The following is a 141,869-nucleotide window of genomic DNA, read 5'->3' as shown; positions in this document are numbered from 1 at the left end:
CAATGAAGCCTGAAACGCCCTGAAGTCCCTCCAGCATGTCACTGCATGCAAAGTTTCTTTTCAGTAAAACAACATTTTCTTTGATGTTTTATTGATAAAAAACTATGATATAATGAAAAAGTGGATAAAACATTAAGGGCCTAATCTTCAAAAGGTTTGCATGCACAGAAACACGTGCAAACTGGGTTGCGTGGACAAAGCTAATATACAAACCAGGTGAAAATTTAATTGTGTGTGTAACAGGAGGTGCAGATTCTTCTTGTTCTTCTTCTTATTATTATTAATATTAATATTACCTCCAACTTCATGGCTTAGATGATTTTCCAGCCCCATTCTTCCAAACATGACATGTCAAATGAACACTGACTCATTTCACTGAGAGCATTTACAAACAGAAGAATGTGAACTGTAGAAGATCAACCTGATGTACCCTGGTTGACAAGCTGTCTAAAGAGCTGTTTGTGTAAATAAAAGCATAAGATTACACTGAAACATCTGCTGCAGTGAAAGCTGCATCATATTTCTCTAAATTCACTCTGACACAGCAGTTATTTCAGGAAACCTTCGCAGCTAATCATGGAGAAGAAGCCAGCAGATCCTGAGAGGGAAGATACCGCAGCAGAGGGGGTGGTGGACGTTCTGGCCCACGTGAGGAGGAGTCCTGACGCCAACATCAGTCATCCTCCCACCACGAGGCATGGTGTTTCCTCTCCTGTGATTCTCAGTCACTGCCAGCTAAATTTAACCCTGCTGCCCCAAGTGATGTCACCACAGCTGGAAACACCAACAAAACATCAGCTTGGACATCATTTGACAGACCGGTCCAATGAGCAGCAGGGTGAATGACCACAGGCATGCGCTGTGCTGCTTTCACAGAAAGTTGATGGATCTTTTCAGATCTGCAGTGCCAAGAATTTCTAAAATTCTCATTACACCGTCTCTGACTAACATCAGAACACCGTCTCTGACCCTCCACCCTCAGAAACAGACACTTTTAAAGTCTGGACCAGATCTGTCTAGGGTGACCAGATATCAAAAAACCGAATGTGGAACAACAAGGATGCTTATGAGGAACATTGTGGGACACATTGCCAACACTATGATGATGTCATAAATTTTAATTTAACAAAGGTCTCACATTACATTCATCAATCTCTGCTTTGCCTGTTGGTGCAAAACAATGAATTAGCACACGTTTAAAAACTTTGGGATTACATTTTCTTTCTGTGACATACTTAATATTCTGTATAGTCTACTGTTGTAAGCTATACAAGAAAATCGTTTTCTTGTTCCGTTTTATTTTACTAGCATCGTGGCGCGCAGGTTGGTCATGACATGGGATGCTGCTGTTTATTTTGATTGACAGCTGATGCGGCTCTGTGATGATAACTGCTTTCTTTACATTTCAGAAATGCTCCAGTCGGATAGCTTTTGACTTATCAGAATTTGACCCAGTCCAATGAAGGACATTGTTTCTGTTTGAGGGACCCCGGGAAAGGAGTGAAAAATGTGGCACAGTTCCGCACAAATCTGGACATCTGGTAACCCTAGATCTGTCTAAAACCTGTACCAAATGCGTCTAAAGCTCAGACCAGATTTGCCTAAAACCTGGACCAGACCGGTCTAAAGCCTGGAGCAGATCCCTGTAAATTCTGGATCAGATCAGTCTAAAATCTGGACCAGATTCGTCTAAAGCCTGGACCAGACCTGTCTGAAGCCTGGACCAGACCTGTCTGAAGCCTGGACCAGACCTGTCTGAAGCCTGGACCAGACCTGTCTGAAGCCTGGACCAGATCAGTCTAAATCCTGGACGCGATCTGTCTAAAGCCTGGGCCAGATTCGTCTAAAGCCTGGACCAGATCTGTCTAAAGCCTGGACCAGAACTGTCTAAAGCCTGGACCAGATCTGTCTAAAGCCTGGACCAGAACTGTCTAAAGCCTGGACCAGATCTGTCTAAAATCTGGACCAGACCGGTCTAAAGCCTGGAGCAGATCCCTGTAAATCCTGGATCAGATCAGTCTAAAATCTGGACCAGATTCGTCTAAAGCCTGGACCAGATTTGTCTAAAGCCTGGACCAGACCTGTCTGAAGCCTGGACCAGAACTGTCTAAAGCCTGGACCAGATTCGTCTAAAGCCTGGACCAGATCTGTCTAAAGCCTGCACCAGATCTGTCTAAAATCTGGACCAGATTCGTCTAAAGCCTGGACCAGATTTGTCTAAAGCCTGGACCAGACCTGTCTGAAGCCTGGACCAGAACTGTCTAAAGCCTGGACCAGATTCGTCTAAAGCCTGGACCAGATTCGTCTAAAGCCTGGACCAGACCTGTCTGAAGCCTGGACCAGAAGTGTCTAAAGCCTGGACCAGACCTGTCAAAATCCTGGACCAGATCTGTCTAAAGCCTGGACCAGATCCATCTAAAGCCTGGACCAGATCCATCTAAAGCCTGGACCAGATCTGTCTAAAATCTGGACCAGATTCATCTAAAGCCTGGACCAGACCTGTCTGAAGCCTGGACCAGAAGTGTCTAAAGCCTGGACCAAATCCGTCTAAATCCTGGACGCGATCTGTCTAAAGCCTGGACCAGATCCATCTAAAGCCTGGACCAGATCTGTCTAAAATCTGGACCAGATTCATCTAAAGCCTGGACCAGATCTGTCTAAAGCCTGGACCAGACCTGTCTGAAGCCTGCCCCAGATTCGTCTAAAGCCTGGACCAGACTTGTCAAATGCCTGGACCAGATCTATCTAAAATCTGGACCAGATTCATCTAAAGCCTGGACCAGAGCTGTCGATTGCCTTGACCAGATCTGTCTAAAGCCTGGACCAGATCTGTCTAAAATCTGGACCAGATCCGTCTAAAGCCTGGACCAGACCTGTCAAAATCCTGGACCAGATCAGTCTAAAATCTGGACCAGATACATCTAAAGCCTGGACCAGATCAGTCTAAAGCCTGGACCAGACCTGTCAAAATCCTGGACCAGATCAGTCTAAAATCTGGACCAGATCCATCTAAAGCCTGGACCAGATCAGTCTAAAGCCTGGACCAGATCTGTCTAAAATCTGGACCAGATCCATCTAAAGCCTGGACCAGACCTGTTAAAATCCTGGACCAGATCTGTCTAAAGCCTGGACCAGATCTGTCTAAAATCTGGACCAGATTCATCTAAAGCCTGGACCTGATCCATCTAAAGCCTGGACCAGATATGTCAAATGCCTGGACCAGATCTGTCTAAAGCCTGGACCAGATCTGTCTAAAATCTGGACCAGATTCATCTAAAGCCTGGACCAGAGCTGTCGAATGCCTGGACCAGATCTGTCAAAATCCTGGACCAGATCTGTCTAAAGCCTGGACCAGATCTGTCTAAAATCTGGACCAGATTCATCTAAAGCCTGGACCAGATCCATCTAAAGCCTGGACCAGATCTGTCTAAAGCCTGGACCAGATCTGTCCAAAGCCTGGACCAGATCTGTCTAAAGCCTGGACCAGATCTGTCTAAAATCTGGACCAGATTCATCTAAAGCCTGGACCAGATCTGTCTAAAGCCTGGACCAGATCTGTCCAAAGCCTGGACCAGATATGTCTAAAACGTGGATCAGATCCGTCTAAAGGTCTGAAGGTTACGAGACACAAACACCTGAGGACTAGAGTCTCACAAACCGGATCTAGAGGGTGAGATAAATTCCAAAACTGGAGCACCACTCAGCATATAACTTAATGTTTATAAAGGACAGCTCCAAGTCCTCTTTTAGCCTTTACCAAATGCAGTCTTTAAAGGTCTTTAGAGGACTGATTACGTTGTCACAGTGATAAAGGAGTTTGTTCAGGATCATTCTCAGGATGATTTTGCTGTTCTGGTTCTGTGAGGCTGAAAGCTGCCTTGCTTTAGTAAAACAATGAGAACTTTAAACCAATGAGAACTTGTTTAATTAAAGTATTTTTTCTGAAGGTAACACAAGCGAGCTGCAGAGCTTAGCTGCAGAAATGTTCTGATTGTCCCATCCAATGTTTGTCTGAACGGTCAGCCTCTGGACCCTGAGGTTTAAGGCTGAGTGAAGAATAACTTTGTTTCACCAGAACTGCATTTTGTCAGAGCATGTACAGATATCACTAACATAGATTGTAATCATAGGCTTCTCTCACCACCATTGTCTCCCACACACAGAGTAAACACTGGTCTCAGCCATGTTTAAGCAGCAGCAACAGTCCTCCCACAGACTCCATCGGATCAGCGCTCTGTGTGTGTTTGGCTCATTTCTACAGAACCCTCTGCATCCTTGGGGCTGGTCAGCGACCGGTGTAACTCCCTGGTGTGTGCACACTGGCGCCTGCAGCCTAGATTCGTATTAAACCTTTAGGATAATGTGGGTCGTGTTCCTGCATGGTCGTAGGCATCAAACATCTTGACAACTGAATGTGTATTTTTTGTATGAATGCATCTCCCCACTCCCTCCAATGGTCTCACTGCACTTTATTCCAAAATGACTTGTACTGGCCTGGAAATCTTGGGATGATAACTGCAGGAATGTTTCTGTTTCAGCAGAACATCACTGGCTGCATCTTCTGTAGACATCAAGTCCTGACTATGTGTACCTGCAAAGACAGAGACAGATGAACATTTGACCAATATGTATAGACACCAGATGTCTTCTAATGATGTCTCTGCTTTTCAGTGAAACTAAGCACAAGAAGTGTTTTATCTGTCTTATAGTTCTGATGTTTGACTCAATGAGATGCTCAGGATGAGGGGTGTGGTCTTAATCTGAGGAAAAAGGGGCCGGGAGTCCCTCAGGATGAGGGACCTCTGGTCATAGTGCTGGTGTTTAGTGGAACCAGCAGTTCCCCTATTAAAACCTGACATCAAAAGTTAACATACGTGCTACGCATTCTGAAGATAGATTGATTTTCTTTTAGTTGAAGATCCACCCAGAGGAGGTAAATAGTTCAGCTTGATTGGTCCAAATGTTCACCATGTCCTCCTTAAAAAAAATCTTCACCGCTCATCGTTTGACATGGAAACCAGAGCTTTTTCTCTGACTGTGGAGATGGGATGAAACTCTGCTGAGGAGGTGACTCCTTTCCAAGGGTTCTGATCGTTCACGGGAGACTGGACCTATACGATCTCTGCTCCTCTTTGGTCTGGGTCTCCGTGATCCTGCAGGCCTCGGCAGAGACAACAGATCCGGCCCAGCCCAAACCATGATGCCTGTCTATGTGCAGCCAGGATAAACTGTGCTTGTGGAGCAGCAGAGTTTGGTTTTCAGCTCAGTGATTGCTGATCTGGGGTCAGGCCACACCTTCCTCTCTTTACCTCCCTCTCTCCCTCTGGCTCACCTACGCAGGGTGTCTCTGGCCCAGTCCTGCGGGTTTGGCAAGGCAGCATGTTTTTGTGCTCTGTGGTTTTGGAGGAACGAGGCAAATGAACCTCTAGCACAGCGAGTCATTAATCAGCACAAACTGTCACCTAAATCATGGGACAAGTCATCAAGGGGGGTGCATGGCTCTGTGTGTGCATTTGTGTGTGTTGTGTGTGTGGGGTGTGTTTTTGTTAAATTGTGAGGGCAATTTTGTGAAAATTTACTACCTGGTGAAGACACACTGCTTCTTGTGGGGATCACGCTTTGGGGGGAAAATGCTGTTTTTTTGGTTAGTGGTTGGGGTGAAGTCGAAGGTGTGAATTGAGTTTAGGGTGAAATATGTAGAGGTTAGGAATAGGCCATAAAAATGAATGGAAGTCAATGCAATGTCCTCATAAGGATAAATAAATAAATAAAAACTGTGTGTGTGTGTGTATGTGTGTGTGAACAAATGTCATCAGAGGAAGACAATAAAATCTTGCAGGGTGAGAATGTTTAGTTTCATGCTGCTCACTTGTTAAAGGTCACATAGTTCACAACAGGACTAATTCATCTCTGTGGATGGTTGGAGATCTTCTGGGGGCTTTAAAGCCTGCTGCTGTGATTTGTGCGCAGGTTTATTGGGTTAATAATGTGTCAACTGTTGGTGCTGATGGAGCTGAAGCCTGAGGCAGAGTTCATGTTGCAGCAGCACAGACACACTGAAAGCAAACAAGTCAAGATCCACCCGAAACTGTGCAAAGTAAAGAATAGATTTCATTTCTGGGCTGATTTAACCGTATCATCAGCACAATGACGACCGAATCAAAGCCCTCAGTTACTCACAAAAAGAAGCAATTTTAATAAAAACAAATTCTACATTCTACATCTGTATGAAGATCATTTAAAAACTGGACAAACTGCAAAAACAGACAATTTTTCAGAATGTGGGAATCTGAGCAAAGAATAGCAGGAATGGAAACAGTTTGTTGGGGCCATTGATAGTTATAAATCACCGGCCACTTTATTAGGTACACCTGGTAATACAGCCAGCGAATCAGCCAATCACAGCTTGGCAGTTTGATGGATCTAGATGTGGGGAAGATGACTTGCTGAAGTTTCAGCTGAGCAGGATGGGACAGAGAGGAGACGACTCTGAACGTGGCAGGGTTGATGGTACCAGATGGGCTGGTTTCAGTATTTCCGAACCTGCTGATCTACTGGGATTTTCACCAACAACCATCTGCCAGGACCACAGAGAATGGTATGAAAAAGAAAGGATCTCCAGTGAGCAGCAGCTGTGGGGGAAATATCTTGTTGAGGTCGGAGGAGAATGGGCCGACTGGTTCCATACTGGTTAGCTGGCTCAAACAACCACTGGTTTCAACCAAGGTCTGCAAAACACCATCTCTAAAGGTACAACATGTAGAACCTGGAAGCAGACGGTCTACAGCAGCAGAGGACCACACCAGCAGAGGACCACACCAGGTACCACTCCTGTCAGCTAAGAACAGGAATCTGAGAATTCATTTCACACAGGCTCACTAGAACTGGACCAGAACAAGTTGGGAATACATTTCCTGGTCCAATGATTCTGGATTTCATTCAGTTGGTTGGGTGCAACCCGGTGCAAACAACATAAAAAAACATGGATCCATCTTACCTTGCGTTACTGTTTCAGTCTGGTTCACTTCAACAGAGACCTCAGGAGAAAAGTGGATCACTTGATCCTTAAACTTCTACACACTGATAGATGGACAGATGGATAAACTGGTCAACAGCATCAAGGATTTAAGATGTTTTTAAACTGTTCAGCATGTTCGCTGCTGGCCTGCAAGAGATTCTTTTGGTTCTTACTCATTTTTCTTCATCTTATTTATAGGAATATAGAAAATCCTCTCGATTCTTTGTGTTGGATTGCTTTATTTTCATGAGAACATTGAAAAAGTTTTACTCCCAGAATTTCACTTTAAAACTGTCAGAATTTAATGTTCTGAGACTGAGCCTCAACTTTGCAAAATTTCCTCTCCACCATTTAAATCAGTGCAAATTCCATAAAGTTCAGAAAGTTCTGGCCGGCTGGTTTCTCTCAAGCCAGGCCCTGTGTAATCAGGGGCCGCACTTCTCAGCTCCAATAATCTGTCCTCGGTTGCCCTTTAACAGAAATAACAGGAAAAGCATTTCCTTAGAATTTCGGGTCCAGTTTCACCGGAACACATCAAACAGAGAAGCTCAGCACAGATGAACTTTGGAGTCTTAATTCCCATTTAGAAACACTGACGTCACAGCCTCGTGTGGTCCTGGTGGACCCAACCTGAGCTGGGAATGAGCGAGTCTCAGTAACCGGCTGGCACTGGGAGCTGAGCTGTAAGCGCATTAAGATCTTTAGACGTTCTGAGCTTGAGATTTAAGACTGGAAAATACACACAGACACGACGGAGGGATGCATGGTACACGTATGAAAGGATGCCAGAGGTGGTGGTGCAAGATGGAGGGATGTTAGTGCAGATGGAGGGACGGTGGTGCAGATGGAGGGATGGTGGTGCAGATGGAGGGACTGTGATGCAGATAGAAGTATGGTGGTGCAGATGGAGGGATGGTTGTGCAGATGGAGGGATGTTGGTGCAGATGGAGGGACGGTGGTGCAGATGGAGGGATGTTGGTGCAGATGGAGGGACTGTGATGCAGATGGAGGGATTGTGATCCAGATGGAGGGACGGTGGTGCAGATGGAGAGATGCTGGTGCAGATGGAGGGATTGTGATGCAGATAGAAGTATGGTGGTGCAGATGGAGGGATGGTTGTGCAGATGGAGGGATGTTGGTGCAGATGGAGGGACTGTGATGCAGATAGAAGTATGGTGGTGCAGATGGAGGGATGGTTGTGCAGATGGAGGGATGTTGTGCAGATGGAGGGATGGTGGTGCAGATGGAGGGATGGTGGTGCAGATGGAGGGATTGTGATGCAGATGGAGGGATGTTAGTGCAGATGGGTGGATGTTGGTGCAGATGGAGAGATGTTGGTGCAGATAGAAGGATGGTGGTGCAGATGGAGGGATTGTGATGCAGATGGAGGGATGTGGGTGATCGGCTCGATGGGTTCCAGACAGCAACAGAAGCTTCTTCAGAAAAAGCAACAACCTGAACCAGCAGGAGACTCTAAGTGACAGATGTGCTGCACTTACAGAATGTGAGTAAACCCAAGGATCCAGGACGGTCAACATCAGCATGGTGCGGGCTGTGCTAATTATTCCTGAGGAGGAAAAACCTGCAAAGAATCCCGTTGATCCCCTGCAGCCGCCGTCCTCTGGTCAAAGCTGTTAGGTAACTGTTTTCTTCTCTCTGACATCACAGCTGACCAGTTACTCGATCAGGAATCTGCTGGAGTTAACGAACTTTGTTTTCAAACACTGCAACTTCCTGTTCAGCTCACTCTTAGCCAATCACCTTGGCTTCATCCCGTAAACGGCGGCCAGGTTTTGCAGAACTACCTGACCACAGGACACCAGTGAAGAAGAACTGTCCTTGTGCTTGGCAGCTTTCAAAATCCCCTGAAGCAAGAAATGTAGTTTCAACACACCAAGCGACTGCAGGTGAAACTTAGTTGATGAGCCTCTCAGAGGAATCTTACTCCACCTGAAGACAAACTCACCTCATCGAGAGAAACAGAAGAATAAAGGCTGAGATTTTTTAATCATCTTTAACTTGCAGCATCAGATTGGAGATCATTGCCATGACACCTTACTTAAATGTGTCCTTCTCATAGTGCAGTCCAAGCATAATTGGTTTAGGGTCAGGGCCGTGTTCATATGGAGGAGACAGGAGACTTTCATTGATTAAACTGAAGAATTTGGTCACACTTTTTATTATAATCTTTAGATTCTCGCAGTAAACTTTTATACCCATCATCCTGAGGGATGGACACTTCCTGCAGCTTCTGCACCTCCTTTCCTGCAGGAAATGTTCTGGTTCTGGACCCTTCGGAAACTCTAAATGTCCCTCCATACAGTGGCTATATGTATAAATGTTTCTGGGAGCAAAAATTTGGCATGTTAAACAGACGTCTGCAGTTAGGAAACCCTATCAGACAAAAGCCTGGAGTCTGGTCCAGAAAGTGAAGAGTTTCTGGAAGTCCGGACCAGCGTTTTTACAGAACCAGCTTTAGTGGCCAAAATTGTGTGCAAGGAATATAACTTCAGTTTCATGCTCTCACAGCTTACAGACGTTGGGTATAAATATATAAACTTTGGAGGACATAAATAAAACTGAAAGAACAATATGTACGTCACTGGTGGTCACTCGAAGCCCAAACACAAGTGGGGTGAGCGTTTTTCCTCCTAACCGGGCTTTAGTTTACAAATGAAACAAGCACATCTGCATTTCTTTCAGTAATCTCTTTAAATCTAGATTTCTGAGCCTCATTCGCCTTGATTCTCGTTTGTTGGTGGCAAATACTCCTCTGATGGAGGGAATAATTTGTGTGCATGTTCAATACACACCAGCTGAAGCCTCAGGCGAAGTTTCGTCTGCTTCCAGGTTCAGCCACATATAGCGCAGCTTGTTTGGAGTAACGGACAAAAAGGAAGGGATTTACCTCCTCTACTAACCAGTTACTTCTGAAACATAGCTCCAAATTTTGCTGCAGCTGCCACAATCGTACAGGAAAGGCTCACTGAGGAGCCAATCAGAAGCTGAGGATTCTGGGTAGATTCTGGAATAACAGAACCACGAACTTTTCAAAGCAAACCTGACTGTTGTTTGAGAAAAGCTGAGAAAGATCAGGAAGAGCTGCCTTAGTGCCTCTGTGTTGATTGGACCCAAGGTCATCTCCGTTTGAGTTTGCCGTCCATCACTCCATGCTGCTCAACATGAGATAATGAGATGATGAGCTCTGAACATGTCTTCTGCATGTCAGGAATTGACAAGATGGTCTCTGACCTCGGAGCCCAGCCACGTTGTTCTGAGATGGTGCTGAAGAGAACCAAGCAGCAGCCGCAGGTCAGCAGCAGTGCCTGAAAGGCAGAGGGCATAAGGATGCTTTGCAGCTTAAAGAGGCTGCCTAATTAGTTAGGGTACGCTTGAATCTTTGGCCTTTAGTTGTAAAATGAACAGCAGAAAATCAGATGATCTCTTCATCTCCAGTCTCAGTGACATCATTTCCTGCCTGCAGATCTGCAGTCTCCCCACCCCCTAATTCTTCATCAAAGTTTTGATTAGCTATATTATTAGCCAAGCGTGTTTTCCTGACAGATAGCAACCTCTAATCTGTGACACACAGCTGAACAGAGGTGAAATAAAGAGAAACAAATATCCATGCATCAAATTTTTCTAATTTCATTAAAAAAATCCTGCTTTCGCCATCAAATGTTTGGGTTTTTAAGATGTGATTTCTGACTGGGTTTAGTTTTACCTCCCAGTTTGAGCTCCCAGTCTGGGCTTCCAGCTTTAAATCCCAGTCCTTACTCCCAGTTTAAGCTGCTGGTTTAATGGGGACACAAACAGGCTCAGGTGAACTTGTTGTTGGATTACCTCGTCTCGCCGTCTGTGCTGCGACTCCACTTAACTCTGAGCCCATAATGATGCTGTGTTAATCTGTCGCCATGGTTACGCCTCCCACATCAGACCCACCAGATCACACCTGAGAGGTGAGATCACTCCTCCCACACAGCCTGCTCCTGATAGGCTCCCGGCCCTGGCCTTAATAAAAGCTCATTATCAATCACAGACAGCTCGGAGGAGCGACGGAGTAATTACTGGGCTGAACATCACACATCAGGACTTTTATTGATTCAATCAGTCAGCAGATTAAAGAGCTTTCCAGAGACTCGCTGCCAGGCCTCGCACACAGCGCTTTATTTGTTTTCCACAGATTGTTTCTGCACCACAATTACAGCTGTGGGCTACAGAGAGAGCTGTGGGATTTAACAGGACGGTGGTGAACCGCAGAGCTGCGCATCCAGCCAATGACAAGATCATGGAAACAGCTGAGAGGCGGCCTTCCAGTTGTAAGAGAGCCGTAAACAGCCTCTCACATTTCCTCCTCATTGTTTCACAGATTTCCTGCTCCTGCCTGAGGATCCAGGCTCCACTGCTCAGTTAGAGTCTCTGACTACAGAGCAGGTCGGTTCTGCATCAGGACAACGGCACCGCTGACCCGGATTCAACTGGAGGCAGCACCCGTCTAGCTGAAAACATGTCCACATGGATGTCTGCAAGCAGTTTACAGTGCGCTGACAAATCTCGTCAAATAAAATCTGTTCAATTAAATTAAGTCAAATAAAAAGTGAAATCTGATCTAAAAAATATCTTTAAACATCTGAATAAAACAAAATGCAATGTGGAGAAAATCTAAATTTATCTGAAATAAAATATAAGACAATCTATTATAAAACAATCTGAAATGCAAATAAAATATAACCTTTATAGATTTATTTAATATTTTTACATTAAATAAATCACAATGGTGATACTATTAGCTAAATTACTTTATCCTATCCAATGAATCGGTTTGTCAGATTTTCCTCTGGATTCTGGTGTTTTTAATTGTTTAACAGTTCATCTGTAAAGAACTAAGAAAAATGAATTGGTTCAGAGATCAGAAACATTCACGAGTTCCTCCTTTTACAGCCTGACAACCGCTTTGTTGTGACACCATAACTTTAAAACAGACACGATGAACATCTTTCAGATTATTTCGATTTTAGACACTTTTTAAAAACACTCCTTATGTCTGAAGATTAAGTCCCATAAATTCTCACTGTCAGATGTTTTCTGCAGGGATTTCCATGAACTTTAGCTCAGATTTAATCCTGCAGACAGACTGGAGCTTTTCTGGATATTCAGCAGCTAAATGCAAAATAAACTGATCTGTCAAATATGAGCAGCTCAGATGTTTCTCAGATGTGTGAAACAATCCTGCCTGCTGCTGTACAGCAGAGCGACTGTAAAATGAAGTGAGATCAGTGAGGCCTTTACTGTCTGTGGGGATTTACAACTCAGATAAAGAGGCACCTTTAATGCATTTTGCTTCATTTCTGTCTTATCTGGAATACTGACCTTTGACCTGTGAATGTCTCTCTGCGGCACACTGCTGCCGGCGACCTAAAGGGCAACGATAACAGAGTTGCATAAATCTCATGGAGGCTTCTGAAGCCATTGAGATGTCTCCTCCAACACAAGAAATATGAGGAAGTTTCATCCATGAGGATCAGAGGATCATCCTCCTCCCTGAGGAACATGATGGAGGACACATAGTGAAACACAGAGACATGAGAGGAACATGTCTGCAGGAAGAAAAGGTTCACATGGATGATCTCTATAGTTTATTCTGGTGTCTCACTTCCTACTGACCTTTCTTCTTGTGATTGTGTCTCCTGGAAATCCATCTCAAGTTTTGCTCAATATCTCTGCAGATGAACAACTTGTTCCCTCCTGGTGCTTCTTGATTTACTTCTGTTCTCTAGTTCCAACTGTTTGCTCTGTCCTTTAGTTTTCAGTCGTTCCATGACCCTATCATCCATCCATCCGTCCATCCATCCATCCATCCATCCATCCATCCTCCCTCCCTCCCTCCCTCCCTCCATCCAACCAACTTCAGAGGACATCTGCCATCCTGCAGAGAAACCTCTTCCAGGATCTACTTTCAGTCCTGATCCTTCTCTCATGAGCATAGGTGAGTAATGCAGGAGCTTCACCTTCACCTACTCTCATCTTGGCCATTTCAGACTCATTTTTGAGTTTTTCAGATCCAGCCTAAAGATAACAACTTATAAACGTTAACAGAACCACAAAGTCTCCATGAAGCAATGTTGAGACCTCTATTAAACAAGCTTAATTCATAGAGAATGAAGACAATCAGACAGCTGTTAGCACCGTTGCTTTGTGACGACACAACCAATAGGTGTTTGTCCCTCTTCCTCCCTTGTTCTGTCTCCTTCTCTGCAGGAAGATGAACTGAAATGATGAACTGTCTGATGATTTGTTTCTTCCAGTTTTTTATTTAAACTCATCTTGGAGCAGCTGCAGAGTCCTTCTGGTTTCTAATTAAAATTTTTTCAGTTTCACTTTGGTTTTTAGCTGTCTTTTCTGGCACTTTTAATGAGTTTCTGTTTCAGTCAGTTCTGCTTCTGTTTGGTCACATTGATGGTATTTTTAAAACAAAATGAAGAAGCAGGACATGGAGTCTGTTTGCTCATATTTTACTAGACACCTGATGTCTTCTTTGTTTCCTGCTGCTCTGGGCTTTAGGAATAAATAACGAGTGTTTTAACAGACAGTTCAGAACTTTTATTGAAAAATGGGTTCTCCTTTTTGTCACTGTGCCAGTTTGAACATGTTTATGTCACAAACAGCTGAACCGAACCCAAAGAAAAACAGGAGTCCTCCGTCTTTAATCAGAAGATTTAATTTAGTCTGGAGGGCTTCTTTATGACCCTGAGAGTGGCCAGTAATAACTTTGGTATGTTGTTGTCATGTGGTGATGTAGCTGCGACCGCAGGTTGATTTAAAAAGGAGGAACTGTGCGACCACAAAAATGTAACTGTGAAAAAGAAACAGAATGAGCCTCTTCAATATGAGACTGCTGCATGATGGACTGTTTGCTTTAATCAGATGTTTATAGACGCTTCTGTATTAAATACATATTAACAAACCGAGGCTCTCTTCCATTCACAGTGAGAAAACAAAGAGTTTTGATGGATTGTCTCATCAGCTTATTTCATATCCATCTCTTTAGTTCAGGGTGTAACATGTTCCAAAACAGCAATTCCAGCATGATGTTTCACACTTGGTTCAAACATCTAACAGTCAGGGTTTCCAGCCATGAAGAGTTTCAGCTCTTATTTTATCCCATTCTTCATTGCAAACACGGCTTAAGCTGTCCAACAGAACGTGATCATTTCTGTCCTAGTTCTGGGTCCTAAATTCTCCCATAGTCAAAATGTGGTTTTCCAATGTCTTGGTGAAAAGCGTGAACATCCCTGCTGGACGTCTCTGGGAAATATGTGGTCCTTAAGGCAGAAGATATTGCTCTAGAAACTCCGCTGGGCCTTTCTGTATCAATGCTGCATCTGAAAAGAGGAACTGATCCAGGCCCATACTACAATGCAATCTCCTACCATCACAGAGACCGGCTGCAGGGACTGGTTGCAGCTCATTTTCCAACAACCACCTAGAGAACTGATCCATCCAACCTATGTTTCTACTGTGTACCAGTCCATCCCAGATAGTTCTGAGCTCAGAGAAGCAGTTTCCTCCTTTGAGGCTAATGTTCAGGCTCCCCTGCTGCATAAAGTCTGTGAAAATAACTCTTGATGTAGAGCTGGACAAAGATTTCCTAACGGGAAGACAAGTTTATTTGACTGTTATTTCACTCCATCCATTCATACACAGTGTAAATCAAAGTGCTTCACATGAGGATAAGAGAGCAAATGTAGCTGTGGCTGCTTAATTTAATAATTTTTACTGACACCTGTAAAACACCTGGTAATAATTGAACAAATAAAATGAGATGCTGAGAGTAGGTAGATGTTAAATAAAAGTGGCCCAAGAATGGAGCCTTGAGGAGTCCCACAAGTGATTTATGTGCGCTCAGATTTATATTTGCCAAACAAAACAGATCTGTCCAGCTTAGGTTGTTGCCTGACATTTCTCCAGATTCCTTCATGATATTCTGCTCTACAGAAAAAGAAGGATCCAGATCATTGTTTTTAATCACTTCTGTGACTTTGAATGATAATTATTTTGGACTAAACTATCATGACAATCAGCTGTATGAAATTACATCATTGTGTTTTTCTCCATTATGAGCTGTAAATCACCCCCATCACAACTGTTTCTAGCAGCCTGAACACATGACATGAAATGTGTTCCAGTTGTTCTCCTGACTGAGGCTTCACAAACTCATCTTCAACATTCTATGCAGACTGTTTCTGTAACTTTTGTAAAGTTTCCAGTATTTACCATAGTAATACATAAATACTGTACATGAATTTAACACTTCAATGTGTTGAAGTGACGTTTTGTGCATGCAGCCAGTTGCTCCAGCTGCTTTGTGTCCTGCAGAGGGCCAGTTAACAACAAGCTAAGTGGGTTCAACAACCTGCAGGTCCAGTCCCAAACCTTTTGTCCAACATTCGTTTACTTTTTGCAAAAGTTTAAACATGCTGTTGGTTTAGAGGACAACATTCCTGCAGCATCAGGAATTTTAGAAATCAACAACATAAAGACACAGTCACTCCTGATGGACAAACTGGTGAGACACGTTGAGCTTTCTCTGAAACTGTTCATGCAGCTTCTGGAGATGAACATGTTGCATTTTCTGCTACCTTTAATTCAAGTGAAGGAGAGAGGAACAACCACAAAGAGGAGAAGTGCAGCTCTGTAAAGGTCATGAAGCTACTATCAGTTGCACCCTGCTCTTTGTCACAGGAGAAAATAACTCAGAGGTCACTGGGATTGTCCATCACGGATCGGAGCTCAGCCACACCCTGATGACGGACAACACGTCCAGCCAGAAAACCAAACCACAAAGTCACAACAACGCATATCTCACTTCTTCGTTTTTAAGGGCCTCGTCACAAAGTAACAGCTGAAGCCACAGCAGCTTCCCTCCATGATGGATGTACGGATGGATAGATGGATGGATGGATCTTCAGGTGAACAATGAACAGAGAACAATGAAGAACCTTAACCAGGTCCTCTGCTTAGAACACAACCTCCTGTCCTCATGTAGATGATAGCAGGTTCCTCCCTGCAGACCAAACAAGTTGAGGAATTCACCTGGTCCAGTCTCCTGCTAACAGATGCTGCTGAAGGCTAAGGTTGGTGCAAAAGTTTTAGGCGTCAGTCGTTGTGAGTGCACCACAGGAACAACATTCAGACTAATGTGACGTCGGGTCTGTGATGATGATGACCTGTGGTCTGTCTGTTGTGATGCAAAGCATGGTCATGGCAGATGGCTCTGCTGGAGGTTTCTTCCTGTTAAAAAGAGAGTTTTACCAAATTGTTCTATATGGAAAATAACGTCTATTCTATTCTATTTTATTCTATTCTAGGACCCCCCTAAGCCCAGGCCTGAGGTCACATCAGGCCTTTGAGGACTTTGGTCCTGATTGTTCTTTGTGTTGCTGACCTTCAGATCATTGTGCTCCATGCTGACCGTGAGAGGCTGAGCAGCCAACTGCTTACATAACTGATCTGAGGGTTTCTGTGCGGCCATGACGAACAGCCACATGCTCCCTAAGAGGATTCAGGCTCTGCGGATTCTGTTGTTCCCCATCCTTCCTTTTGTCCATCCAGAGCCTTGAGCTGCTGTGTTTCAGCTGAGAGAGGAAGTCACAGTTTACCTTATCATTCATAGTGTACATTTCTGAGCTTGAGAGCTTCTGTGAGTCTGATTTAAACCGAAACGTTGTCTCCTGCAAACATGTTTCCTTCAGAAGCTCTCTGAGATGCACCGCAAGACATTATGAACAAAGCTGATCTTCCAATTAGGTGCAGGCTGGACTCCACCAGGGCTGCTCCTTGTCTCTGATCCTGTCTGTGATGCCCATGGACAAGATCTCCAGGTGTAGCCATAGAGAAGAACGTTTCTGGTATGGGAACCTCAGGGTCTCATCTTTGGGTTTTGTACATGATGTAGTTCTGTAGACATCTTCAAGTCGGGATGATTTGGTTCCTCCCAGTCTGTGGTCATGTCATCTTTACTGTAAAAATGTAGAAAGATTCCTCATTATCCTGGTGATGGAGAATGGAGCAGGGGATGGATAGATGGATTGGATTTTCATCTGCAGTAATAAAGATGTTCCTCTAGTATGTGTTGGAGGAGAAGCTGCTCAGCTGAAATGCAAAGCTTTGCACTTACTCCTCAATCTACATACCAAGCCTCACTTACAGACCTGAGATATTGATCATGAGTGTAAGAACCGGACACTCGATCCAAGCAGCAGAATGAGAGTCAGCTGAAATGGTTCATCTGAGGATGATCCTGAACGCCTCCCTTTTTGAGGTTTCACGGGTCAAACCCAGAACTCTCCGGGGAAATATATCAGTGCAACCTGATCTCAGAAAAGCAGAAGATGATGGACAGACACACAGATGGATGGTGTTTCTATACCGTCCTGCTTCGTCTTTTGGGCCTGAAGTTGATTAATGAATCAAGATCAGGCATGAATGAAACGCTGAACATTTATTCACACGATGGCGTTCCATAATCTGGCGAGGAGTCCGTCGCTGGAAGGAGCTTCAGTCGCATGTGCACCAGGTGAGCATGATTAGCAGGCACAGGTGGGCTGAATAAGCCTGATTGTTGGTGAGCATAAATAATCATGGAAACAGGGAGGTAGACTGGAAGATCATCAAGTTTAATTATTTTTATTTACTTCACAGAACCCAACAGAACTGTGATTCCAGGTGTTTCTCAGGTATACTCAGGCCTTCATCGACACCTTGGTGAACACTATTTATTGTTCATCATAAGATATCCAGGTAGTTTCTTGCTGGAAGTTCCTCCTTCTTCACCATCAGGAAGGATCTTCTGGTTCATCTTCCTGCTTCAGAAACATGCCTGCATTGGTTCAGGATGTAACTTCTGTTCAGCTCTGATGGATCTTCATGATGACATCAGATGCATCAGAAAGAACTGCATTTAGCATGAATCTCTGAGCTGAAAATGAAGAAAGGACAAAAAGAAACCAGATCCAGTGATGCTTGATGAAGAACAAAACTGAAGAACAGAGAGGAACAAGGGCTTAAATGAAGAAGCAGACCTGCTACTTCTCTTCCTCTGAACTTAGAGCCTAATCATTTCTGTACCCAGGCTGTAAAAATGGTTCTGTGTGTGTGCTTTAAGGAGGACAGGTGAAGGAACATTGTTTTGTATTTATCCATCCAAAACTCTGGATGTTCTTTGACTGAGATTTTTCTTCCATCAGACGGCTGTGCAGCAGAAAGCTGCGATTATCCCCTCTCCATCCTAATCTGCAGGGAGGTGAGGGCAACCATCATGTGATTGGAGGGGCCGATGGGTGCTACAGTGGCCCGTTTGTTCCTCTGACATTTTCACAGGTCAGAGGTGACACACGCTTAACGCTTTCTACCAGAAACAAACCTGGACCTGGACCCTGAAAATGAGGTCAGCAGTGGAGCAGAACTGAAGCTGTAACGTGTTGGCTTTACTATAACCTGACTTTACCCTGAACCTGAGCTCACAGACACAAACTACAGCAGGTCCAGCATGGGTCAGTAGGGGTCAGTAGGCAGCTGCAGAGTAGGCATCATCCCAGGGTCCTGGGTTTCATATTTCCCACCCTTCTCTCTGTACCTGTGCTGCTTATCCGGGGATGAGCCAACCTCTAAACTCACCTGCAACTCATCTTTTGAGAAAGATTCTGCACTGGTTTTCTGAGAACATCATCTGTCCGCCATAGCAGGTGGCTCCTGCTCAGTCTTCCTGGAATCTCTGGTGTTTGCTTCCTTCTCTCCTCTGATAGACTGAGTAACCTGCTCGTTCGCTGAGCTCCTGGACTCTGATTTGGTCTCTCCAACACTGTACAATAACATCCTTGCATTACATTACCTGGTTACAGTGGGATTCCAGCCTGCTGACATCTGATCTCATGTTCCTGATGATGTGCTTAGATGTCTCTGGGCCTCGTCGGCCTTTTTATGTTCCAGTTTTTCTCAGCTGCTCTGGTGCATTTTTCACATCATCATAGACACCAGGATCAGCTGCAGAAGCCTGGAAAAGGCTGATCACAGTTTTTGTTTCAGCACAAATGTTCATGTCAGGGAACATGAAGCATGGTCCATGTCCAACATGTTCAGACTGTTCTGTCATGCTATCAATGAAGCATATGGGCTCACTTGCTGATGTTAAAGAAGCAGCTTCAGATAACTGCTCAGTGATTGATGGATCACATCACAGGTTCACCTGATCTGGTCTGGTCTGTTAAATTACCCAGCTCTGGTACCTGTATGCATGGTACCAGAGCTGGTACCAGTATCAGAGACCCCTCTGATTTGTTCTGATGATCCTGCTGCTTTTCCTCGTTCTCCTTCCCTCTCCACTGAGGAGAGCCCATGGACCCAGCTCCTGCTTTCTTCCTGCCAGTTCTCTTATTTCCTGATGAAGGTTGTGATGATGAGCAGAGGAGCGTCTTCAGGCCTGCTGGGAGAAACCTGCTGAGCGTTTGCAATGTGAATGGAGCAGAATTCAGGCCATCAAACCAGGAAGAATTTAGATAAATTATTACACATCTCAGGTGTGGAGCCAGAGCAGTCTTGTCTTGGCTCCCTTTCCTAACTCCTCCTCGCTCTTCCTCTCCTCATGGTGCTGTTCTGAGGCTGAGGAGTTGCAGCCTGTTGCCTCATGCAGCCAACCTGCAGGGAGATCACAGGCAGCTCTTAATGCTTTAGTCATGAGTTTCTGAGCAGCAGTTCTCCTCTTTAATATTTCAGGTGTGATGACGACATCCGGATCAGTGAAGGCGTAATGCTGCTCAGACTGCAGCAGCAGAAGAAGAATCAGCTCCTTTTCAAAAAACATAATTTCAGGTTAAAGAAAGTGTCTAAATTGACTTAACTTTGTTCAAACTCTTCACAGAATGAAAAAACTGCACAACTAAACTCTGTTCCACAAATTTCCATCGTGAATGACCAGCCTTTATCTTCACAAGTAAAACTGGTGCAGAAAAACCCAGAAAATGGGTCTGCAGACTCCTCCATCGTCCTCCACCATGTTCATGTCACATCTAGACAGAACTACACAACATTTCACACATATAGAACCTAAATTCTGATATTTTGACCCAGTTTACTAAAGTCCAACAGAAAAGCATGAGATATAGAACCCACAGAGATCCATCCGTCTGTCCGTCCGTCCATCAGATTTTAAGAGGAACCCAGGAGTAAATCATTGCATAGAAGTGTCCCCAGGCTTTAGTTAGATCTTATTTTTTTGACCATTTAAGTCTTAACTGTATAATTGGCAGGTTGGAAATTATTCATTCATTCATCTTCTATGCAAACTTATTCCATAGTGGGTCACGGGGGAGTTGGCGCCTGTCTCCAACAGTCTACAGGTGAGAGGCGGGACACACCCCGGACAGATCCATCGCAGGGCAACACAGAGATAAACAGGACAAACAACCACGCACACACTCATTCATGCCTAAGGGCAATTCAGAGTGACCAATTAACCTAACAGTTATGTTTTTGGACTGTGGGAGGAAGCCGGAGTACCCGGTGAGAACCCACGCATGCAAGGGGAGAACATGCAGAAAGACTAATTGGATATTAATTAACTGCAATTAGTGCAAACATAGGTACGACGCAAATTAGCAACATTAGGTATATAGGTAACAAGACAAATGTCCCAGGCTATTATTTATTGCTGTTGCTATTGATCCAGGCAACTGTTGCCCTGGCAAATGATAAGCAGCTAAAATTACAACAACATTACTCTGCCACATCTTTACTGCCTAATTTCATGAAAACAAACCAAACCAACAGTCAGTCTGTTCCAGAAGACACATTAATGAACCAGCACCAACCTAACCTCATATTTACACAATTGACCAGGTTTGTCAGCCAGGACCCATAAGGGTCTGCTGAGTAAACCCTTTCAGGAACCAGATCTAGTTCACCTTTGTCCATCTGTATAAACCAGCATCAGTAGTAGTCACCACCTTGGCTGCACTGTGACCAGAACAAGCTTGATTTGCATTCACAAGTTGATGTTGCAGAGGACTGAGGTCCAGGAAGGAAATGCAACCATCCCTCACTCCTGCAACTCTTTCTAGGCTCCTTCTGTTGGATCCCAAGTTGTTCTCCACAGGCCCTCCTTACAGAGGAAGCTCATTCCAGCTGCTTCAATCCAGCATCTGGTTCTCTCAGTCATGATCCATATCTCAGAACAAAAGATCAGTGTTGGGATATAGATGGAGCAGTAAATCCAGAGCTCCACCTTTCAGTTCTGCTCCTTCTTCTCAGCCACAGACTGGAGCAACAGCCTCAGCCTCCAGGAGACTAGAACTCCAAACTGGACTGGAGAAGCCATCCCAGCATTTTCAATTTGAGAACCAACGGCTCATACTCAGAGGTGCTCACTTTATTCTGCATTAATATTAATGTCTATGTTTTCAGTTACCGCTCTTCTTCTTCGTTTGGAGTTTATCTGACGGTTGGTAAACCAGTATAAGGTGCATTTAGCGCCATCTATTGAAATGGAGTGTGGACTCAAAATGGAGGGAACTCCCCATATATACCATTGTATGTGCATAAATTAAACCCGGTGTTTTTAAGAAATCTCATCACTTGATTTCTAACATTTCTAGATATATTCCCCAATATATTGCCTAAGTGCGTGTTTTTTCCTCTCTATTTCGAAGTGATGCCAGATGTTTACGCTCTTCTGCATACTTGTTGCACTTATGTTCAACTGTTTCGGACTGACCACATCCAGCTAGATCCAGTTAGATGTTTTCCTATCCAATACAGAGATCTGTTAAGGACCAATCCTCAGGCGTGTCATGACTGCCTCCTCTCTCCGGCTCCCATACTCACTCCTATTAACCCCAACATTCCTTTGGAGATGATACATACTACCGGTCAAACGTTTTAGACCTCTGTCTCGTTTAATGGTTTTCTTTATGTTTATGATTATTTACATCGTATGTACATTCTCACTGAAGGCATCAAAACTGTGAATGAACACATATGCAATTATGTAGCAAACAAATTGTAAAAGAACTGTATATTTTAAATTCCTTAAAGTAGCCGCCATTTGCTGTGATGACTGAAATATTAACCTTTGGTCCTCTCTTCATGACCCTCTGGGATGTTCTTTCAAGACTCTTTGGAAAGTATTTCGAGTGACCACCTCATGAAGCTCATGGAGAGAACGCCAGGAGAGCAAAGCAGTCATCAGAGCAAAGGGTGGCTATTTGGAAAAATCAAAAATTTAAAAATGTTTAGAGTTATTTCACACTTTTTGTTTACAATATAATTCCATGTGTCTTCATTCACAGCTTTTTTTGCCTTTGGTGAAAACCTACAATGTAAATAGTGATGAATATAAAGAGATCAATTCAATGAGAAAGTGTGTCTAAAACTTTTGACCGGTATTGTAGATGTCTTCCAGCATCATTATTGCTCTTGCCACATCTTAAGCACCTTGTTCTGAATAATAGATTTTCCCTCAGCTTTGTTCACTGGGACGTTGATGTTGGCGTCATCCAACTTCATGGCCTGTTTCACTGAAATATCTGCCTCTTCATTGCCCTTAATGGCTACGTGGGCACTGCCACTGTTTGGATCTTTAGACCCATCCGTATAAAACACAAGCCTCTCCTCAAATTGCTCGGAGTAATTTTGAACAATTACCCATTCTGGAGTACTTCTACTCTTCTTTTTCAGTGCCTGTTATCTACTGGTGTGACAAACAAACATGGAGGAATTAGTGAGCATTAGTTTCAATCGGTCCACCTGCTCCATGTATACTCTTCTGTTTGTTCCTCGCTGGTTCACAAAGCTTGTTTCACGTAATGTCTGCTCTGTTCCTGCCAAATCTACTCATGTTCATGCCTATAGTCTTCTGCCCATGCTCCCTGCTTCATTCTCCTCATGCCTGCCTGCAGGTTTTTGCTCTTTATTTATCAAATCTTCTCCACTCACCGTCTGCTGCTCACCTGTCTGTCTGTCTGCACTGATTATAAGGTGGGAAAGTATTCACTCCCTTGCAGATGTCTTCAGTTTTTGCTTTTTCTGACCAACTTCAGTGTTTTAGATCATCAGATTTCATTATAAGAAGAAAGATAACCAGAGTAAATACAGCTTTAAATCAAGATTTAATTTATTAAGAATACAAATGTGTCCAACCAACATGACTCTGTGTGAAAAAGTATTTACCCCCTAACCCCAATAACTGCTTGCTCCACCCTTGGCAGCAACAGCAGCCATCAAGTGTTCATGATAACTGCTAATAAGTCGTTAACATCACTGTGGAGGAACTTTGACCCACTCTGCTTTGCAAAATTGTTTTAATGCAGATGCACTGGAGGGTTTTTTTTCAGCATGAACGAGCTGCTTAAGGTCATGACACATTATCTCTATCAGGTTTATGTCCAGACTTTAACTAAGCCACTCCAAAACCCTCATATCGTTATTTTCAGCCACTTACAGGTGGACTTGCCGGTGGGTTTTGATCATTGCCTTGCTGCAGAACCCAGGTGAGCCTCAGGATTTTCTGTATAAGAGCAGAATTCATGGTTCCATCAATTACAGCTAATCCTCCAGGTCCTGAAGCAGCAAAGCAGACCCAGTTGGAGTAATTGTGGTAGGTCGGCCTCTTCTGGGAAGGTTCTCATTGTGGTTCTCTGGAGTCCCAAAGCCTTAAAAAAATGCTTTGTAACCCTGTCCAGACGGACAAATGTCAGAAACTTTGTTTCTCATTGTGTTCTTGAATTTTGTTGGTCCGAACATGATGTGTTCCCTTGAGATCCTGTGGCCTACTTCATGTTGTCAGACAGTAAATACTTTTTCACCGTGTTTTAGCCAATGACGTCTCACCAGTTGAGCTCAGGGTTGACTAAGTTGAAGACTTGGGGAACCAGAGACCTCCTCAGTCTGCCCTTGGAACATGGAAATGCAGATGTGGATGAAGGTTGGCATGTTTTTAGTGAGCATCACTGATATTTTATGGAATTTATTATCTGACTCTTTTGGAGATTGTATGAGAATAATTGCAGAATTTTTGTCTTCAGTCTTTGATCTTCTGTTTGCAGCTGTGTTTGAACGTATGTGGAAGGAGTGCAGTGATTGGTTGAATGTGATCATGTGAGGAGAACCTGCTAATGCACCTAGAAATATCCTGTTCGCGGTTGTTCTGTGGAACCTGTAAGCTGATATAGTATAAATAAAAATTGTGTTCCTCTCAAACCTGTCTCTGAAAGGCTTTCAGCATCTCCACAGAGCTCTGGGTGAGCTCCTCCATCTGCTGAATGTGTTAAAGATCCTTCCCCGACTTCTCTATTCAAGTGAATATAAGACATGATTTGAAGCAAGCCTGTAGAATGAGTCCCCACAGAAAGAAAACAGTGTACAATCATTTCTGTATTTATTTTGATTCTCAGTGGGTTTTCTTTTATTGAAACTCTTTCTCAACAGCTTTTCTGATGGAGAACCTGTGTTGCGCTGTGAGGAAATTCAGTGGAGGTTGTTCTTTCGGGTTCATGCAGTGCTCCTAGAACTCTTTGTGAGACAGCGAGTAAATGTTTCTGATGCTGGAAGCAGAGGACATCTGAAGAAGTTCTGGAAATTATGTCTTTATTATTCCTGCATGCAGTTATTCATCAGTAATGAGAGACTGACTTCAGGTTAAACAGGATTGGAGGGGTGCTGGTTTCCACTGCATACATTGGTTCTGGTTCTATTCTGGAGGTGAAACGAGCTAAAAGCTAAACTAATATCTCAAAATGAATAATATGTTAAGTTGTGAGCTACATGTGTCTGATCTTCTGATCCGATCTGACTCTGCGTTATGTTTGGGAAGTTTTCTTGGTGACTTTGCAAATCAGATCCAGAGGTCACAGATGAAGAGCCACAACTTTCCTGTGAGTCATAGGTAGACATTGACATCTAGTGGTCATAGTCTGCAACCTTCTCCCCGATGGAATATGAATGTTGGAATTGGGCTCTGAAAATAAAATCCAAGCAGCCAAACAGTGGAGATAAAAGCCGAATCCTCTGTTTGGTTTAACTGCACATCTCTGCATTCTCCTCAATAGGATTTCTGACAGCTTGTTTGCTTAAAAATGATTTTCTGCAGAGATTCTCTGATTCTCTGTTGATGACCTGTGCAGTGCACCTTTCACCTGAAGATAGGCGCCAGCAGCACCCCTGCATATAGGGGACGGTTGGACAGAGGGATGGATGGACAGACGGCCAGATGTACGGAGGGATGGATGTTGAATTCAGGCTTTCATCTTGTTCATTTCTGGATTTCAGCATCATGTTGGTTCTAGGGGTTTCTAACTAAACACTCTCAAACAGTTAACTGGACTGGGTTAATATACAGTCCTTCTTCAAACTGGACCATCTGAGAACATCGAGTGGACCTCACAGTGATGTCTTCTTATGTTCCTGAGAATTCTGACAAACACCTGGTTTTTCTTCACATAAATGTGTTGCAAAGACTCCAGAAACTCTGAAACGTTGTCCCTTTTCTGCTCTTGGGATAAAACAAATATCAGCAGGTGTAGTTAACATTTTTAAACTAAAATGTTAACTAGCATCTGTTTTTTGATGTGAAACAGCAGAGGTCTAATGATCAAACATGTTTAATTCTGCTCTTCTTGAATTAGGCCCTTTCAGTTTTTAAAAGAGAAACTAACTGGACGAGTGGAGGCTGTGCTGTCCAGTAACTGGGATGAATTTTAAAACTCCAGGAACTGGAGGATGTTTCCAACATGATGGATCATCATGAATCATCTTCAAGGGTCCACATGGCTCTAGGTTGTCTACAGCGTGCTGGTTAAAGTCCTGCCTCCAGGAGTAAACAGAAGAGTAGACCACCTTACTCTGTGTGTTGTTGTAATAGCAAATAGTCTTGTAAGAATCAAGTCATTTACACACACACACACGGACACAATGCCACCTTCTTGCAGAAAACAGTCAAAAGTGAAATTTTGCTGTATGCTTTTAAAGGAGCATCTACGACATCTGGTGGACAAAGAAGATTAAAAATTCATAGCTAGTCGCCCAAATGAAATGTTGGCATATTTGTTTATTCTAAGATTAATGTGGAATCACAAATTACATTTCAAATAGCTTTAATTTGAACATTTTAAGAGCAAGTGCCTCAATTTTTATGTAACTTTGTGCATTTTAGGCGTATTTAAGGAACTAAGAGATTATTCGTGGTTAATAAAATGCACTAAATATAATCTGGATAATTTAAACTATGTTCATCCAACCCAGCTAAATGGAAAACAAAAATTTTAGCAACTTGCCAAAAAGGTCCGATGATCTGTTAAGGGTTAATTACGGGTAAATAAAAATCATTAAACAGAATGAATTAGACTAAAGAGAAGAGAATACTTTGAATAACTGATTAACTATTTCAGTGACTTCAACCTTCAATCTTGGTGTAGTTACACTTCATCACCTTGTAGTGTCGCACTTTCCCTGTTTGTATTTACAATAACAGTTACGTCAAAGCTTCGCTTTCATCTGAAAGGTTTGTCCCTCTGTGGAGGCCGTAGTTGTGTACAAATATGGCGTCGGACAGCGACAGCGACGAGGACTTTGTGAGTTTCGGGACTCCCCTGGAGCCTCTGGAGGAAGGTACGACTTAATCCATCATCTCTGTCAGCTGTTGTCCTTCTCTGGTAAAGCCTTCAGGTGGTTTTAAGGAACAGAGGAACCAGACGAGGAGACCTTTGGTGGAGGCTAAGCTAACAGCTCCTAGCTGAAGAAGACTCTAGTTACTATTCCAAACTACCAGTTAAACGTCGTCCTGTACACCGCTTTAACTCATCCATACAGAGGACTAAGCGCTGAAATTAGAGCCCAAACCCGGGTTCTTCTCCTCAGATTGGATCTGCTTCAGAATGAAAATGTTTGTTCCTTAGACTGAGGATTAAATGTCCTAAAATTAACATATTTTGAAGTGTCTGTGCAACGAAAAGACTAAATTAACAAAACCTTTGTTTCTGTACTGTAACATTCAGTCCAGTTTTATATGGCACAGATCCACTACAGACATAAAAGGTCCAATTCCTGTATAATTGGGTTCAGTCCAAATAAAGCGGTTCAGATTCCAGGTCAGTTTAATACAATCAAAAATGTAAGTACCTGTGAGCAAGATGTTGTCAGTTCAAAGGAAACAAGCTGTCATCTTCAAAGCAGCAATCCCTCCTCCTCAGCAAGTACTTGGTGACCATGGAAAGGAACATCTCCCTTGGAAGAAACCTCCAGCAAAACCACTATAAATTGTCATCTGTCTCAACCCACTGGGATAATGCATACTTGGAGAGTAGTAGGAGAATGAAGCAGAGACTGAAAGTGGTCATTATGTCCTCCAGCAGCCTAAGCCTATAGCAGCATAACTACACAGATATCTCAGGATAAACTAAGCCACTCTAACTATAAGCTTTATCAAAAAGGAAAGTTTTAAGCCTAGCCTTAAAAGTAGACAGGGTGTCTGCCTCACGGACTAAAACTGGGAGCTAGTTCCACAGGAGAGGAGCTGGTAACTAAAGGATCTGCCTCCCATTCTACTTCTAGAGACTCTAGGAACCACCAGTAAACCTGCAGTCTGAGAACGAAGTGCTCTGTTAGGAACATATGGACCAATCAGATCTCTGATGTATGATGGAGCTAGATCATTAAGGGCTTTATATGTGATGATATATATATATATATATATATATATATATATACATATATATATATATCAGAATCAGCTTTATTGCCAAGTTCGTACATGCAAACAAGGAATTTGACTCCGGTACACTTTGCTCTTTTGTTTTGTTTTTGCATTACAGAATTTACATATTTACAATGTACAATATACACATATATAATAAAAAGGTATATATATATATATATATATATGTATTTGTATTATTTAACATGAAGCTGTTGTAACTGTCTTATGACCAACTTGTTTTACGTTGGTCATTAAGTTTTTCTTTTTTGTCTCTGTTTTTGCTCTGAGTCTGTCAGGTGATAACAGGGTAACCACCTCATTCAGAACCATGCCTGGTCCAATCCCTAAAGGTTTCACTGTTCAGGCAGAGAACCAGCAGTCCTCTGTCCCACTGATAAAGTTCTAATTGATCCTGGATCGTCAGGATCCGGCAGGTCCTCTCAGGATTGTTCTGCTGAAACCCATCATGTGTGTGTTTTCAGACGAGCCTCTGAAGAAGCCCATCCCACTGCACGAGCAAACGGTGAAGGACGAGAAGGGACGATATGAAAGGTTCCATGGAGCTTTTACTGGAGGCTTCTCAGCTGGATACTTCAACACAGTTGGATCAAAAGAAGGTCAGAACTCAGCAGATCCTGCAAACCTCAGTCCTGTTTGATGTTTATATTCATTTGGACCTCTTAGAAACCTCTAAAGGAAGATGATGTTCACATTCTTCTCCCAGATGTTGGGTCATTACTTCAGGAAAGATCTGCTTGTGTGGTAGAGTTTTTTTTAAACCTGATACCGATTCCAGTAATGTGTTCTGGACTGCAGGAAGAGCTGCTGTGTTCTTATTGTAGTCCACATTGGAGTTTCTATGATGTCTCAGGTGTCCTGGTCTCCTGCTTCCAGGAAAAAGGTCCCAGTGTGGAAAGAGCAATTGGTCAGAAAAAGGATACAATTAGTTGGAAGGATGATTCATGAATGAAATGTCATTATTTTACAATTAAATCAATTGTGACTAATGAGTTTCTACATCAGCCATCATTTGTTAAACCTGTCCTAAAGAACATAATAGAAAATAAGGAAATCTAAAGAAGAAGAACATAAATTATAAATAAAAAAGACAGAAGCTCATTTTTATGTAAACAATAAAATATAAAACATTGTTTGCTCATTGAGTCTTGAATAGGTTGTAGGTTTATTGAATGCTCATTTGATCCTCAGTCACATTTGATATAATAAATTAAACAAAATGTTTTCATGTCATATTCTTTATCTTTTCCTTGTGTAAATGTACAATAATTAAAATTCTGTAATTAATGAATTTTTTACAACATTGTGGAAGGTGACGTATACACTCCATAGAGGGTCTTTAATCATTTCTCATGGCCACCATCAGCCTGATGAATGATCTATAGATTCCTGATCATGTATTGTTGGACCTTCAGGCTGGACCCCATCAACCTTTGTGTCGTCACGGCAACAGAAAGCTGACAAGCACCATGCCAGACCTGAAGATTTCATGGACGAGGAGGTAAAACACTGTTGATCTTTAGATCGAGACAGTTGCACTGAAGATGTTGCTGCACATAGGGCCATGCTGATGGTTGTTGTTTGTTAGGACTTCAGCGAGCACGGCATCGCTCCTAGAGAGATCACCACCAGTCAGGAGTTCTCGTCCAGCCGCAGAGATGAGGCTGCAGAGAAGGCCAGAGCCGTCAGCGCTCAGGCGGCGTTGATCCCCGGAGACACGCTGCTGGAGGAGCTCATCGCACCTGCCAGGTAAAAGCTGTCATGTGTCGCCTGGTTTCTGTTTCTGACAACTTTTCTGTAAATCTGCAGATTACTTTAAGGCTCTGGTTCGATAAAGAACACCTCTGCTCCATGAGTCCAGTGTGTAACAGTTGAAGATTGCCGGTTCTGACTCTCAGGTTGTCCATCGGCATAGAGCTGCTGAGGAAGATGGGATGGAAGGAAGGTCAGGGCATCGGGCCTCGCGTGAAGAGGAAACCTCGCAGACAGCTTAAGGGTGTGTAAACACACACCTCAGACGGTTCTGCTGCAGATGTTCAGCAGGTCCAATCAGATCCAGGAACAAATAGACCTGAAATTACAACACTGAGGGAGCTCATCTGTTCCTCCCGCTGAAGATCTACACATCCAAGTTAATCCACGCACCCACCCACCCACCCATCCATCCATCCATCTATCCACCCACGCACCCACCCACCCATCCATCCATCCATCCATCCATCCACCCACCCATCCATCCATCCATCCATCCATCCACGCACCCATCCATCCACGCACCCACCCACCCACCCACCCATCCATCCATCCACCCACGCACCCACCCACCCATCCATCCATCCACCCACGCACGCACCCACCCACCCATCCATCCATCCATCCATCCATCCATCCACCCACCCACCCATCCATCCATCCATCCATCCATCCATCCATCCACGCACCCACCCACCCATCCATCCATCCATCCACGCACCCACCCACCCATCCATCCATCCATCCATCCATCCATCCACCCACCCACCCACCCACCCATCCATCCATCCACCCACGCACGCACCCACCCACCCATCCATCCATCCACGCACCCACCCACCCATCCATCCATCCATCCATCCATCCACCCACCCACCCATCCATCCATCCATCCATCCATCCACGCACCCACCCACCCACCCACCCACCCATCCATCCACCAACCCACCCACCCACCCATCCACCCACGCACCCATCCACCCACCCACCCATCCACGCACCCATCCATCCATCCATCCACCCATCCATCCATCCATCCATCCACCCACCCATCCATCCATCCACCAACCCACCCACCCACCCACCCACCAACCCACCCACCCACGCACCCACCCACCCACCCATCCATCCATCCACCCACCCACCCACAATGTCTATTTTATAATAATTGTATTTTTTTGTCTTATTGCCAGATGGACCATCAAAAGTATACAGCTGTTTGGTGCCCCCTACTGGTTCGGAGGAATCAGAGGTGGGTAACGTCTACAGGAGAAAAAGATACTCCCAAACTAGTACAAAACACTGCAGATGGTTCTGAAGTCACTCACTGTTACTCTGGAACAGCTTCCTCTTCTTCCTTGTGTATCTGTGTCTGTTTATTCCCTGATTGTCTCTCTGTTCAGGATGAGGATGGGGAATTTGCCCCAGAGAACGTTACCTTTGCTCCGAAGGATGTGACTCCAGTGGACTTTACTCCGAGGCTCGGGGTTCAAGGCCTGGGGTACCGCGGTCTGGACCCGGGCCTTGCACTGCTGGGTCGGGCAGCGGATGAGCACATTGATCTGTTCAGGCCTCGGTCTGAGACCAGGAGTCGGCTGTTTGGAGACCGACAAAGTAGCTCCAGGAGAGGAGGGGTCGCCGGGCAGGTGGGGTTAATCTCTACTCAGGGTTTAAAACATGAAGATCTGGGTGTTTTTTTTACCTGTGCGTTGACCTGCAGGCATTTGGTGTGGGAGCGCTGGAGGAAGAGGATGAGGACGTGTATCACAGAGACTCCATGTCCAGATACGACACCATTCTTGGAGAAGAGGAGCCCGGAGATGGTTTGTACGGCTGGACGGCTCCCCAGCAGTACACCAAGAAGAGAGGTAACACAGCCTGGAAAAACCTGAAGAGATCTGGGAACATCTGGATATGTTTGCGTATTCCGCTTTCATTTTCATTGTTCAGTTCATCATCTCGGAGTGGAATATGTTGCTGGATTCATGTCAATGTGTGTCATAAATTATTTCAGACAGAAGCAAAGATGCTTTGTATCTCGGGAAGATCCTGGAGGGGTTCACTCTGGCTCAGAAACCTCGTGATGAGAAAACAGTGAGTCTGCAGACATCTCGCCATCTGTTAATGGATGAAACTCTCCACTGACTCCTCTGTGTTTTGCAGATCTTCCCTCCACCCACTTTGCCCAGAGATTATCGCCCCGTTCATTATTTCCGTCCCCAAGTTGACGTTACAAGACTCTCTGGGGTCAGTTCAGCTCTGGCTGAGGCTCTGAAGACCTCCAGGGGTCACATGGTCAAAGAAGAGCCACAGCCAGTAGGACGCCACCAGCTGGACTCTGGCCAGAGGAGGGCGCTGCTGGGAGAGGACGCCCTGAAAGGTGAAATATTCTATTCCTGTTAAACCAGTGTGGGCAGCTACAAATTACAGGTCCAGATCAGATGTCATCTGTATTCATAGAACATCTCTTAGGAACAGTTGAAGTTGAACGGAGTGGTTCTCAGCTAAACCAACATGGATAAAAAGTAGGGTTATTATGTGTAAAAATAATAAAACAGACTGAAAATACAGCAGAAATAAACAAATTCTACTAAACTGCAGCATTTTTAATGAAGTACATACACAGATCAGTAAAGTACAGCTGCTGCTGATTCTAGTATCACATTCACTGTATAATCTGGCTTTCAGAACGTCTCAGATTCTGGCTGGTTGGTCCACACTGGACTGCTAATTAGGACTGGAACAGAGCATTTTAAACTTTAAAATGAACTACTAAGGTTTTAAAATCCATCCAGAAAAAGATGAGACTCTACAGTCTGAGCCATGTTTTCTGAGCTGTTCATCCAGCTTCACAGAGCTGGAGAAGATCTTCTAATATCAACTACAGCTGTGATGGTGAGATGTGGTGGTTCATAGCATGAAAGGCTGCAGAGAGAGAATGTTGTTCAAATAGAGCTGTTTCAGCTCTGTGGTGGTCAGGTATTACTTTCTCTTACTAAACTCTGTTTTAACTCAAGTCAGATGGATCAAACTTCTGCTGGGAATTGATTTGCCTCTCTTTACTGGATCAAGTCCATTCCTTCAGGGAAACTGAATGATGGGGCAGTGCAATTACTGTTTTAGTATGACGCAGAGACCTAGATCTGTTCCAGTTGATCTGGATCTGCACACCAGGTCAGATGGTCACACAGTAAACCACAGGAGTACCCACCGAGAGCTTCTGAGGATGTCTTCATCACGTGCACTCCACTTTCTCATCATCTGCTTCTTGTTTTGACCTGGATCAGGTCCCAGTTCAGTCATGGATCTGCTGAGACCTGAGGACAGACAGCGCCTGTTCAGCTTCCGAAACTCCTCAGCCCAAAAATCCTGCACGGCCGACACATCCCGGGCGCCTCCACCCGGACCGGCTCTGCTCCCCTCTGGCCTTCAGCAGCAGCAGGAGGCGCTGGCGGCATGGAAAGGCTCGTCCTCCTCACAGAGCTTCAAACCCTTTGAGAATAACCCCAGCAAGCAGGCGCGGTACGAGGTCTACCTGAGCCAGCTCCGACTGGGAGACGGAGGTAGGAGGATTTTATCACACGTTTTATCACAAGCTTTCATTCATTTCATTAGTTTTATCTGTGGCTTCAGTAGAATCTGATGAAACGGTGATTAATGTCATTATTTAGAATAAAACTAAAGGACTTGACACCATTCCCTGTGGAACCTCACATTTAATCTGTTCAACCTGATCTGAGCAGAAGCAACCATCAGTTACTTCAGTCCCACATTCAGTTCACATTCAGACCTTCTGTTGAAGCTCCTGCCGCTGAGCTGGAACCAGTCTAAAAGTGGACCTTTTGTCCCACAGACGCCCTGGAGCAGAGTCTGGACCCAACCATGACGGAGTGGGAGCGCAGCAGGGAGCGCGAGGAGTTTGTCCGATCTTCCATCCTGTACCGACCCTCCTCTTCCTCACTGTCGTCTCGCTTCACACGGGCCAAGCACCAGGAGGACGAGGACACAGTGGAGGTCAGCCAGGACCAGGAGGTAGGACACTGCAACAGTCCAAGTCTCAGGGATGCTGCTCCTCCTGACTCAGCAGGAGATCTAAGGTTGTTTGTTTGGTTGCTAGGGTGATGTGGACGACAAGCAGGCAGCTGTCAAGATGAAGATGTTTGGAAAACTGACCAGAGAAACCTTTGAGTGGCATCCCGACAGACTGCTGTGCAAGAGGTTCAACGTTCCTGACCCGTACCCTGGGTATGACTCTCTGAGCCCAAACGGTCCAGAACCTACTCAGTGTATGTGACAGCTATACAGCTGAACTCTGTCTCTGATTGGTCCTGCAGGTCAGGTTTGGTGGGTCTGCCGAAGGTGAAAAGAGACAAGTTTTCGGTCTTCAACTTCTTAACTGTTCCAGAGAGCAGGGAGATGGCAGGTAGGTCCACTCAGCTGGTTCAGGAAGTCCTTGGTGCTGATCTGAACCAGATCTCTGACGACAGACTGGTGTTAAAAAACTGTTTCTAGATCAGAAACTGTTGCTAAGAAAACACATTTATACCCTTCAGGATCTTCAGGAAGTTTGATGTTCGATCTACAAACTTCTGAGATTTTCTGTGGTAGACCAACACAGGGTGGAGCAGATCTGTGAGATGGAAGGAGACTGATTCAAGTTTACCAATCTAAATCTGAAAAGTGCAGCGTGCATTTGTATTAAGTGGTTCTACAGACTCAGAACTTTGTAGAACCAACTCTGGCTGCAGGTCCAGCTGCAGGTCTTCCGGGGTTTGTCTCTATCAACTTTGAACATCTACCAGCTGAACGTTCTGCTCATTCTTCTTTGTGAAACATCTCAAGCTCAGTTAGATTGAATGGAGAACATCTGAGAACATCAGTTTTTAAGTCTTGCTACAAGCTTTCAGTTGGATATAGATCTAGACTTTGACTAGGCCATTCTAACACATCAATCTGCTTTGATCTAAACCATCCCAAGGTAGCTCTGGATGTTTATTTAGGGTGGTTGTCCTGCTGAAAGGGGTTGTACACCACACGTATCAGATTTTTCATTGTAAAATATGTTTTTCCTTCCAATCCACAGTTCTGCACTAAGTTGTGTAGTTCTGTCACATAAAACCCAATAAAAACACCGGAGTTTGTTGAAATGTGACTAAATGTGGAAAAGTTCAGGTAGTAATAGCTTCTGACTTATCCTGCCTCTGCCTCTCAGCACCTCCAAAGCCTCTGGAGCCGGGGAAGAGGTCGAGGTGGGACGTTTCAGAGCAGAACAAAGAAAAGAAGAACGAAGATCCGCTGAGCGAGCTGCTCAGCGATGCACGGAACCAAACTGAGTCCAAAGCTCCCGGGTTGTCCTCCTCCACCTGCAACAGCGACCTGACTTCAGGCAACAAATCTGAGGTCCGTGTGGACAAACAGCATCTTCAGCATTTACGGGATCACCTGGAATCTAACCCTGCTGGGCTTTTCTTACAGGCAGAGGTAGACAAGAAGGCAAAGAATGAAGAAGAGGAGGAGGAGGAGGAGGAGAGGCCTCCCATGGATTTGTTTAAAGCCATCTTTGCCGGCTCTTCCGATGAGAAGTCCTCCTCTTCATCAGAGGGAGAGAGTGATGGAGAGGAGGGTGAGAAAGATGCAAAGGAAGATGAAGGAAAAATGGACACAGAACCAATAAAGCTTTTTGCCATCTCCTCCTCTTCTGTCGTCACATCCAGCCTGCATACAGGTTCTGCAGCCGTTGATCTGAACCATTCTGCAGATATTCTCAGCATGCGTGTGACTCTGAGCTGAAAATGTATCTGTGTTTCCTCAGAAGCAGCAGTTTCCTCTCAGATGTCCACTCAGGATGAGAAAGAGTTTGGTCCGAAGCTGCCGCCTCCTTCAGCTGCTGTCGGTGAGAAACCAGTTCACCCACCGCCACAGAGAAGACTCCATCTGGCATCTGTTTTAACTCTGCTGTCTTTAAGCAGCTCATCTCAGCCCTATGCTCTGTTTTGTGGCTCATCCCTTGAGTTTAGGAGCTTTTTTAATTCCTAAAACATTCATGGGTCCGATTACTGTGGATTTATGTTGTTCTCCTGTTCAGATAGAGGAGGCGCCACCTCCACATACCCCCCCCAGGAGGATGAGAGGACCAGCAGGAAAAGCAAAGAGAAGAAGCACAAAAACAAGAAGCTTAAACACAAGAAGGAGAAGAAGGTAGAGGAACGTCAGCTGAAGTTCACAGAACAGCTGCTTCTCCTGACTTTAGCTCAGATCCTCTGTTTATTTCTGCAGAAGAAGAAACACAAGAAACACAAACACAAAGGGAAGCAGCAGTTGAAAAGCAAGAAAGAGGAGTCAGGCAGCAGCTCTGAGGACAGCAAAGAAGACGAGGAAGATGTTCAGGTATCGACAGACGAGCTGCTGAGAAGGTCAGAGGTCACAGAGAGGTTCAGTTCATCAGCAGTTCTTTGTAATGTTCACCTCATTTGAGTCCACCTTGTCTTTGATCTGGTTTCAGACTGAAAAGCATCCGGACCCCTCAGATGTGGTGACCTGCAGGAGCTCCATCCTCTGTGAGGACCGACTGCAGCCTGATCTCACTGATCTCACACCAACATGATATCTGCTGTGAAGCTTTTCTGTCTAATAAAAATATGAATTCATTTTAGTATTTGTAGTGGTGCAGTCATGGACCAGTTTATTTAGACTACTGGTGTTTTCACTGCAAAACAAACTGTTGCTTTTCTGTTCATTCACTTTTTATCCCGTTTCCAAGAAACATTTTTTGGCAAAATGTAAAATGTTTTTTTCGGGTCAGGAGTAAATATCTCCCTCAGGCTGATGAGTTCCAGTTTCCTGGTGTTCTTTTCCTGAGTGATGGCAAGAAGGAGCAGGAGGTGGATGAATGGATCAGAGCTTCCTCGAGTGAAGGTGAAGCTCTGAATTCACTGGTCGAAAAACACCCTGGATCCAAGCAGTTGAAATAAGCTTCTGTAGAACGACAGGGATCTTCCTCAGAAATAAAGAGGAAGTCCACCATCTTGGGGAAGCTTGAAGTAGAGCTGCTGCGTATTGACACTGAAAGGATGCCTCCTTTTCAAGATTATTCAGGCACGGATCACTGGGAGGAGAACCTGAGGCAGAGCTAGAACTCTGAAGGTGCAGAGAGGGATCTCTGGATTTCCCTGCTGGACCAGTTACCTCTGCAGATCTCGGGTGTAGACTGACTGGGTCGGATGAAGTTGTAGAACTAAAATAAAATTGGCAAGGCAAGTTTATATATAGAGCCCTATTTCTAGAGAGAGCCATTAAAAGGACTTAAAAGAACATCAACGTTCACAAGTGCTGCTGAAATAAACACATGATAAAAAAAAATGGACAAGAACAGAACTGGAGTATGATAAAACACGGGAGAAAGCCTGGAGAGGGCTGACTAATGCCTTTCATTAAAAACCTTACATTAAAACAGCTGATTATCCCACAGCTCCTGAACGCACCATCTCAAACATGTTGCTATGGAAACAGCTAACAGCTAGCAAGTAGGGTTTCGTTATCTTCGAAGTCTGCATTTTTGTTGAGGTTTATTAAAAATGACGCCGATAAACCCGGACCCTCTGTCAGGGGAGGATCCTCCAGGAGGAGGGGGAGAAGAGGAGGAGGGAGGAGCAGGGTGGAGCTGGGGGTCAAAGGTGAAATCTAGCTGCTAACAGCTAACTCCTACAGGTTAGCTGTAACTCAAACGTTTTATTTTCCTTCTAAACTAGGGCTGGGTTTATATTTTGGGTTCTGTTTCATTTGTGTAACTATGAACATAAAGCTGCTAATAAAGTTTGATTGAATTCAAGTCATCTAAACACAACAGAAACGTTAAAAAGGAAAAGCTTTTGGGTTAAATTTGCTTAGACAGTCAGATGTCGGGATGTCCCCCGCTGTGAACTGGCTGAACTTTCAGATGAGATTCATAATCTGCTTCTATGTTCTCTCTGAGGGCCTCGGACACCTCCTGAATTTCTCAGTGCTGTTAAAAATGACATTAAAACATGCAGGCTGCTGTAACACGACTCGAGCCTTGTTAAAAAAAACACTGCAGTCAGACTCCGTTTATAACGCCAGTCTTAGCTGATTTCATTGAGTCACTGATTTGGCAGTGATCCCTCCTCCTGAGCAGCAGATGCTGACATTAGAAAATGACCTCCAGGAGATCCATACCCAGGCTCAGGAGAAGCTACCTGAGATGTTTTAGCTCTATGTTTGACACCATATCACACATCCATCAGCTGCGTATCTGACTGACTCCTATTTGGACTTTATTCTGCCTGAGGAATACAAAGAAACATGTGGATCCATTAAAATGCATGAAAAACTGTAACCTGAAACAGTTGAAAGATTTCTTCTAAAAGTACTTGAACTGAGAAACATTGATCTCAGATTCAACTTTCTGAAAGGATATTAATCCTCCGTGCATGAACCACACAGTGTACGTCTAGTTGCTGAGTTGATGCTTTTGACAGTTCTATACGGGCCACTTCATAAAATCTATGCCTGCATAATTAACTCTTACTGTTATTAACATCGATTTGCTTTCTTTCTGTTGGTGGGTCGTCCTGGTCTCATGTTTTTGTGTCTGTCTCTGGCCAGACCTTTAAGAACAGTCACTGAATAAAACTGAGCAAAATATATTTGCTTAGTAAGTGTGATTCCAAATGTTGTATTGATGGGGAGTAAAACTAGGCATGTATAAGCGGAGCCATTGATATATATCACTGGACTTGATTTAAATATTCATATACAGTAATTTATTAGTGGAGTTCATGAAGGGTTCACAGAATCTGAATTCCTGGAAATGTTATGTTAGCGTTTTCACTCTTCACCACTAGTGTTTATGTCTAACCCGCTCCTTTATGGACAAATATTCTTCTCTGGCTGTCACTGTCTGCCTTCAGTCTGGGAGCTTCAGGCAGAAACCAGAGTGAGCCGCACGAACAGCAAGGATTATTTATTTTAAAAATCAAGCCCGACCCGAGCTGAGCCATTGGTCCTGCCTCTCACCTGTAGCTGAGTGGGCCAGGCCAGCACCCATGCTACTGGGAAATGTTCAGATGGCCAGTCCACCCCTGGGCCCAGGTGACAGGAGTCATATGAACCCACTTTTATGATCAGTTTAGAAATCACAGCATCAAGGCCAGAAACCAACAAAATGTGAAACAATAATCACAACTATGCAGCTTGAGCTGTTAAAAATCAACTGACAGCATGGTGATTTTTATAGCACAGTAGGTATACCTGTCAGCAGTATAAGGGACAGTTCCCACACTGCTTATAGATTTATGTTTAGGGAGAGTACATATTTATATGGATCATTAAATCAGTGATTTTCTCAGCTTTAATTTAAGCCATGTTCTAAAAATTGGATAAGAAATCAGGCCACTACAACCATTACGATGCATGCTCCTCCCGCATCAGAACAGCATGGTTCTGTTGACATGACTCCAAACATATATCAGTGTCTAGAGCCTTACCTCCAAACAGTGAAGATCAGCAGCCTTCCAGTCCATGTTGAACCTAACCTCTGGAGGTGTAGCTGTCCATGGTGCTGAACAGTCAGGCTGACCTCATTATGAGGTAATTATTTTTAAATGTTGCAATAGAATAGTCTCACAATCTGAACATTTGTGCTTTATATGTTGTTAATAAAGGCCTTGTTTAAATGTTCTGATAATTTCATATTGTGATGCATTGATATGAAAACTCTGGGCCTATATTGATGGCCGATAACCGATATTTACCGGTATTAGAAAATATTTGTATATTATATATATTTCCCTATCCTTTCAACACTGCTGACATTACTTCTCTGCTTCAGTTCAACATCTCACAATCCTGCCCTGCATCACTTTCCCTGTCACATGACCAAACAAACATCAACATGACTGCCCCCTCCACAAACACAAACGCCACTAAGATGGAAATAATCGGACCGACACCGATGTTAATGCAGATATTTTATAGCATTTTCAAAATTGACCAGTATAGAAGTGATTTAAATATAAAATGGGATAACGTGAAAAAAGGTCAGGCACGTCACATAAAGCTGAATGGCACTGTAGTGACTTTTGAAGATAACATTGGATTTGATCAATTGAAAGTTATTTGAATAGAGGGGCAATTAATTGATAGCAGGGCAGACGTGGTGGTGAAAAACATTTCAACAGAGGAACTCGACACCGGCTAAAAGGAATAAGACAGTAAAGCTAATAGATTAGAGGATTTCATCTCATAAAGGATATTTAATTATACAGGAGCATAAAATAACTATACCATCAGCTTTTATTCTGAGATGTGAGGAAGATCACCAAGACCCTCCAAACTGTTTGCCAGCATTTTTCATGAGTGAGTGTCAGCTCATTGTTAAGTTTGATATCAGAATGTTTTACCAGCCAGACTCCGTATGGTCCCAATAAGGGACAAAATACCTGCAGAGGACCGATTCTGTTAGTTCACTGTGATCTGATCCATACAGGTTCCAGTAAAGGTGCTAAAAGCTCACAGCGATGCCATCACTGCAGCTCGACTCTGCTGCAACGACCGCTGCATCCTGAGCTGCTCTTCAGACTGCAGCGCCATTCTCTGGGTAAACTGCTGCTCTGCTCAAACTGATGCTGCATGCACAGATATGCACACATGCTGAGGTCGATTTTACATATAGGCACTTATCTGCATCTTCCTTTGTTTAGTCTGATTGTTAATCTATGTTTGACTGAGCTGTAGATTGCTGATGGTTTGGTCCGGCGGACCTCTGATCTGTCCAGGATGTGGAGAGCTTCCAGCCTTTGAGGACGTTTACAGGAGTTCACAGTAGAACCATCACTGAATGTGCTCTGATCCCATACAGCAACAGGTCTGTCTCAAATCACCTTTACTCCTCATCACAGTTAAGATCAGGTTTATTGTAGAAATATTGCTACCTAAATCTGTAGTCCAAATAATTTTCAATGTTCTAACTGACCAACAGCAAAATCTTTTTAAAAAATAAACAAATTGTGCATTTATTGCAGCATCAAAATAAAATAAAACTTCTTCCAAACTCATCATGGTGTTCCTCCTGATGTTCCATCAACTTCCATTTAATCCAATGTGTAGCAGCCCGACGAAGAGGCAGAAGTCTCGTACTGATGGTTCCTTTTATTTAAATTCAGAATCAGCCCTCAGGCGCCATGAACACTTTGGAAACTAAAATCGAGCAACAACCTAACCATAGACAAAACGTAATATAATGAACAACAACTAAATAACCAAGTAAATACCCGAATAAATAACTAATGCAGCATAAATAGAAATAAAAGACAGCCTCTCACTTCTTTTAGCTAACTAGTGATGCAAAGATTGACAGTGAAAAATATCTGTCCATGCAAAAACCAAAATCCCCTGAATGCACCTCTGTCCCTGCTTCTTTCTGCCTCTCTGCAGCTGCTGTCCAACTTGTAATCAGCTGAGAGGAAGTTCTTAACTGGTGATTCCTCTGATGGAAACAAAGAGAACTGCAGGAGAATCAAAAAACACAGGAGAAAGAAAACTAAACAAAGTTCTCTACCTTTACACAGTGGTCTCAATCTCCAGTCCTCAAAGACTGGTGTCCTGAAGCTTTTAGATGTGTCCCAAGTCCAACAGATCTGAATCAGTTGACTGAATTACTACCTCATGCATTCCAGTTCTTTAGGGTACTGCTAATGATCTAATAATGTAATTGAGGAGTGCTGCTGCAGAAGCATATCTAAAAGTTGCAGAAGGCTGGAGTTTGACACCTGTTGACTGAACCTGAAGCCAGCCTGGTGGAGGTCAAGCAGAATGAGGTCTGCTGAAGTAACCACAGAGCTGCTGGGACAAAATGGCACCTCTGCAGAATATTCAAATATGGCCTCTCTCATAAATCCACAGCCTGACTGGGAATATAAACACAGTGTTGATGGTCAGTTTGCCTTCAGTGTAGGTTGGACTATGTTCAGAACCTCTGATTGGTTTATATGTTTAATGGACAGAGAGGTTAACAGTAAAGTCTCTGAGCTGGTGTGTGTGTTTGTGTGTCAGGATGGTGACGGTGTCCTGGGATAAGAAGATGGTGGCCTGGGACCTGGAGACAGGACATGTTCTGGTAGCTCCTGTTTTCCTCCATCGTGTCTCCTCTGTTTTCCTGATTGGACCATCCTGATGATCGTCTCTGATGCTTTCTGTCCAGTGGCAGATGAAGCTGGACGGTCTGCTGACATCCTGCAGCTGCTCCGCCGACGGCCGGCTGCTGGTTTGTGCTGTAGACCCTCAGAACAGTGTTTACATCTGCAGCGCCTCCAGTGGTCAGATGTTGCATCACATCAGCAGTAGGACATCTCTGCCCAATGCTTAGGATTTACCCTGACTCCGTAAGGCGTTCATGAGGTGCTCTTCTTCTTCTCCTGCAGACCATCACCGCTCCACCATCACGCAGTGCTGCTTTGACCCTCAGAGCCAGCGGGTGGCGTCGGTGTCTGCAGACAAGAGCATCAAACTGTGGGACCTGCAGGCTCAGACAACCACCGTTTCCATCAGCAGGTAATAGAATCCCAGGTTTTCATCTTTTAGAGGAGGCTGATCATGTTGAGCTGATCACCAGAAAGGTTTTTTTATCACATTTTATGAAATGTTACCAAATGTTAGAGTTACTGCCTGCAGCCCTCACTCTGAGCACCTCCTAATCATCTCAGTTCATTAGCAGCACCAACACACAACAAACTTCATCAGAATGAATGTTACAGACGGGTCCAGTTTATATCCAGTTGTGCTCACATTCAGTCCAGCTCAGAACAGTCAGATTCAGTTTATCATAAATTGCCAGTAAGTAGAAAGTTATCTCATGAAACCACATGATTGTGTCGAGTCATTGATTCGGCAGCACTTCCTCTACCTGAGCAAGCATGTGGTGACAGTGGAGAGGAACAGCTGCCTTTTAACAGGAAGAAGCCTCCACCAAAACCAGAACCAGGCTCAGTATGAGCAGGTTCCTGAATGTTTTCAAATGTCCTGTTTCCCACTGCTGCACATGGCTATTTATAAAACATATGTCTCCTTTCCTCTGTTAGATGTTTGCTTCTTATATCACTGTTTACTCTCTTTCCCAGTAACCATGGCAATGTGATTTCTGACTGCTGCTTCAACAGCAACGGGCACTTCCTGTGCACGGCATCATGGGATAAAACCCTGAAGCTGTGGGACCTGCAGGGGGGGCAGTTCCGCTCGCAAGGTGGGACGACGCTGCAGCGGGGCCATGAAGGCAGCGTGAGCTGCTGTGTCCTCTCTGCTGACGGTGAGACGTTCAGGGTCAGCAGCTGTCAGATCATCACACACATGGTGCAGATCATTCATCTGGAGACGTTCAGAAAAACTCTGATGGCTTCATCTCACTTCGTTTTTAAGATGCAGAAGATTTAGGTTTGCAGCACACCAAACAATAAACTCAGAAAGGAGATGTTGGATAAAAGGCTTTATGATTTAGATGAATATCTCCTTTCACATATGAGATCAGTAACATTAAATGTATTCATCAGACATGTGTCACAGTTAATGTTCCTCTTCGCCTTTTGGAGTCACTGGAAGTGACAGAGACTCAGAGTGCCTCTTAAATCCAGTTAAGTCCTCCATCACTCCCAGTTCATGTTTCATCAAACTGCAGATCTTTTTGTTCCTAAGGTCAAAAAATGTTGCTTTGAAAACTACTAAATATTTATCCCAACACAAATTAATGCATTCCTTTATTTCAAATTAGTAGTTTGGACTTCTACCCTGGGCTGCACGGTGGCACAGTTGTTCTCCCTGTGTAGGCATGGGTTCTCTCTGGGTTCTCCAGGTTAATTGGTCTTTCTAAATTGACTTAGGTGTGACCCAGTATGGAAGAAGCAGGTGTAGAAAATAGACGGACGGAATGGATGGACTGACTTCTATCCATTTTTATGTTTGTCCATCATATAGTGGTACTGTTTTCCATTCAAAGCAGGCAGCAACATTTCATACATTTTACCGTTTGCTGCAAGGAGACATTGCTCCTATAAGGATGTGTCAATATGAATCCTGAATAATGGTGTTTGTGACAGATCTGTTTATTGTTATAAGCATATTTCCACCTGAAGTAGATTAAAGAGCGACGTGTTTAAAGTAAAAACATACCAATATATAATTCGATTTTTACAGCAGTTTTTTAGCCTCGAGAACAAATGCGTTTGGATTTTAAGGATTACATGAGGGAAGGTTAAAAAAGCTCTGCAGAAAACGTTTGTGTGGAGGGTTGAAATAAAGATGTCCTAAAATGTTCTGTTCAAATAGCAGACATGAACATGGTCATTCCATCAATAGCTCCTGTTTAGGCTTCCTGGATGTGTTTTATGTGTCTTCACTCCTTTGTCTGTCTTCAGACGCCCTGCTGGTGTCGGGCTCCTACGACAGGACCATGGCTCTGTGGGATGTGTCCTCGCTCAGCCGGACTCTGGTCCTGAAGGTGATAAGAACCCACTGAGGGTTTCCTGAGAAGATGAAGAAGTTAAGTTCATGTTCTGTGTTTGGTTTCAGGGCCACACTGATTGGGTGACGGACGTGTCTCTCAGTGCTGACAGGAAGCTGGTGGCCTCTTCCTCCAAGGTTTCCTCTTCACTCAGATTTTTACATGTTGGTTCTTGTTAATTAAAGCTCTAAAATACTGAATAAACTGCTGGATTACAATCTGTCATTATTACAGAATCTTGCTAAAGTATTCACACCGAATACCCAGATGAAATTTTATTGTATCCTGAAGAAAAGCATCACCACAGCATGATGCTGCCACCACCAGGTTTTACTGTAGGGAAGGTGTGTTCATGGAGATGTTCAACATCATTTTTGCCTTTAGGCCATACACTTTAATGTTGGTCTCCTCTGATCTGACCGTCTCCTTCCATGTTTGTTTTGTCTCCCACATGGCTTGTTACAAACTGCAAAAAGGACATTTTCTGGCTTCCGTCTTGCCACTCTGCCGTAAAGGTCAGATTTGTGGAGTGTATAACTAATAATTTTCCTGTGGACAGATTCTCCCACCTGGGCTGTTGATCTCTGCAGCTCCTCCAGAGTTGTCATGGGCTGCATCTTTGATAAATGCTCTCTTTGCCCAGCCTGTCAGTTTCTGTGGATGTCATTGTCTTGGTAGGTCAGCAGGTGGTCCATCCTCTCTCCATGTTCAGATGATGGATTGAACAGAGCTCTGGGAGATATTCCAAATGTTGTAGAACCTAATCCTGCTTTAAACATCTCTACAACTTTCTCCCTGACCTGTCTGCTGTGTTCCTTGGTCTCCATGATGCTGGTTGTTCTCTAATGTTCTCTAAAGAACCTCTGAGGCCAGAAACAGAACAGCTGAATTTGTTAATTGTAAGAATTCTGAAAGCGGAGCAGGATTTTCTTTCGGGGTACCAGTATAAAGGAGGTATTTATGCACTACCTTCTGTTGGTCTGTCACATAAAACCCTCTGAGGTTTGTGGCTGTAAAACGACACTATGTGACAAAGTGAAGGGGTGTGAATACTTTTGTAAAACTTTGTACTCTCAGAGTGTTTCCGCTTCACTCTAACAAAGGCACAAAATTATCCAGTTTCCCTCCATGTAGGACGACTGAACATTGACCACCACTTGGATTAAATTTCTATTTGCTACCTTACATAGATTTGGACATACTTTTTGTCATGGATCAAACTACTGTCTAACTCAGCTAATACTTGTGTAAAACCAAATGACTGGATTTCTTAGAGCTTCAGTCTAGAGAGACACCAGACAGGGCCTTCCAATCTCCTCCTAAATTTTCCGTATATTCATTGAAACATTGGCGGCTGCAATTCAAACAGATAATAGAATCCATATCGTTTGTTTATATGCTGATGATGTGTTGCTCTTCCTGGAAAATACAAACCTCACTCTAACAGAAGCAATAAACATATTAAATAAGTTCCCAACTATTTCAGAATACTATATTAATCTGAACAAGTCAAAGGCCCTGCCTCTAATCATCTCTCCCCAAACATTCTTTTACAAATTGGAAACCTCAGGTACCTGTGCTTCAATATTTCTAACAGCCTGAATCAGCAGGCACAATTAAATTACTCAGATTAATAGAAGACGACCTCACAAAGTGGAGAACTCTCCCTTTGTTACTCATGGGAAGAGTCTCTGCAATTAAAATGATGATCCTCCCTAAAATAATCTTCTCTATGATCCCAGTTAAACCACCCAGACTTGGTTCAAAGCTTATCATCACTGTTTCGAGCATCTAAACCTCCACCCATAAATTTAAACATTTTACAAAATGTTTAAATGTTACGAAAGTTTAGGACGATTGGAACCCGATTTTCTTTTAATATTACTTGGAAAATCAAGTACAATACATCATAAAATGGATTTGGAAATCTCCATCAAATTGAACAAAGTAATTATCTTCAATTAAGCAGAACAGCTGTTTTTAAAGCATCAATATCAGTACATCTCTGACAGCCCGGTGGGAATATGTAAAAATGAATGTCTTCAATTCTCTAATGCAGACAAATTTAAGATTAAACAAATGAACATAGAATGTCCTTTAGTAATAACTAGCTTCTTTAAACTCCAGGCCTGCATGGTGCCTGTGGTTCTGGCTAGTCTGGCGGATCTCTGGTTCCTGTACTGCCGTCCCTGGCCTTGATCAGTGCTGGGCTGATGTGGGCGCTGGTGGGACAAGAAGGGGTCAGTTGGGAAGCTTTGGCCCCATCCTGCACCTCAATTTTAATGCACTAGACAATTGGTAGGAGACTACCACGAGTGTGAAAGCACCACCAACATTCAAAAGTGACCAAAACATCAGCCAGAAAGCATCGGTACTGAGAAGTGGTCTGTGGTCCCCACCTGCAGAACCACTCCTTTATTGAGTGTCTTGCTAATCACCAAAGATTTCCACCTGTTGTCTATTTCATTTGAACAACAAGATGTGAAACTGATTGTCAATCAGTGTTGCTTCCTAAGTGGACAGTTTGATTTCACAGAAGTTTGATTTACTTGGAGTTATATTGTCTTGTTTAAGGGTTCCCTTTATTTTTTTGAGCAGTGTATTTCCTTTTTGTAGAGTAAAACTGCCCTGGCACATGTAGGCAACTATCTGCTCTATAGGATATGCCTCAAACACCGCGGCAGGACACACAAAAAAAAACAAAAAAAAACCCACCGCTTTACTTCAGCTTTGCTCAGTTTTAAACGTTCCTATTCATCAACCGGCAGGACAAGACTGTTCGAATCTGGGATGTGGAGAACATGGAGGAGATCCCTGAGATTAAGCAGAGGAAGAGTGCAGAGGGAACAGGAATTCAGATCCTGAAGGTGAGGATGCATCGGTGTATTCCCTGATACCAGCACAGATGTTTATATCAGAGGGGACCAATGTGACAGAGCTGTTAACTCCAACATGGAGGATGCACGTGCTGAAAAAGGACCTGATGCAGGACCAGCTGCTTTAGAACAGACTGCCCTTTATACTTAATAGTAGTCGTTAGGGCGACTCTTGCTCCCATTTCTTCTTTCAGCATTGAGAAGCTCTACTTAGAACCTTCTTAAGATCCAAAAGTACAAACAGCAAATTCTTTCAATTTTTTTCTCTGGTCTTAAGATTTTGATCAAGAGTTTATAATTAAATACAGTATACCCCACCTCTCACCCAGAGACCGCTGGAGATAGACACCAGACGTCCCTCGACGATGGATGGATTTCTGGATGTATGAATCCATGTCATGAACTGCATTACAGAAAGTATGAAATACTGAATAAATATAAATGGTTTTAACATTTAATAACTAATTTAATTTCTTAATCACTTCATTTTATTAAATTTACATTTTGTATTCTAATTATTATATTTATCAATGATTTCTCAATGAGGGTTTTATGATACTGTGGCACTTTTGACACAATATAAAATATCATTTATTTCTTTCACAGTGGACCTTCTCTGCTTCCTTCATCTGATTTTACTCCAACTACAGCAACACTCAGTCCAAACTATAAAAGTCTAAACCATCTTTCAGAATAAATAAAGATGTTCAGTAGATAAATTAAGAATGAACGACTGAACAGACAGATATTTTTGTCATTAGTTTTTATATTTACACGTTTAATCCTTTATATCTAAGGCCTTCCTCTTTGTGGCTGCAGCAGCATCAGAAGGTGCTCTGCAGCAGGCAATGGCAGCCGCAGCCGGCGGGACACTCGTCCTGCCGCCGGAACCAGTCCATCATATGGCTGGTGTGTCCGCCGTGGCCGCAGCTCAAGCAGAAGTTGGACAAGCCTCGGACGGCGACGTGGCAGATGGCGCACTGGAAGGTCAGTCGCTTGCAGACGGCGCACTGGGTCCCGCGGGCCTGGCTGCGACAGTGGCAGCAGTACACCCCGAACTCTGCAGAAAGAAAAAGGCACATAACAGGTTCAGTAGAAGAAGCTGAGATTTTGTTCCTGAGGACGTTTCAGCTTGGATCAGAACTGAAGAAGCCTTTCAGCTGTAGGTCCAGCCTCCTGTCCTGCTGGAACCAGTGAGGGAAACGTACCGATGCCTTTGTGAGGTTCTGGAGGGCTGGACGTGAACTTGAGCACGTTGGCTCTCTTGTCTCTCAGACCCCAGCGGTACAGGATCTCACCGTAACACTTCTTAAAGTCATCGAACTGCAACGTGTTGGCCGGGTCCAGCAGCCTGGGCAGGTACAGGAAGTGACATATTAACAACAACCGAGATTCTTCAGCTTGTTTTGTTCTGGTTGTGCAACAGGGCTGGTCATAAGTATGAAGTATTAATTTATAGGATTTCAGTTGATCTTTTTCCAGCTGGAACCAGTCATTATTAATTTAATTTCCCTTTGGGATTAATAAAGTATTTTTGAATTTTGAATAAACATCTGAAACCTGATATTAGAAACACACCCCAACCGTCACCCTGTTTCAGCTCAGTTAGGAGGAACTAAATCATTTCTATTTGCTAAATGCTACAATGATGACAGAGAAGTTCTTTTCTTGTTTAGAGTCCGAACATTTGCTCCAGGATTGCGATTGCAGCTCTGGGACGGCCTTTCCAGATGTTTTATTTATTCCAAAAGCAGGTTGGATGTTTGTTTGGGATCATTCTTCTGTTGGAGCACTCAAACTGTTGTCCAAAAGGAAAATGGTCAGGATGTTCAGGAAGAACCCAGAAAGAACCAAGGCTCAAGCCTGCCATAAACCAGATACTCCTGGAGCCCCAGTGTCACTCTGAGGTAAGGCTTTCAACCTGAGGAACCCCATACCAATTGTCCAAACATGGTGGAGGAAGCTGCATGCTGTGGGACCATTTGGCTGCCAGTGGTCCGGGTGCATTTCACAAAGCAGATGGAACAATGAAGGAGGATTACCTCCAAATTTGTTAACTTCACCTCAAAACCACAGCTAGACAGCTGGAACCTGGACCCAGTGGGGTCAACAGGACAGTGGACCCAACAACACATCCAGACTGGTTTGGCTAAAGGAGGCTAACATTTAGCTTCAAGAATGGTATTCCCAAAGCTCTGACCTTAACCCAGTTGGAAATGTATGGACGCTGTCCAGAAAACCAACCAACCAGTGTAAATGGACTCCACCAGTTCTGCTCAGCAGAGTGGTCAGATATCAGCCAGAATGATGCCAGAAGCTTAAAGATGAATACAGAAACGATGCCGCTTGTTCAGAGACATTTACTAAATATTAGTGGGGTGTATGTATACATCTGAACCTGCATGTACAAGTATGACCCTGTGAGAATGTGAGAAAATCCAGAATCATTTCAAACTTGTTTTAGAAAATCTTTGCAAATGCTGGTTGTATTCTGATTCTGCTGATGAGTGGCTGGAAACTTCAGATTCACAGATATCCTCCTAGCCAGAAGCCTGAGGAGCACATTTGTCACCATCACCTCTTGTTCATGTCGTGGAGCTCCCGCTCCCGTTCCCGAGGATCCGTGTAGCTCTGGTTTCCATAGCGATAGTCATCAGGAGAGGACTCCCCCCATGGGTTGGGGTGCTCAGGGTCTCTGACTTAAAACAAGACAAATAAAGAAGTTTGGAGCTTGAAGCACATGCAGTGTGCCAGCAGGGGGAGCTGTGGAGTCTCACCTGTGTTCCAAGTGCTCACTGTGATGGAGTCAGAGGTGCTGGAGCAGGAACCAGAGTTGACAGAGCTGGACGTGTAGCTGGGCTGAAATGTTGACAAAAATATAACATCAGAAGTGGAACAGTAGTCAAATCTTCTCCCTGTGCTGAGGACAGCCACCAGTCAGCAGCAGAGGGCGCTCTAAGCTCAATCACCAACTGTTGAGGTCCAGCTTTAGTTCCCCCGTTTTCAGGAAAGTTCCCACCTCTTTCTCTCTTTCTCTCTCACACAGACTTACGTATCTGGAGTGTAGACGCGATGAATGGTGTCCAAACAGGGCGTAGCCGTCAAGGGACGGGGCCTGATCCCGGAACACGCTGCACAGCATGGCCAGAGTCTGAACGTCGCTCATCTGACTGTAGTGATCCAGACTGAGGGGTCCACACACACAGACAGATTAGCTTTATGCTCCTCTACATTAAAAAATGCTTATGTTCTACAATCTCACAGCGTCTCCAGCAGATGGCGTCCAAACGGGTGTCTGGCCCAGGGGGTTTCTGTGTCTGGATCAGAATCTGGACTCAGATCCTGGCTGGTGGCTGCAGATGCCAGAGCCCAAACCTGCAGACCAGAGGGAGGATGAATGTGAAACGGAAATCATTGTGAGGTTCAGGAGGATCTCCAAAGACATCAGGAGCTGCTCCTCATCTCTCAGTGCTCGCTAAGGGGCAAAGCTCTTCACTTTAACCTGCTGGATCACCATGGTAACTGATGCTCTGGAGTGCAACAACCTAAAAGCATCAAGGTAGATGAGTTAAGCTAAAATCTTCAGATCTTCATCCAGAGCTGAAAGGAAATCACCAAACTTCTTCAGTTAATCTGTTCCCAGTTTGGTGCTGCCTTAATCTGAACCTTCTGATATGACCTGAGGACCTCCTCTCCTGCTGATGGAAACTGACTGACCTGCATTCTGAATTAAACACTGCGATACAGAGCTCTGCACAAGTATGAACTACAACATAACCGCCATGTTACTATTCTGTTCCTACTAAAAACTTTAATGGTTTATTGGGATTTTATGTGACAGACCAACACAATCATGAACAGAAACCTGGTGTGTAGGTTCTCCTTCTAGCAGGACAACCACCCTAAATATACAGCCTGAGCTACACTAGATCACTTAGATCAGACCAGGTTCCATGGTAAGAATGGCCTAGTCAAACTACAGACCTAAATTCAACTGTGTCAAGAACTGAAAACTGATGTTCTCCATCTAATCTGACTGAGCTGGAGCTGTTTTACTAAGAAGCATGGAGAACATGTTCAGTCTGTAGATGTTCAAAGCTGGTGCAGACAAACCCCAGAAGACCTGCAGCCAGAAGTGGTTCTACAGAGTTCTGACTTTTCAGATTTCCATTAGTAAAATATTGAAAACCATTAATCCTTTTCGACCTCATAGTTCTGCAAAACACGGTGTTGGTCTGCCTCATAGAGTTCAAGTAAAACCCAGTAAGGTTTGTGGTTGGAACAGGAAAAATGTGAAAAAGTCCAGGAGAAGATGAGGTATGTTCACCTTAGCCAGGTCTCTGCGTCCCACGGCGAGCGCCGCCGCCGCATTCTTCTGACACGTTTCCTGTATGTCGTTCATGTTCAGGCTGAGGAGGACAGAAAAACACGGAGAAGTTCAGGTAGGACACAGTTTGAGCTGAGTGATGGAGGTGTTCTCTACCCTGGGAGGAGATGTACAGCTGGAAACACATATTTCCATCCACTGCATAAAAACACACAAGCATTTTGTCCTCACAGTGACGATAAATAAATCCTTGAGATGAACAATTATTTATTTTTGCTAGAAGCCAGAAAATCAGGAGAGAAACGGTTTTTTTCATTTCTATGAAGGCAAAAGTTTACATTCACCAAGCCCAGATGATGACCTTTGACACCTGTGGACAGATTTTAAGGCAAACCTGAAACACTCTGATGCCACACACTAGATATCAGGAAGGGACCTGTGGACCACTGTCAGTCCAGTGTCCAGATGAGTGAAGGTCCTGCATTCCTCTGGTTAAACAGTTATTTGCAGCAATAAACATCCTGGGATGTCCAGCCATCATACGGTTCTGGACGTCTTCAGAGAGAGATGGGTTCTGGTGTAAAATATGTGAATCAACCCTTAGAACCAAAGCTGAAGACCTTGTGAAGCTGCTGCTGAAGCTGCTAAGAGTCTTTATCCACAGTGAAGTCCTGTTCCAACATGGACTGAAAGGTCATTCAGAGGTCACTCTAGAAGCAACATTAAAAAACAGATTAGAGTTTGTAAATGTCCTCCAAGACTTTAATATTATGAGACTTGTCCTGTGGTCTTAAAGCTGAGGTGTTTGGACATAATGTCCATCGTTACATCTGAAGGAAAAACATTGAAGCTGGCGAGTTCTAAAGTTGCCTGAGGACAACAAAGTTCTGATCTACGTCCCAGAGGATGATCAATAAGATGATGGGTCTTTTTATACAGAGGATGGAAATATCTGAGTGGACGGAGAAAAGGCATGTCAGATCTGCACACTGACATCCCGCTGATCGGAGGACAAAAGCTGGGATCTCATGTCCACTGTGTGTCTCAGTGTTCCACAGGCTGAGGGAACATCTGATGGACGGACCTGTAAACAGGAACCAGTGGGTTCTGAGTGTGTTTGCTCACATGTAGCTCTCTCCCAGAGTTTTGTGGACGGGGAGCAGGCAGGAGATCTGCTGGATGATGACTTTCCCAGCCAGTTTGATGGGACGGCTGCTGTAGTCCACGCCTTCCCGCTTTGTCTTAAAGCGCCGGGATTTCTGATGGAGAGATGGACAGAAAGGAGGACGGGGCCGGCCGGCCGAGGAGACAAAACAGCAGCTGATTAATTGAGTTTGGGAGCACAGCAGAGTCTGTTCACACTGAGAGCTGGGAACCTTAGGAATCACAAGAAGTTCTCTGGACTTCTTTACAAACTGGACCTGAAACCCTGGTGTGGGGGAGTCCCAGCAGAACCAACTGTTGGAGCTCTGGACATGAATTACCATGAGATCAAGGCTGTTGGTTCTGAACCTGGGACCCGTTAGTCCAACAGTGTGAACAGCTCATTAACACGCAGCCAGAAGAGCCAAATTCCCTCACAACAGCTGAGGCCTAATTACAGACACAACTTACCTGGAGAGGTTAAATGTTAGTGAGGACATCAGGAAGAAGTTACTGAGTTAGCTTCATTAATGTGTTCAGAACAAACCCAGAACCCCTGAGCAGCATCATGAAGATACAGAGCTTTCAAAAATCCCATGATCTATTTTCAGCTCTGCTCAGAGCGAGCAGACGTTCCCTGGAGACTTCAGCCATGATGAAGCTGAGACCTTCAGTAACTTAACAGGGACATATTCCACCCAGTTTGAGCCACTTTGATGGTTCACTCATGATTCAACTGGAAATACTCAAAGCAAACAGGAAAGTCATCACATTCTCCAGTCAGAAACTCAGCGTTCAAAGAAAACCATCAGCAGCTTCATTACAGCCTGCTGAGGAACCTTCAAAACTGGAGGGAATAAGTATTCCTCACCTGAAGTTTCTTTCCCCGCAAACAAAACCTTGTCTCCTAAAACAAAACCAGATGGGTTTGATGTTCTTTATACTTCTAAAAAAACTCTGGACTCTAACTTGTTCTCTGTGTGAAGCACAGCGGTCCACAGGCTCAGTTTCTGCTGTTCCAACATGAGAAGGTGGCCGCGGTTGGAGCGACCACTGGGAGCTGGAGGGAAAATAAAATGAGCATCCGTCAAGGAGTTTGTTCAAGTTCTGAAGAACATCACTGGTAAAACACTACGCTGCAATGGACTGGTTCTGGAAGAAAAGCAATGATGAGTAGGACCTGGAGAACACCATCTCTACTTTTGGACAGGGAGGGGAAAGCGTTATGCACTGAGGCTATTTTTCTGTTGGGGTATGAGGTGACCTCACTGCACTGAGGGGCCAACGAGAGGTGTCAGAACAATAAACATGGATGAGTCTTCTAACATCACTAGAACTCAGAAGATTCTGTTAAAATCAACTATGGAGCAGCCAAAGAAGAAGCACATTCAGGTCATGGAGGGACCTACTCAGTCTTCAGTCCTAAGTCCCACAGGCATTCTGTAGAGGGAGCAAACCCACATGAAGACCTCAGAGAGGTTCTGTAAACAGGAGTAGCTCAGAATCCTTCTTGAGATGTTTGAAAATCTGCTGACCAGCTGCTGGACATGTCTCAGTGCTGTGCTGGTTTGGTAAAGGATCCAAACAAATGTGTAACTTCTAGGTTCAGCAGGGATCCTGTCTCCATGTCAAAACGAATCCACGATAAGATCTAGAGTTAGAGAACAATTTTTCACAAAATCAGCAGAGGATCAAATCCTTCTAAATGCTGAGCAGCTTCCTCCATATTTCATCCCTATTAGATCCAAGTCTGGACTCTGGTTGGACCGCTCCAAAACATTAATATTATGGTCAGTCAGAAGAAACATGTTGGTTACATTAAAACATTATTTAAACCTAAACCTGGCAGGGGTATGAATAATTTTGGCCTTAGCTGTTCATTGTAGATGATTATGGCTGCTGGCCAGAAAAAACCTGAAATTCAGTCATCCGAGCAATAAAATCTGATTTTAACACAGAAATGTTATGTCCATGTTATGGTCTACCTGACAGGTGTCCAGCAGAAGGTCAGTTACTGCCTCCACAATGAGGGTATGACACAAAAGATCATTTTTTAATGGAACGTTTAGTGGAAGGAAAAGCTGTGGCAGAAAAATATGCAGTCATCTACAAGGACATTCTGCTGACAAGCTTTATGGAGATGCTGAATTAATTTTCCAGTGTGACTTGGTACCGGCCTGCACTGCCAGGGGTACCAAAAGCTGGTCCAATAACCATAGTGTTACAGTGCTTGATTGGCCAGCAAACATGGCTGACCAGAACCTTATAGAGGTACAAAGAGTTCTGTCAAGAGGAAGATGAGCGACACCAGAACCAACAATGAAGATGACCTGAAGGTCACTATCAAAGCTACCTGGGCTTCCTGAACACCTCAGCAGAACCACAGGCTGATCTCCTCCATGCCTCGCTGCATTGATGCAGTAATTCATGCAAAAGGAGCCCAGGTCCAGAACTGAGCGCAGATACTGAACAGAATCTTGACATAATGTTCAGTAGGTCCAGGTTTCTGGGTTAAAATCCTTTTTCTTGGTCTGATGTAATAATCTTATGTTCTGAGAAACTGGATGTTGGGTTTTAGCTGTGCGCCATAATCATCAACACTTTAATTATTTCTCTGTGTGTGAAATTAATCTAGAAGTTTCTCTTTGACTTAAATTATTTAAATAATTTCATCTTTTGATCAAATAAAATGTTTTGATGAAAATATCAGATGTAAACATGAGACCAATTTCTGCTTCTTCATCCAGATTTTGAGCTGCAGCCAAACTTCCTTTACAAAATAACAAACTAAAAGATTTCTCTAACAGAACCGTTTGGATCACAGCATCCGGCGACCCGGTGCTGCTTAGGCTTCAGATGGAGCTGATGTTTTATTTCCGAACACATAAATCAGGATGATGTTGAAGATGAAGATCATCTGTTAAAAAGGTGCAGTATTCAGTGGGTTAGTGGAGGAGAAGCAGCCAATCAGAGACATGCAGGACGAAACCAGAACCAGGTTAGAACAATGTTCTGCGTTGGAAAGAGGGGCAGAGATCTGTACCGGCCAATCATGGAGGGTTTGCACAGACCAGCGGCGGGAGGCGCAAATAGGAAGCTTCTGATTGGAGGAGAGTGGGGAGGAGGTGTGGCCCACAGCAGCAGGGTGGGCAGGTGATTGGTCGGGAAGAAAAACAACAGAAGAAGAAAAGAAAACAAAGAAAAGAAACAAGCCAATCAGGATGAAGGTGGACCAAAAAGAGAACAGCTGCAGGGTTCTTCACTTCCATCACGGAGGAACATTCACATAGTCTCTGTTACCATGGTTACCTTTGGGAGAAACCTGCAGTTCTACCTTCACTCTGATTGCTGTTGAACGCTGGCTGAACTAGAACCTGGGAAATTATTCCCTGACAGAGGTGCTGATCCAGTCCGGCCTGACCCAGTGAACACGGAACTGATCTAGAAGACAGCTTTTCTGTGGTTACTTTGAAGTGAAAGCTGTTGTTGAGTACCGGAGTTCTGAGTCAGTCTGACAACAGTCCCACTGGATCCTAACCAAGTTATTTAATAGAAATTCTGCTCTGGTCCACGACACACGGACCTCCCAGAAACATCTGGCTCATCTGAACTCAGGCAGAGGGTTTCATTAGACACAGTAACGATAAAACAGAACCAGAGGTAAGAGTCAGCTAGCAGTTGTGCAGACGATCCAACATCAGCACAACTTTCAGACACGTTTCATCTCAAATTTCACATGAAATGAGGAACATCTTGTTCTGCTTCAGGAGACCATCCTCAGAGCACCATAGGAACTGCTGTCAGGTTCATCTGGCTGCATGGAAGAAGTCCCACAGCTTTCATTTGATCTGTTGATATCCACCCATTCACCAATAGCTGACAGAACCATGTGGACCTGCTGTTCTCGGGTCATTCTGTCCACGGACGGGTCGGCTGCAAGACGTCCGCAGAGTTGAGACCAAAGAGCTTTCAATGTTCTGAAGCTTGCAGGGCTGGGTTTGTTTCAGTCAGTCCACAGATCAGTGACCTGATCAGTTGTGTGTGTGTGTGTGTGTGTGTGTGTGTGTGTGTGTGTGTGTGTGTGTGTGTGTGTCTCACCCGCTCTTTATAGTAGAAGGAGGAGATGGAGACGGTCTCTTTGTCAGAGCGAGTCGGGCTGCCGCTGTAGAGGCGCAGGGTGCTCTGAGATTCAGAACGCATCTTCATCGGGGTCAGAACTCCACTGTGGTAGGCTGACAGAGCCGACAGGGACCTAAACACACACACACACACACACACACACACACCAGCTTAATACAGTTATCTGAATCCTTTAGTTTCTGATTCTGTGTTTATAGCAGAAAAACACGGTACCACGGGAACCCAGTCAGAACCGAGGCCTAATCACTGGTGCAGATTTGGTTCTGATCAAACTTTTTGTTCCATCGTTTGTTATTTTTATCTAATTTTGTTAGGTTTGTCACTAAAAGCCTCTGACCCACAGTGGGTACCGTCATCCCACCCCTGTGGTTCCTGTCCAGTTTGATGTCCAGGTGGTTTCTCTGCAGGTTGGAGCCTCGTCATGAAATTCCTTCCTGATTTTTCTTTCCCAGATCTCCCATCTCAGATTACTGGTATTAGAACTTGGAATAGGCCACAGAACCCTTTCTTTAAACTTCAGAGAGATCAGAGAACTCTTGATAACAGTTAAACCATGGATTATATCCTGATGTCTTCATTTGCTTTCTTTTCCTTTTCCATTATTAAAATCAGCAGTAAATAGATTAATACTAAATATAATCATTATTTATGTGTAATTACATTTCATCGGTAATAAATCTGAATTCTATGAAAAATAAACAATCTCCTGACCGACTGATTTCTAATAGATTATTAGACTTAAAGAGGAACTAAACACCAAATCAACTTTTTTGTAGATAAACTTTAGAAATTGTGCCTCAAGTGTGTTATCTTCATTACTTCGTTACTGTGCTATATTTTTAATTTTATGTAAACTTGTCTAATTCAGTTCAGTTCAGTTTTATGTATATAGTGCCAATTTACAACACATGTCGTCTCAAGGCACTTAAAGGGTCAGGGGTTTTTTGGGGAGGTTAAATAAACTACTGAGTGTTAAGAGACCAGAACCACCTCTTGGACCACTCTGGGAGTGAACTCCTCTACTGTGGGAGAAGAGAAGGAGAAGCAGAAGAAGCATGTCCTGCACACACCAAACCCAGAGACCTGAGAAGCATGCTGAGGCTCACTGATGTTTCTTTCAGTAAGAAGGTTGCAGAGGTCTGTATCAGTCTTCGTATGTGGAGGTTCTACTGTAGCGAGGACATGGAAACTTTTGACTACACAAAGTAATACAAAGAAGTCCATTTCCTCTGTCGCCCTTCTGGTATCTACCAAATAGAAATAATCCAAATTGACCTGCAAGTTGATTTAATGTCAGTGAGAATACATCTGCTGTGTGAGACCTTTAATCCAGAGTATGGAAACATCTGAGCAGCACTAAACGTCCAATTTTCAGTTGAGATCATAAGGAGTCTTCTACAATACAGATACATGAGAACACAGCAGCAGCCTGTTTATAAATATTTAGCTAATTTACAACATTTTACTTGTTGGAAAGAGATTATTGCCAAATAATCTGCAGAAGCTTTTAGTGTAAACGGCCATTATTAGGAGAAAATTGATTTTAAATTGCAGCAGCATGAACTTGATTAAAGCGGTTAACATTATTCAGTCATCTCTAACGAGGTTCAGATCAGTTAGCAGAGGAAACTGATGTATCTGACCCTCCTCCAGGTGGACCATTCAGCTTCTTGTCTTACATCAGAAGGAACACCTGCCTGAGATCTTTACCTGGGAGTGGGTTCTGTGGGCGGCACTGAGCGGTGCATGGTGATTGGTCGGGTGAAGTAAACCAGGCAGCCGGTGCCACAGAAACGAGCTCCAGATGTCCGAGGAAACGGGATGTTGGCGTCCTGAAATGGAAATAATCATTATGTTCCCGAAGAGCAGGTTCGTCATCTTCATTAGCGAACAGGGAGGTCACCTGGTAGGAGCCGTACGTGCTGGTGACCCGAGGAAACGCCTGCAGGGACGGAGTGACAGGATTGGACAGGACAAAAGGGCCAGATGCAGGACTATCCTCCTGAGTCTGATGGAAAGAAACGTAAACAAACAGCTGATGTTGGCGCTCTCTGCAGGCTGCCATGTTCAGTGCAACACACAGCCAACATCTTCATGTGTTAGTCCTGTAGGAGGCGCCAGAGGTAGAGATGCAACTTCAAAGGACAGTCTGAAGGCCCAGGTTCTAATGTTCTCACCATATCCGACTCTAAACAGGACACAAGCTGCCGGACACAGGGCTCCAGACAGTTCTGGTTCCTCTTCACCTTCTGCAGAGATGTGTCTGTCAGGATCTGGGACAGAGACGTCAGGATTCAGTTTTTATTCCACAAGGACAGTGAGGACATCAACGGAGGACATTAAGCTCTGTAGTCAGAGTATAATCCGGTTATAAACTTCTGATCCAGCTTTCATTCCTGAAGGTCTCTCACAGCTATTTAAATTATGCAGCTTCAACAGAGAGATTCCCAAACAACAAGAATCTTCCGCTTCTTCAGAGGACGAAGCATCTCTCATGTCCTGGATTTGTTCTTGTTACAGAAGCAAATCCAGGGCTCTTGGATCTGCTGCAGGGCTCAAACTTCATTTCTCCAGGTTCCTCACATTGAGCTCTGAGATGATACGTGCAGAAAGTGAGATGGATCAGGAGTTTACAGTAGGAACTACTGTAAGCTGCGCTGAGTTAATTCCTTTATGTTCTGAATGAAACGTTCAGCTCTAGTTCAGACTGTCCGATACAGAACCCAGTGATCCACATCTGGAGCTGTTGGTCAGACCGAGTCTGTCTGGTACCGCGGTGCCTCACTTACCTTCTGGATCTTGATCTTCATGGCAGAGGGGATCGTCGTCGGGGAAACAAACTGAAAGGAGGGTGCTGCGTTGTTGGGGTACTGAACCGGAAACTTGACGACCAGGTGAACCTGATGGCTGCCGAAATGAGCAGACACCACGCAGCTCCGGTTCATGGCATCCATCTGAGAGCAAACGCACAGATAAAACAGGTGGAGCAAAGAAATCGGCCCAAACGCAGCGACAATCCGGCTTCCTGAGCCTCACCTCCACGTTGACGTTCCGGATCTGCAGGTTGACCAGGGAGAACTCCTGCTGTAGCGTCTGGGCCAGACCAGAACCCGAGTCCTGACGCCCAGCGTCCTTATCTGAGAGAGAAGGCAAAGCAGGACCACAGTTCAGGCCACGGCTGCACGCTATTACAAAATACTACGACGACATATCAGCCGCCATATCTGCCTATTCTCTTCTGTCCTCGGTCTCATCTGTGGTCCCATCACTCTGTGACCTTCAGCATTTTGGGCAAAGTCATTAGTGTTCGGTGTGAGAATCTGCTGCAATCTGTCCAACTGGCTAAATATGACATCAGTTCACAACACTTATTATGATGACAGTATATTAATAAAATATTGTCCAGCCCTGAATCAGACTCAGCGACAGACATCTGAGAAGCTCCTGCAGTGAGCAGACCATGATGGGGTTTATACAGAGGCCCGGAAATGAGGATCTATCAGGCCAGCAGATTATATGGATATTACATATAAAAACTATCCAATAAGTAGCATGGTAGACAGTATCCAACCTCTTTAGATTCAGGACAGGTTTCTTCATACGGACCTGATCACCAGAACACAAGAAAGGAAAACAAAGTGAGTTCTAACACTCATTTCTAAAAAAGGAACCTGATCTTAGAAACCAGCTTTGGGTTTAAATGACAAATTCTGATCAGATGTCTCAATTCTTAAGATTTTACCATCTCAGCTTCAGCTGACTTGAATAGTGGCAGACTGGAATAAACCATAGGTTCAAACTAGAGATGGAGATGAATAGATAACTGTGTCATCTGCAAAAAATAATTTAGCATTTAATAAATGATCAGAAGGATTATTTATTTAGAGAATAAAAAGCTGCTAATATGGAGCCCTTTGGATGCTGGGGGAAAGAAAGTATATGGAGGACGTACGGTGTTCAAGTTACCATCAGAGGTATCACCTTCCTCCATCTTCTACAACAAAATGTTTCATGGCCAGATTTTAACTCTGGATTATCCATACTGAAAAATATCTTTAAATATCACCAAGGTCTCTAATCAACATTTAAACTCTAATGATCAAATCTAAAACTTCCAGGCTGATCACTTTTCAAAATGATGCAACATAATAAAATCTGTTCCCTGAAAAAGTCTCATTCAACTGCATCAGCAAGCAATACTGTCTCCATCATCATTTTCTTTTGTGATTAGGTGTTCTCCTCTGAACCATCGCTGAGCGGGCCCTGGACCTTAAAGAAGAGCAGACAAACATTCATGTGTTCTGATTTCCGCCTTGTGTTGATCATTCGAAGGTCAGATTAGATGACCTCTGAGGGGCATCTGTCCACAGTGCTAAACTGTCTGTCAGACCACATTATTAATTGCAGAGTTATTTATTCCAATACACTGCAGTTGAACTAATATGCTTTCTTAGTTATTATACAATATATGTTGACATTTATTAATAGTTTGATTTCATTTTTCAATAAAACGATGGGGCACTGGGACATTTCTCTGCTCTTTAGTTAGGTAGCATCAGAAAGAGCTCTGTGGTCGTAGATGAAGAAGACTTTACTCTCCCAGACGTCCAGTACAAGTCCGAGTCTGAGAGAGCTGATGGACCACTTGGATCTCTAGAAGTCTGTTGTGGAAAGTGTGATCTCTTCTGCCATCACCTGCTGGGGTAGCAGCATCAGACCCAGGGACTTAAAAAAGCTCAACAAGCTGATGAAGAACGCTGGCTCTGTTCTGGAGACTCCTCTGGAACCTCTGGAGATGACTGTGAGAAGAAGGATTCCTTATAAAATGAAGAACATAATGGAGAACCCTGAGCATCCTCTTCATGAGACTGTCCTACAACAACAGAGTGTCTTCAGTCAGAGGCTTCTTCAGATCTGCTGTAAGACGGACCTACAGGAGATCCTTCCTGCCCACAGCCATCAGCATCTACAACGACTCTTTGAGGAAACCTGAACTGACACCAACACATGGGTCTGAGTAGGAACTACTGCAGCACCCAAGAAACATCACTGCTATGAGCAAAGCTGGAATCTAGAAGTTCTTGGATAATTTTCCACCTTGGGGATCTTGAAATTCCTGAACTTGGTTCAGAAACCAGTGGTGCTGGAAGAAGGTACTGTTCCATTAGTAGGGTTATAATGATCAGTAACTGGATCTAAATCTAAATTAATGACTGGACTGGTTTGAGTTGAATAGATTCTCCATAACTGAAGAACAACTGGACCTGTTTGCACTGTGATGTTCCTTCAAGAAGACATCTGTTGTAGACTGGAGCTAAACACAAATAAACTGGATTAAACCATAAAGCAGCAAAAACAAAGTTCAAAGGTCATTTCTGCCTCAGAAGTTTCATCTTAGCTTCAGATGAGCTCTGAAAAGATCTAAACTTCCAGAAGCTGCCAGACCAGCTCCTGTTTCTGGTCCTACCCTGCATGATGTCTGCAGCAGGACCCACGCCCTGCTGGCCCTCGGACTCCTGGGAGGTCAGAGACTTCTCAGACTCCACAGTGAGGGTCATCCCCTCCATCAGCTCCTCCACCATGTCACTGACACACAGCTGCACAATGAAACAGTGAACAACCAATCAGAATAGCAGAACCTCGTCTCTCTGAGCTCGACTCTACAGCTCCACACCAACCTTCTGCAGCTGAGGATCCACTCTCCATATCCTCAGAGTCTGGTCTCTGGACCAGGTGACCAGCTGGGAGTCCTTGGAGCCTAAACAGCAGCAGACAGGAGAGAGTTTATCTGTCCCAATCTGTGGCCGTCTGGGGAGTTAGGGAGGGCTGCACCCAGTCTCACCTTGTTTCTGCGGCCGCCACTGGAACTCCAGCACCACGTCATCGTGTCCAACGAAGGCATGCACAGGGCTGTTGAGGTCCAGCGTGCTCCACAGCAACAGACTGTTCTCCCTCCTCAACTGAGGAACCATGACGGTGACGAGACCATTGGAGAACGGCTGAGTACAGGAAGACACGTAGAGACAGAGAAATCTGTTTTTAATGTTTGAATTCGTCAGATGGAGGTCCCACTGATCATATGAGTCAGATTCTTCAGCAGGAGTTCCAGTGGGATCAGACTCACCGTGTACCTGGCCTTCCACACCGGCACCTGACACGACAAGATGTTCAGGTACTTCCTGGGCTGTCGGTAATCCCAGAACTAGACAAACACACCCAGAACACATTAATGAATATATGTTTTAACACGTTGTCTGCAGAACGTCTTATGGTATGCTTCTGTCCCAACTCTTCTCCCTTCCCAGCGTGTTCGGTTGAATGGTTCTGTGTCATATTAGGCATATTCCTAATGGTGGTGACAACTTCTACTTAAAAGTAAATGTCACCAAAACCAGAGATTTGTGTACAGATTTCAGGAAGAAGTCCAGTCCACCATTAAAGGGGAACCAGAGGAGCGGGTTCAGGGCTATAAGAACCTGGGTGTCACTGACAAGAAGTGGAAATTTAGTGGAAATTCTGATAAGGTCAGCAAAGATTGTTCTTCATCTGATGAGCTCATTTTGGTGTGTAAAAGGTTGAGGACCATTTCCTACACTTCTGTGGTCCGTTAGCTTTCATCACCTGGTTCCCTGGGTGATGATCTAACAGCAGGAGATAAAAATCTAATGGAAATAATAGTAAAAGTGGCTCAGCCAAATTATTGGTTCTAAATGACCTGAACTAAGTTCTAAAGAGAGTCAGACAAAAGGCCAAAGACAACCATTCACTCCCCTCATCACCACTTCATGGCGAACCTGAGCTCCTACCATCTGGAAGGAGATCCAGAGAATAAATGGACCAACAGATGGAGGAACTCAGATCAATTAAATGTGATTGCTTTTTCATTTTAACCTGGTTGTTTTTTGTATCTGTACTCATATTTTTCTCTACTGTTTTTCTCAAAATGACGTGATTTCTTTGTGTTTTTAATAGGTCAGGAAGGAAAAGTTACTGGGATCCAGATCTGCTGATGTTTTCTCTGGACTTTAGAAGCTCTCCAGATCTCCTTTCTTTAAGACTTTAGGACCGAGTACTCAGATCAGAAAGAGGCATCATCTGCTGCTCTCCAGGATTTCAGACAGCAGCTGTGTGGGAATCAGCTTGTTGGAAACAACTTCCTGTTTCCTCTCATCTTCCCCCCACTGAGACATCAGGACAGGGACAAGGTGTGTCCTCACCCTGACAGAGTTGTCCTGGCTGGATGTAGCGAAGATGAACTCGTTGTCTGGATGCCAGTCGAGGCCATGGATCTTGGACAGGTGAGCGGCCACGTACTCCACCGCCGTGTTGGGTTTCTGTTCAGAGGAGACATGAGGAGAGCTCAGAGTTCCCAAAAACACACCATGACCCAGAGTTTGGCGTTTTACTTGGAGCTCCAACAGTTTCACACACAGACAACCAGGACAGGAGCAAAAACCTTCAGCAAATCTGTCATTTTTAATGATCCAATCATATTTAGAAAATAGAACCTAAAAGAAAAACAGCAGGTTATTGACAGGTGAAGGTGTCAGGGTTGGACAGGAAAGGTCAACAGGGTGGCGTGTCATCAGGAAACACCAGGACAACCAAAACAGAGATTTTAGTGCTTGGTTCCAGATTCTGAGCTCTGGACTTGTCTAGCAGGACCAAAGCTGCTCATTCTGAACCACCTGAAACTGTCGAGTCTGTGGTCCGGATCTGTCTCCTGTTGGGAATGTTTGGAGCATCCTGAAGGAGAATCAGACCACCGCTGAGCTGCGGAAATTTGGAATTCAGCATTTTTCACATTTAGTTTAGGAGCAATTCACAAAATAAAATTCCTACTTTTCGTGGTGTTGTAGAAAAATTTCACAACAGAATCTCCTCAAATTCCCAGCACAGCTTTTTAATAGCCACCCAACTCTTTTCCAGACCTCAGAGCAGATGATCCCAAAGCCGGATGCTGAACCAATCAGCTTTATTGATCCAAGGTCAGGAATTGGATTTGTCTGAGTAAACGGCACATCCAGAAAACACTAATCTCACCCTTTTGTCCCAGATTCGAACATCTCCATCATGACTGGATGCCAGCAGATGTTGGTTTCTCCGATTCCACTTCACCTGAGCCGCTCCAGCTGAGACAGACACAATCAAACCGGAAATCATTCCACAAATCCACAGAATTCCTCACAGAACTTGTGTTTGACGGGACTCGGTGCGTTCAGGTAAACTGGGATTAATAACTCTGACAAAGAAAAAACACTCACCAACAGCGGAGAGCGCCACCGTGGGTTTCCGAGTGTCTCTGTGGAGTCAAACAAACACAAACATCGGTTCAGTCACTGAGAACATCATCTCCATTCAGTCAGAGGCTCTGGTGGTCCTCTCTGTATCCCAGTTTCCTCCAGAATCACATTGGAGCAGCAGGACAAACGTGAGCTTGCAGGGCTGTAGTGGTTGTTGGAAAACCCAGCTTACAGGGACATGACTTGGTTACTGGGTCCCATCAGGTCAGACTGGTTCTGGAGTTTTCCTCTTACCTGGTGTCCCAGATGTAGATGTAAGTGTCCACAGAGCTGGTGACCAGGAGCTCCGGATCGAACCTGGACCAGTCTAGATCGCTGGAAGCACAAACACACCACAGTGAGTCCAGGCTGCACTCAGCTGCAAACAGGTGCGTTTGATTTCTATCTGAGGTCACCTGATGACCCGGGTGTGTCCCTGCAGGGATGTGTGAGCCTCTCCACAGCCATCTCTCCACAAGTACAGATCCACACGCTGGTTGCTCTGAGAACACACAGAATGTCTTGTTGGACCCCAGAACCACCTCCAAGCAGCAGCTGATTAATCAAAACTATTGATACAGATTCTAAGAGATGCATACATTCAGCTACATGGTTAATGGGTGGTGCTCAATGTTCTAGAAAGTCATCTGGCTCGTCAAGACCAAAGCCTGCTAAGATCACTGCAACGTTTTTACATGTGTCTCAGGAAGATCCAAAGTGTTCTTAGCTGAAATGAAACGAATGTTCAGGAACTAACAGCTGGAACACCAGTGACCCTGTCCACAGAGAACCCGGACAAGGTGGGCTAGCCCCAAATTCTTCAACTACACCTCAAACCATCTCATACAAAGGAACTCATTCCCCTTGGCTTTTCTACATCCTGGTGTTCTGTCACACAAACTTTCATCTATTTCAATTAGATTTCTGGGACTTTAACTGGAATTGGGTTTTTGCGGGATTGTTCCATGTGGAAAAATGACATGACTGGAATCAGATCAACTGAAAATGAAAAACCAACAGCTAGTTGGTTGAAACTTGGACACAGCTGGGTAAGATTAACCTTCCCAAAGATCGACCCCGTTGGTTATTCATGGACTATGATTAAAAGTCGGGTCCGTTCCAGGAAACCCAGCAGTTCAAAAGGAACCGGTTCAGCCAAGTGGAGTGGTCAGATGTCAGCCAGAATGATACCAGAAGAGTGTTAATGGATGTATGACAGTCTAGGGGACGAGGACTCAAACATGATTGGGGCTGTATGTAAATATCTGAGCCACCATAAACTCAAATATCCCTCCAGGTAACAACTGTCTCAAATAAATGATGAAAAGATAGAAATTAATCCAACATTTATGATAACTGATGAGTGGAGAGAAACTTCTGACTACAGCTAACAGAACATCAGGTCACACTGAGCATGTGCAGCATGCTGGGTCTGTTCACGTGTTTCCAGTTTGGATAAAAAGATTCATGACGTTCCACAGCAGCAGTTTGGACCTCATCATGAAGAGCAGAACTCACCGAGGCAGCGAAGACGTGAGCCTCCGATCTGTGGGGGTTCCACTGGACCGTCCCGACATCCCACTTACTGTGGCGGCCGATTTTACGTGGTGCTTCGGACGGAGCCTCCAGGTTCACCATGTACAGGAAGCGGCGGCTGAATATAGCAAGAAAAACAACTTCAGCAGGATAAAAGACAGAGACAGCAGCTGATGATGTTCTCAGGCATGGTTTGTCATCATTCAGCAGAACCTGCAGAACAGCTGAAGGGTCCACTTCTCAGAGAAGAACCAACCTACTTAGGACAGCAACTTCTTCCAGACAAACTGGCACCGAAATGTTTGGACGGTAGAACTTTAATAGAAAACTTTCTGTTAGCCACTCTTGAGAAAAGGAAAGACAAGAGAACGTCCCATTGAAGTGACAGATGTGTGCTGATCTTCATAACTCGGGAAGAAAACATCTCCACATCTAAACGTGTCCATATCTACAGTCAGAGGCATAATTAAACAGTTTAGACCAACTGGAACTGAGACAAACAGGCTGGACCAGAACCTCAGGGGCCAGTATGTTCGTTCGTTCGTCGTCTTCCGCTTATCCAGGACCGGGTCACGGGGGCAGCAGACTCAGCAGAGACGCCCAGACGTCCCTCTCTCCAGACACCTCCTCCAGCTCCTCCAGGGGGAGCTCAAGGCGTTTCCAGGCCAGCCGAGAGACATAGTCCCTCCAGCGTGTCCTGGGCCTCCTCCCGGTGGGACGTGCCTGGAACACCTCCCGAGGAAGGCATCCAGGAGGCATCCGGTATAGATGCCCGAGCCACCTCAACTGGCTCCACTCAATGTGGAGGAGCAGCGGCTCTACTCCGAGCTCCTCCCGGATGGCCGAGCTCCTCACCCTATCTCTAAGGGAGTGCCCGGCCACCCTACGGAGGAAGCTCATTTCAGCTGCTTGTATCCGTGATCTCGTTCTTTCGGTCATGACCCAAAGTTCATGGCCATAGGTGAGGGTAGGAACGTAGACCGACCAGTAAATTGAGAGCTTTGCTTTTCAGCTCAGCTCTCTCTTCACCACAATGGACCGGCACAGCGCCCCCATTACTGTGGCAGCTGCACCGATCCGTCTGTCGATCTCCCGCTCCATTCTTCCCTCACTCGTGAACAAGACCCCGAGATACTTAAACTCCTCCACTTGAGGCAGGAACTCCCCTCCAACCTGAAGAGGACAAGCCACCCTTTTCCGGTCAAGTACCATGGCCTCGGAGTTGGAGGAGCTGATCCTCATCCCAGCCGCTTCACACTCGGCTGCGAACCGCCACAGCGCATGCTGTAGGTCTTGGCTAGAGGGGGCCAGCAGGACCACGTCATCCGCAAAAAGAAGAGACGAAATCCACTGGTCCCCAAACCAGACCCCCTCCGGCCCTTGGCTGCGTCTAGAAATCCTGTCCATAAAAGTTATGAACAGGACCGGCGACAAAGGGCAGCCCTGCCGGAGTCCAACATGCACCGGGAACAGGTCCGACTTTGTGCCGGCAATGCGGTCCAAACTCCTGCTACGCTCGTACAGGGACTGGATGGCCCCTAATAAAGGGCCCCCGATTCCATACTCCTGGAGCACCCCCCACAGGGCATCACGAGGGACACAGTCGAATGCCTTCTCCAGGTCCACAAAACACATGTGAACCGGTTGGGCAAACTCCCATGAACCCTCGAGCACCCTGTAGAGGGTATAGAGCTGGTCCAGTGTTCCACGGCCAGGACGAAAACCACACTGCTCCTCCTGAAGCCGAGGTTCGACTATCGGTCGGACTCTCCTCTCCAATACCCTGGCGTAGGCCTTACCAGGGAGGCTGAGGAGTGTGATCCCCCTGTAGTTGGAACACACCCTCCGGTCACCCTTCTTATAAAGGGGGACCACCACCCCAGTCTGCCAGTCCAGAGGCACTGTCCCCGACCGCCACGCAATGTTGAAGAGGCGTGTCAACCATGACAGCCCTACAACATCCAGAGACTTGAGGTACTCAGGGCGGATCTCATCCACCCCCGAAGCCTTGCCACCGCGGAGCTTTTTAACCACCTTGGTGACTTCAGCCTGGGTGATGAAAAAGTCCAACCCTGAGTCCCCAGCCTCTGTTTCCACCAGGGAATGCGTGATGGCAGGATTGAGGAGATCCTCGAAGTACTCCTTCCACCGCCCAATAATGTCCTCAGTCGAGGTCAGCAGTCTCCCGCCCCCACTATAAACAGTGTTGGCAAAGCACTGCTTCCCCCTCCTGAGGCGCCGGACGGTTTGCCAGAATCGCTTCGAGGCCAACCGGTAGTCCTTCTCCATACCGGGCCTGTATGTGTAGAAGATAATTTACCGCAGAGCCTCTGAACTGGAGACAGACCTGATCACGCGTTTATAGTTTATATCAGGAGAACTGAAAGGTCTGAGGGATATCTAACAACACAAAACAAAAGTGTTTCCGTGAAGCCAGCGGTAAGACTGCTGAAGCCACTGTGGACCCAGGATGCTGCTGCACAGATGTCTCATAAAGCCATGTCCCTCGTTGCTTCCCATAGAGTGGAATGAGAAACCACACCAGAAGGAGCAGCGGCACCCACAGATCAACGTATCAGAGTAACAATGCAGACAACTCAACAGGTCCTTCCCACTGTGGCACACTACTAGCTGTTCCGATGGTCATAAAGCCTACGCCGTTGCAGCGTACAGCAGTAATGCTCTACCTGGACACACCAAATGGTTCTGACCTCCTCCTTGGAAATAAACAGGCCAGAGGGCAGAACCTGAGGAAGGAAGGCAAAGTTTGGCACAGAATAACCCCCGGCCAGGCATTTAGGATCAACAACCAGGCACAGACAGGCTTACTGTACCTCCTACAACCCAAGAAATGGGGGCTAACCTCCTGGATTTATGGAGTAGTTAACCTGTGAAACACATCAGTTCAACAGACTGAACGTAGCCTTCTAGATGATACCAATAGAGAGATGTCCAGGTCGCCGTTATTATTGTTAGATCTGGACCTGCGTGGAGACATCTCCACCTTTTTTACTGCCACTAGTACTCAGGAAGGAAACAGACAGAACTATGTTTACTTATTCATTTTATTTCAGATAATTAAATATTTACTGTTGAATCATAAATACTGAACCAAAACTAAAGGAAATAAAAATAACAAATCAAAGTGATGATAAATAATCGTTAGAAGCCAGGAGTGGAACCGTTGACTGTGATGCAACAGGAACTTACCCTGACAGCACGGCGTGAGAGCCCAGGCAGTCCACGGACATGGCGGTGGCCTGAAACACAACAGAAGAGATAGACTGACTCACAGGCGATGGTCAGCTGATCAGGATGCTTCTCCTCTAGGAGGTTATTCCCAGGGCAGACCCAGAACCTTTTAGAAATGTGGATCAATTCAATTCAGTTTTATTTATATAGCGCCAATTCACAACACATGTCGTCTCAAGGTTCTTCACAACAGTCAGGTTCATACATTCCAATTAATCGTAACCATTGAACAGTGCAGTCAGATTCAGTTATTTATTCAAATTGGATAAAAAGTTTTTCTATCTACGGAAACCCAGCAGATTGCATCCAGTCAGTGACTTGCAGCATTCCTCAAATCCTCAGGATCTCAAACTTTTCCTAACAGGCACTGCCTCAGTTAACACCAGGTTTTCCAGGTATCACTATCTTGACAGATTATTTTCAAAACAGCTGGACTTGAACTGTCTCATTATGAAAACACCACAAGAAAACGTTCTTGTCCAGCGGTGTGGCATGGATTGGTTGAAGGGTGCCGCTAACCTCACCATTTCAGATTCAGAACCGAAAGGCCAGAATTTTAGGCGGAAAACTCAAATGTTTTCTCACCAACCCTGAACTAAAATCCATTATGTGGCTGTGATTTGGACCTTTCCCTCCCTTAGAGAACATGTAGCTGCAGTGGTTTCAACTGCAAGCTGTGGAGAAATATTGCATTATTAGTATTAGCTAGCCTGGTCTCGGAGCACATTTGACTGGATAACACTCTGGGATCCTTCAGCAGGAGCTGGACACTTCAGCTGATGATGCCTGGGTTTCCCTGCAGCACCAGTCTCCTTAGCAACCGGAACCTAGAGATTTAACGACGCTGGGAAGATGGACATCTGTTGTCACGTGATAAAGGTTAATTCTGCAGCGCCACGTGATTCGCCATCCAAAATGATCGACCACCAAAGATAAAACTGACCAGTCGCACCGTCCATCAGCTAACTCAGCTGTTCCAGGTTTGGATTCGGTTCTACGGGTAAAATGTTCTCTTCTGAGTTTCGGGTCAGAAACGTCCGAGTCAGCACTAAAACAAACAAACAAACAAACAAACAAACAAACACCTGAGCGTCCCGGAACTCCACCACCACATTCTCACTGCTCCAGCGCGCCGCCATCTTTCTTCCTATCCAACTGTCAACAAAACACCACGTGATCTTCATGAGCTGGGATGATGCGTTCAGGGACGGTGGGAAATGTGGAGGTCCATAAGAGCCAGAATTCAATAAACCCAGTCCTTAAGAACTGAATCCTGAACCCTCTCATCATTGCAGGTAAATTATAAAATAATCACTTAAATGTTCTGCTATTGATATAAAACTACTCAACAACTAAGTTCGTTTATATTTTCCTTTAATTATTTCATGATAGACTGCAGGACAGGGGGCTTTACACGGCAAACATTCTATTTGTGGTTTTAACTAAAACTATAAGTTTTACTTATTGGATTTCAAATGTAATTATTTTATTTTATTATTTATCTAATTGTAGTTTTAAACGTAATGTATTTTTTGACAATGTAAATTCTGACACATGAATAGTTCTATCTGGCCAGCATCTAAAGCATGCAGAACACTGACCCTTGAAGACTTACTTTGACCGCAGGCCAGTTATGTTAGTATTTTGTTGTTTTGTTTTATTTTTTTGCTTTATATAATGTGACATTCTGTTTTATCACTTAGTGCTTTTACCACTTTATTTTATCTGTGAAGCCCTTTGGTCACTCTGTTGTGTGTGATAGAGCTTTATAAATGCACATTGATTGATTGATTGATTGATTGATTGATTGATTTCAGTTGTGCCACTTTTTCCATCTCAGATTTAAAGCTGAAAGCTGAAACAAAATTCTCCTTTTAAATCATCTTTCTAAATTAAAATGTAACAAAGTTGTGAAAGTTCCTACCCGGATGATGCATTTAAAGCACGCACACGTCAGGAGACTGTTTCCTCTAAGATGGCGCCGGCCCTGGTGGAGCATGTTGTCGCGGATGCTGGAGCGTTTTTAAAGAAAGCTCCGCTGCAGGTAAGTCTGTCAGGTGTGAACCGGTGTTGTGGGAATATTAGGTGGACGCTGCTGTCCGGGAGTCAGGCCGCAGGTGGTGGAGCTCAGGCCGAGAACAAATGCTGGTGAGCGGACAGAATGTGGCCTCGATCCGCTGCTAGGAGGCCTAAAGCAAGTTTTTACCGTAGATCCCAGAGCTGATACAGTCTGAGTACCGGTTCTACAGGTGTGCTGCAGGTACACAGTGTTATGATCTTCATCATAGCAGCATTACAGAACCGATCCGTGGTCAGTTTGTGTCCAAAACCAGCTGAGCCCCAAGTCAACCTGTTCATAATTGGGCTGATTGGCCCTCAGACACCTGTCAGGTGCACCGTGATTATTCTGTTACCACGGCAACAAGAGCACATGAGTGGCTTTAACTGTGACGTCAGACAGCTGGATGATCCTGGCGTCTCCATGGCTGCAGCTCTGTTGGACGCTGATGTTGGGAAACCGAACTTCTGCCATCGGCAGGAGCATTCCTGATGTAAAACATTGACTGTGTTGATTTCTGCTGCAGGAATTCGGCCAGAACATCTACACTCTGAGAGAGGTTCTGGATGAGATCAGAGACAGAGCCACCAGGAGGAGCCTGGCCTTTCTGCCATACCAGCTCACCTTCAAGGAGCCACATCCAGAACACATCAAAACCGGTACGTAACCTGAGCCAGAACACACCAGAGCCTCTAAATAATCTGAATGCAAACATGGTAAATAACCTGAACACATTGTTGGGAATCTAATCTTGATCTGAACCACATAGAAACCACAGAACTCTTAAACATGTTGGACCTGAGAACTTGACTATGTATCAGTGCTTCAAACATGGGAACTAAACTTGATCCGAACATATTGGACCTGGAAACTAATCTAAACCTTACCATGCCAGACTGGTCTGTCTATGTCACTACACTAATAGAACCTGAATGACGTTCTGGTCAAATGTCATCCAACAAACTTGGATCTTGTGATTGTTCTAACATCTGTTGATGTTTGATTCCCGCTGTTTTCAGTGACGGACTTCTCCAAGAAGACCGGAGACTACCCGAGCCTGTCAGCTACCGACATCAAAGTCCTGGCTCTGACCTACCAGCTGGAGCTGGAGCATGTCGGATCACAGCACCTAAAAACAGAACCAGAGCTTAAGGTACCGGCTCAGTTTTCCTGGGTTCCTCTGAACTCCAGAGACACAGCATTCTGAAGAACAAATTCAGATATCTAATCATCAGGAACATGTGGATACCTTCTGTTTCAGATGAAAATTCAGAGCACACAGCGTCACCCAGAGGCTCCAGTTAACATTGCAGGGTTCCACTTTCCCTCCAAGGTACCAGACCCGCTAGTGGATTTTACCTTCAGGTACTGGTGCAGGAAATCTGAGTCCTGTTTCTGTCTCCTCAGAGGTCTGCAGACGCTCCGAACGTCGGACATACCCAGACAGAGACGGAAACATCCAACCAGTCGGACCAGTTCAACAGCTTCCAGTTCTGGAGGGATCCCCTGCCAAGCATCCATGGAGACCTGATGGATTTGCTGGTGGGTCGGCTCTCTGCAGACAGACTCCTCCTTCAACCAATGGACCTATGGTGTTAATTGGCTGTGGTTCTGTTCTGTCAGGGTCCAACAGAGTCTCTGAAGGCCGATGTCAAACAGACGGACACACAGGTGTCCTCCCAGACAGCCGAACACTTCAACAGCTTCCAGTTCTGGAGAGATCCACTGCCCAGCATCGACGATGACCTGTTGGCTTTACTGGTGAGGTCATCTCCATCCCGGTTCTGCTGTGGACCGATTTCTAGTCTCCCACCATAGGAAACGTGAGTCTGAAGTTCATTAGCAGACAGACACAGCCATGATGCTTGTTTACAGGATGTGGGTGGAGTCTCACCACAGATGGAGGAGAGGGCGGGGCTGCCAGTGGACCAATCAGACAACGAGGATAAAGAGAACGAACCTGAGGAGGAGGAGGAGGATGGTGGTGGTGGAGGCTGGATCACTCCCAGCAACATCAAACAGGTGAAGATGGAGTCAGCTGATTGGACAGAACCGGTTGATGTCAGAGTGGGGTGTCTGACCACTGACTTCGCCATGCAGGTAACGCTCAGCAGTAGGTTGGACTTCCATCCTGGACCCAGCTGAGGAGGTCCACATAAAACTAATGTAACACATTCTACTGTTTCCAGAACGTTCTGATCCAGATGGGCCTTCATGTTCTGTCTGTGAACGGCTTGGTGATCAAACAGGCCAGGAACTACATCCTGAGGTGTCACGCCTGCTTCAAGTGAGTGCAAAACCTTCATGTTTCCAGAGGTTCCGCAGATGCATCCATAGAGAACCATCAGAACCATCTGGCATAAATTCCTGCTGAGCTTCAGTATATTAGATTTATGAATGAATGTGAAGGTTTTATAGTTTGGTTCTTTTGTGAAGAATCTCACTGGTTCCTTGGGTTTGTTCTGCTCAGTTGATTTTCATGAAGTTCTGGTGTTATTTTCTAGAATTCAGCCAGGTCTTAAATGTAGCTACCTGAAACCTGCAGGAACCGTTTCTGAAGGTCCCATTGGGATGAACGTTCACCTGAACATGTTTGGTTTCCAGGACGACCAGCAACATGAACAAGGCTTTCTGCCCTCACTGTGGGAACCAAACCCTGAAGAAGCTGGCAGTGACCATCAACGATGACGGCAGCATCCAGATGCATTTCTCCAAAAACCCGAAAGTGCTGAACCCCCGAGGGCTGCGGGTGAGACTTCAGGCTCATTTTATTCTTAGATGTTTTAGTGGCTCAGAGTTGTAGTGAATGTCTAGAGTTTCCTCTCCATTCTCAGCTTATTTATTAAAAATAATATCAAATCTGTTGGTTTATTGGTTTTAAACGAAGTGGTCTTTGACATGATGTCTTCACTCTTCATTAGAGGAATAAGATGTCCTTATAATCACAATGTTAGGAGTTAAATTTATTTATCACAGAGTTACTATAAGTATCAAAAATTAACTTATTAGTCATTAAAATAAAATATTTCAGTTATTGGAGGAAGAAAGAAGCTGATAAACATTTCTCTTCTCTCTGAAAAGCTCAACTCTTTTTCTAAATATCTGACTTAACTTTGACGAGTTTGCTAGAAACCGGCCTTTTCAGGAGTACCTCCAGGTGGGCCAAATACTGTTTGCTTTCTCAGAACCAGTGTGGGCCATCAGCTCTCACTGGTTACACAGGTAACTCTGAGGCTCTAAAGGGTGTTGGATGTTCCTGTCATCAGAGGTTCTGGGTAGTGTTTTTATAGGTTGTAGCTGTCGGCAGGAAGGACCTCCTGTAGGAGTCTGTGTTGCAGTGGATCTTAAGAAGCCTCTGACTGTAGGCACTCTCTTGTTGACTTCTTGTTTTATCCAGAGAATGCCCAGGGTTGTCCAAGATTTCCATGAGCTCCCCAGTTTCTGCTGTGTCTGATCTTGACCTAAAGGTGCTTTTGTAAGCTCCTCTAAATTCCCCCGTCTCCCTCTTTGAAGGCTCCTATTTTTTCTTGTTAGGCATTTCCTTCAGGGCACAGGTGGTCCAGGGAATGTTTCTGAGGAACCTCGTTTTTCAGATGGGGGTGTTGATGTCCTTGCAGAAGTTGAATTAATTTGATGTTGTCTTCCTGGGGCTCACAGAGAGCATCCCAGTCTGTAGCCTAAAAAAGATCCCTAACAGTTTCTGTAGCTTCCTGTTATCACTCTGTCACTGTTCTTTTGGACACAGGTGAACTCTCAATAAGAGTTTTATACATGGAGCAGAGAAAGAAAATATTTTTGATCTGCCTTGCTGAGAGCAGGTTGTGCAGAGGAGCTGTATGGATCTGTTTGCATAAAACAAATCAGTTTTATTTTATCTCATGGTTCAGTTTCAGTTACTTTTATTTATTTTTTCATTCCACCAGTGAAGGGGTTAAACTCTGCAGCTGGTCTCTCTGACTTCCTTTAGTGTTTCAGCAGAAATGTTGTTCTGAGAGCAGAGCACCTGAAAGCATCATCAGAAGGTCAAACCTGATTCTGATTCCTGTTTGTGTTGCAGCACTCTCTGCCGCTGCCTCAGGGTGGGAAGCACGGCAACAACCCCCATCTAGTGGAGGACCAGCGTTTCCCCCAGCAGCGGCTCTCCAGGAAAGCCCGGCAGAAGACAAACGTCTTTGACCCGAATTACCTGGCTGGAGTGTCTCCGTTCTGCGAGAACGACATCTACAGCCGTGCCGCCAACCTGCAGATCAGAGACGGGCAGTGTGGCGGCGGCAGAAGACGGGCCAACCCCAACGCTGTCCGCAGGAAGTTTGTCAAGAAGTGATGAAGTCATCGTCGACTGTTTCATGTTCACTGTGACTCTGCCTCGTTACGGACGGAACCAGGAACAGAAGCACAGTACTGGATAGTTTGGAACCAGCTGATGTGACCTAATAAACCTTTAACCAACCAGTCAGTCTGGAGGTAAAGGAGCTATATAATTACTAAATATAATAGAAACAGTTCTGTTCACAGTAAAACACCCCAGGTCCAATTCCACAGATCTCCAGGCTTCCTGAAGGCCTTTCGGGGTTTTTTGGACTGTATCAGTAAAGAACCTGATCATTCAAACAGAATTTGGTGGAACTGTCCGTTTTTGTCTTTAGAATAAAGGTTCTGTTCATAATTTCAAAGCTCTGACTGAACTACATTTATTAGTATTGAACTGTCTCTGTTTTAATTAACATCTGCCTTTAGTTTTCTTCTAGAACTTTGATCAGGACTCTGGAACAGCAGATGCTGGATCTCAGGACTTTACTGTCTGAATAAAAGCTTTATTAATATTGGAATATTTTGTATGAATGCTTCCTACTAGTGATGGCTGAAGATGCTCCTTGTGGACCTTCTAAAGCTCTGCTGATATTAAACCAAACCTTTAAGCTGTAAAACAAATACTGCCTAAATCATTAAATATACAACTAAAGAGATTTTATTGGATAGAACAAATCCTAACAGAACCATGAAGGTTCAGTTAGTCCAACTTTCTTTCAGCTCATTTAATAAGCAGAAAGTAGCTGAGGGCATTACAGCTGCGGTTGTTTCAGATCCCATCACCAAAGTCCAATATGATTCTTTAAATCCATCAGACCAACAGTCCAGAACTTCAGAGATTCTGTCAGTCCGATTGAAGTCCGTCACTCTTCAAATTCTTCCTCTTCATCACGCTTAAGTTCAGCTGCTGTCTCTGAGTCTGCCGGACCAGACTGAGAGGATTCTGGTTCTCCGACTTGTGTGTCTAACGTGAGTGTTCCCAGCTCGGCTGTGATGTCAACCTCCGGCACCAGGGGCTCCGGCTCTTTCTGTGGAAGAATAAAGTCCAGCGGCTGCAGAACCGCAGAGATGTCGATGCAGCCCAGGCCGCTGTACCTGTGCAGCTGAGCCACAGGAACACCTGCAGACACAAAAACACGTTAGGATGACTATGCTATCACTGAGACGCCAGCAGCCAATCAGGATACAGGAAAGTACAGTACCGAGCAGAACCCACCACAGACTACCATAGTGGTTACTAGGCCACGTTCAACAAACCGCATCTAGAAACTAAACAGCTTCGAGAGGTTTCTAAACCCCGAAGGATTCTTGGTCAGTTTTCTGTGTTCTCTCTGATCTCTCAGGAACCATAACCCCTTTTCCATTGCTTGGAGAAAGCCCAGGTCACGTTTCAACTCAAATTTACCCAGGTAATTTACCCAGAGGTTCTGGTCTGGAGTAGAGCCATCCAGATTGGCCTGGGATTGCTGAAGGGGGGGGGGGGGTGTGTGAGCAGCGAGGCATGGCACCAGCAGCTGCAGTAATGGTGGAGGTGATTATACAAATGAATCGTTTTTATACCGTTAATTTGACTGGGCGGCTGGACTGGGACTTCCCCATTAACCCCTGCCTGATCTCGGCCAGCCACTCTGGGATTCCCGATACCTCTTATCTGTTTGTGGCGGCTGAAAGTGAATATAAAGCGTTTAGTATTTGGTGAATAAACACAAGTACCAGAAAATAAACAGAATATTTTTAACATTTTTAGTTTAAGTATATTAATTATAAACTATTTTACCACAGTTCTGTAAGAAAAATATTGCATTGCAGTACCGATGATCAGAGTAATTAAAATTTTCCATGAACATAAACAAATACACATTTTCCTAAGACTGTTTCTCATGTAAATCTAACTTAGTGTGTTAACTTATAATTTTTCATGGTTTTATGCAGACACCTCTGCAGGAGGAGACACCACAGTTCCAGGTTTGGATGCAGGTTCCCAGAAGCTCAGTGATCCCCTTCATGTCCCGCCATCCTCTACTCCACCGTCTCGTACTTTACATAAATATTTGCTTATGATTAGACAGTCAAGGTATCAATTGACCGTCTAATCAAAAATTAAATGTAAAATAAACTTTTCCTGCTTATGAATCCAGAGCAACTTAAGGAACAATGGAAGGAATTAATTTACTCTAACTAAAGCTGCTCATCATCTATTTATCGGTTGACACCAAAAGTAATTTCTTAGCTAGAAACGTTTAAAGGGAGCAAAGGAGTAATGCCATCTGCTGGACTAAAGCTGTATTGCTTTTTTTTTCCCACAACTTCCCCAGACCTCATTAGGCTGATGATCCGTGGCCGTCCTGAGCAATACAAACAGAACATAAACCATTCCCTGGGATACCTTCTACCTGGGTAAAACAAATCCTGGGGCTTTCAGTGGGAAAGGGGCTAATGAATCAGAAAAAATTCCACGGCAGATAGGAAAAAATCAGCGAGTCCAGCTGCAGGAACTCAATATTAGGGAAAGTTTCCACCAAGTCGTTGCTGTTTTTTCTCTACACTTTAGAACGGCTGTAAAACATTCCTGTTACTAAACGACAACAGGGATAACACCTGGATGGTGACTGGGATTATTCAAATTCAAAAATACTTTATTCATCCCAAAAAAATTAAATATTGTTGTAGCTCATTATGAAGGTTTCCTCAAAGAGCCGTTGTAGATGCTGATGGCTGTGGGCAGGAAGGATCTCCTGTAGCGCTCCGTCGTACAGCAGATCTGAAGAAGCCTCCGACTGTTGTTGTAGGACAGTCTCATGAAGAGGATATAACACCTGGATAATAACCATTATGACACCTGGACGGTGACCGGGATAACACCGGAATAATAACCTGGTGTGACGGTTCTTCTTTCAGGAGGACAATGACCTTCTAGCATCCAGCCAAAGTATTAAGGGAGTGGCTTCAGGAGAACTCTAAAGGTACTTCAGTGGCCCAGCCAGAGCCCAGACTTTAGTCCAAGTGAAGATCTCTGGACTTTTATTTAGTTGCAAAAAACTTCCAAAACCTTTCTCCATGTTGTCATTTTGGGATGTTGTGTGGCCCGTTTAGAGAGAAAAAATGAATTTATTCCATTCTGTGTAGCAAAAGGTAGAAAACTGAAGCGCTGTGAATAATTTTCACTGCATGTTTCAGGAATAATAATTAGGCTGCAGACATCATAATTAAACAGAGGCTGCTGTAGAAACACAGGGATTCCTCACCTAGAACCAGAGCGAGCTGAGCTGGAGGGAACAGAACCTGCAGGCAGCGGTTTAGGAAGGGCAGCAGGTCCTCAGCGTATGACGAGCAGAACTGAATGAAGAGTTCCTTCTCTCTGCTGCTGAAGGCCGACTGCTCGGCCCGGTGGAACACCAGAATAAGACGGGTCACCTGAAGAAGAAGACACACCTGAGCTCATTTCCAGAGGTACTAGACATTTTCCATTTCAGAATTATTTCAGGTTTTATTATTACATTTTATAACACTGGAGATTTAAGAATAATAACATTTGGACAGTGATCCGGGTCAGTCTGAGGCGAGTCTTTCACTGCATCATATCCCCAGTAAAAATCTATAATAAATTATTTCCTGTAACCAACAGGAAAACATAGTAGCTTATTGAATCCAGCTGAAGAGCAGTGCACAGCAACAGATGGGGGAGGGGAAGTGTTGTGTTACTGTATGCTTTTTTTCATTTGTAAAGGTCAAACACTCCTGTTTTAAAGGTATGTTTAACCTCTAAACCAGCTCAGAACCTGCTCAGTTTCAGAACCACGAGTCCAGTTTGAAAAACTCTAAGGGTGTATTCACACTTGCCACTTTTGGTCCGCTTTAAACGGACCAGAGTTTGTTTCCCTCCTTTTGTGCGGGTGTGAATACACTCAAGCGAACCCTGGTCCGGACCAAACAACCGGACCGAAATCCACTTTTTGAGGTGGTCTCGGTCCACTTCCAAACGGACTCTGGTGCGGTTCGCTTATGGTCTGAATCCAAACCGGCCCTGATCCACACCAACTACAAAAAGTGTACGTCTCTCTGGACATAAAAAGCCACCGTAGCCGGTAGCAAAGGTGTGTGTTGTAAGGTAATCCTACCTGATAAACTGTGTGTTGCTTAGCAACGCTACTGGCTTGTTGTGGGACGTTTTCTAACCTGGAAAATGATAAAAGCTAACTCCAAATTTTCGAGGCCTGAACTCATCTGTGATTCTGGAAAGGGGCGTGGCTAATTTTGTACTACTCACCATCTTTAAGGCGTCCTCCAGACTCCTGCTGACGTCCTGGGCAAGCCCCAGAGGGCAGCAGAGCCGCAGGTCATTAAAGGCACTAAGGATGTTGTTAAGGAAGCAGGCCAGTGGCTGGAAATCTAGCAGGGCCATGGGGGGCTGCAGGGTGCCAGGCTGGACACTGGCGGCCACGTTGGGGACAGTGCCCCCAAGCACTGAGGGCAAGGCGATGAGCGTGTACAGGTTCATGTCCTCCTGGAACTTTTCCACAGCCTCTTGCACGGCTCCTTGGAAGGTTTCCAGCGCCACCCGCTGGAACACTGGTGCCAGCTGCCCGCGGAAGTCTGCCCCCACCCTGCTGAAGGACAGGCCAAAATACATGCACTGCCCCAGCAGAGAATCCAGCCGGCCCCCCACACCCCGCTGCAGGTCCCTCTCCAGTGTCTCCAGGAACTCTGCCACCTTCTGCACCACCCAACCATAGAAAATGGCAACTTCGCCAAGTGCCACCTGGCCCCCTGCAGGGGCCACCAGAGGGTCCTCATCAGAGAAGATGGCTCGGTACTGCGTGATGATGTCAAACAGATGGACCCTGCAGGCCTCAATGGTCTTGGTAATGTGGAAGTATGGGTCCTCCTCAGGAATGGCAGCCAGGATGGAGTTAAGCCAGCTGCCCCTAGCCTGCAGGAACTTCACCCGAAGCTCCGCCTCGGTAAACACATCCATCCTCCGCAGGTAGCCAATCACACGCAGGCACACAGGCAGCTGGGAGTTGGTTCGCAGCTGCTGCAGCAACTGGTTGAGCATCAGCTGAGCCGACTGACGCACCTCCCTCACAATTCCCTGCAGATGCAACAAAACGGCATTACAGATGAAAATATGAACAAAGCGGTACCAACTCCTGCTCATAATCCACATTAGGATTCAGGAATAACAATCCTGCTCCAGTCAGCTCAGGCTCTAATGTCTGAGGAGCTCCATGACCTCATCTTGTCCACATAAAATCAGAAAATAATCCTATTCAAATGTTTTCTGTTAAGCTGAAACTATTATTTGAGGGCTTTTTATCTACAGTTTAGTATTCCAAGCCTTCCACATCTTCCATGAACATCAAGGATCTGAGATCCTTGATGGTCCATTGTGTTCCCTAAGGAACACAATTCCTTAACCCACCTGGATGACAGGCAACGTCGAGTGCTTCTTCTCCAGCCTCTTGACGTATGAGGCCAACTCCAGGGCCTCCTCGTAGTAGCCGTTCCGGACGCACGTGTCCATGAGCTGAGGGATCTCCAGGATCTCCAGGATCTCCGTGTGGCGGTTCAGAGTGAGGCTGTTCATCTGTCGGCTGACTCCGATCTCCTCCGCCTCCTTCATGAAGGCCCTGAACAAACACGTTAAATTCGGAGTTTCATACACCGGTGTATCTAGAGACAGGAGTTGCTGGTTTTGTATGTTTCCTGTAGTTGGGCCAGAACTTCTGGAACCAGAAGTGAACCGCACCAGAGTCCGTTTGGATGCGGATTGAGACCACCTCTAAACGTTAGTCTTGGTCCAGTTGTTTGTTCCGGAACAAGGATAGCTTGAGTGTATTCACACCTGCACAAAAGGTCCGGATCCAGGGGGGGAACAAAGCCTGGTCCGTTTAAAGTGGACCAAACATGGCAGGTGTGAATACAGCCTTAAAAATGTGAGTAAAGCTCCCGTTTCTGCAGCAGTGAAGCAGTAAACACCCTGGACGACATCAGCTAACGCTACCTGAGTAAATATTAGCTTCACGAACGGTTTCCATCGCTGCTATTGATTCCTTCATTTAGGAGATCAGTGATCGGCCGATACTTACACGCGAAACCGATCCTATCTACTTGTCTAACCTATTGTGGAAGTTTTGTTTCTTTGAAAATGTGAAAAATGAAAGACTACACAAACTGCAGTGCTCTAACGTTTCATTTATATTTGAGAGCACTGCCTGATGTGCAGTTAAAACAAGTTTGTATTGTTTCACAGGTTTTGTTCAGTGTTTTTCAATAAAATAAGATTGAAACATTGAAGGCGTGTTGTGACCTTTAAACACCTGACAGTCTTAGTTATAAAAAAAAAATCAGAATCAGCAGGTCAGGTTGCTTAAAGATTGGTGATCGGCCAAAAAACTGCAATCAGTGCAACCCTAGTGACAACACTAGTTGGGTTATTACCTCAGTTCACATAAACCGTTATCCAAACAAGATTCCAGTTTCAACAGAGAATGGAAGATTTAATATTTAATAATCCTTTTTGACTTTTCTATGTTTCTCTTCTTTATTTCTCCTCTTTGATCAGAAAATGACTGATTCTGCAAGTTGTCGTCGAATTTCTGACTAAAACCAAATTAATCTTTAAAAACGTAGACATTTCTGACAGTTTTCTTCTGCTTTATTCCTTTTCTGAACTGTCATCCATGGTGGTGGCAGCATCATGCTGTGGGACTGGTTGATTGCCACCGGTACTGGTGCATTGAAGGAGGACTAATTTGTTCATTAAAGGATCCATTGACGAGTCCAACTATATTTTTCATGTTCCATTCTGGACCGAATCTGGAATTTTTACAGGAATGAGTCAGGATTACAGATTATTAAAGGCTCAGTAACCACTGTGAACTGGACCTTGGTAATATGGGCCAAAGATGTTCTGAAACCCTATATTTTGTGTTAAATATTAAAGGTTTGACAGATCCATGAAACAATCCAGGTTGGACCGGTCTAAGAACATTACATTCAGAACTATGCGTCTCATCCTGACTCCCTTTAGCTCAAGGCGGTACCGACCTGCACCTCTCTCCGAAACGGGGCAGCTTGTCCAGCAGCCGGGACACGCTGCACTCCACCCGACCGAAGTCCCTGTAGATGTGCTCGGTGCAGTCCGCGGTTCGGATGAAGGTCTGGTAGTTGGAGAAAGCCAGCTCCCGGGTCTGCTGCAGGATCTGGTTCCGCTCCTCGGCCAGCCGCTCCGGCTCCCGGCCCAGTTTGTCCAGGCCGCAGGAGCTGAGCTCGGACAGGTAGGCCGAGAAGTCCGGGTTGTCCCTCCAGCTGTCCGGGAAGCTGTCTTTAAACACCGACACCAGGATGCTCTCATCCTCCACGTCCATGGTGCTGCCGCCGGGACCAGGCAGCGCTCCAAACACCGGGTCCGTCCGGATCCGGGTTTCGAACCTAAGGGTTGTTTTCAAACCGGAGGTGACAGCCACTTCCTGTTTCTGCTTCTACAGCTGATTAAAAGCCGCTTTGCCGCCACCTAGCGGACAGACTGAGTCAGAAAGTATAGTTTGTTAATTTTGCCGGTTTTCTCTTATTATATCAAATTCTGCGTCCCTGAAGGACTTTTTCAGCTGGCTTTGATTTTTACAGCAAGTAGAACAGGTAATATTATAATATATATAACAGGTAATATTATAATATATATAACAGGTAATATTCACATAATCACTTTATTGCATAAAAAATACAAAGAAAACACTAGAAATAAATAAGGAAACGATAAATCAATGCAAACAATTACCTAAGTATGTAAATAAGTAATTACACATATAATAAATAATTAAATGAAAGATTTATGAGTGTTTATTAATGTTAATTATTGACTCAGAATCAGTTTGGGTATGTGCACACAAACAAGGAATTTGACTTCGGTTCCACTTTGATCTCATTGGAGAGACATAAAAAAAAAAAACATATACAGTACAGAAAAAACGTTTGGACACACCTTCTCATTCAGAGTTGTCTTTATTTTCATGACTATGAATATTATAGCTTCATACTGAAGGCATCAAAACTATTAATTAACACATGTGGAATTATATACTGAACAAAAAAGTGTGAAACAACTGAAAATATGTCTTATATTCTAGGTTCTTCAAAGTAGCCACCTTTTGCTTTGATTACTGCTCCACACTCTTGGTATTCTGTTGATGAGCTTCAAGAGGTAGTCACCTGAAATGGTTTTCCAACAGTCTTGAAGGAGTTCCCAGAGATGCTTAGCACTTGTTGGCCCTTTTGCCTTCACTCTGCGGTCCAGCTCACCCCAAACCATCTCGATTGGGTTCAGGTTCGGTGACTGTGGAGGCCAAGTCATCTGGTGCAGCACCCCATCACTCTCCTTCTTGGTCAAATAGCCCTTACACAGCCTGGAGGTGTGTTTGGGGTCATTGTCCTGTTGAAAAATAAATGATGGTCCAACTAAACGCAAACCGGATGGAATAGCATGCCGCTGCAAGATGCTGTGGTAGCCATGCTGGTTCAGTATGCCTTTAATTTTGAATAAATCCCCAACAGTGTCACCGTCAAAGCACCCCCACACCATCACACCTCCTCCTCCATGCTTCATGGTGGGAACCAGGCATGTAGAGTCCATCTGTTCACCTCTTCTGCGCTGCACAAAGACACGGTGGTTGGAACCAAAGATCTCAAACTTGGACTCATCAGACCAAAGCACAGATTTCCACTGGTCTAATGTCCATTCCTTGTGTTCTTTAGCCCAAACAAGTCTCTTCTGCTTGTTGCCTGTCCTCAGCAGTGGTTTCCTAGCAGCTATTTTACCATAAAGGCCTGATTCACACAGTCTCCTCATAACAGTTGTTCTAGAGATGTTTCTGCTGCTAGAACTCTGTGTGGCATTGACCTGTTCTCTAATCTGAGCTGCTGTTAACCTGCGATTTCTGAGGCTGGTGACTTGGATGAACTTATCGTCCACAGCAGAGGTGACTCTTGGTCTTCCTTTCCTGGGGCGGTCCTCATGTGAGCCAGTTTCTTTGTAGCGCTTGATGGTTTTTGCGACGGTACTTGGGGACACTTTCAAAGTTTTCCCAATTGTTCGGACTGACTGACCTTCATTTCTTAAAGTAATGATGGCCACTCGTTTTTCTTTACTTAGCTGCTTTTTTCTTGCCATAATACAAATTCTAACAGTCTATTCAGTAGGACTATCAGCTGTGTACCGTATCCACCTCCTGCACAACACAACTCATGGTCCCAAACCCATTTATAAGGCTTAAAATACCACTTATTAAACCTGACAGGGCACACCTGTGAAGTGAAAACCATTTCAGGTGACTACCTCTTGAAGCTCATCAACAGAATACCAAGAGTCTGTGGAGCAGTAATCAAAGCAAAAGGTGGCTACTTTGAAGAACCTAGAATATAAGACATATTTTCAGTTGTTTCACACTTTTTTGTTCAGTATATAATTCCACATGTGTTAATTCATAGTTTTGATGCCTTCAGTGTGAAGCTACAATATTCATAGTTATGAAAATAAAGAAAACTCTTTGAATGAGAAGGTGTGTCCAAACTTTTGGTCTGTACTGTATATATATTTAGAGAGAGAGAGAGAGAGACTGGGATGTTTTTGGAGCCTTTGCCTGTGATTTATACCAAACAACTGATGTAGTGAAGTCATACATCAGCTTCTGTGAGGACGTGTGTGCAGACCAAGACCTTTTACCCTTTAACAATAAACCTAGCTGAGTCAGGCACAAGATGAGGCTTACCACAGTGGAGACCAGGCCCTGTATAAGCAGGCAAGAAACAAACTGACACAGGGGGGGTCAAACTAGCTAAAAGATCCTACAGTGAGAAAATAAAACAGCTCCTCAGCAATGACAACCCTTCAGTGTTGAGGAGTTAGCAGACTATTACCAACATCAAGAGCCCTACCACCCAGGCTGCCTTTCCAGCTCACTCTCACACAAAGGGTCCACCTGCATCTCCCATCAAGAACTCTACAACCCCAGGCTGTCTCTCTAAAGAACACAATGGACACCTTACAGCCTGAGTAGTCAGCTAGTCTGCTGGAAAATAAAAAGGCATTTTTGCTCCACAACTTGTCTTCCGACTTTATATCCATAAACACCCACACACGTGTTTATTCTGTCCTTATTTATTCAAGTGTTTTTACATACTGTGGTTGTTTTTCGGACTGATGTAGATATATGAGGTGAGTGATGGAAACCAAAGTCAAATTCCTTTTTTCTGCAAACAAACTTTGCCTATAATGCTGGTTCTGGTTCTAATTTAATCAAAACAAGCATAGTGTTGATCTGAACACTCGTACTGTTCAACAGAGCGACAGTCTGAGGGATGAAACTGTTTCTGTGGTGCCGACCCAAAGGTAAAGGATTCATTTAATCAGTCAAATTTCTCCTTTAGTAAAAATGACTTCAGACTGTGATGAGTTAGGCTGGCAGGTATGATAAACTGATTAACCTTAATTAAAGAAATTAATACATATGATTTTTGTAAATATGGTACTTTAATGTGTTTTCTAAATTAATTACAGAAAAAACAACATTTATTCGCACCAAAGGTGGGGCCTGACAGCAGAGATATGGAAGGAGCAAAACCTGAAAATATCTTGAAATATTAAGGATGCCTTCCCTAACATGATGCTTAGAATACAACTAGAACCAGGTACTGTCTGGCAGAACAGGACTGAGAAGTTTCATCAGTCCAGAAAGAGTTCTGCAGAACAAGGTGTGGGAATATATGAGTGTCCCAGAGATGGGCTGAACACTTCTGTGGAGAATGAAGCTGCTGGTTTACTAACGCTAAAACATGTTGGATTTTCATGGTTGGATGAAGCCCAGCATGAAAGCCACAACGTTCCAGTTTCTACTGAAGGTAGAAATTACTGAACCTTAGAACCCAAATCTTATGTCTGTTGATTAAACAGCTGCTTATTGTGTCAAATTCTACCATCCATCAATTTTATATACCCAGTTCTTCCATACTGGGTTGTGGGGGAGGTGGTGCCGATCTTCAGCCGGCTACACCCTGGTCAAGTCACCAGTCCATAAAAAAAACAAATTCTACCATTTCATAAAAATTATAATTGTGATTCATTTTTAATGTCCTGCCACTAATTTTAATGAATGATAAATAGAACTGAGCACTTCTAATAGATGCATTTATTTCTTTTAAATATTATGACACATTTAGATCATTTATTTAAATTATTAAATATTCAGAAACTTTGGATTTATCCTCCACATGTCCAGTTTCTACATCAGAACCTAGGTGTTTCTGTCTGATGAAGAGTCACCATAGTAACCAGTGACTCAGCAGCTTCTTGTTCCTTGATGGATGAGTCCTGCTTCCCAACAGTGAAGGAAGCTGATTTTCAGGCAGCAGCTGCATTAACAGCCTTCATATTTGTTCTGATTATACCGGATCCAACCAGCCAATCAGAACCGTCTGTAACCAGCACAGCTGAAGCTGCTCAGGGAGGATGGAACACATGATGAAGAGGACTGACACTCATTAAACAGACGAGACATTTTTCCTCATGAACCGTTTATATTTCTGGTTCTGTTGGCAGGAAGTGAAGAGAACAGGATGTAGAAACAATAAATAAGACACTTGAGCTGAATATCATTGATGAGCTGATATTTGGTTAAAGCTCCTCCTCCACTGACGTAATCTCATTCACGGTCAGGTTTCATTTGTGCGTCATGTTCGATGTGAAAGTTGAGAAAAAGGAAGCCCCGCCCCCCCTCAGCGCTGCAGCTTCAGTCCAGATCCTGGACCCGACGGCAGATTTCAGCTGTGAACTCTGAGCACTTAGAGCTTCCTCCCAGATCCTTCGTCAGCACCTGAAACAGCAGCAGCAGCATCTGTTTCTATGGCAACAGCATCGTTTTCACTGAATGGCTAAGTAATGTTTGGACAATAAGTTTAATCATTTATTCCTCTATTACTATGGCTGCATTAGGCCAGGCTACAGCTGACACATATGAATCAAATCATTATGACCACAGGTGTGTCGCCTTTCAGTCATTGCAGCTGGAGACGGCAGCAGAACACGTGTCAACCTGAGGTGAGTAGAGTTGCAATACACACCTATAATATTACTCACGTTGGTCAAACAGTGTTTGGTGAAAATACTACTAAAGTACTGAGTACTGATTTCTTCCATTGTCATGCCTGATTTATATTTTTAAAGATTATGTAATCAGACAAAGTTGCATTGCATCTCTGCATGATTGATGGATAGATGGATGGATGGAAAGACATTTTAGACGATGGGACAGGGAATATTGTATAGAAATACAGATATGTACCAAGTTCTTTTTCTTTTTCCAAACTTATCCAGACCTGGAAAACCCTTAAAATCCAGACTTTTGAGGCAAAAACACCGAATAAATCCTCATCTCCTTCCTCACACACTTCCATCAAACAGCTGAGAGAAAACTCAGACTGTGGATCTCACCTTCTTCTCCTTGATGGTGTCGAAGCAAGCTGTCTGGATCTTGCTGCCGTGCTCGTGCAGACCCATGTGACGCAGCATCATGACGGCACTGAGCAGCAGGGCCGTGGGGTTGGCCAGGTCCATGCCGGCGATGTCGGGGGCGGTGCCGTGCACCTGCAGGGAAAACACACACATCATGCCCGAGCTCAGACGGGCCCAGATGGTTACGCTGCTGGCTAAAATCAACACATCGTTTTATTAGCAATAATGTTAAAAAATCCTTCTTTTTTTAATCGTTTGTGTTAAAGCCAGAACCAGTGGGTTGGTTTGTTGAACCAGAACCAGGAAGCTGTGAGAGGAAAGTGGACCCGGCCACCACTGACACAATAGTTCTGGACTCACCGACTCAAAGATGGCCACTCCGTTGGCGCCGATGTTCCCGCTGGGAGTGACGCCGAGTCCTCCAATCAGACCGGCACACAGGTCACTGAAACACAGTCACATAATTTAAACGCTCTCATCCAAAGCCTCTGATCGGCTGAAGAGTGTTTGACCCGCACTGACCTGAGGATGTCTCCGTACAGGTTGGGCATGACCAAGATGTCAAACTGGGTCGGATCCTGAACCATCTGGAAGCAGAGATATGGACATGGTTTAAACCAGAGAGAGGAAGCTGGAGGATGCTTCTCAGATGGCTTCTCTCTGATAAAACCCTGTTGCTAAAGCAACTTTCCAACTGTTTCCCTTAGGTTCAGAAAACATCTCCATCAGATCAGCAGATCCATGGAGAAAGCTGAGGCCATGTAGAACCTCAGACATCAAACATGTTGTTGGGTGGGAATATTCCTCCAGCGTAACGTCAGTCTGGGGAAATATCTCAGACAGAACCATTAGCAGCCGGACTCACATTAAGGCACACGGTGTCCAGGTACATCTCTGTAAACTTGATGTCCTTGTAGTCCTCCGCCACCTCCCGGCACTTCCTTAGGAACAGACCGTCTGACATCCGCCTGCAGACAGAAAGTTGCACACCGAGCATCAGTAGATCTCCATCAATCCTCCCTGGATCTCCATCTAGAAGGATCCGAGATGCCGTGTGGTTCCTGCAGCCTCAGCTGACACACTCACATGATGTTGGCTTTGTGGACGGCCGTCACGCTGCTTCTTTGATTGTTGCGGGCGTATTCGAAGGCGTACTCTGCGATGCGTCTGCTGGCGTTCTCGGTGATCAGCTTGATGCTCTGAACGACGCCATCGACGATCTGCAGCAACAAGATGAGAACACACAGCAGAAAAAATGTCACACTGGTTCCAGGCTGCAGCTGAAGTAAGGAAGGTTCTGATGGATCTGCTGCATCCAGGTGAAACACATGACTGATGACAGTAGGAGGGAACATGAAACTGAAGGAGGTCTACTGGGAACTGGTCTAGGTGAAGCTCTGGAAGCTGCTGCTGTTCCATCACATTCACAAAACCTCCTGCAATGGGACCAACAGCACCTCCTATCCTTAGAGCTCCACCTGATGGTGAACACCTTTACATAAATCCATCTTTTATTGCAGCAATAAATTATAAACAGAAATAAAAATACATTTAAACTATTTGTGAGATCATGGCGAGAACAATAAAATCCTTTAGATAAGAATATAAACGTTTAGTTTGTGACTTCCTGTTTCCTTGGGGTAGAAATATGATGTAACACGCAGCCCGACGCATTTCAGCAACAAACACTCCAGGTGGATCTAAGAATGAAGACGGAGAAAAAACTCCTCATGCTCACTATGAGGTATGGTGGAGGATCTGTGATGCTGTGGGTCAGCGTCTTTGCCAAAGCCTGGGGTACTTCAGCAAGATAATGTTCTAAAAGACAGGACCAAATCCTCACAGAAATGCTTCAGCAGAACCTAATCCAACCTTCCTTCATGACCATCTCAATTCCCAGACCTTCCAGTAGAAGATCTGAAGAGACAGCATCAGGTAGGACCCAGGACTCTGGAACATCTGGAGATGAATACTCAAAGATCCTTCTCTCCAACACTGAAATATTAAAGGAGACTTGGAGCTGTTCTGTGGACCAGCAGGGGGCGCACAACCAAGCCACCAGTGTTTGTTTTTTTATCTTTTATAATTTAGAATCATTTTTATAATCTTTGGTTTTGCTGCTGCAATAATAGGATTTGTTCAGTCTTTTTACAAGTCGTTACCAACAGGGGGCAGTAGTGCCTCTGGATGAGCTTCCTCCTCCTCACAAGCAAATGAACAGGAGCTCAGCTTGCTGCCTGAAGGTGACCTGCAGGAGACAGGTGAGGATGGGGGTTCACCATCACTAAGGGTAACAGCATGCAGCTAACTCCTCCCATTCATGGTAAAGCTCTAATACACTTCTGTGTGGTTCACTAGCATAAACATCAGCATCTCCACAGTAAGGCATGGAGGTGGCTGTATCAGGATGTGGGGCCTGAGAACACAATCAGAATGAAAGAAAAACAAGTCTGGTTCTGAATGCAGATAGAATCCTGAGGACACCATGCTCCAGATGTGGGTCAGAAGCTTCTGTGATGATGAAGGTGTTAGAGCTGTTGAAGTGGTTCAGCTGTGAGATCTTTCATGATAACCTTTCTATAATCCATAACCTTCAGCTTGAAGGTTATGGACTATAGAAAGAAACCGATGCATGAGGAGAACCGAGACCTTCTGGTACTCACCACATGCTCGATGCCGCTGTACTCGCCCTCCGTGTTCTCCCGGATGGTGACCAGGTCCACATCCGTGTATGGTGTCTTGTAGCCCTCGATGGAGACGCAGGGACGCACGTTGGCGTACAAATCGAAGGTCTTCCTGAGCAACAGGTTCATGGATGGATGGCCGGCGGCGATGGGTGTCTTCAGAGGTCCTGAAAAAGGAAAGCACCGCCCTAATGAGCTTTAAGCTTCCAGAAGATCTACAGCGGTGTAAAAGAAGCAGACCAACCTTTCAGGCCTATCTTACTGCGGTCCATGGACTCTTTGGCATCAGGAGGGATCATCCACCTTCCGCCGGGTCCTTTGATGGCCATGACGTCCCTCTCCTCCCATCTGATGGGAGCCTGCAGGGAAACACAGATCAGTTTTCTGCTTCCTGAGGAAGAGACTCTGTTTCTTCTCCAACATGAGAGACTCACTTTAGCAGCATCGAAGATCTTCACCACAGCAGCAGAGATCTCTGGACCGATTCCATCTCCTGGAATCAGAGTGACAGTCTGCATCTGCAGCCAAACAGAAACTCAGTTACTGTGGATCCGTTTATGTTGGAGTACTTTGATGCTGCATTAGACAACCTGTTTTTGTTCCTGCAGAGACCATAAAGAGTCTGATGAGCAGACTGATGCTGAAACAGAGGAGCAGAGGTTCTGAACTCATCGTGTTCTTGGATCAGTAAAGGTTCTGTCCAAATATAAGCTGCAGCATAGTCACTTTGGATCAAAACTGCCTGAAATGCTGGAAACTGGTGCTGAAAGAACGGTTCTCTGGATCGTCAGGAACCTCAAGCTGAGAGGGTCAACTGCATAGAAGAAGCATCACGAGGGTCCAGCAAGATCCATGATGTCACCAGTGGAGAGCCTGCTCACCATTGGAAGGAGACAGATGGGTGCGAGTGTATCTGCTGCACCGTGAGGTGGAGACTTTAGGACAAGAAGGGAAGCAAAGAAGAAAGCCATCAAGGACAGACTGGAACTCTGCAGGACGGACAGCAGCAGACTGGTGGAAACGTCCTTCAAGACAAACTTCTTCCAACTATCCAGGAACCTCTCGGTAATCATCAGTGGATTTCCCAGCATGGCGGAGCACCACTTGGACCACAGCTATCATTGGCCTGTGCTGAGGGTGTGTCAGAGCAGAAGTCAGACACGTTGAGGTCCTAAAGTTCAGAGATCCTGTGATGCTCCTCTGAATGCAGCATCAGCTTCATGACAGCAGAGGAAACAACTACTGCTTTAGAGGCAGTACCTGCTGGTGTCGGGTCTCGGACCCGGAGCCACTCACCCCTCTGGAGAAGGAAGACAGAGCAGGTCTCCGCAATGCCCCGCCCATCACCTGGCTCACCTGCAGCAGACAACAAGAGGGTCACGTCCAGTTGTCTCAGACACACTCATGTTGACCTGCATAACTCGATTAGACTTGAAATACGCAAGATTACTTACATGTTCATATTAATTATTTAACATAATCATCGAATGAACTCAACTATTACATTCCTTAATGAAAATGTGAAGATATATGTTAAAGCCAGAATTATTTCTTTTATTTCACGGTATCAAGTGCCAAAAGTATCAAATAAAATTAGCAATGATACATTTAATGAATAAATATACATTCAGGTGCTGGTCATAAAATTAGAATATCATGAAATGTTTTTTTATTTCAGTAATTCCATTCAAAAAGTGAAACTTGTATATCATATTCATTCATTACACACAGACTGATATATTTCAAATGTTAATTCTTTTAATTTTGATGAATATAACTGACAACTAATGAAAACACCAAATTCAGTATCTCAGAAAATTAGAATATTACTTAAGACCAATACAAAAAAAGGATATTTAGAAATGTTGGCCAACTGAAAATTATGAACATGAAAAGTATGAGCATGTACAGCACTCAGTACTTAGTTGGGGCTTCTTTTGCCTAGATTACTGCAGCAATGCGGCGTGGCATGGAGCCAATCAGTCTGTGGCACTGCTCAGGTGTTATGAGAGTCCAGGTTGCTCTGATAGTGGCCTTCAGCTCTTCTTCTGGTTGGTTGGGTCTGGCGTATTGCATCTTCCTCTTCACAATACCCCATAGATTTTCTACAGGGTTAAGGTCAGGCGAGTTTGTCGGCCAATGAAGAACAGGGATACCATGGTCCTTAAACCAGGTACTGGTAGCTTTGGCTGCAGGTGCCAGGTCCTGTTGGAAAATGAAATCTGCATCTCCATAAAGTTGGTCAGCAGCATTAAGCATGAAGAGCTCTGAAACTTCCTGGTAGATGGCTGTGTTGACCTCGGACCTCAGAAAACGCAGCGGACCAACACCAGCAGATGACATGGCACCACAACACATCACTGACTGTGGAAACTTTACAGTGGACCTCAAGCAACATGGATTCTCTGTCTCTCCTCTCTTCCTCCAGACTCTGGGACCTTGATTTCCAAAGGAAATTTAACATTTACTTTCATCATAGAACATAACTTTGGACCACTCAGCAGCAGCAGCCCAGTCCTTTCAGTCTTTAGTCCAGGCAAGATGCTTCTGACGCCGTCTCTTCTTCAGGACTGGCTTGACACAAGAAATGCGACGGCTGAAACCCATGTCTTGCATACGTCTGTGGGTGGTGGTTCTGGAAGAACCGACTCCAGCTGCAGTCCACTCTTTGTGAATCTCCCCCACATTTTTGTCTAGGTTTTGTTTCACAATCCTCTCCAGGGTGCGGTTATCCCTATTGCTTGTACACTTTTTTCTACCATATCTTTTCCTTCCCTTCACCTCTATTAATGTGCTTGGACTCAAAGCTCTGTGAACAGCCAGCCTCTTTAGCAATGACCTTTTGTGTCTTGCCCTCCTTGGTCAACGTGTCAATAGTCGTCTTTTGGACAACTGTCAAGTCAGCCATCTTGCCCCTGATTGTGTAGCTTCCAGAACTAGACTGAGAGACCATTTAAAGGCCTTTGCGGGTGGTTTGAGTTAATTAACTGATTAGAGTGCGGCACCAAGGGTCTTCAATTAGAACCTTTTCACAATATTCAAATTTTCTGAGATACTGAATTTGGTGTTTTCATTAGTTGTCAGTTATAATCATTAAAATTAAAAGAAATAAACATTTGAAATATATCAGTCTATGTTTAACGAATGATTATAATATACAAGTTTCACTTTTTGAATGGAATTACTGAAATAAATAAATGTTTTCATGATATTCTAATTTTATGACCAGCACCTGTATTACCTTAAATTACTTTAAAATGTAACAAATCTGGACAATTCTGAAATTATAAAAAGGGTTACTAGGGAACTACACAAACAAGAGACTGAAAAAACTCTGAATCCCATAATGCACAGCGTTAACCCAATTTTCAGGACAACGCCTAGGAAGGAGGAGCCAGAGCTGGAATACCTGTGACATCATAGGTTTAATAACTCTGGTCTGAGAGACGGGCATCAGCATCTGAATGTCCCGACCTCACTGGTCGAGTAAAAGAGGGCATCCTTCAAAGAAACTTGGATCTAATAGTTAAGAACAGCCTACTGTCTGTGGTTCTGAATCCCACGGTTCATCAGAACGGGTCACAGTAAGAGGTCGTGTCTGGGCAGAGACAATGAGTTTAGGATAAAACAATTTGAAAGTTTTTTATTCTGATTGCGGTTTATTTTCTTTGTGGTGTTTAACTGCTTGAGTGCTAACAGGCTGGCGAGCTGTGATGCTAGTTACTTGTTTTAGGTTGTGATCTAAAGTTACGACAAACCTTATTTCAATGATTGAATCCCTGACAGACTGACATTTTTTTTGGCTAATATTTAACATTCAAACGATGTTCATGATTTTATCCAGAATTATTAATTATTATTATTAAAAGTTCCTAAAAGCCAAACCAAACAACCGGAAGAAATTGAACTCATCCGTAAATTCACGTAAATAAATTAATTCCTTAGAAAAAGCAGCAATTCATTAACAGAAAACTAATCAAACTTGGCATCCTCCTGGTTAAGACAGAACCAAAGCAACCCGCGATCATCCTACCCTCTTGCATACATGATCACAGAACCAAAGTGGTTAATGAGGAATTAATTATCTATGTGACTTCACTGGTTTCGTGGCTGTCTGTTCTTCAGAAGATATGTCCACCAGTGCTCAGGATGGAAATGTGAACCCACAGACTGGATGTCAGAAGGATGCAGGACTTCTGCACCTCAGCACCAGTTCCCCTGATCAGTTTAGGATCTAGATATCCCAACAGTACCCTGACCCCACCTGAGCAGCTTCTCCACATGGACCTTCAGAAAGGCTCCACAGTGAGAGCAGGATGGTTGGATGTCCAGTGCAGTGGATTTGGTTCCCAAGTTATCACAACGTGTTCCTTTGATACCATGGCCCTGGCTCATTTTTTGTCTGCCTACATTCATGGGAACCTATGAAGGCCAGAGCCAATTAAAGCAGGGAAGGGGCGGATCCTCACCTCTGATTGGCTCTGATAATTAGACCGGTTGAACCCAGGGCAGAAGATAAAGAAGGGAAATCCCACACTACGCCGTATATTCCCATCACTGATCATGCATTTCCACCGTCAGTGGTGATACCTGACAGAGCCACGCCCATACTGGATCCTCACAGTTTGATGACCACTATTTAAAAATGATGTGATTGGTTTAAACATTTTAACATTATTACAGTTAGAATAATGTTGACTATTACATGTATTTATTATTTAAATTGACTTAAGTACAAATGCCTCCTATGAACACTGATTGAATTTAGTAGCAACACTGCTATTAGCTGGTTAGTTAGTCAGGCTGTCTACTCTGGTACCCTCCCTGCTCATAATTTAGCAGCTGTATTTAAAACCCTGTTACATTAACAGACCACTGAGATCCTTATGTTTCCACATCCATATTTCCACACCACAGAATATGTCTTTATTGTAAAAGTGGGAAAATTCTAGTAGCCTTCTTTCAGCCAGCTGACAGGTAGTGCACAGCAACAAGTGGGGGAGGGGCAGCCCAGCATTATTCTGTATATAGACAGAGAAACACGGTCATACTGGAATACTGGGTGATGGGTTAGGGTGTCAAAGATCTCCCATGTCCCCCCAGAGTGAGGTCAAGGTTCAGTGAAAGCCGGAGATCCCAGGATCTTTAGCTACAGGTCTCAGGAGCCACACCTAAACATCACATCCTGAATGTTAACACTAAAGTTTTAATCAAAACGTTTTAAAGAACGATAAATTAAAAAAAGCCGAATTTTACGGAGATCTTCTCTTTCTGGATTTGGATCATTTGATCTGATCTCTGTGTTTCAGTCTAACCTGAAGTTACACTTAAATTGTTCGTTTTTTAAACGGGGTCTGGTGCGGGTCAGGCCAAACCAGAAACCAGCCTCTGGTTCTAGTGGTTCCGGTTGTTAACGGAACAAACAGGCCAACCAGTAAATAGGATTTCACTGTTAAACGTTTCAAAAAGATGGAGGAGGATTTCTTCGTGAGGCTGAGGAAACTTCTCCATCACTTAACTTCCCTGCTGAAGGACACTGACCGCTGCCAACAGCTAACAGGCTAACAGCGAAGTCAAAACACCGACTAACAGGACACAGAGACACGGAACCTTTAATTCCCACAGGCAACCCCACCGAACCTCGCAGAGCCCAACAGAACTGAGGCAGAACCGCTGATAGAGAGTTTTCTCCCCTCAGAAAAGATGTTTCCTCTTACCAGTGACCTCAACACGCTGCCTGCTACCATCCTGACGACAACCTAGATCCTCTGAATGTCAAATGCCTCACTACTACCCGCTTCTGCCATCCGGCTGAAGAGCGGAGAATCTTTGACTGCGAGATGCATCACTACCACCCGCTGCCACAGACATAAATACGTAGACGCACGGCGTTCAGACGTCGCCGCCATTTTTGTGGAGTCAAGTTGGGAAGCCAAAATACCTCTTTTAAGTGTGCAGCATGGAGTTGTTCGAACCGTTTAGGTTTCCAAAGCTAATCATGGAAAGCTTACTTTTTTTGTAAGAGTTCTCATAAAAATTCTGACTTTATTCTTGTAATCAAAAAAAAAAAAATCCTTTAGCCTGTCCCAAATTCTACGGAGCCCGTGAGGGGACATGGGAGAATTTTTTTTCTTTCGCGTCCCCGTGCGCTTGCAAAAGTTGTTAATCACCTTGAGAAAGCTGTGCATTGATATGGTTTATTTGTCATAGGCAGGTTAACACGCAGTCAACAACACGATTTAAATGCTTAGGATAGGAAGAACCGTTCAACTCACTGTAAAAACAAAAGTGGCGTGCAAAAAAAGTACACATCATGCAGCAGTAATTAGCACATAAAGTGTCACAGATGTGGTTTCATGCAGTATTATTGTCCAGAGTTCAGTAGTTTGACAGCATGTGGATAATAACTGTCTTTAAGTCTGATTGAAGATCATTTTATTTAAGGCCGATTTCAAAATAAAACTCAATAAATCTCAAAAACGGGTCTCCCACAAAGTATTGCGAGATAACGCAAAGACTATTGCGTGAGAACGCAAAAAATATGGTGAGCGAATGCAAAAGCATTGCGTGGGGACGCAAGAAAAAAATTCCCCAATGTCCCCTCGCGGGCTCCGTACAATGGAGAATTATATGGAGCCCGTGAGGGCTCATGGGGGAAGAAAGAAAGATGGTTTTACAGAATCAACAAGATAGTAGGAGAAGTAAGAACTGGAAGAAGGAGTAGAAAAGAGGAAAGATTAATTACAAGATTAAGAATAGGACATACAGGACTTAATTCTACATTGTTTAAGATAAAGAAACATAATACAGGAAAATGTGATTATTGTGGAGAGGAGGAAACAATAGAACATGTAATATTGAAGTGTCAGAAATATGAAAATGAAGAACAATTTTGAGGAGAGAATTCGAAGGTATTAAAGAAAATTTTATTTTGATAGATACTTTGCAAAGAAGTTTAGGTAGCAAACATATTCAAATTATAGTTAGATTTGTCAAAAAAACTAAATTAATAAACAGAATTTGATTATTGTAATAGTAAATAACATTTAAAACCATGAAGAACAACACTCCATACCAGTCGGTGGCGGTAATGCACATCATAACGTTATTTGCCAACCGCCAAAAATAATACAAGAAGAAGAAGAAGAAGAAGAAGACCTGGGGGAATTTTTTTTTTTTTGCGTCTCCACGCAATACTTTTGCGTTCTCACGCAATGGTCTTTACATTATCTCGCAATACTTTGTGGGATAGTTTCCAAACCAGATAACTGCAAAAATAGAACAAACACTACACCCGTTTTTGAGATTTATTGAGTTTTATTTTGAAATCGGCCTTAAATAAAAGACTCTTTAATCAGACTTAAAGACAGTTATTATCCACAAGCTGTCAAACTACTGAACTCTGGACAATAATACTGCATGAAACCACATCTGTGACACTTTATTTGCTTATTGTTGCTGCATGATGTGTACTTTTTTATTGAACGCCATTAGTGCTTTTGTTTTTTTTTATAGTGATTTGAACGGTTCTTCTTATCTTAAGCATTTAATCACAATGTTGACTGCATGTTAACCTGCATATGATAAATAAACCATACCAATGCCATATGTTGTTCGTTTTACTTTTGCGAGCGAACGCAGAAGAAAAAAATTACCCCATGTCCCCTCGCGGGCTCCGTACCATCGTACCTACGAACATAAGTGTGTGTGTGAATAAATAAGGAGAGGCATTAACGTACATCTCTGTTAAAATGTGCTTTATGAAATAAAATCCCTTTATTTGTATTAGTTCACATCGCTGCCTTGCCTCCAGCAATATGGCGGACACACGGTTACGTCTCAGCAGCGGGTCAACCCAGTCAAAAAGGCGTCTACGTATTAATTATGCGCGCTGCAGCCATTGCGTAGAAGAGCCGAGATCCTCTCACTGCAGGATGCCTCACTACCAACCGTTGCTCTTGTTTAAGTTTTTTCTTTAAATGAAAAGATGCATAGTTATATTGCTAAATTGTATTTAAGGGTTAAAAAGTCAGACAATTCCTGAACATGTGTTATGTTTCTTTAAAAGAAGTCATACTCTGTGTATCAGTGTGGTCACCATTGTCCCTTGTGGCTGCTGTGTCTGCAGAAATTCTCACTGGCTGCTCTTCGTCTATAAATGTAATATTGGGGCTACCTTCTTTTTATCTGACAACCTTTGTGATAAGGTCCCAGTCATTATGAAACGGCACACTCAGACTTTTTATTATTTTCCTGCTTCAAGAGTGAGAACAAAACTGGGCAGGAGAGCTTTTAAATTTTCCACTGCAGGTTTACTGGTGGTTCCTAGAGTCTCTAGAAGTAGAATGGGAGGCAGATCCTTTAGTTATCAGGCTCCTCTCCTGTGGAACCAGCTCCCAGTTTTAGTCCGTGAGGCAGACACCCTGTCTACTTTTAAGGCAAGGCTGCTGGAGGACATAATGACCACTTTCACTCTATCTGCTACATTCTCATACTACTCTCCAATTTTGTGTTATTTGCTATTATTTCAGCTTTTATCTTCATGTTCTCTCTCTGTTTTTTATCTTTTTAGAAGCTACACCTGACCCGGATCTGTGTTTAGCTGTGGCACCTTCCTTGAAGGGGGCATCGGCTGAGCTGCGGCTGCGAACAGCTTGATGTTCTCCTTCTGTAGATGACACACCTGGCCCTGTCTTTCAGTGTTTAACCCTGTCTCCAACTGAAGAACCTATTGCTCCAATAAACGCTTTTTATGTTTAGTTTATCTGCTTAGCTGTGTTTTTCTACTACTGCCTTTAACCTTTTATTTATCTTTCCCATAGAAAGTACTCCTAGATCAGTATTTATGTGTTCTTTTGTGTCTCTGCTTTGTTCTCTCAAACCCCCAGTCAGTCGTGGCAGATGGCCGTTCAAACTGAGCCTGGTTCTGGTTCTTCTGGAGGCTTCTTCCTTTTAAAAGGAAGTTTTCCTTTCCACTGTTGCTACATGCATGCTCGCCTCTAGGGATTGCTGCAAAGTCAACTGTCACCTGTCTCTACATGCTTATCCAGGAGGAGTGAATGATGCAGGTCACTGACCCAATGCAATCTGCTGGGTTTCCTTTGATTAAAAAAACAACTTTTTACCCACTTTGAATAATAAACTGAATTTATGGAATGGATGAACTTGACTTGGAGTCTTTATGATTTTATTGAACTGACTTTGGAAAGTGCTTGAAATTACATGTTGTGAATTGGTGCTACACAAATAAACTGAATGTGTGGCATATCAAGATGCTGATAAGACAGCATGATTATTGCACAGGGGTGCCTCAAGCTGGCCACAATAAAAGACTATAAAATGTGCGTTTTATTTATTTTTGTTACTTTTTATTTATTTTCCAAAGCAGTCTTGCATGAACATATAATCCGTCCTTGCCCAGGTCACATTATACATCCTTATTACTCCTTTTCTACAGAATCCTCCATTTTAATCTTGAGCTTTGGCAGTCAAACAACATTTATTCATTCCCTTTAATTCACAAATCTGGTGCAAGTATTCTGGAAACTACCAGTAAATAAGACAACCAAACATTACACATCTAGCAACAATACACTTCTGCCAAATAAACCTTAGCTTTATGAAAGGAAACTAATACTAACATAAATAAGCAAGGTAAGGTACAGTAAGGTATGCTTATATATATAGCGCTTTTCAGTAACAAGACACTCAAAGCGCTGTACATACAATTACAATACAATCACAAAGAAAATAAACACAGATACAGACGCAGCCGCCCACGTTTTGCAAATCACTTAATAAGCCAGGTAACCACCAACTCCAAAAAGCAGAAATCCTGATATCAAAAGTCCAAATGTGTACACATCTTCTACGTCCTCAACCGACATTGTAGTCAGGCACACAATCTTCCACTGCTACCAAGAATCCATTGTGGATCCAGAGAAGAACGTCACGCCTGGACAAGAGGGTCTCCTTTAAACCTGTCTTCCCGTAGGAAAAAAAAAATTAGATTAATCACGTTGAGAGTCCAGTTGACCAAATCCATAATTTTAAAGTTTGGAGGATATGCAAATGAGAAAAATACAGACAAAAACAGAAGCAGGGATCAGCGGGGAGGGAGGGAAAGCAAATAAATCAAAGATACCTGCAATAAAAATAATGACAATAATAGACAGAGAACGAGTAAGTAGAGGTGCCAGGATTCCATAACAAATCTTGGTTTCCATTTAGATTAAAATGCCTACAGCTTAAGTTTTACTCTTGCTGTTGTTTTTCCATAATGTAGACCTTTTCAATTATATATAATCTCTCCAATGCATGATACTGGGAAACACTGGTCTCAACCATGCAGATGTAAAATATTTTTTCACAATAAAATCAAAACTCTCAGTAAATATTTACAATCGTTTTCCTCTATATCCCTGGGAACTATTCCCAAAATATACACGGATGGGTCCAAATACACATCAATTCCTAGGATTCTCTTAATATCTATTTGAACATATTTCCAAAACTCAGTCACTCCAGGGCAGTCTCAAAATATATGAATAAAGGCTCTCCACAATTTCTCCAACAAAACTGGGATGTCTTACCAAAGTTTGGCATGTCGAAATTTCTTCACTTTCCAACCAAACTCCCTCCATGTCGGGCTGTTCATTAGTTTATGACCTGAGCTAAATGTTTCCTCCCATTCATCATCTGTTATAATTTACATTTCTATCCCTATTCTTATTATTGGACTCATAATGTAGGGTTCCATACAGTTTTGATATCAGGTTTTTTTTTTTATTCGCCCTTTGCTATTGATAATAAAAGCTCTTCAGTCTTGGTCATATCTTGAGAAATTTTCTTCCATTCACTATGATTCTGAAGGTAATGCCTGAGTTGCAGATAACTATAAAAATACGTTTTTGGTAAATTGAATTCATGTTGGATAATAATTTCATTAATGGTCCTTTATAAAGTTGTGCTATGAATACCAACCCTGAATGTGTGCATCTCTCAAACCCTGCGTTCACAGTAGCTGGAATAAAATCTGGGTTTTAGCTATTTTTGCAACTTTAGATACAGAATCCGATAAATTAAATTTCCTTTTTATTTTTGGCCATATGTTAACAGTTTCCTTAATCCAGTGATTTAGAATCTTTTGTATCCAGGGAGATGTTCAGGCAAGCCTTTTGCTCCATTTCTACCCATATCGTGTCTTTATCTTTAGTTATTACCCTGGCTACACGGAGAGATTGCAACACAAAAAATAATCTTGCCAATATGTTGATTTTAATTGTTTCTATCCTTCCACTAATTGTAAGGGGCATAATTTCACAATCTTCTAAACCTTTTGTAATTTTCTTTGTCACCTTTCCATTAACTGTGATACCTGATGCGTAAAGATTACACCCAAGTATCTAAACATTTTGTTTGTCCATTGAAACTCAAGTTTTTCTTTTAGCTCTCTTGGACATTCACCTGATAACATCATAGCAACCGATTTGCTTCATTACTTCATTAGTCAGATATCTGGAGATATTACCATATTCGATTAGACTTTCCAACAGAGTTGGTACTGACTGGGATGGGTCATCCACCCCTCCCTCATTCAATTCAATTCAATTCAGTTTTATTTATATAGCGCCAATTCACAACTCATGTTGTCTCAAGGCACTTCACAAAAGTCAGGTACATACATTCCAATTAATCCTAACAATTGAACAGTGCAGTCGGATTCAGTTATTTATTCAAATTGTATAAAAAGTTTTTCTATCTAAGCAAACCCAGCAGATTGCATCCAGTCAGTGACTTGCAGCATTCACTCCTCCTGGATGAGCATGTAGAGACAGTGGAGAGGAAAAACTCCCTTTTAACAGGAAGAAACCTCCAGCAGAACCAGAACCAGGCTCAGTGTGAGCGGCCATCTGCCACAACCAACTGGAGGTTTGAGAGAACAGAGCAGAGACACAAAGAGAACAAAGAAGCACTGATCCAGGAGTACTTTTTAGGTTAGAGTCTGAAAGAGAGCACATAGAGTTTGAAACAGTTAAGCTCAGTCAGTAGCCATGTCTAGGAGAGAGAAAGGGTTAAACACTGAAAGACAGGGCTATGTGGATCATCGGTAGAGGGTGAGCATTAAGTTGTTGCCAGCAGAAGCTCGGACGATTCCCCTTATTCCACAAATTTGATATTCTTCCTGATTCTGCCAGCAGTTTAATACATACTGCAAACAGTAGAGGTCTCAAACAGCCCCCCTGTCCACCTCCTCTCTTAAGATTTAAAAATTCTGAACAATACTCATTACCTATAATTCAGATTTTTTTAAATTACTTTCACCCATTCAACAAAGCGCTGTGAAAACCCAAAGGTTATTAAGGTCTGACCTAGAAAACTCTATTTCACTACATAAAGATCCTGTCGGCATCTAATCTAATAAGGAATCTAAAACTAGGAATAATCCCACTTTGATCTGTGTAAATTCTTTTTGTTATGTGTTTTTGCTTTTTATTTTTTTTCCTATTATACTTGTTAGGAAGTTTAAAGCATTGCAGAGAAGGCTCTATAACCCTCGTACATAGTTGGATCAAAGCCATATTTATGCAAAACTAATACGATGGCTTCAGACCATGTTTTAGGAGGACCCCCAGACTGTAATGCATAGTTGAATACTTTACTTTACTTAGTTATTATACTCCCCTGGCAGTCCATCCGTTGCAGACGATTTGCTGTTTTTGAGTGTTTCTATAAAATGCATAATTTCCTGTGTGAATTTTGGCTGGGTCATTTCCAGTGAAGAAGAAGAAGAAGCCCAACAGATTTACTTTCACAAGTGGAGCATGACAGCTAACGCTATAATTTTCCACTTTCACAATATAACAAACGTTTTTAGGCACACACCAGAGCACCCAGCCCGGACACCAAGTACCACCAACGCACCGCAGGGCAGAGACACCAGCCACCGACAGGAAGCGTGACGGGGAGGAAATAGGATGATCCAGGAGAGGGAACAGCTGTAGACCTCAGATAGAACAACATTTTACCCACTTTGAATAATAAACAGAATTCATGGAATGAATGAACTTGACTTGGAATCTTTATGATTTGATTGAACTGGCTTTGAAAAGTGCTTGAAATGATATGTTGCAAATTGGTACTATACAAATAAACTGAATTGATGTGTGGCATATCAAGATGCTGATAAGACAGCATGATTTTTGCACAGGTGTGCGTCAAGCTGGCCACAATAAGAAGCCATAAACTGTGCAGATTTTTGTTTTATTTAAATTTTATTTACTTTTCCCAGCCATATTGCATAAATATACACAATAGTCCATCCTTGCCAGGTCACATTGCACATTTTTATTACCTCTTATCAGCACAATCCTCCATTTTAATCATGAGGCTCAGCAGTTAAACATCATTTAGGCCCATCTATCTAAATCCTTCGTAATTTGCTGCAACAATCAATTGACATAACCAAAGAATTTCAGCAAAATCTCTCAGAAACCATCTCAGGGAAGCTCATCTGGATACTTGTCATCCTCATCGGGGTCTTGACCTGACTGCAGTTCACTTTGAATGCACAGAGATACCTTTGCAGGCCCATTGTTGTTCCATTCATCTACAATCATCACCTCATGTTGCAGAATGATAATCCGTGACCCCATGTTACAAGGATCTGTTCACAGATCGTGTAGCTGAAAACATCCCAGTTCCTGCGTGGCCAGCATACTGACCGGACATGTCACCCATTGAGCATTTTGGCAATGCTCTGGATCGGCGTCTATGACAGAATGTTCCAATTCCTGCCAATGTCCAGCACCTTCTCACAGCCTTTTGAAGAGCAGTAGATCAACATCCAACAGGCCACAATCAACAACCTGATCTACTATATGCGAAGGAGATGTATTGTACTGTTTGAGGCAGGTGGTGGTCTCCCCAGTACAGCAAAACAGCACATTATAGAGTGGCCTTTTACTGTGGCCGGCTGAGGCACACCTGTGCAATAATCATGCTGTCTAATCAGTATGTTGATATGCCACGCCTGTGAGGTCGATGAACCATCTAGTGCTCACTAACACAGACTTTGGCAGATTTGTGAACAATATTTGAGAAAAATAGACCTTTTGTGTTCATAGAAAAAGTCTTAGATCTTTGGGTTCAGGTCAGGAAAATTAGAGCAACATCAACAGTGTTGTGTTTATATTTTTGTTCAATGTTTATCTATTAAAGAGATTTGTGAGTTTGTTAACTCATAAGCATTAAAAGGAATCAGGAAGACTATTTATGCTAAGGACTATAGGATGGAGGAGGGGTGGGATTAAACAGGTTTTACTTCCTCATACCCCTTTTTTGGACATAACCTCTAAATATGGGGGCATAATTATATAATTAAATATAGTTTATAGTATTAATTGATTTGTATATATGTTGCATTCTGATATAAATATGTAACATGGTGTATGTGAATCACAAGGATTCCAGCTGTGTAACTCCTTCTTGGGAGCTGTCATGAAAATGGGTTAAAACTGTGCATTCTGGGATTTGGAGTCTCTTTAGTTCTCTGTGTGGTTCAATAATTTTTGTTCCTCCCATGGCTGGGGCAAGCAATGAGCTGTTCAGTAAATATTTAAATGATTTCTTCAAGAATTTTCCCAAAGAAAATGTTGCTGTAAAACAAACAAGATTTTGAAAATAAATAAATAAAAAAAATATTTAAAAAATGATAGAAGTTGGCTGCACGGTGGAACAGTTGGTAGCACTGCTGCCTTGCAGCAAGAAGGTCCTGGGCTTGAATCCCAGCCTGCATGGAGTTTGCATGTTCTCTCTGTGCATCAGTGCTTTCTCTCCGAGTACTTTGGCTTCCTCCAACTGTCCAAAAACTGTTTGGTTAACTGGTTACTCTAAGTTGCCCTTAGGTAGGAGTATGCGTGCATGGTTGATTGTCCTGTGTTACCCTGCACAGAAAAATGGTTACAGACGGATGGATGGAAATTGGATTTTTGTTGTGTTTTTGTTCAACACAGTCTGTCTTGCTTATGGAAGCCAGATTTTCCAGGCAGCACTTGAAAGCAGCGGAGCAGTTCACCCCTCCTCCTCCTGTTCCTCCTCCTCCTCCTCCTCCAGTGAGCCCCAGGATCAGAAATTTCCTCTGCGCTGCCTCCAGCAGAACAAGCATCATCCTCTGAGCTGGATGCAGATGCCGACCATCCCGTCCATCCCGTCCGCGTGAGACATCCACCTGGACGTAAAGCGACCCCAGAGGTGGCCGAGGTGGAGTCTTTCAGTGGGATGCAGCTTTGTGATGGGAGGATTCACCGGGCACGATGGGCAACAAGCAGACGACCTTCACCGAGGAGCAGCTCGAGGCATATCAGGTAACAGGTCTTATTAGTTTCTGTGAGGTGTTAGGTGAAGTGGCAGACTAAAGGAACATAAATCAGAACAAAGAACAACTAGAAAATAGAACAGGGAGCAGCTGCTGCTGATTGGCTGATCTCCAGCCTCCCTCTACATACTGATCCTGTAGACTGATGCCCTGAAACCAGATCCTCCCTGAGCACTCACCCTGTTTATCTGTTTGTTTACAGGACTGCACCTACTTCACCCGGAAGGAGATCCTGAGGTGAGTCCACACAGACCCCTTCATCACTGAGGCAGTGGAGGAGCTGCTGCAGGCTCTGTTTGCTTATTTGAGACACAGCAACATCTTCTCAGCCAGAAATCAAACATGCTGCTTGACAACCTAACCAGTGTTCCTCTTCTGGTCTCTGAAACCCTGGAGAGAAAGTAGTTCTGAAGATCAAACTGAAAGAACTTGATGAATTTAGAACGTCAGAGAATATGGAGAAAACGTGAGAACGTCTGATGACTGAAAAGAAGTGTGCAGGCAGAGACTTGTAGAGCTACAGGAGGATAAAGCTGATAATCCACACCATGAAGATCTGCTGAAGCTGGGGTAGCATCAGGGTACCATTCAATGAGACACTTTTAGTTTCCCTTCTCTCTGTAGATCAACTCAGACCATCAGTTCCACCTGCAGCTACTGTTGTACTCACTCATATAGATTAGGCCTCGGACAGGTGAAGAAGCTTCTGGAGAAGAATTGGTTCTCTGTATTATTCTGAAGTGGATAAGAGCAGATGTTGGAAAGAAACATCTTCAAGTGCTGTCCTGCCTCTTTCCTCTTAGAGACAATAGAAACCAGAAAAACAAAGATACAAAGTTTAGTGAAAATCCGGTAAAATCTCATAAATGAGCTGCTGAGCTTCTCTGAATGTCCTCTCATCATTTCAACCCTTTAGATCTCCACACATGGAAAGTTTGCTTTGAGAGTGGTGATGGAGAAGTTCAGAAAGGTCTGCAGGAGTTTCTCTGTGGATCTACAGAAAACAGATGATTGGTTGCAGAAGCAGGAACTGTGGTGCTCTATGAGGGCATCAGTGTGTGAGGGTTCCTGCAGTGAGACAGTGGTGAGGTCTGAGGTATGTTGGCTGAGGTCAGGCTGGTGTTCCCAGCAGATGGTTTGGACATGTGAAAAGGACTTATGGTGGATTTATTAGACAAAGACAGCTGGCAGGAGGAGGAGGACATGAAGGTGAAGGAGGAAAATTCAGCCTTTAATTATTCTATCATTGAAAAATATCTGTAATTAAACCAATTATTAATATTAAAATAGCACATGTGGTTAAAATAATAATAATAATAGAAATAAAACATCATCACAGCATAGAAAAAGTAATCGTAAAAGGTCTGAAATAAATCGGATCTTCATCATAGCTGCCGTGGGACACTGAACATCTACAGACGTGGAGAATGGACATTAGGACGAGGAGGACAGGAGAGATGTCTCACTTTGTTTCCCATGAAGAGGTGACAGTGCTCTGCTAATTTATGTCTAGTTGTCATAGTGTACTGGTGCCATGCTGGGGCAGTCTCAGAATAGATGGACTTGGATGGACTGATGGGGTCTGCTTGCCTTTGGTATTCTGTCCCCTGTTTTAAAGAAATATTGTCTCCTCTTTCATCTGCAGGCTGCACGGACGATATCGTGAGCTGGCTCCACATTTGGTGCCACTGGACTACACCAACAACCCCGACATCAGAGTTCCTCTGCCACTCATCGTCACCATGCCTGAGCTGAAGGTACAGTGTCAACAGGAGCTTCACAGGGCCATATGTTATCCAGAGCCAAATCCCCAGCAAGTAGATGTTCCTCTCTGAAATCCTCCTCTTTACCTGATGTGTGTGTTTGTGATGACAGGAGAACCCGTTCAAAGACAGAATCGTGGAGACATTCTCTGAGGATGGACAGGGGAACATGAGCTTCAACGACTTTGTCGACATGTTTTCTGCTCTCCGTGAGACCTCACCAAGAGAGCTTAAGACGATCTATGCCTTCAAAATCTACGGTACGATTGTGCTTTATAAACCTAAACCGGGTCAAACTGGTAGGGACTGATCTGAGGATGAAAACAAGCTTCTTCTAAGAGGTTGAAGATGTTATCAGCCCAGATTTAAAACGCTGGGTGGGTTCTCATATGGTGTCAGTAGCACTTGTTGTGTTAAACAAATCCTGTGAAATACACAATAAAAGCGGAAAACTATTAAAATTCGATGGTAAATCATCATGAGACTCTCACAGAACCTTCTTCAGCCAGATCAGTCTGATCTTCTGACTTTCCACTCATTTGTACTGCACCTCTTTGTGCCAGGTGTCTTGCTCACAGGGCTTTTTGTATTATACCGTTACGCAGATGATACTCTTCTGTACACATGAAAGCAAGATGGCGCCGACGTTGGCAGCCTCGGAGCTTCGCTCTCTTTTTCTTTGTGTATTTTGTGTGTTTATATGTTTTTGAGCCACAGTACTGCGGTCTCGGGCCACAATTCTGTGGTCTCATTCAGAAGAGAGGAACTTCTCAACATCAGAGAGTCCTCTCTTGGGATTTTTTCACCATCTTTCATCGATCCGAGCTTCACTGAGCATCTGGCAAGCGGAGCTGCGGCACTCTACGGGATACTGCACCGAAAGCGCCGGAGGGGGAAACGTGCTGGCGCGCTGGTAAAACTCAGCAAATGAGGACTGTGAACACCACTGCCTTCAGTCCATCTGGCAAATGTCCGCTCTCTAAGCAACAAGATGGACGAGCTGCTTCTCCTCTTCGGTAAAAACACGGACCTCTGTGGATCAGCGGTTCTCTGCTTCACCGAGACATGGCTGAGTGAAAACATCCCGGACCGCGCACTGCTGATGCCGGACTTCCAGCTGTTCAGAGCCGATCACAGCGCAGAGCTATCGGGGAAGAAGCGAGGAGGCGGAATCTGCTTTTATATAAATGAAGGTTGGTGCAGAGACATAAAAGTGCTGGGAAAAACATATAGCCTGATCTGGAGACATTTTCCATAATCTGTAAACCATTTTATTCACCGAGATAGTTTTCCTCGTTTATAATAATTGGCTCATATTTTCCACCGCATGGCTGCATTTCTGCCGCTGAAAAACATCTCGCTGAGCTGATTACAGACCTGGAGAAAAAATACACAGACTCTTTCATCATAATACTGGGAGATTTTAACAGAGCAAACCTCTCCCATGAACTCCCCAAATACAGACAGCATATTAAGTGTCCCACCAGAGATAAAAACACACTGGACCATTGTTACACAGCTTTAAAGGACTCATATCATGCTGTTACCAGGGCTGCTCTGGGTTTTTCAGATCATTATCTAATCCACCTCATCCCAACCTACAGACAGAGACTAAGAGCTTCCAAACCCAAGGTTCACACTGTTAAGAAGTGGACTGAGGAATCAAAGCAGACGCTACAGGCCTGCTTTGAATGCACAGACTGGACTGTTTTTGAAACCTCAGCCACTGACTTAAACCAACTCACTGATGTGGTGACATCATACATCAGTTTCTGTGAGGACATGTGTGTGCAGACCAAGACCTTCTGCACCTTTGGGAACAATAAGCCATGGTTTACTCCACACCTCAAGAATCTGCGCAAGGAAAAGGAAGAAGCTCCAAGCAGTGGAGATTGGGCGCGGTACAGGCGGGCCAGGAACAGACTTACAAAGGAGATCCAAGCAGCCAAGAGAAGCTACAGTGAGAAGCTGAAGAACAACCTTTCTACTGGTGATGCTTCAGCTGTATGGACCGGTCTGAGAAACCTGACTGCCTATAGGAGCCTCCCCACCCATCCTGAACAGAGTCGTCTCCTGGCCAACCGTCTGAATGTCTTCTACTGCAGACATGACAGGAAGCCGTTCACACCTCAAATCATCTCCTCCTCATCCCATTCAGGAACAAGTTCTTCCCACAAAGGTACCAACCCCCTACCTTCAGATCCTCTGCCTGCACTAAAGATCTCCGAGGAAGATGTAAATAGGCTCTTTCAGCGCATGAAAACAAAGAAAGCTGGATGACCTGATAACGTCTCCCCATCATGCCTGAAAGCCTGTGCAAATCAACTCGCCCCAATCTTCACCCGGATCTTACACAAGTCACTGGAGACGTGTGAGGTCCCCTCCTGCCTCAAACGATCCATCATCATCCCAGTGCCCAAGAAGCCCACCATCCTAGGATTAAATGACTACAGGCCTGTAGCCCTGACGTATGTGGTCATGAAATCCTTTGAGCGGCTGGTGTTGAAGCACCTGAAAGACATCACAGGCCGCCTGCTGGACCCCTGCAGTTTGCTTACTGAGCAAACAGGCCAGCAGATGATGCTGTTAACTTAGGTCTACACTTCATTCTGCAACACCTCGACCGTCCAGGGACGTACGCCAGGATCCTGTTTATAGACTTCAGCTCGGCCTTCAACATCATCATACCAGACATCCTCCACCAGAAGCTCACCCAGATCAACGTCCCAGCCTCCACCTGTCAGTGGATCAACAGCTTCCTGATGGACCGACAGCAGCAGGTGAGACTGGGGAGCATCTTCTCCCGAACCAGATCAATAAGTACTGGTGCCCCCCAGGGGTGTGTTCTATCCCCACTCCTCTTCTCCCTCTATAGAAATGACTGCTTCAAGAGGTAGTCACCTGAAATGGTTTTCACTTCACAGGTGTGCCCTGTCAGGTTTAATAAGTGGGATTTCAAGCTTTATACATGGGATTGGGACCATCAGTTGTGTTGTGCACAAGGTGGATACAGTACACAGCTGATAGTCCTACTGAATAGACTGTTAGAATTTGTATTATGGCAAGAAAAAAGCAGCTAAGTAAAGAAAAATGAGTGGCCATCATTACTTTAAGAAATGAAGGTCAGTCAGTCCGAACAATTGGGAAAACTTAGAAAGTGTCCCCAAGTACAGTCGCAAAAACCATCAAGCGCTACAAAGAAACTGGCTCACATGAGGACCGCCCCAGGAAAGGAAGACCAAGAGTCACCTCTGCTGTGGACGATAAGTTCATCCGAGTCACCAGCCTCAGAAATCGCAGGTTAACAGCAGCTCAGATTAGAAAACAGGTCAATGCCACACAGAGTTCTAGCAGCAGACACATCTCTAGAACAACTGTTAAGAGGAGACTGTGTGAATCAGGCCTTCATGGTAAAATAGCTGCTAGGAAACCACTGCTGAGGACAGGCAACAAGCAGAAGAGACTTGTTTGGGCTAAAGAACACAAGGAATGGACATTAGACCAGTGGAAATCTGTGCTTTGGTCTGATGAGTCCAAGTTTGAGATCTTTGGTTCCAACCACCGTGTCTTTGTGCGACGCAGAAGAGGTGAACGGATGGACTCTACGTGCCTGGTTCCCACCGTGAAGCATGGAGGAGGAGGTGTGATGGTGCTTTGCTGGTGACACTGTTGGGGATTTATTCAAAATTGAAGGCATACTGAACCAGCATGTCTACCACAGCATCTTGCAGCAGCATGCTATTCCATCTGGTTTGCGTTTAGTTGGACCATCATTTATTTTTCAACAGGACAATGACCCCAATCTCGCCTCCAGGTTGTGTAAGGGCTATTTGACCAAGAAGGAGAGTGATGGGGTGCTGGGCCAGATGACCTGGCCTCCACAGTCACCGGACCTGAACCCAATCAAGATGGTTTGGGTTGAGCTGGACCGCAGAGTGAAGGCAAAAGGGCCAACAAGTGCCAAGCATCTCTGGGAACTCCTTCAAGACTGTTGGAAAACCATTTCAGGTGACTACCTCTTGAAGCTCATCAACAGAATACCAAGAGTGTGTGGAGCAGTAATCAAAGCAAAAGGTGGCTACTTTGAAGAACCTAGAATATAAGACATATTTTCAGTTGTTTCACACTTTTTTGTTCAGTATATAATTCCACATGTGTTAATTCATAGTTTTGATGCCTTCAGTGTGAAGCTACAATATTCGTTCGTTCATCGTCTTCCGCTTATCCAGGACCGGGTCGCGGGGGCAGCAGACTCAGCAGAGACGCCCACGCAGCACGCTTGGCCTCACGGTACCCGTCAGCCACCTCAGGAGTCCCACAAGCCAACCACAGCCGATAGGACTCCTTCTTCAGCTTAACAGCATCCCTTACTGCCGGTGTCCACCACCGGGTTCTGGGATTGCCGCCACGACAGGCACCGCAGACCTTACGGCCGCAGCTATGGGCAGCAGCATTGACAATAGATGCAGAGAACATGGTCCACTCGGACTCTATGTCTCCAACATCCCCCGGAATCTGGTCAAAGCTCTCCCGGAGGTGGGAGTTGAATACATCCCTGGCCGAGGGCTCCGCCAGGCGTTCCCAGCAGACCCTCACTATGTGCTTGGGCCTGCCGAGTCTGTCTGGCTATCTCCTCCTCCAGCGGATCCAACTCACCACCAGGTGATGATCAGTGGACAGCTCAGCCCCTCTCTTCACCCGAGTGTCCAAAACATGCGGCCGAAGGTCTGATGATACGACAACAAAGTCGATCATCGACCTCCTGCCGGGCTGTGGCAGAGGCAAAAACTCGGGCCTGGGAAGAGTTCGGTGAGGCCATGGAGAAGGACTACCGGTTGGCCTCGAAGCGATTCTGGCAAACCGTCCGGCGCCTCAGGAGGGGGAAGCAGTGCTTTGCCAACACTGTTTATAGTGGGGGCGGGAGACTGCTGACCTCGACTGAGGACATTATCGGGCGGTGGAAGGAGTACTTCGAGGATCTCCTCAATCCTGCCATCACGCATTCCGTGGTGGAAACAGAGGCTGGGGACTCGGGGTTGGACTCTTTCATCACCCAGGCTGAAGTCACCGAGGTGGTTAAAAAGCTCCGCGGTGGCAAGGCTTCGGGGGTGGATGAGATCCGCCCTGAGTACCTCAAGTGTCTGGATGTTGTAGGGCTGTCATGGTTGACACGCCTCTTCAACATTGCGTGGCGGTCGGGGACAGTGCCTCTGGACTGGCAGACTGGGGTGGTGGTCCCCCTTTACAAGAAGGGGGACCGGAGGGTGTGTTCCAACTACAGGGGGATCACACTCCTCAGCCTCCCTGGTAAGGCCTACGCCAGGGTATTGGAGAGGAGAGTCCGACCGATAGTCGAACCTCGGCTTCAGGAGGAGCAGTGTGGTTTTCGTCCCAGCCGTGGAACACTGGACCAGCTCTATACCCTCTACAGGGTGCTCGAGGGTTCATGGGAGTTTGCCCAACCGGTTCACATGTGTTTTGTGGACCTGGAGAAGGCATTCGACTGTGTCCCTCGTGATGCCCTGTGGGGGGTGCTCCAGGAGTATGGAATCGGGGGCCCTTTATTAGGGGCCATCCGGTCCCTGTACGAGCTACAATATTCATAGTCATGAAAATAAAGAAAACTCTTTGAATGAGAAGGTGTGTCCAAACTTTTGGTCTGTACTGTATATCTATATTCTTTAATGCAAAAACAAAAACCAGAGAGCAAAGTGTACCGGAGTCAAATTCCTTGTTTGTATGTATGTACAAACTTGGCAATAAAGCTGATTCTGATTATTACCTCATTTTATGACTAGACTGTCACTGATTAAATCTCAGCTTTTCTAAGTTGCACAGATAAAAAAAGATTTAGTTAAACTTCTTCAAGTGGATCTATTAATCCTTTCATCCACACCACCCCATGACACCCAATCCAGAGAAACCTGGATGCTTGATGGCGAGTTCTCCTTTTCTGACCACCATGCGTCCATCTCTCCTGTCTCTATCCTTTATTCGTAAAATAGGGTCAGATCTAACTCTTTTTGACCTCTAACAGGATATACAGGTCCTTCTCAAAATATTAGCATATTGTGATAAAGTTCATTATTTTCCATAATGTCATGATGAAAATTTAACATTCATATATTTTAGATTCATTGCACACTAACTGAAATATTTCAGGTCTTTTATTGTCTTAATACGGATGATTGTGACATACAGCTCATGAAAACCCAAAATTCCTATCTCACAAAATTAGCATATCATTAAAAGGGTCTCTAAACGAGCTATGAACCTAATCATCTGAATCAACGAGTTAACTCTAAACACCTGCAAAAGATTCCTGAGGCCTTTAAAACTCCCAGCCTGGTTCATCACTCAAAACCCCAATCATGGGTAAGACTGCCGACCTGACTGCTGTCCAGAAGGCCACTATTGACACCCTCAAGCAAGAGGGTAAGACACAGAAAGAAATTTCTGAACGAATAGGCTGTTCCCAGAGTGCTGTATCAAGGCACCTCAGTGGGAAGTCTGTGGGAAGGAAAAAGTGTGGCAGAAAACGCTGCACAACGAGAAGAGGTGACCGGACCCTGAGGAAGATTGTGGAGAAGGGCTGATTCCAGACCTTGGGGGACCTGCGGAAGCAGTGGACTGAGTCTGGAGTAGAAACATCCAGAGCCACCGTGCACAGGCGTGTGCAGGAAATGGGCTACAGGTGCCGCATTCCCCAGGTCAAGCCACTTTTGAACCAGAAACAGCGGCAGAAGCGCCTGACCTGGGCTACAGAGAAGCAGCACTGGACTGTTGCTCAGTGGTCCAAAGTACTTTTTTCGGATGAAAGCAAATTCTGCATGTCATTCGGAAATCAAGGTGCCAGAGTCTGGAGGAAGACTGGGGAGAAGGAAACGCCAAAATGCCAGAAGTCCAGTGTCAAGTACCCACAGTCAGTGATGGTCTGGGGTGCCGTGTCAGCTGCTGGTGTTGGTCCACTGTGTTTTATCAAGGGCAGGGTCAATGCAGCTAGCTATCAGGAGATTTTGGAGCACTTCATGCTTCCATCTGCTGAAAAGCTTTATGGAGATGAAGATTTCATTTTTCAGCACGACCTGGCACCTGCTCACAGTGCCAAAACCACTGGTAAATGGTTTACTGACCATGGTATCACTGTGCTCAATTGGCCTGCCAACTCTCCTGACCTGAACCCCATAGAGAATCTGTGGGATATTGTGAAGAGAACGTTGAGAGACTCAAGACCCAACACTCTGGATGAGCTAAAGGACGCTATCGAAGCATCCTGGGCCTCCATAAGACCTCAGCAGTGCCACAGGCTGATTGCCTCCATGCCACGCCGCATTGAAGCAGTCATTTCTGCAAAAGGATTCCCGACCAAGTATTGAGTGCATAACTGTACATGATTATTTGAAGGTTGACGTTTTTTGTATTAAAAACACTTTTCTTTTATTGGTCGGATGAAATATGCTAATTTTGTGAGATAGGAATTTTGGGTTTTCATGAGCTGTATGCCAAAATCATCCGTATTAAGACAATAAAAGACATGAAATATTTCAGTTAGTGTGCAATGAATCTAAAATATATGAATGTTAAATTTTCATAATTACATTATGGAAAATAATTAACTTTATCACAATATGGTAATATTTTGAGAAGGACCTGTAGCTATTTAGATCGTGCTGCAGATCTTCCAGCAGTACAGTGGAGCTTTACTCGGGGTCCTGATCTGGTTTGGGCTTTCTGCTGTTCCTCGTGTTCCTCTTCTGGCTCCCCTTAACTTCCTGAGTCCAATCAAAGTTCTTGGCACATCCTTCAGAGAGACTTCTGGATCACTTAAACTTATTTATATATGCTGATGCTCCTTTTGGATCACTGTGTCCCTCGTATGAACGTTGTCTGTTTCTGCCATACCTACAAGGCGGTCTAAGTCCAGACTGTTGTTACTAGAGGGTCTACCATGGTGGAACTAAGTAGAGACAGAGCACCTTCAGAGAACATCTCCAACAGTCTAAAACCTCTAACAACACTATTTTGCACCAACGTTGGACTGCTGGATTGGCTTTACTGGGATTTTGTCCCGGGTCATGAAGTGCTAGACCATTAGGGTGCTTTATGTTGCTCTGGATAAAGGTTGAAACAAATAACTACAATTAATCAGAGGATTCAGACTATATCGAGGTTCTAGACATGCTATACGATATGCACCACATAAAAACATTATAAACTATTGAACTATGATTCATTTCCGTTTTTACAAACTACAGAAAGTGCTGCTTACGCTGACTAATCTTACATTTAGCAGTTTTTTAAGTTTTCAAAACAAATTAACATTTCTAACAATGAAAGAAAAGCTAAACTGTTTATGTGAACGAAAAGACTCCGAATGATCTATTCTTTATCTTCTGCTACAAAATTAGTCCAAAATAATAATTAGCTGCATTGTAATAAAAGAAATGAAATTAGGAACCAATAAAAGAGGAAGAAGCTGAGTTCAGCAGCTATCTGTTTGTGTCTTTCTGGTCCAGACTATAACAGGGACAACTTTATCTGTAAGGAGGACCTGAGGAAGACCCTAAACAAGCTGACCAAAGGGGAGCTGACTCCAGAGGAGTTAACTCTGGTGTGCGATAAAGCCATCGAGGAGGCCGACCTGGACGCAGACAACAAGCTGTCCTTCGCTGACTTTGAGAACATGATTTCCAAAGCTCCTGATTTTTTGAGGTAATGTTCCTGTTTTCACCATTTAAACATGTTGCTGTCAATAATACACCACACACTAGGAGACATTTAAGGTGGTATGGAGAAGTCAGACAGTATGAATCAAAGAAACTCAGGTTTATATTAATATATTGCTCAGATGTTTATGAGGAATAAAGACGTTTCCTTTCTGAATCTATCTGACACACCGGTGAATGTGTCTCCAGTGGGTGTGGGGAGAAAACAGCCTCATTAATAGGAATAAATCGGCAGAATGATCTTTTAAAGATGGGCTGAGCTGTTCTCAGAGGGAGGCCGAGGTTAGAGGCTCCACAGAGCACCATCATCAGATCAATAATGAGCTTTTAACTGTGAGGGATGCGGAGAGGTGCCAGCAGAGGCCCAGAACAATCAGATCAGAGCTGTAAACCCCAGGAAGACTCTGGACCACACGCTGCTGTTCTGCATGAAGCTGCAGAGATAAAACGTTTTACTGCTGACCATTCATCATGGCTCCACTCCTCCGCCTGAACTGAGGAAGGTGGGGGTGGGATTCATACGCTCACTGATCTCAGGAACAAATCTGCCTATCTCACCGGACCACCCCTCCTATATACTGTTGCTGGAGACGAGGCTCTGGGGATCCTGTTACCATGGAAACCCAGTCTGATGAACAATGACAAGAGGCCTGGTGTTTCAGGGGAGGTCACATTACTGCGGGAGCTGCTGGAGGGTGACCTGCTGAGTCACTGACGTTCCTGTCAGACAGAATGATGTCACATGTTTTCACCCTGCAGCTGCCACAGCTGCTGAAGATGTTGAAGGAACACGATGCACCTCACTTTAATCAAGAAGTTTCCTTTATCCTCTCCCAATGGAGGGAATTCAGGCTTACAGCAGCACCAACTAAACGGCACCAATAAACTGAAATATACCTGAAAAAACAACTAAGAAAAAACAATTTAACACAAGTAACATGATGTGGACCTGGAGAAGGCATTCGACTGTGTCCCTCGTGATGCCCTGTGGGGGGTGCTCCAGGAGTATGGAATCGGGGGCCCTTTATTAGGGGCCATCCGGTCCCTGTACGAGCGGAGCAGGAGTCTGGTCCGCATTGCCCTCACTAAGTCGGACCTGTTCCCGGTGCATGTTGGACTCTGGCAGGGCTGCCCTTTGTCACCGGTCCTGTTCATAACTTTTATGGACAGGATTTCTAAGCGTAGCCAAGGGCCGGAGGGGGTCTGGTTTGGGGACCAGTGGATTTCGTCTCTTCTTTTTGCAGATGACGTGGTCCTGCTGGCCCCCTCTAGCCAAGACCTACAACCTGCGCTGTGGCGGTTCGCAGCCGAGTGTGAAGCAGCTGGATGAGGATCAGCTCCTCCGAGTCCGAGGCCATGGTTCTTGACCGGAAAAGGGTGGCTTGTCCTCTTCAGGTTGGAGGGGAGTTCCTGCCTCAAGTGGAGGAGTTTAAGTATCTCGGGGTCTTGTTCACGAGTGAGGGAAGAATGGAGCGGGAGATCAACAGACGGATCGGTGCAGCTGCCACAGTAATGGGGGCACTGTGCCGGTCCGTTGTGGTGAAGAGAGAGCTGAGCCGAAAAGCAAAGCTCTCGATTTACCGGTCGGTCTACGTTCCTACCCTCACCTATGGCCATGAACTTTAGTTCATGACCGAAAGAACGAGATCCCGGATACAAGCGGCTGAAATGAGCTTCCTCTGTAGGGTGGCCGGGCACTCCCTTAGAGATAGGGTGAGTAGCTCGGCCATCCGGGAGGGGCTCGGAGTAGAGCCGCTGCTCCTCCACATCGAGAAGAGCCAGTTGAGGTGGTTCGGGCATCTATACCAGATGTCTCCTGGACGCCTTCCTCGAGAGGTGTTCCAGGCACGTCCCACCGGGAGGAGGCCCAGGGGACTCCCCAGGACACGCTGGAGGGACTATGTCTCTCGGCTGGCCTGGGAACGCCTTGGGCTCCCCCTGGAGGAGCTGGAGGAGGTGTCTGGAAAGAGGGACGTCTGGGCGTCTCTGCTGAGTCTGCTGCCCCCGCGACCCGGTCCCGGAAAAGCGGAAGACGACGAGTACGAGAACATGATACAGATAATTATTATTTAAAAGCATCTTAATGAAATGTTAAGTAGGTATATTTAATTACAGCAGCACCTTTCAGAGGTAAAAATCCCAAAGTGCTCAAACATGGAGGCGGAGAATGAGAACATTCTCTCCACTCTGATTGGTCCTGCATGAACTGATGTGGTGTAATTATCACGTTTTCCGTGCTTTTAATTTTGGGACTTTTATTTTACATCAAACTGAAAGTTACTGAATTCAATTCAGTTTCAGTTCAGTTTGTTTACATTGCGCCAATTCACAACACATGTTGTCTCAAGGTTCTTCACAACAGTCAGGTTCATACATTCCAATTAATCCTAACCATTGAACAGTTCAGTCAGATTCAGTAATTTATTCAAATTGGATAAAAAGTTTTTCTATCTAAGGAAACCCAGCAGATTGCATGCAGTCAGTGACTTGCAGCATTCACTCCTCCTGGATGAGCATGTAGAGACAGTGGACAGTCTCTACTGGCGTTGACTTTGCAGCAATCCCTCATACTGAGCATGCATGTAGCGACAGTGGAGAGGAAAAACTCCCTTTTAACTGGAAGAAACCTCCAGCAGAACCAGAACCAGGCTCAGTGTGAGCAGCCATCTGCCACGACCGACTGGGGGTTTGAGAGAACAGAGCAGAGACACAAAGAGAACAAAGAAGCACTGATCCAGAAGTACTTTCTATGGGAAGGAAAAGTAAATGTTAATGGATGTAGCTCCTTTAGTCGTTTCATCTAGAAAGAAAGAACAGATAAACTCTGAGTCAGTTTTCAAGGTTAGAGTCTGAAAGAGAGCACATAGAGTTAGTCACAGTAGAAGCTCAGTCAATCGCCATGTCTAGGAGAGACAAAGGGTTAAACACTAAAACACAGGGCTATGTGGATCATCTGTAGAGGGTGAGCATTAAGTTGTTGCCAGCAGAAGCTCGGACGATTCCCCTCTCCAGAAAGTTGTCACAGGTAGACACAGAGTCAGGCCAGGTGTAGCTTCTAGGAAGAGAAAAGAGAGAACATAAAGTTAAAAGCTGAAATAGCAGTAAATAATGCAGAATTAGAGAGTAGTATGAGAATGTAGCGAAGAGGGTGAAAGTGGTCATTATGTCCTCCAGCAGCCTAAGCCAATAGCAGCATAACTACAGAGATAGCTCAGGATAAACTAAGCCGCTCTAACTATAAGCTTTATCAAAAAGGAAAGTTTTAAGCCTAGCCTTAAAAGTAGACAGTTTGTCCATCTAGAGCCGACTGATGGTCATTGTTATACTAAAAACCACAACGATTGGGATACCTCTCTCTGTCAGATTGACCTTAACCATTGGAAAATGGTTAAATAATAAATAAACTATTATTTATTTTGTTGAAATTATAACAGTTGTTTTAATTTTTATTATTTTGATTTGCCAACTTTATTTTATTTTGTTTTAGATCCAACTGACTTTTATTTCAATTTCATTTAATTGAATTACAATTTTGTCATTTATTATTGAATTGACTGTTTTAACATCTAATTTTAATTTAATGATTTTTTTTATTGAATTGTGGTGTTTATTTTAACTTTCTCAGATTGTCAGTGTCATTTTATGCTCGATTCTAATTTATTTCAAATACATTTCTAATGTAATTGTTCATTTTAATTTAATTTGGCCAGAAATATCTCACATAGATACAAAACCTTTTGTTCCCAGGTGTCATGATCAAGATTAATATTGAAAAACAGAATTGTTATCACAATAATTCTGTCATGACTTTAAAATGCAGAGTGGAGATCCAAGTACCTGGAGAACCTCTGCTGAGCTGAAGATCATCAGGTAGAATCAGGCTTTAACGATACAGACAGATGAACCAAAGAAAATACGGATGGAATGATGTAGAGCAGTGGACACTGCTGCCCCTGGTGGGAGGAGGCTAAACAACCAACACTGATTGTTCTGTATTTAGTAATTAATGATGTGAAGAAAACATCTGCATCTTTGTTTGTTTTTGCAGTAACTTCCACATACGAATATGAGACGCCTCCAACAGAGAACCTGTAGAGGACAGATGTCTCACCCGGACCTGTTCCGGTCTCCACTGAGAGTCTGTGGAACCAGCCTCTGATCAGGAAGCGTGATGGTTCTGGATCTTCTGGATCACTTTGTATTGATGTTGTTTCTGCACCCAGCTGCAGAGCTCTGGACTGGACTCCTGTGTTCAGTAGAGACCCAGCAGGAGCCCAGTGCTGCATGACTGTGTCTTCAGGGCTTCGCAGTCTGTTGGTGCCGCAGATGGGACTCTGGTCTAAAAGCACACGTTTAAAGGGCAAACAGTGAGCAGCTATGCAATCATTCTTCCTGACGTGCATGTTGTAAATAGCTTCCACAGATGCTGAGTTTGTACATGTGTTTTAGTGAAGCGTTCTGGTGCACACTGACAATCACTGTAAACTGTAGCTCAGTTAATGGAAGGGCTCTCTGTCAGTCTGGCTTTCACTCACTTTCTCCTGCCCACAGGTAACCTGATCAAACACCTTCCACTGGTTCAACTCTGAGTTTTCTGACTAGAGGCAAATAAAAGGTTTGCTTTGTTCCATTGTGTCCGTTTTTTCATTTAACGGATTCCTGGTATGTTCATTCTGGTTCCAACAACAAACTCCATAGGGATGGTGGACCAGGAGCAGCGAGTCTGTAACTAAAAGACCAGAAATCAGAAGCTAATCGATGGATCAATTTCAGTTTCTGCAAACATCTACAAACAGCTTGTAGAAGCAGGTTAGTGTGGAGAGGATGAGGCTGCTGCTGCTGTTCTCAGGTCTGCAGAGCATTCATCCTGATTAGCCAACTGTGCTGACGACAGCGAGTTCCTTCTGCTGCTGCAGGAGCACAGCTCCAAGTGCAGCACCATCCCCACCGGGGGGCACTCTCTAACCACACGTCACACTTTCAGGGGCTGAACATAAAAACCAGGAGCAAGCGGCTCTGACTCAGAGCTCTCTGGGCTGAGAGAAGGACTCCACCAGTTGTGAGGCAGATCCTTGATGAACTGGACTTGGTGGATCAGTACACCTCTCAGATACTTGGTTGGATTGTTTATCACTGCTCTTCCTTGGATCCCTTTGCACAGGTGCTGTTCTGCGGATGTTCGGACCCAGTTACCCAACGATCACAGTTTGGTCCTTTTGTCACACTCACTCAGATCCTCATGCTGCATAATTCTCCTCCTTCTGCAACATCAGGTCTGAGGACAAAGTGTTCACTTTCTGCCTGATGAATCCCACCCACTGCCAGTAGCACAACTGATAGGAAAGTTCACTGTTACTTCACCTCTTGGTGGTCATAATGTTATGCCTGGTTGGTGTCTCACACCAAAGCACCACTGTAATTTAGATGAAATTAATGCTACACAAACCTGACTCCAGTGACCCAAATAGTAGCAGGTCCAAATCTCATGGTACCGTTGGATATTCACTCAGCGGACCTCTGGGGGGCGCTAATAGTCTTTGCCCAGAACGCTGAAGTTTCTGTCAGAGGGAACATCATGAGGAACACGCACACTCCTTAAATTCAGAGCATCTTCATTATCTGTATACATGCCAGGCTTTAAATCCACTATAAAACTGGTTTTAGTTGGTTGTTACCTGCAGAAGTCACTGGTTCCTTTCATACCATGTTATATGTTGTGTTTTAGATTCTGAATAAGATACAAATATTCCCTCTTGAGGTAATGGAATTAAGCCAATTTCATTTTATCTTCATTTGTTGATATGTTAATGTTTATTTTAGCGGCCCACCTTCATTTGCTGTGTTCCTAGAGGAAGATGAGGACAAGCTGCCTCAGAAAGTCCCTGAGAGCATCTTAGAGAAGCAAAAAGACATGATGTGTCAAATTGTGGTTTATGACCCCTTTCAGAAGATTGATGGCTTTATTACAGTCATAAAAGTGTATGGCTTCCACCGGTCAGAAGATCATAGGATCAAAGTGTTTAATGGTGTTATAAAAGTTGATGTTAAGCCAATATTGATTTATGACCTCCATCTGTCAGGACCTCATCAATAGTTTAAGGTAGGACATATAGGTGTGAGCAAGCATAGACTTCAAAACAACAGATGTTTGGTTGTCATCATGTGAAATACGACCTCCACCCATCTCCTCTGGAGCCATAAAAGCTCAGGATGTTTATGATGGGAAAACAGTGGATCTTCTTCTGTAGTAAACAGTAGCCCAGGAATTATTTCAGTACTTTCAACAAAGAAACCTGGTTTTGAACAAATAGGAAACGCTTGTCTAGATCTGGGACAATGTATGTCTCGAGGTTTAGTAGGTGAGATGCATCTAATGAGTCTGCCACATCCTGAACTTATTCTGAGGAGTTAAATGTGGATGGTCACGATCTATGAACTTCTATCTGCAGTCAGGACTCAGAATAGGGTAAAACTGAACATTTTTTATATTTTAATTTCTGGTTTTAGACAAGCACCCTTTAGAGATGATAACGCCACATGTTTTTTGCAACCAAAGATCTACTTACAGCCAGATCCTGACCACTTATTGCAACGTAACCTGTGAATAAAAATACAAATGTCTTTCCTTACATTACTAAAACTAACAAGTTAGTTTTAAAAGCCTACAAATTTATTTTGGGAAACCCACATATGTAGTGTTTTTTTGGACATCTGCATCAACTTTCAAATCGTTTCTCAATAAAAGAGCCACAAAAGTATCTTCTTAGATGAAGGCAGAACTCAGAGAAGCAGCAGAGAAATAAGGGTAACCAAGAGAAGGAAAGAGGTGGGTTTTAACATCTACTAAATATTTGACTGATCATTTATTAAAAGCAGAACAGATTTAAATTTCTTCCTCTGCTGTTTTTCTTTTGGAAGAAATGTTCCAAGATCTTCGAACTTAATAACTCTAATACACCTGTACTTGAGCTCTTTTACATTTTATGGATTTTACTTTATATGGAAGTTAACTACTAACGTTTGGGTAACACAAGTCACAGGTCACCAGCTAAACTGTACTTTTAATAACAATCTTATATTAGGACTGTGACAGTTTCTAACATAAACCCCTAGCTGCTTTAAGAATCTTAAACACCGTTCTTAATTCATGTTTTTTTATTTCTGTGTACAATATGTAGTTGTCAGGCTAATATGTATCAAGCAAAAGAGGTTTTTACTAATAAAGTGCAAAAAATCAACTCTTTAATTAATGTTTATCAATCCCTAACCTTCAGCTGGTTTCCTTCTGGCCTAAAACTAGGTAGAAAACAGGCAGAAAGTGGCAGCCTGGCTCCCCAGTCAGAAATACAGACTTTTTCAATAAATAGTGTCAAAAAACCTACAGGATATGTTGCCATCTTGATCTGAATGTTAAGTCTGTTCCTCGGGTTGGGTCCGGTAAAGTTTGTAAACAGCAAACAGCATTCCACAAAGAAAGTTTTGTGTTCTTTAAGCCAACAATAAACATCAAATTCAGGGATTTTGTATTTGTGCCTAGTGATTATTGCATGTTCTACATAACATCAGTGATATAAGTGTTTCAGGCTAAGGGGGGTTTCACCTTCCTGTCTTTCCCTGACTTTTGCGTGAGGACCATCTCAGGTCCTGAGAAAGGGAATCTCATAGGAACTGGAAGGATCCACAGCATATACAGTGTTGTTTAGGATGGTGAGGGGAGGAGGTGTGTGTGTGTGTGTTCCTGTCTTGGCATCACAGTGAGAACCATTTTCCCGATTTCACCATCAAATTGAGGACCATTTGTACCAAAGTGAGGACATTTTGCTGGTCCTCACGACCTATTTTGCTAACAGTTAGGTTTAGGAATAAGGTGTGAATTTAGTTTAGGTTCAGGTTAGGGTTAGGCATGCACTGGTAATGGTTAGGTTTAGGGTTATTGTCAGGGTTAGGGCATAGAAAGGGTTGAAAATGACTGAAAATCAATGGAAGTCAATAGGAGTCAACAGATGGTCCTCACTACATATAGCAAAACAAGAGAGTGTGTGTGTGTGTGTGTGTGTGTTTGTGTGTGTGTGTGTGTGTGTGTGTGTGTGTGTGTGAGGGGGGATCTCAATAGCTCTGATGCACAGGCTTTTTGTGGGATGTAAACACTGTCTGGGACAGATGAAAAGTTTATAGTCCATAGAAAAAGAACTCCAGATAGATAGATAGATAGATAGATAGATAGATAGATAGATAGATAGATAGATAGATAGATAGATAGATAGATAGATAGATAGATAGATAGATAGATAGATAGATAGATAGATAGATAGATAGATAGATAGATAGATAGATAGATAGATAGATAGATAGATAGATAGATAGATAGATAGATAGATAGATAGATAGATAGATAAATGTCCGACCAGAGAGGACAACATTCTGGATCACTGTTACACCACCATCACAGACGCTTATCACGCCGTCCCACGTGCTGCACTGGGTCAATCCGACCACATCATGGTCCACCTGATTCCTGCATACAGGCAGAAACTAAAGCTCTGTTGTGAGGACGACAAGGAAGTGGAGCAGTGAGGCTGTGGAGAATCTCCAGGCGTGTTTAGGCTGTACAGACTGGGATGTGTTCAGGACTACTACCAACAGTCTGGACGAGTACACAGAGGCTGTGACTTCCTACATCAGCTTCTGTGAGGACAGCTGTGTACCATCATGCACCAGGGTGAGTTACAATAACGACAAACCCTGGTTCACAGCTAAACTCAGAAGGTTAAGACTGGATAAGGAAGAGGCCTTCAGGAGTGGGGACAAAGACATATACAGAGAGGCTAAGTACAAGTTTGGCAAGGCAGTGAAAGAGGCCAAACGACTGTACTCTGAGAAGCTCCAAAACCAGTTCTCAGCCAACGACTCTGCGTCTGTCTGGAAAGGGCTCAAGCAAATCACCAACTACAAGCCGAAAGCCCCCCACTCCATCAACGACCGACGCCTCGCCAACGGCCTGAACGAGTTCTACTGCCGCTTTGAAAGACAAAGGGACAGTCCTGCAACCATCCCCACCGACACCCCCCAACAGCTGCAGCCACAATCCACCACCCCCATCTCTCCAACCTCAAGAGGGGCCTTGGCACCTCCAACCCCCACCCTGAAGTTCCCCCCCACCAGCCCCCTACCCACGCCGAGGACGGCTCTTTCCATCCAGGAGAGGGACGTAAACAAACTCTTCAGGAGACAGAACCCCCGGAAAGCTGCTGGTCCGGATTCTGTCTCACCAGCCAGCCTGAAGCACTGCGCTGATCAGCTGTCTCCAGTCTTCACAGACATTTTTAACACCTCACTGGAGACATGTCATGTGCCAGCCTGCTTCAAGTCCTCCACCATCGTCCCTGTTCCCAAGAAGCCAAGGACCACAGGGCTTAATGACTTCAGACCCGTCGCCCTGACCTCTGTGGTGATGAAGTCCTTTGAGCGCCTTGTGCTCTCACACCTAAAAGACATCACCAACCCCCTCCTGGACCCCCTGCAGTTTGCCTACAGAGCCAACAGGTCTGTAGATGATGCAGTCAACCTAGCCCTTCACTTCAGTCCTCCTGGCACCTGGACTCCACAGGAACCTACGCCAGGATCCTGTTTGTGGATTTCAGCTCTGCCTTCAACACCATCGTCCCAGCTCGGCTCCAGGAGAAACTCTCCCAGCTGAGTGTGCCCGACTCCACCTGTAGGTGGATAACTGACTTCCTGTCTGACAGGAAGCAGCGCGTGAGGCTGGGGAAGCACGTCTCTGACTCCCTGACCATCAGCACCGGTTCCCCCCAAGGCTGTGTTCTCTCTCCTCTGCTCTTCTCCCTGTACACCAACAGCTGCACCTCCAGTCACTAGTCTGTCAAGCTTCTGAAGTTTGCGGACGACACCACCCTGATCGGACTCATCTCTGATGGTGACGAGTCCGCGTACAGATGGGAGGTGGACCATCTGTTGGACTGGTGCAGCCAGAACAACCTTGAGCTCAACGCTCTAAAGACAGTGGAGATGGTTGTGGACTTCAGGCAGAACCCAGCACCACCTGCCCCCATCACCCTCTGTGACTCCACAATTGACACTGTGGAATCTTTCCGCTTCCTGGGAACCATCATCTCCCAGGATCTCAAGTGGGAGCCAAACATCAGCTCCCTCATCAAGAAAGCCCAGCAGAGGATGTTCTTCCTGCGGCAGCTGAAGAAATTCAACCTGCCAAAGACTATGATGGTGCACTTCTACACAGCCATCATTGAGTCCATCCTCACCTCCTCCATCACCATCTGGTACGCCGCTGCTACAGCCAAGGATAAGGGCAGGCTGCAGCGTGTCATTCGGTCTGCTGAGAAGGTGATTGGCTGCAGTCTACTGTCGCTCCAGGAACTGTACACCTCCAGGACCCTGAAGCGGGCAGGGAAGATTCTGGCTGATCCCTCCCACCCCGGTCACAGACTCTTTGAGACTCTCCCCTCTGGCAGAACAGTTTTTTCCCATCTGCCACCAGCCTTGTTAACAAAGCCCGGAAACCACACTGACACTCCCCCCCCCCCTCCTCTCCCCCTCCCCCCCCCCTCTCCCCCCCCCCCCCTCCCCCCTTTTTTTTTTGCTGACAGGACACTTGTAAACTGTAACTCTATGCGTTACATTAACGCTCAGCTTGGACTTCTGCTTTACTTGCACTGCCATACTTGCACAATGATCACCTGCACTGTTGTATTGCTCTTGCATCTTATACTGCTCTATATTTACTCTCACTCACTTAAAACTGTGCACATATATTTATATTATATTGTAGATATGTTTATACTGTTTAATTTGTATTGTATTGCACCGACTACGCCAAAACAAATTCCTTGTATGTCCAAAAACGTACTTGGCAATAAAGCTTTTCTGATTCTGATTCTGATTCTGATAGATAGATAGATAGATAGATAGATAGATAGATAGATAGATAGATAGATAGATAGATAGATAGATAGATAGATAGATAGATAGATAGATAGATAGATAGATAGATAGATAGATAGATAGATAGATAGATAGATAGATAGATAGATAGATAGATAGATAGATAGATAGATAGATAGATAGATAGATAGATAGATAGATAGATAGATAGATAATAGATAGATAGATAGATAGATAGATAGATAGATAGATAGATAGATAGATAGATAGATAGATAGATAGATACTGCTGGATCTGGCCTCTTCCTTTACACCAGTCCAGATGGTTTTGATCTGCAGGGGCAGAAGAAGGTCAAGTGAGGAGAACAGTGCTGGAGGTGGCATGGTGGGGGGTGTAGTAAAGTCCTCTGTGGGGATTCATCTGTTGTTATAGAGAGAGTTAAACACTGAAGCCCACAGAACAATGGAAATTATTTCCCTATCTTGGCGCGGCTGCTGTGGGGCCCAGATGGCTCTTGGAAATGTGCTGGATTTCCTCATCTGCCTCTCTACCAGACTAAACGGTTGTACACACCCACAGAAACACAACTGCTGCTGCTAATACAGATCCATCCTCTGCTGAAAATAGTTCCCATCAGACACTAATTAGGTGCCTGATTGGTGCAGCACCTGTGAGCATGGACCCTTCTAACGGGGTCAGTTGGTGTCTGCTCCAACCAAGCCCCAATAGACTGATCTGGAATGGCCAATGTCAAGCCAGCGGTCCATAAAACAAAGTTGCAGCATCATCTGGATCAAGCCCTCATAGCATCTCCAACTTGAAGGCCAAGGGGACGTCAGACACAGGCCACAAAGTGTTCCAGGCTAATAACAGTTCTGTAACAGCTACATGCAGGTGGTGGGAGATATTGTCCAACAGTGATGTTGTGAGCTGACCAGTGTGAAGTTCTGGGAAGAAAAGCAAACAGGCATCAGAGATGGGGGTGTTATGGCAGGGGAGACTGGGCTGGGGGAGGGGTGAGCGTCTGATCAAACCTGTTGAAGAACTGGTTCAGATCATTCAATCACCCTAAATCTCCAACTGCCTGGAAGGTTAATTTGTGAGCTGAAATAGTTTTTAGGCTCTTCCAAACCGCACTGATGTTCTGCTGCAGCTGGTCCTCCGTCTTCTTCTTGTAGATGTTGTCTCCATCCCTGATCTTTCTTCTCAGTTCCTTCTGAAAAGCTGTCAGCTCTTCCGTGTTTCCTGATCTAAAATATATCTTCTTGTCCTTGAGGAGAGCCTTTATTTCAAGATTGATCCAGGGCTCGTTATTAGAGGAACATCATAGCCTCACGAGGTACTCCCGGGATCCTCAGAACTCTTTCTTCTTCAGGTATGAGAGAGACAGGACTTCCTGTCTGAAAGAAATGGTCTCCATCCATCAAGAAACTGAAGTCTACTTCAAGGCAGAGGATCAAGATGAGTCCTGGCCCAAACAACACCAGTGGCTGGATTCTGCGGAGCTGTTTCACTTATCTATGAACAGCAGCACAGTTCCCAAGCAGTGGAAACAGTAACCTGTGGTCCCCCATCCCAAAACATATGTTGGTCAAAAAGTTGGCCGTGGAGGCCATGGAGAAAGTCGTTAGAAACCACATCCTGAAAGTGACCAACCACCATCCTGGCAGCGAAACGTATCACCTGTTTCATCTTTGACAACCACCTCGCTCTGAGTCTCATCGACTTCCTGACCAACAGGACGTGTAGAGTTCTGGTCAACGACCCTCTTTCTGACCTCTGCTGGCTCCCCTGAGGCTGCATCGGGTCACTTCTGCTGCTTATGCTGTACACTGATCACTTCAGGTCCACCCATCAGACCTTCACCTGCCTAAATACATGGATGACCTTTGACTGCGTACTTCACCATAGCTTTCATCATCATCATCATCTGTGAGTTTGTGCAGTGTTGTGAAGATGCTCCCCTGGTGCTCAACATGGAGAAGACATGGTGGTGACCATCTCCAGCACACATAGGGAGCTGGCGACAGGAGCTGTCACCAGAGGCCACGAACGTTGTATGGAGGTGGTGGAGGTGTACACATAGCTGGGAACAAACTTTGACTGCACTTTAAAGTTGTGTCCAACACTGAAGACATTCTATGGAGAGACCAGCAGCAGCAGCATCTCCATAAAATTTAACAGCTTCAAGATCCATAATGGTGTCTTCAGGACCTTTCATTACTCCTTCTTAACAGTCTCCTCCCCTGCTTAATTGTCTGCACAACACAGGGAACGTACTCGTACTCGTACTCGTACTCGTCATCTTCCCCTTATCCGGGACCGGGTCGTGGGGGCAGACTCAGCTGAGACGCCCAGACGTTCCTCTCCCCAGACACCTCCTCCAGCTCCTCCGGGGGGAGCCCAATGCGTTCCCAGGCCAGCTGAGAGACAAAGTCCCTCCAGCGTGTCCTGGGCCGTCCCCTGGGCCTCCTCCCGGTGGGACGTGCCTGGAACACCTCCTGAGGAAGGCGTCCAGGAGGCATCCGGGATAGATGCCCGAGCAACCTCAACTGGCTCCTCTCGTTGTGGAGGAGTAGCGGCTCTACTCCAAGCCCCTCCCAGATGGCGGAGCTCCTCACCTTATCTCTAAGAGAGTGCCCGGCCACCCTACGGAGGAAGCTCATTTCAGCCGCTTGTATCTGGGATCTCGTTCTTTCAGTCATGACCCAAAGTTCGTGGCCATAGGTGAGGGTAGGAACGTAGACGGACCGGTAAATCGAGAGCTTCGCTTTTCGGCTCAGTTCTCTCTTCACCACAATGGAACGGCACAGCGCCTCCATTACTGCGGCAGCCGCACCGATCCATCTGTCGATCTCCCGCTCCATTCTTCCCTCACTCATGAACAAGACCCCGGGATACTTCAACTCCTCCACTTGAGGCAGGAACTCCCCTCCAACCTGAAGAGGACAAGCAACCCTTTTCCGGTCGAGAACCATGGCCTCGGACTTAGAGGAGCTGATCCTCATCCCAGCCGCTTCACACTTGGCTGCGAACCGCCCCAGTGCATGTTGTAGATCTTGGCTAGAGGGGGCCAGACGAAATCCTCTGGTCCCCAAACCAGACCCCCTCCGACCCTTGGCTGCGTCTAGAAATCCTGTCCATAAAAGTTATGAACAGGACCGGCGACAAAGGGCAGCCCTGCCGGAGTCCAACATGCACCGGGAACAGGTCCGACTTAGTGCCGGCAATGCGAACCAAACTCCTGCTCCGCTTGTACAGAGACCGGATGGTCCCTAATAAAGGGCCCCCGACTCCATACTCCTGGAGCACCCCCCACAGGGCATCACGAGGGACACAGTTGAATGCTTTCTCCAGGTCCACAAAACACATGTAGACCGGTTGGGCAAACTCCCATGAACCCTCGAGTACCATGTAGAGGGTATAGAGCTGGTCCAGTGTTCCACTGCTGGGACAAAAACCTCACTGCTCCTCCTGAAGCCGCGGTTCAACTATCGGCCGGACTCTCCTCTCCAATACCCTGGTGTAGGCCTTACCAGGGAGGCTGAGGAGTGTGATCCCCCTGTAGTTGGAACACATCCTCTGGTCACCCTTCTTATGAAGGGGGACCACCACCCCAGTCTGCCAGTCCAGAGGCACTGTCCCCGACCGCGATACAATGTTGAAGAGGCGTGTCAACCATGACAGCCCCACAACATCCAGAGACTTGAGGTACTCTCATCCACCCCTGAAGCCTTGCCATCACAGAGCTTTTTAACCACCTCGGTGACTTCATCCTGGTGGTGAAAGAGTCCAACCCCGAGTCCCCAGCCTCTGTTTCCACCAGGGAATGCGTGATGGCAGGGTTGAGGAGATCCTCGAAGTATTCCTTCCACCGGCCAATAATGTCCCCAGTCGAGGTCAGCAGCTCCCCACCCCCACTGTAAACAGTGTTGGCGAAGCACTGCTTCCCCCTCCTGAGGCGGCAGACGGTTTGCCAGAAATGCTTCGAGGCCAACCGGTAGTCCTTCTCCATGGCCTAACCAAACTCCTCCCAGGCCCGGGTTTTTGCCTCTGCCACCGCCCGGGCCGTGGTACGCTTGGCCTCACGGTACCCGTCAGCCGCCTCAGGAATCCCACAAGCCAACCACAGCCGATAGGACTCTTTCTTCAGCTTGACAGCGTCCCTTACTGCCGGGGTCAACCACTGGGTTCGGGGATTGCCGCCACGACAGGCACCGCAGACCTTACGGCCGCAGCTACGGGCAGCAGCATCGACAATAGATGCGGAGAACATGGTCCACTCGGACTCTATGCCTCCAATATCCCCCGCAATCTGGTCAAAGCTCTCCCGGAGGTGGGAGTTGAATACATCCCTGGCCAAGGGCTCCGCCAGACATTCCCAGCAGGCCCTCACTATGCGCTTGGGCCTGCCAAGTATGTCCGACACTATCGCTCGGTCCGTAGGCTGAAACATCAGTCAGAGACCTGTCCCCAACCCGAGGCGCAGGGATGCAATCCTCTCATCCACTGGGGTAAACCCCAACACGAGACGGCTGAGCTGGGGGGCAACAAGCAAACCCACCCCAGCCTGCCGCCTCTCCCCGTGGGCCACTCCAGAGTAGAAGAGAGTCCAGCAACTCTCAAGGAAATGTGTTCCAGAGCCCACGCTGTGTGTGGAGGCGAGCCTGATTATTTCTAGTCGATATCTCTCGACCTCCCGCACTAGCTCAGGTTCCTTCCCCCCCAGTGAGGTGACATTCCACGTACCTAGAGCCAGCCTAAGCATCCGGGGATTGGGCTGCCGAGGTCTCCACCTTTGTCCGCCGCCCAATCCTCTTTGCAGGTGACGGGTCAGACAAGAGCGGTTCAAGAACCCCTCATGATGACTATTAAATCAAGGCACGTGGCGTCGCCCGGTACGGCGGAGCCGGGCTCCCACCCTGGAGCCAGGCCTGTTGTTGGGACTCGTTGGAGAGCGCCTGGTAGCTGGGTTGCTCCTCGCGGGACCCGGCCGGGCCAAGCCCGAACGGAAGACGCGAGGCCATCCCCCAGTGGGCCCACCACCTGCAGGGAGAACCGTGAGGGACCGGTGCAAAACACAGGGAACGTTTGCTTTAAAATCACTTCCAGTTGGAGCACTTTTACCCATGTGTGATCTGCAGACCCTGAGGACAACATGCCGGATTCTCCTGGACCTTCCCATGCTCTGTTCCCTTCAGGATGGAGGTCCACTGTACAATACACAGGGCAACCTTTGTCCTCAGGGCCATTCAAGTTTCTCTACAAGTTCCAAACTGTTCTCCCTGCTGGACTCTGGAAGGAGATACAGAACCTTAAACAGACAAAGAACAGTTTTGACCCATGGCTCGTCGGGATCAGAAACTCAGGCTCTTTAGTGCAAATTTAGCCTAATTTTTAAACAAATTACAACTCGTTTTTTTAAACCAAATTTTTTGATGTTTGATTTTCTAACAATTTACACAAGCACTTCAGATTCTATTTTACATTTTATTCACAATAAAGACTTTTTGTTCTGAAATCCCAACATGATGCTTAGTGGAAAATATGCTTTGGAGAAACCCGATAAACTGAGAGAATCCACTAAAGCTTAGCAGAGTTCTGCTGTAGAACTGCTGTCCTGATGTAAATGGGCTGAACTTGGATCAGGAAAATTCTCCAACAAACTTTGATCCTGGTCCAGCTGCTGGTCACAGGACAGAGAAGGTCTGACTGCAGAACCGGACCAGCCTCTAATATGCCGATATCTAGCGGCATCCTGAAAACATCCAATAACTTCCCAGCTTTCTGCAGACAGAGTAGTGTAAGCTGTTATAGCCACAGGTCATCTGTGTGCAAACTTTATTTCATCTGTGGCTGAATGCAAATCCAGAACAAATTCTGATGCATAAAACTGTTCCAGGATAACAGCATGAAACATCAATGTTCTCCTCTGTGGAGCTCTGGATGTTAAAATCTTCAGATTGTTAAAATAACAAGAAAACCCAAAAGGTTTAAACTCAAGATTTTCTTGATATATAACTAAATGTGTCTGAAGATATGATGCTGTTCAAAAACATTAGTATAAATGTTACTTTATTATCCAGAAAATGGAATCAGGTTAACGCAAACAGATTAAGGAAATAGGTTTTCACCTTAACAGCTTGATCGATCATGGATCCATAACTCTGATCAGATCATTGTTTCCTCACTATACCAACAAAGATTTGTTTCATATAAGGTTTCAGCAGTATCAAAGACCATTGTGCTGGTTTCTAAGATGAGCTAACAGTGCTCTCCATCTCAGCAGCAGGTGACAGAGAGAAATAAGATGCTGTTAAGGGGGCATCAACCTCCAGCTTGCAGGGAGCATCGTAATCTGTCAGTTATTTTGGAAAAAAGGTGGAAAAATTCAACTTTAAATGCTAAGACCAATGTTTTCCTGCATCATAGACACCTGTCTAGCATTTTAAACAGACTGCTTCTCATGATCTATGGGAAAAATCAACCAAATTGAAAGAGGTGAGAAGGCAGAAGAGGCCGATGGATTTTAATAATAAAATGACTGACAAAAACCAAGCATGAAGCAACTGAAGAACTGGGAAATGGCTTGGAGGCTTTGTAAAGAACCACTCATTCAGTCCCAGTAGAGTGGATGAGTGGCATCAGAACCAGGTGCCACTAATCAGGAGAATCTGGTGCAGCTTGGGAGGAAGAAGATCAGTAAAACTGAGAGAAGATGACCAATAAATTCAGAACAAACACAGAGGATCCACTCACCAAAGGAAATAATAAAAAACCAAAATAATTGATTTCTGTTTATTTACAATTATATGACATCTTAATCCAATCATCCAGATAGATTCCAAGTCAGCTACACACCTCCCAGTATGCTTCCAGTTGGAAAACAATGCAGTCCAGTTCAGTTATTGTTCAGTTGGGTAAAACGTTTCTGTCTAAGGAAACCCAGCTGATTGCATTGAGTCGTTACCTTGGCAGCCATTTCTCATTCTGAGCATGCATGAAGCGACAGTGAAGAGAAAAACACCCACAGATCATGACACTTCTGTCCTCTGCACATCTTCACAAGTTCTTTCTAAACACAGTTTTTCCTCTTTCTGAATATTCCAGCTCCTAGTGGTTCTGATTTTCCTAGTTTCACCTGTAAAGGAAGAACTTGGCATTTCACTGACAAGCAGCTGTTAAATGCTTCATTTTATGGGTTTGGGCTGATTGTCTGTCTAATACAGTCAGTGGGACAGACAGAGGACAGCCGTACCTTGCCTGCTGAGTGAGAATGAACTCTGGAACAAAGTTGGCGTTTGAAGGGGGCCCGAGAGCTTCCAAAAACAAGGTCTGAACAGAACCTGGAGGGGGGTCCTGGAGTGTTCTTCTGTCCATGTCATCATCAGACCTCCTCCCCTTCCTCTGCTGGTAAACCAGACCCCCTGCTGGAGCATGCCCAGTACAGACTTTTACAGTGTGTTGAAGAAGGAAAATTCATCAAAGAGAATCCATGGATCTGAATGAGCTCATTTCTGATGATGAATATTTTTACAGAAACAGATGAGATCAGAATCATCAATTCTTAGATCAACGGCCGGTTAAGCCGTTTGGCTGCAAACTCTGCAGCTTTTAAAAGAGGACATCCTGCATCTGGCTCACAAGTACAGCAAGTTCCTGGCTGTTCTACAAAGAAAGATGAGAGAAAAATGTTTGGTGTCATCAAAAACATCAGATCCCATAATCATCATCAGCTGCTCACATCCTTCATGTCTGCAGCCTTGAGGCCATAGAAGGTTCTGACAGCATTAAGACACAATAAAAAAGGCCCTTTCCTGGAAGTCGCTCTGCACAACCAGAACCAGAGCCACCCATCTGCTCTAGGTTTGTTCAGTCAATGTAAAATCAAACGTCTAGATGACAACATGGTCTGGGACTAGAACCAGAAAAGTTTGATTCTATGATCTGAAGGGCAATAACTCTGCTGGGTCATATGATAAAACCAACTGAATCCAGAAGCTTCTAGTTTAACAAAGACATACCCACACGTGAATCTCAGGAAATCAGACCATCATTAAAAAGTTTCCTCATTTCTGTAAAAACATTCAAAAAGTGAAACTTAGACTAAAATATTGGTTCCAAGTCGGTCTAAGAGATACGGTTGTTGATGAATGACCCAAATGTGTGCAGGAACTCAGGTTGCAGAAGAACATTTTCTTTCCACTTGCACCACATGGATGCTCAGTATGAGGACAGTGAAGTAAATATAGCATAAATAATGGTAGTACATTTGAAAATACTACTTTGTAGAAACAACCAAACTAAATCAAATTGAATTAAGATTAAAAGTAAATTATCGTTTTTAACGAGCATCCAAACAGTCTACATGGGTTTTGGACTCATGGAGGAAACTGGGATGGACCATCACACAGTGGGAACATCGAACAGATGGATCAGTTTCCCAGATGTTTGCTGGAAAAGGAGCATCCAGCCTGTTGTCGGCAACCAATCCCTGCAGCCAGGCTCCGTGATGGTAGGAGGTTGTATCATGGTATGGGCTTGGATCATTTCACACAAAGGGCCAGCAGATATTCTAGAGCAACAAACAGAGCTGTAAAAATGTATCTGCCTCCTTGGTTTTTTTATCGCACAAAATGTTTCAAATCATCAAACTCATGTTGATATCAGACAAAAATAAACCGATTAAATACAAAAATCTATTTTCAAATAATTATTTAATTTATGAAGAGAACAAATCTATCCAAGGGCTGCACTGTTGCCTTGCAGCAAGAAGGTCCTGGGTTTGTCTCCAGCCAGGGGTCTTTCTGCATGGAGTTTGTATGTTCTCCCCATGCAAGCGTGGGTTCTCACCGGGTACTCTGGCTTCCTCCCACAGTCCAACGACATGCCTGTTAGGTTAATTGGTCTCTCTAAACTGCCCTTGGGTGTATGACTGAGTGTGTGCTTGGTTGTTTGTGTGTTGCCCTGTGACTGGCTGGCGACCTGTGCAGGTAGTATCCCGCCTCCCGCCCATAGACTACTGGAGATAGGCACCAGCTTCCCCGCGACCCACTATGGAAGAAGAGGTAGAAAATAACTGACTGACTGACAAATCTATCCAAGCCCACCAGGCCCCGTGTGAAACAAAAACCAAAATATAAGAGCAAGTACAGTAAGGTAAATTTACATCACAAGATAATTAATAATTTACAATTCTTAAAAATAACATACTCTGATTAAAAGAAATATGCAAATAAGTAGGGTTATTTAAAATGTACAACATGTGCATAAACAACAACAGACTATTTACAAGAAATTGAAAAACTGTGACAAATAACAGCATGGGTCTGAACATTTAATGAGTTTGTTGGGATCAGTGATGGATCTAAAAGCTGCTGGGAGAAAGGGCCTGTGATAATACTCCGTTGTGCACCTACAATGCAGCAGTCTGTCACTGAAGGAGCTCTCCAGTTGTGCTACAGCTTCATGCATGGCCATCCAGTGTTTGTGATAACTGGAAATGAGTCTTTAACATCACTGTGGAAGAATCTTGAGGGTTTTGCCTCAAGGTCATGCCACAGCATCTCAAACGTAAGTCTGGGCTTTGACTGGGCCACTCCCAAACCTTCACTGTATTTCTTGAACTGTGTGATGTTCTGTTTCTGCAGTGCTGTGCTAGTTTAACTCCAAATGTAACGGGACACAAACCATCCAAAAAGGTCCAGTGTCTTTGTTCAGTTCAGAGCTCAGCATTTTGCCAGAAGGGATCATCAAGATGTTTTTTGGTAAATATGAGATGGGCTTTTGTGTTATTTTGGGTCAGCTGGGGTTCTGGCCTTGGAACTTTCACTTAGAGACAATTTTGCCCAATCTCTCTCTCTTTTTTGGCACTAGTTGTCAGACTGGAAAAGGGCAGAGAGAGACGGGGGAAAGACATGCAGCTGAGGTCTCAAAGATGGGAGTCAAACCCACGATGGCTCTGTATATGTTGCGCCCGCTCTACCACTACACCACGCAATGCCACCGGTCTCTCTTTCTTCTTGTTAAATCATGATCTCCGACCTTAATGGTGGCAGTGAAGTTTGCAGAGCTTTAAAGTTCTTGGTCAGCCACTTCTGGGGAGGTTCTCCAATGTTCCTCTCCATGTGTGGATAGTGGTTCTAACTGAGGTTCTCTGGAGTGCCACAGCCTACAAATGGCTTTGTAGCCATTTACCGACTGATATGAATTATTTGAGTGAGAGAAAAAAGAGAAACCAGAAAAATTCCGCAGAGTGCTACTTGCTCTCTTCAAGAAGACATCTTTTCTAGTTACATTCATGCACTGTTTACCAGGAAACTGGAAAATTACATTCTGTACACATAATTGTGGAAGAAGAGGTCCCCAACAGACACTGAGACACACACACACACACACACACACACACGCACACACCCACACACACACACACACACACACACACACACACACACACACACACACGCACCCACACACACATACACACACACACACACACACACACACACACACCTGTGTTCCTGCAGACTTCACTTTTCTGATCTCCTGAGTTTGACAATGCAGCTGAGGGATTTACCTTACAGAGACGTCTCTTTGTCCTCAGCAGGGAGGTGGATCCTGTCTGTCGACAGGTTTACACACACACACACACACACACACACACACACACACACACACTCTCAAGGGGGGCTGAGTATTAGCAGATGTGCGTTCTCTGGCTGCTCTCTGAAGCTCTGATAGTTGATACATGCTCGATGCAGCGTGAAGCTGGAGGACATGAAGACATGATGGAAGCTGGAGCGTTGAGCAACAACCTGCTGAGTGTTTCACAACCGTAAACAAACTGTGCCAAGTTTTCTTCCTCTGGAGAGTTGCTCTGAGTTTTTCTGGCGGAAGATCACAAATCTCTAACTAGTTAAAATGTGCACTAGCATAAACCAGGGTTCTGCTCTGATCTAACCAAGGAGGTTTAGTGTCAACAACAGATGTATGTCCTGAGTCACTTGGGGGTTCCGGAACATCCAGAAGCAGCTGGAACCTGCAGCTGCATCTAGGATAATCAGGAACAGTTAGAACTTTCTGGAGCAGACAGAACTTGCGGATGCAGCCAAAACCCCCAGCAGCTGGCTGCTGACATTTGAGTGGGTTGGATGATGGCTCATAGTGATGACACTCCATCAACCGACGCCTCGCCAACAACCTGAACGAGTTCTACTGCCGCTTTGAAAGACAAAGGGACAGTCCTGCAACCATCCCCCACGACGCCCCCCAACAGCTGCAGCCACAATCCACCACCCCCATCTCTCCAACCTCAAGAGGGGCCTTGGCACCTCCAACCCCCACCCTGAAGTTCCCCCCCACCAGCCCCCTACCCACGCCGAGGACGGCTCTTTCCATCCAGGAGAGGGACGTAAACAAACTCTTCAGGAGACAGAACCCCCGGAAAGCTGCTGGTCCGGATTCTGTCTCACCAGCCAGCCTGAAGCACTGCGCTGATCAGCTGTCTCCAGTCTTCACAGACATTTTTAACACCTCACTGGAGACATGTCATGTGCCAGCCTGCTTCAAGTCCTCCACCATCGTCCCTGTTCCCAAGAAGCCAAGGACCACAGGGCTTAATGACTTCAGACCCATCGCCCTGACCTCTGTGGTGATGAAGTCCTTTGAGCGCCTTGTGCTCTCACACCTAAAAGACATCACCAACCCCCTCCTGGACCCCCTGCAGTTTGCCTACAGAGCCAACAGGTCTGTAGATGATGCAGTCAACCTAGCCCTTCACTTCATCCTCCGGCACCTGGACTCCACAGGAACCTACGCCAGGATCCTGTTTGTGGATTTCAGCTCTGCCTTCAACACCATCGTCCCAGCTCTGCTCCAGGAGAAACTCTCCCAGCTGAGTGTGCCCAGCTCCACCTGCAGGTGGATCACTGACTTCCTGTCTGACAGGAAGCAGCGCGTGAGGCTGGGGAAGCACGTCTCTGACTCCCTGACCATCAGCACCGGTTCCCCCCAAGGCTGTGTTCTCTCTCCTCTGTTCTTCTCCCTGTACACCAACAGCTGCACCTCCAGTCACCAGTCTGTCAAGCTTCTGAAGTTTGCGGACGACACCACCCTGATCGGACTCATCTCTGATGGTGACGAGTCCACGTACAGATGGGAGGTGGACCATCTGTTGGACTGGTGCAGCCAGAACAACCTTGAGCTCAACGCTCTAAAGACAGTGGAGATGGTTGTGGACTTCAGGCAGAACCCAGCACCACTTGCCCCCATCACCCTCTGTGACTCCACAATTGACACTGTGGAATCTTTCCGCTTCCTGGGAACCATCATCTCCCAGGATCTCAAGTGGGAGCCAAACATCAGCTCCCTCATCAAGAAAGCCCAGCAGAGGATGTTCTTCCTGCGGCAGTTGAAGAAATTCAACCTGCCAAAGACTATGATGGTGCACTTCTACACAACCATCATTGAGTCCATCCTCACCTCCTCCATCACCATCTGGTACGCCGCTGCTACAGCCAAGGATAAGGGCAGGCTGCAGCGTGTCATGCGGTCTGCTGAGAAGGTGATTGGCTGCAGTCTACTGTCGCTCCAGGAACTGTACACCTCCAGGACCCTGAAGCGGGCAGGGAAGATTCTGGCTGATCCCTCCCACCCCGGTTACAGACTCTTTGAAACTCTCCCCTCTGGCCGGAGGCTGCGGTCCATCCGGACCAAAACCTCACGCCACAAGAACAGTTTTTTCCCATCTGCCACCAGCCTTGTTAACAAAGCCTGGAAACCACCCTGACACTCCCCCTTCCCCACCCCCTCTGTTTTTTGCTGACAGGACACCTGTAACCTGTAACTCTATGCGTTACATTAACGCTCAGCTTGGACTCCTGCTTTACTTGCACTGCATACTTGCACAATGATCATCTGCACTGTTGTATTGCTCTTGCATCTTATACTGCTCTATATTTACTCTCACTCACTTAAAACTGTGCACATATATTTATATTATATTGTAGATATGTTTATACTGTTTAATTTGTATTGTATTGCACCGACTACGCCAAAACAAATTCCTTGTATGTCCAAAAACGTACTTGGCAATAAAGCTTTTCTGATTCTGATTCTGATTCTGATTAAATGACCCATCACTGAATGGTACCACTGATGGTGATCAATAGCCATACAGCAACTCAATGTGTCTGATCAAAGTCCCACTGCTGGATGTTGCACATCTGCCAACATCTGGATCTCATTAGCTGATCCTGCTGAGCCTCACTAGGTTTCTTGCCTAAAGTTTTCTTAAACTGCTGATATTGTTTCAGTCCACAACAATCCAAACCTCACAACAGATCTAAGTGAAGTTTCACAGAAATATGCGAAATAAGCAGTGTGGGTTCCCCCATCACATGGAGGAGACACATGATGTCTTAGCAGAATCTTCAGATGTCCCACGCATGCAGAAACTGAATTATGATGAGCTGGAAGATCACTGTCAGGTGAAGAAGAGGATGGAGCTTTATTTTACTGATCGTTCTGACTGAACTAGTGGCAATTTGAAAGGTGCAGCTGCATCCACTTACTGGGCTACCAGGAACCAGGTGGAACAATGTGACTTTCGTCCTGGCTGTGGAACAATGTACCAGTGGACCAGATCTTTACCCTTGCAGAATTGCTGAGGGGGTCATAGCAGTATGCTTTTCCAGTCTACATGTGTTTTGTGGAGCTGTGTCTACATTCTTGAAACGAAGCTTGTTCCCAGTGCATGTTGGACCCTGCCAGGGCTGCCCCTTGTCACTGATCTTGTCTGTGGTGTTCATGGACAGGATCTCAAAGATTAGTCGTGGAGCAGAGGGTGTCTGGTTAATGAACCTCAGGATCTCATGTTTTCGTTTCTCAGATGATGTAGTTCTGTTGGATCTCATCCTTTGTATGTAGGAGGTT

The 141,869-nt window shown here is 44.7% G+C and overlaps 7 protein-coding genes across 18 annotated transcripts; 4 read left to right on the top strand and 3 right to left on the bottom strand.

The window, feature by feature from the left end:
• Window positions 1-26,547: 26,547 nt before the first annotated feature.
• gpatch1 (G patch domain containing 1) lies at window positions 26,548-36,183 on the top strand. Its single transcript, XM_047363355.1, has 20 exons — window positions 26,548-26,674; window positions 28,244-28,378; window positions 29,195-29,280; window positions 29,368-29,528; window positions 29,678-29,775; window positions 30,725-30,783; window positions 30,935-31,177; window positions 31,252-31,399; window positions 31,546-31,625; window positions 31,695-31,911; window positions 32,819-33,094; window positions 33,385-33,563; window positions 33,649-33,776; window positions 33,866-33,954; window positions 34,744-34,931; window positions 35,007-35,256; window positions 35,344-35,424; window positions 35,617-35,729; window positions 35,808-35,944; window positions 36,034-36,183. Exons 1-20 carry the CDS (start codon window positions 26,605-26,607, stop codon window positions 36,065-36,067), a joined length of 2,772 nt encoding a protein of 923 aa, XP_047219311.1. The 5' UTR covers window positions 26,548-26,604; the 3' UTR covers window positions 36,068-36,183.
• A 685-nt stretch (window positions 36,184-36,868) lies between these two features.
• On the top strand, window positions 36,869-47,656 carry LOC124867101 (WD repeat-containing protein 88-like). 7 transcript variants are annotated; one of them, XM_047363361.1, is made up of 12 exons: window positions 36,869-37,204; window positions 40,036-40,146; window positions 40,325-40,413; window positions 41,601-41,664; window positions 41,749-41,887; window positions 41,969-42,098; window positions 42,704-42,849; window positions 43,952-44,034; window positions 44,106-44,201; window positions 46,806-46,904; window positions 47,243-47,330; window positions 47,520-47,656. In XM_047363361.1, exons 1-11 carry the CDS (start codon window positions 37,106-37,108, stop codon window positions 47,300-47,302), a joined length of 1,116 nt encoding a protein of 371 aa, XP_047219317.1. In that variant the 5' UTR covers window positions 36,869-37,105; the 3' UTR covers window positions 47,303-47,330; window positions 47,520-47,656. The 7 variants fall into 7 exon arrangements, 5 of the variants coding, with proteins under 5 accessions (XP_047219317.1, XP_047219319.1, XP_047219314.1 ...); XM_047363358.1 differs by having other exon boundaries at window positions 36,885-37,204; window positions 42,665-42,849; XM_047363359.1 differs by having other exon boundaries at window positions 36,922-37,204; window positions 42,665-42,849; window positions 44,106-44,174.
• A 3-nt stretch (window positions 47,657-47,659) lies between these two features.
• Window positions 47,660-71,655, bottom strand: wdr59 (WD repeat domain 59). Of its 4 annotated transcripts, none has more exons than XM_047363352.1 (27): window positions 71,518-71,655; window positions 69,552-69,601; window positions 66,324-66,459; window positions 65,222-65,307; window positions 65,061-65,141; window positions 64,788-64,825; window positions 64,567-64,655; window positions 63,741-63,857; window positions 62,648-62,725; window positions 62,366-62,522; window positions 62,202-62,281; window positions 61,991-62,120; window positions 59,560-59,660; window positions 59,313-59,477; window positions 58,701-58,796; window positions 58,427-58,531; window positions 58,234-58,355; window positions 56,482-56,635; window positions 55,427-55,483; window positions 52,366-52,499; window positions 51,241-51,322; window positions 50,176-50,288; window positions 49,966-50,098; window positions 49,691-49,772; window positions 49,492-49,612; window positions 48,122-48,264; window positions 47,660-47,973 (listed from the first exon to the last, which is right to left on the bottom strand). In XM_047363352.1, the coding sequence occupies exons 1-27, from the start codon at window positions 71,590-71,592 to the stop codon at window positions 47,738-47,740; spliced, it is 2,961 nt and encodes a 986-aa protein (XP_047219308.1). In that variant the 5' UTR covers window positions 71,593-71,655; the 3' UTR covers window positions 47,660-47,737. The 4 variants fall into 4 exon arrangements, with proteins under 4 accessions (XP_047219308.1, XP_047219306.1, XP_047219309.1 ...); XM_047363350.1 differs by lacking the exon at window positions 71,518-71,655 and adding an exon at window positions 70,679-70,782; XM_047363353.1 differs by lacking the exons at window positions 55,427-55,483; window positions 71,518-71,655 and adding an exon at window positions 70,679-70,782.
• Window positions 71,510-76,481, top strand: nob1 (NIN1 (RPN12) binding protein 1 homolog). Its single transcript, XM_047363357.1, has 10 exons — window positions 71,510-71,637; window positions 72,179-72,311; window positions 72,672-72,805; window positions 72,914-72,985; window positions 73,060-73,194; window positions 73,276-73,413; window positions 73,528-73,752; window positions 73,842-73,939; window positions 74,257-74,401; window positions 75,710-76,481. The coding sequence occupies exons 1-10, from the start codon at window positions 71,569-71,571 to the stop codon at window positions 75,974-75,976; spliced, it is 1,416 nt and encodes a 471-aa protein (XP_047219313.1). The 5' UTR covers window positions 71,510-71,568; the 3' UTR covers window positions 75,977-76,481.
• A 124-nt stretch (window positions 76,482-76,605) lies between these two features.
• On the bottom strand, window positions 76,606-83,457 carry cog8 (component of oligomeric golgi complex 8). Its single transcript, XM_047363356.1, has 5 exons — window positions 83,014-83,457; window positions 81,386-81,593; window positions 80,231-81,055; window positions 79,209-79,377; window positions 76,606-77,083 (listed from the first exon to the last, which is right to left on the bottom strand). The coding sequence occupies exons 1-5, from the start codon at window positions 83,331-83,333 to the stop codon at window positions 76,827-76,829; spliced, it is 1,779 nt and encodes a 592-aa protein (XP_047219312.1). The 5' UTR covers window positions 83,334-83,457; the 3' UTR covers window positions 76,606-76,826.
• A 3,012-nt stretch (window positions 83,458-86,469) lies between these two features.
• LOC124867569 (isocitrate dehydrogenase [NAD] subunit alpha, mitochondrial) lies at window positions 86,470-96,968 on the bottom strand. Of its 3 annotated transcripts, none has more exons than XM_047364080.1 (11): window positions 96,870-96,968; window positions 92,449-92,508; window positions 91,587-91,670; window positions 91,397-91,511; window positions 91,132-91,319; window positions 89,555-89,688; window positions 89,334-89,436; window positions 88,991-89,055; window positions 88,829-88,913; window positions 88,448-88,600; window positions 86,470-87,830 (listed from the first exon to the last, which is right to left on the bottom strand). In XM_047364080.1, the coding sequence occupies exons 1-11, from the start codon at window positions 96,897-96,899 to the stop codon at window positions 87,747-87,749; spliced, it is 1,101 nt and encodes a 366-aa protein (XP_047220036.1). In that variant the 5' UTR covers window positions 96,900-96,968; the 3' UTR covers window positions 86,470-87,746. The 3 variants fall into 3 exon arrangements, with proteins under 3 accessions (XP_047220036.1, XP_047220035.1, XP_047220037.1); XM_047364079.1 differs by having other exon boundaries at window positions 92,413-92,508; window positions 96,870-96,914; XM_047364081.1 differs by lacking the exon at window positions 96,870-96,968 and adding an exon at window positions 96,763-96,786.
• A 9,282-nt stretch (window positions 96,969-106,250) lies between these two features.
• LOC124867279 (calcium and integrin-binding family member 2-like) lies at window positions 106,251-121,645 on the top strand. Its single transcript, XM_047363649.1, has 6 exons — window positions 106,251-106,517; window positions 106,731-106,765; window positions 108,174-108,285; window positions 108,404-108,551; window positions 116,808-117,003; window positions 121,066-121,645. The coding sequence occupies exons 1-6, from the start codon at window positions 106,467-106,469 to the stop codon at window positions 121,085-121,087; spliced, it is 564 nt and encodes a 187-aa protein (XP_047219605.1). The 5' UTR covers window positions 106,251-106,466; the 3' UTR covers window positions 121,088-121,645.
• The last annotated feature ends 20,224 nt before the right edge of the window (window positions 121,646-141,869 follow it).

Source organism: Girardinichthys multiradiatus, chromosome 4 (assembly GCF_021462225.1).
Source record: "Girardinichthys multiradiatus isolate DD_20200921_A chromosome 4, DD_fGirMul_XY1, whole genome shotgun sequence".
NCBI lineage: Eukaryota > Metazoa > Chordata > Actinopteri > Cyprinodontiformes > Goodeidae > Girardinichthys > Girardinichthys multiradiatus.
The sequence above is the reverse complement of the archived record's forward strand: the minus strand, read 5'-3'. Positions and strand labels throughout refer to the sequence as shown.

Bases quoted from the DNA above. Each gene is read 5' to 3' on its own strand.
- gpatch1 (XM_047363355.1), top strand. From the start codon at position 26,605: ATGGCGTCGGACAGCGACAGCGACGAGGACTTTGTGAGTTTCGGGACT. The intron at 29,529-29,677 runs GTAAAAGCTGTC...TCTGACTCTCAG, and splicing joins GAGCTCATCGCACCTGCCAG to GTTGTCCATCGGCATAGAGC. The intron at 29,776-30,724 runs GTGTGTAAACAC...TCTTATTGCCAG, and splicing joins ACCTCGCAGACAGCTTAAGG to ATGGACCATCAAAAGTATAC.
- LOC124867101 (XM_047363358.1), top strand. From the start codon at position 37,106: ATGACGCCGATAAACCCGGACCCTCTGTCAGGGGAGGATCCTCCAGGA. The intron at 44,035-44,105 runs GTGATAAGAACC...GTTTGGTTTCAG, and splicing joins GCCGGACTCTGGTCCTGAAG to GGCCACACTGATTGGGTGAC. The intron at 44,202-46,805 runs GTTGGTTCTTGT...ATCAACCGGCAG, and splicing joins CTTCACTCAGATTTTTACAT to GACAAGACTGTTCGAATCTG.
- wdr59 (XM_047363350.1), bottom strand. From the start codon at position 70,777: ATGAAGATCACGTGGTGTTTTGTTGACAGTTGGATAGGAAGAAAGATG. The intron at 62,523-62,647 runs GTGAGTCTGATC...TCCTGTACTCAG, and splicing joins TGTGGAAGGCCAGGTACACG to CCGTTCTCCAATGGTCTCGT. The intron at 58,797-59,312 runs GTAAGTGAGGCA...TCTCTGTCCCAG, and splicing joins TGAAGATCAAGATCCAGAAG to ATCCTGACAGACACATCTCT.
- nob1 (XM_047363357.1), top strand. From the start codon at position 71,569: ATGGCGCCGGCCCTGGTGGAGCATGTTGTCGCGGATGCTGGAGCGTTT. The intron at 72,312-72,671 runs GTACGTAACCTG...CGCTGTTTTCAG, and splicing joins TCCAGAACACATCAAAACCG to TGACGGACTTCTCCAAGAAG. The intron at 74,402-75,709 runs GTGAGACTTCAG...TTTGTGTTGCAG, and splicing joins TGAACCCCCGAGGGCTGCGG to CACTCTCTGCCGCTGCCTCA.
- cog8 (XM_047363356.1), bottom strand. From the start codon at position 83,333: ATGGACGTGGAGGATGAGAGCATCCTGGTGTCGGTGTTTAAAGACAGC. The intron at 81,594-83,013 runs GTCGGTACCGCC...GTGTTTGTTCAG, and splicing joins CGTTTCGGAGAGAGGTGCAG to GGCCTTCATGAAGGAGGCGG. The intron at 79,378-80,230 runs GTGAGTAGTACA...CTTCTTCTTCAG, and splicing joins TGGAGGACGCCTTAAAGATG to GTGACCCGTCTTATTCTGGT.
- LOC124867569 (XM_047364079.1), bottom strand. From the start codon at position 96,899: ATGGTAGCAGGCAGCGTGTTGAGGTCACTG. The intron at 91,320-91,396 runs GTTGGTCTGCTT...TTCCTTTTTCAG, and splicing joins CAGTAAGATAGGCCTGAAAG to GACCTCTGAAGACACCCATC. The intron at 88,601-88,828 runs GTGAGTCCAGAA...TTTTCCCTGCAG, and splicing joins GAGTGGCCATCTTTGAGTCG to GTGCACGGCACCGCCCCCGA.
- LOC124867279 (XM_047363649.1), top strand. From the start codon at position 106,467: ATGGGCAACAAGCAGACGACCTTCACCGAGGAGCAGCTCGAGGCATAT. The intron at 108,552-116,807 runs GTACGATTGTGC...TTTCTGGTCCAG, and splicing joins CTATGCCTTCAAAATCTACG to ACTATAACAGGGACAACTTT. The intron at 117,004-121,065 runs GTAATGTTCCTG...TTGTTTTTGCAG, and splicing joins AAAGCTCCTGATTTTTTGAG to TAACTTCCACATACGAATAT.